We start from the raw sequence: 131,197 nt of genomic DNA on the forward strand, positions 1-131,197 counted from the left end.
GCTGGCTCAGTTGGAAGAACATATGACTCTTGATCTCGGGGTCCTGAGTTTGAGCCCCACATGGGGTATAGAGATTACTTTAAAAAAAAAAATTTTAAGGGCGCTTGGGTGGCTCAGTTGGTTAAGCCTTCGGCTCAGGTCATGATCCTGACGGACCTGGATCGAGTCCCGCATCAGGCTCCCTGCTCGGCAGAGAGTCTGCTTCTCCCTCTGACCCTAACCCCTCTCATGTGCTCTCTCTCAAATAAATAAATAAAATCTTAAAAAAAAAAAAAAAATTTTTTTTAAAGCATCATTGAAATCACAGCAGCTTTTTGTTATATATTTTTTCATAAAAAGATACTAAAAATACAACTATCATCTTGTGAGGAGTCTAATAATTTTTGGACCTTAAAAATAGTACACCTTATTAGAAAAGGTAAAGAAGCACAAGCCTACATCCCATGAATCACAGATACCCAGCTGAAAGAGGAAAGGCAACAAACATAGACTCCACTTCTGTGGACACCAATTAAGTGCAATCTGGCAAAACTTCATAAGGTTTATATGTATATAATCTTAGAGCTGAATGCCTGTAATTCCACTTATCTGGCAGGTATGAGAGATCAAAACCTCATGTCCTTTGGTTAAGACAAGGGCTCTACTTGGATCCTAGAAAATATCTCCAGTTGTACACATCGTATTCTACACATTCTACTTTAAACCCTTGGAGGAGCCCTGTGGTTCCTGGCCTAAGTGCTAAGACACTGACATTACTGTTTGCTACAATTTCCCCCCACAAGGTGACCACTTGTGATATGTTCTCTCAACTTCCTGCCTCAGAACTTATATGAGACTCATTCTGGAAACTCTTTTTTTTTTTTTTTAAGATTTTATTTATTTATGTATTAGAGAGCGAGAGAGAGAGAAACAGCATGAGAGGGGAGAAGGTCAGAGGGAGAAGCAGGCTCACCCCTGAGCTGGGAGCCTGATGTGGGACTCGATCCCAGGACTCCAGGATCATGACCTGAGCCGAAGGCAGTCGCTTAACCAACTGAGCCACCCACGCGCCCTCATTCTGGAAACTCTTAAAAAGAGTCTGCTCTCCAAACTCCCAAATCCCTGTTGGTTTGTTCTGATGAACAGCACTCTTATCTTCCCACCTCCCTACCTCGGAAGCCAAAGAGGGCGTTCCCTCTCATGCTACTATTTATTCATCAGCCCTGTTCCTCCTCCTAAAATCTGTCTTCCTTCACAGATGTCACTGGCCTGCCTAGACCAGCTCTAACACCCAACTCTAAAGAGCTCCCTCTTCCAAAAGCCCAAAAGGCTATTCTATTGTTGTTTAAAACATACAAACTATGGTTCCCTCCCGATTAGTTTTTGTTAAGACTGATATCATTTGTATTCCTTGAGGAAAGAGCACGTGGATACCAGAGTGAAAGAAACTGAAGCATGCAGAAGGTCAAGAGAAAAGTCAATTTGGTAACAGTAATTTCTAAAAAAATAAAAAATAAAAAGCAACAGATAATTGCATTTGTGTTCAACTAATTATACTACAGAAACAGAGGATAATAGCTATCCTCAAAGCCATTTTTTTCCTCAATCCTTAGAAATGACTAGGCTTTTACCTCCAGTGAATCCCTTAGCCACACACTATATAGAACGGTGTCTGGTTGGCAGCCAACCCAACAATGCCCCTAGTTCTCAGCAGAGAACTATGGAAACACAAGGGCCTGAGGTATGTACAGTGAGAGAATCGGACTGAGGCTCCAGCCCTCTGCTGTACCTGCTAACTTTACCCCAGGAGCCACCACATCCCTTTCTTCCTCTAGTGCATATATGAACACACACACGCACATACTCTCACACACACACACACACACACAAATGTGGAACACAAAGACAAAAACAAGGAATTTTTTCTATTAGCTATTAAACCAAAGTGAGAGCTGTTGGGGAAAAAAACAAATTCTTCCCTAGAAAACTTCCTTCAAACTTGAGAACTAATGGACCAGAGAGAGTACTGCTCAAAGAAAACATCTAATAAGCACTTGCTCAACAGTTGCAAATGCTGACAACTAAAATTTATAATAAGCTAAGGAAGCTATTTAATTTATAGCCATCTCCACATCTCCTACCTAGAGTAATTCCCTTTTCTTATAAATTAGAACACTGTTAAGGAAAAGTCCAGGAGCTACAGCAACAGGGACAAAATGCCATTCTGGATTTTCCATGTTTCCCAGCTTTTCAGAGAACTGGCAGTAGGAACTTTGAGGGAAAATGAATTTTTAAGGCCAGAGTTATTCTTTCTTCCTGCTCCCAACTCATTAGCTTAGAAATTGTAAAGATGTTGGAGATCTCAGCTAAATGTTCACCACTCTGCCCTTCCCACCAAACTTCCCAGTTCTATCCAGCCAGATAACCCATATGAACCTGAGTTAGACTAATCCCTATGGAAACTACCCCAGAAGCAATCATCACTTGGAAGCCAGCAAGGAGTTGCCCTGTATCAGTTCCCAACTTGTAAGTTTACCAGTCTCTAGGAGGTCTCTAATTATGTGCTAACAAAATAGTTTTCCTCCCTCTAATTTCTTTCTTTATTTATTTATATATTTTTTAAATTTTTAAAAAGATTTTATTTATTCATTTGAGAGAGACAGAGAGAGCACAAGCAGGGGGAGAGGCAGAGGGAAAAACAGACTTTCTGCTGAGCCGGGAGCCCAATGTGGGGCTCAATCACAGGACCTGGAGACCACGACCTGAGCCAAAGGCAGACACTTAAACATCTGAGCCACCCAGGCGCCCCTCTAATTTCAAATTATAGTGGACAAAGGGAAGATAAAGAAGAAAAGACATTCATGAATAAGAAAATAATCTGTTGGGGCGCCTGCGTGGCTCAGTCAGTTAAGCCTCCAACTCTTGACTCTGGCTCAGGTCATGATCTTGGGGTTGTGAGATCAAGCCCCACATTGGGCTTCACGTTGCCCGTAACCTGCTTGAGACTCTTTCTTTCCGTCTCGCTCTGCCCGCCTTCCGCTCCCCCCCTCACCCCATGTGTGCACTCTTTCTCTAAAAAAAAAGGAAACAATCTGTTTAGCTCTGCATGGAATCCACAGGCCATTTAATATGAATATAAAGGCCTCAAGTATAAGGGTTCAAGATCTGAAATTGCAATTGTTTCCTATTCTCTGTGACAATCAGCAAGAGTTAAATCATCTCTCCTTTGACTCCTATAAAGGCTCCAGATTCCTGAGTCTGTAAGTCTTCCAAATGTAAAGGAATGAAGTTATAAAAGTCGGGGTTATGTAGCCCTCTGCCTTGGGCACTGTATCTAAAACTGTTTGAAACATTTAAGAGCAAGGCATTCCTAGAAACTAACACTTAGCCCCAGCCATGTTTCGGGTGTTAGATCAATGTATCTGCAATGTTTCTTCCTAGAATGGGAGGCATCTCAGACTTCCAGGTTAATTTACATTAAGGAAGAAAAATAGGTATGTTGCACACAGCAAATTGGCCCTCATCCCATATATATTTCTTCTACTTTTTAACCCTATTACTGAGGTCTCCAAGCAAAGCAGACATTTCTCATAGAGACACACTGTTTATCTGGCAAAACTTAAGTGGGATGGGTATCACTCTGCTGTATGCATTTCTTTTTAATTTAAATTCAATTAATTAACATAATGTATTATTTATTTCAGGGGTACAGGTCTGTGATTCATTAGTCTTATATAATACCCAATGCTCATTACAACACATACCCTCCCCAATGTCCATCACCCAGTTACCCCATCCCCAGTTATCCCAACCCCTCACTCCCCCTCCCCTCCAGCAACCCTCAGTTTGTTTCCTAAGATTTAGAGTCTCTTATGGTTTGTCTCCCTGTGTGCATTTCTATTTTCCCTCCTGTGATGGTTAATTTTATGTCAACTTGGCTGAGCCAAGGAGTAACTAAATATTTGGTCACAGATTATTCTGGGTGTGTCTGTGAGGGTATGTCTGATAAGATTAACATTTGAATAGGTAGACTAATTAGAGCAGATTGCTCTCCTCAATGTCAGTGGGCCTCCTCCAATCAGTTAAAGGCCCAACTAGAACAAAATGTCTGACACTCCAGTTAGCAAGGGAGAACTCCTCTTGCCTGTTTGAGTTAGGACATCAGTCTTTTCCTGCCTTTGGACTCAAACTAAAACACTGGCTTTTCAGGGCGCCTGGGTAGCTCGTCAGTTAAGTATCTGCCTCTGGCTCAGGTCATGATCTGAGGGTCCTGGGATCAAGCCCTGCACCAGGCTCCCTGCTCAGCAGGGAGTCTGCTTCTCCCACTCTCTCGTGCTCTCTGGCTCTCTCTCAAATAAAATGTTAAAAACAAAAACAAAAACAAAAACTGGCTTTTCTTGGGTCTCAAAACTTCCACCAGCTTTTGCATTGGAATTTATACCACTGGCTCTCCTGGTGCTCAGGCCTTTGGAATCAGACTAGAACTACACCATAAGATCTACTGACTGGCTGACTGGAGATCTTGAAACTTCTTAGCCTCCATAATCACACAAGCTAATTCCTTATAATAAATCTCTTTACACAGACACACACAGACACACACACAGACACACACACAGACACAAACACACACATACCCTATTGCCTTATTGATTCTGCTTCTCGGGAGAACCCTAGTACACTCCTTAACCTAAATTAACCTGCAATTCCAAGATACCTCTGAGAAAGAAACACTACAGAATCATTAAGTGGAAAAGGTACAGGAAACAGCAAAAGGAGCCTCATGTCCTCTATCAGAGCAAAAAAAGTGAAGAAAATTTCAGATAACTGAGACTGACACTATTTGCTATTCTGTGTTTTGAAAAGGTAACTCCCTATCCAGTACTTTCTTTCTGACCCTTTGTGAGCTACTCAGATCCTTTCTGGTTCTCTAGCTTTCTATTTGTAGTAAAAACACAACTGTTTGTCTGGCATCTCCAGAATGAAAGGAATGAAGTTATAAAAGTAATTTCTGGCTGTCATAATTTTTCTGAGACAGTGGACACTGTTCTACTTGAAAACTACAATGTGTTCCAACTTCAGCATGGCCTTTCTCCATCTATGCAGTGGCAATTAAATATTCAGAATATACCTCTCACCCCTCCCCCCCACCTAAGCTTCTTGACCCCAGTGCCCCCCACCCTCAAAACCAATGTGTAGCAGGCTACACATCGATACCCATAGTAAATAGCTCACATTCTCCAAAGAAATGATCTCTGCAGAGGTATAACATGAGAGGCAGAGGAGAAAACATCTTTTATTTCCTCTGGGTCTAACATGAATCATACCTTTTGGTCACAATTTTAGAGGCAGGCTGTTAATTCAGCAAGCCACTCTCCCACTGTCTCTCTTCCCTCCCCTACTTCTTTATCCTCTGCCAAAGTACAAAGATATCTCTAACCCCTTTCCCTCGCCCCCAAAACCAGTGTATGATAGTCAACAAAAACTGAGGAAAGACTCCTAGCCAAGAAAGACACTCATAAAGAGTGGCCTTCTTGTTTGAATCATTCCAAACTATGAAGGGCTGATGTGACCAGACAAATGGAGCCCCATCACCCTCTATGGTGCGCTAACAGTGGTTACATGCCCCCATCATTTCCTTTTGAGACTCTAAAGTTCCAACAACATTCTTGATCTTCTTCATTTATTCAACTTTAAACACTTAAATGCTTCAAAGAGCATGTGCATGTGCAATGAGACACTGTTAGGCTGAAAATAGAAGGCCCACCTCTCCAAGGCCAAGCTGTTTCGGGCATGATCACAACAATCAGTTTGATACCAAGTACAACCAGAACCAAGCAGAACAGAAAGATTTCAGAGATGATAAAAGGGCTTAAAAAATTAAAATGAGACAATGTGAAATCTCAATTCCTGAAGACCAATGAATTACTAAAAACAGTGAATTGGCTGTAGAAGCAGTAATAAAGTAATTCTATTTCTGAGGGAAATTATTTTAAGGTCCCTATGACAAAAGGCAGTAAACAATGAGTTGGGGGTCATTAAAGAAACCTCAGAACCAAAGATTTCAAATACCTGTCCTTCTGTGCCTGTATGCTGCCCAACTCATTTCCAAAAGGGAACCAGAATCAGATTCCCAACAACGTAAGATTCCTAAGATATGTCATGTTGGCTTCTGCAGAAACTGCACCTTGTGAAGTAGTCTTTAAAAATTAAAATGAGAAAATCAAAGAGTACAATGATCGGCCACTTGCTCCTCCCCACTGTAATTTTTCTTTGATTTTCTGAGGATTCAAAACAAAACAAAATCATTAGTCTCAGATTCCTGAGTTAATCTGATCTTGCTTTGTGGCTTATGTGGCCAAGAGTAGATGCTTTTGTACAATTAAAACAGAAAGACTTTATATCAGCAGGACTTTAGGACTGTGGTTCCACTGCATCTACTATAATTAAATACACTAATGGTAGGGTGGAAGTTAGAGAAGGAGGTGGAAACATCCACTACAAGAGAACATGACAGATAGTGGGACCCTAGCTAGACTTTAAGGTAAAATGATTCTATTCTGGCAGGGGAAACCCACATAATCAAGTTTCACACTTATAAAAGTATCACTCTGAATTCAGGAATAAGAGGCATTTGGTTGTAGATACAATTCCATCTGCAGATACTAACTTTAAATTTGGAGAAGAAAAACACTCACTGCATTAATATTATGGGTTGGGGTTTCTTATGCAATTCCTAAATCCACCTACTATTTTTTTGTTTTGATACAATTGACAGCTGTGATAAGAAGACTACCACAGCCCTGGCTCAGATGCAGGCTTTAGCTTCAGAAAGTCCATCGGTCATGTAATTGGCTGTCACTGCTGTATCTGTTGCTTGCAGAGGCTTCAGAGCTCTGGGTTTGCCGAGTAGAGTCCTCACCATTTAAGCTCTTCCTACATACAGGACACGTGTCATGCTGAAACAGAAAGATGTCCATGTAAATAGCCTGACCTGAGAAGCTGGAAGTGCTAAACACTTAAGAAACCCTGAGAGCTGGCAGTAGAAAAACAGAAAGGGCATGTATTCTCACACAGTGCATGCTGGACTCAAAGGTATAACCCAGGACATCTCCCAAACGAACTTTAAACAAAAATGACAGAATTCTAGGCCAGCAATTTAACAACAGCTACCACACATCACCAAACAGAACTAACCAGAAACAGTATCTGGGGGCGCCTGGGCGGCTCAGTCACTTAAGGGTCTGCCTTCGGCTCAGGTCATGATCTCAGGGTCCTGGGATGGAGCCCCACGTCCAGGCTCCCTGCTCAGTGGGGAGTCTGCTTTTCCCTCTCCCTCTGCCCCTCCCAACAACCCCCTCCTCCCACTTATGTGCTCTCTCTCTCTCAAATAAATAAAATCTTTAAAAAAGAAAGAAAGAAACAGTGACCTGATATGGTCTAGAGCAGCGGTCAGCAAACTTTCTGTGAAGGGACTGGTAGTAAATATTTTAGACTTCACAGGCCACACCACCTGTGTCACAACCACTCAACTCTGCTGACATGGCACAAAAGTAGCCACAGACAACTGTAAACAAATGAGCGTAGTTGTGTTCCAAGAAAACTTCATTTACAAAAACAGGTGGCAGGCCCGAGACCTGTGGGCTATGGTCTGGTAACCTCTGGTCAGAGAAATTCCAAACACGTAGTGATCTAAAAAACAGTAATGACGCCAGTAGGAATTAGCCAGCGACTAAAATCTGCTCTGCTTGGCTCTCCATGAACTCCAAACCATCCCCCCACCCCGAAGAGATGTGACTGGCAGAGATGGCCCAAAACACACGACAGCTGTCTGTACTCACCAGTTCTAACCACGGTACAATACAACTGCTGTGGAAGAAGTGGTTGCAGGGTAACTGCCGGACTTCCTCATCAACTGTGTAATCTTCTTTGCACACTGGACACTCTAAACCCATATCTGTTGGAGGAGGAAATGCCTTCTAAAGTAAGCGAGCAAAAAGAAAGAAGAAAAAACTAGCCCACTGTCTTTTAACCAAAGGAATGCCTACAGAAAAGATACAATTAAGTGCATCCTAGGTGGAGGAGGTAGGAAGCAGGAATTTTATTTCAAAATGGGGGAGGAGGTGGTAGTAGACAGGGACATGAATGGGCTTAAGTAAGGCCTACAGAGAAACTATGTAAGGTCTACTTTTCAATGTCAAGACTTGGAAAAAAATAAACCGGGGCTTAGATTATCTGTTAAGTAAAACAGGAAAAACATCTTCCCAGACCTTCTGGCAGTTTCTACTTAGTAAACACAGGCAGTCTGTCCACCACAACCAAGGGATGCATCTCGGCAATCTTAGCAGCTCCCAGTCAGTGTCTCAAGCCACTTTTACCCTGCTATTTTCCACATTTCGCATCCTCTTTCAGAGTGGTTGTCCTAAAGCCCTCTGTACAGGTTGGTAATTAAAAGCTGTACCAGGAGGTGGTGCTGCAGAATTGCAAAGCCCAAGGATAGCTCAGGTTCCAAGTCAAGACAAGAAACACTCTTTATGAGGAAATGCCTACAAGCTAAATTGGGAGTACGAGGCAGCAAAGTCAGAGTTTCCCAAGTCTGGCTAACGATACCAGCTAGTGTCTCTCTCCAGTGGCCAGGGCGTGCTACGTGCCCACAGCAGTCAAGGACCTGGAGTGAGTACCACCTAACAGATTTACTCCTTCCTCTCCACTCTTCCCTAACATCTTTACCTCAATTCTAGCTTTAATAAAATTTAGGCTGTCTATTGGAACAGCCTCCCAGGTAGTATCCTTGATCCTAGCCTTCAACCCTCCAAATTTACCTAAGCTTTGCAACCAGCTAATTTTCCCTAATACTAGCCTCATAGCAATTCCCAGCTCATCTTTACTTGGGATTCCCAGCTGGTACCTCAAAATCAACAAGTTCAAAATTAAAAATATCACATCACTTCCATACCCAAACCAGGGCCTGCTCACCATTCTCCCACCCCTGATAGATGGCAGCACCAGCTCTGCAGTTCCCAAGCTGCAAAACCTTGAGGCCTCTTTGACCCTTTATCCTATTATGCAATCAGTGATAAAAGCCTTTATTCAAAGCGATATTGAGTCTACTCTTCCATATTCAGTCTACCCTTCCGTCAGCACTGCCACCATTACCTGCACCCCACCTAGATGTTGTAGCAGCCCCTTAAATCCCTGCTTCTGCTTTCTTGGCCTTCCACTCTATCTGAGATACTACCTCCAAACTAATCTTCCCTAAAGACCACCTAAATTCCTTCAATCCTCCACTTGGGGAACTATGAAACTTGCCTCCTATCTAAAATATCCAGCCCTTGGGGTGCCTGGGTGGCTCAGTAGTTAAGCATCTGCCTTCAGCTCACGTCCTGATCCCAGGATCCTGGGATCCTAGGATCGGGCCCCGCATCGGGCTCCCTACTCCGCGGAAAGCCTGCCTCTCCCTCTCCCACTCCCCCTGCTTGTGTTCCCTCTCTTGCTCTCTCTGTCAAATAAATAAATAAAATCTTTTTAAAAATAAAATAAAGTAAAATAAAATATCCAGCCCTAACTACTCTGCCAGTTTAAAGGTCTACACAGACAGGCCCCTTCCTAACCAGTCATGCCTCCCACTACCCCCAAACCAGACACTATTTCAGGGCTAATAAAGTCACTCTCCTTATACCTGATTCTGACACTATGTCCATGCTGACATTCTCACATTGGTTCATACTTTTCCTTGAACAGAATGACCTCTCTAAGATGGCCTATCCTGTCTTTAAAAATCTTCTCCAACTTAAACTGGAATTTGTGGGGAAAGAAACTCTTAGTTCAAAATAGTGCTCCTTGTCACTAAATTCCTTCAGTGCTTAAAAATAATATCTATGTCTCAAGTACCTAACTGTATCTGACAGAGTAAATATGAAACAAATTCCCAGCCTCCCATTTTTTTCCTTTCTCTGTATCATCTGCTCAATACTGTTTTTTATACTGTTTTCTAATCATTTAGTTGAGTTTTGCTTCCCCTGGTAAGCTCTTCAAGAAATCAAGTCTTATCTTGTACCTCTTTGTTTCCTGCAAGGCACCTAGAAAAAGGACATGGTGGCTGTTGAGGAAATACTTGCTGGCTGATAAAAGAAATTCTCTGCTTTCAACATTTGCAGGCCCTGCTCCTGGGCCCCAGGGAATCTATATACTTGAACATTTACCAAGGTCATAATGACTCCACAAAACCTCAAAGCATGGGTTCTACTTCTGCCCTGAGCACACACTGTGTATCTACTTTGTTAAAAAAAAAAAAATAGTAATAGGGCGCCTGGCTGGCTCAGTTGGTTAAGCGACTGCCTTCGGCTCAGGTCATGATCCTGGAGTCCCTGGATCGAGTCCCGCATCGGGCTCCCTGCTCAGCAGGGGGTCTGCTTCTCCCTCTGCCCTCTTCCCTCTCGTGCTCTCTGTCTCTCATTCTCTCTCAGATAAATAAATAAAATCTTTAAAAAAAAAAAAAAAGTTAATAACCAAAAAGGAGCATTCCAAACATAAAGAAAAACAAAAAAAACCCTCCCTCATCTCCATAAGATTAAAGTCATATAGATTTGCACGTACTAAAAACATAAGATGAAGTCTGTAACTTTCTGGACTGTCCTTTGTCATAATAATTTGCAACTATATTAAAAACAGGGGCTCCTGGCTGGCTCAGTCTTGATCTCAGGGTCATGAGTTCAAGCCCCACACTGGGCATGGAGCCTACCTCAAAACAAACAAAAAAACATATAACCCTTTACCAAATGGTTTTTCCCTGGAGCTCTCTCTTCTTCATGAAAGACAGTGCAACCCCAGCAACTGTCCTAACTTAGACTTGAATAAAACTCTCTTCCTTTCTCTTTATAATTTAAAAAAAAGGTTTGTCCACTCCGCATTGACGTGACTAATCCTAAAGAAAAGGTAGGCATCTTCCATATATGACACCCCTGTAGGAATTTTAGGAGGGCTATAGCTTTAACTGAAGATCCTTAGTATAGGAAGGTGCTGGGATTTTGAACAGAGATCAGAAGCTGACAGAATAAGTATAGAACTGAACCTACCAACTTGTTCCTGAGTTACTGTCACTGTTGGAAGAGATGTGATCTTTTCCTTGTCAGCTGGGGGAGGCCCTGTGTTTTCCAGTTGTCCTAAAAGCTACAAAAAAAGGAAAAAGAAAAAGAAGAAGAAGTGGCAGATATCCCACTATCCCTGGGGAGGGAGCTGCTCCAGCTGAGAACAAACAGTACATATATTAGAAATGTTAGTTGCTCTTATTTCTGCAGGGCTCTGAGAGGCTTGGGTTTCCCCTCCCTTTCCTGCTGCCAGAACACTCATAATTCCTTTACAATTTCAGAGTGACATTAGTATAAGTCTACAGACAAACCTATCATTGCAAGGTCCACCTCCAGGCATAAAGCAACTTCAGAGGCAGCATAAGCGTTATGATGTCAGGAATAAAACTACAACTGAACAAAAAGTAATACTTAACTGGTCTAAAAATTTCATTCTGCTGGAAGAAAAAAAAGGGTGGGAGTATGGAAAATAGCATAAAGTACGCCAAGAAATAGGTAAATTACTGCCTATGAGAAGATTTGGATATAAATGACATGCTTTCTATTCTCAGCAGTCCACAAGGGAAATGAAAAACCAATTAAATTAAAATAAACATAAATAAGTGGAAGCAATTACATATGGCATGGGAATACCTTTTTCTCTGCTTCCTTCCCCTACTTTGCTCCATCTAGCAGAAATCCCTGCTTCAACATGTGAGGAGACCCTCCTTTTTTGTGAAGCACCTGTTAATAGGTTCCTCATAGGACTGAACAAGAGGCCAAAAATACAAAATACTGTTTGTTACAGGAGAAGTCTTTTCTTCCTATGGAGGTGAAGCCATCTTCTAGAAAGTCCCTAGGACCTAGAAGGTACATGGATGCTAAACTAAACCAATAAGCCATTTATCCCTTCAGTAAAATGGAAACCCACAAGCTCAAAATATTAGGGAAAGCAGAGTGACTGCCATTTCAGAAAGTAGCAGAAGGAAAGCAGGAAGCCTGTGGAACCATGAGACACACTGAACAGACACCCTCAAAAGGCAGCTCCTCACCTGGGTTACAATGGCATCAAGCCCTGTCTGACCCCAGGCATAGTCCCCAGGGTTGGAGTGCAGCATCCCGCTCCTATACATGAGATGAGACAGACAGCATTAGATGGAGTGACCAGGCTCTGCCTTACACCACAGAAAAAACTGGCAGATCCTGCTCTCTCTCAGAGCTGGAAAGTCACTACTTCTCTAAAATCAAGTGGCAAAGAATTTCTCAATATTTTTAAGGTCAAACAGATTATCTGGAAGTAGTCTCTTATTCTCTTAAGTAAGGAATTTTTACTTAATTGAATAGAACATAAAATGTGAAGCTACCTAAAATACCACATGACACACCGAGCAAAAAGAGTGACTCCTTGCCTATTGGCTAAGAAAAGTTTGTCTTCTAACTGTGCCCATTTACAGTAAACATAGATGGAGCTGCTTTTTAAGGAGCGTTTTCCCTTTGTGACTGGCAAAATCGATAGCAGACTTCCTTCATTCTAAGAGGCTGCCCATGGTCCTCGACAATGAGGAGCTTTCAAGTAGAAAAACAGCCACAGCAGTCTTTCTGAATCACAACTTAGAGCAATTACAAAAGGGACTTGGCAGCACCTCTTTCTAGAGCTGCTGGTGCACTACCCCGGATGACAGATGTCCAGACTCTTTGGCTAGAACATGTTAAAAAGAAACGAGAGGCTGGAAAATAGGGTAACCGTGTGGAAGGACTGAGGTCCCTCTGAGCAAAGGAGCCTTCTGGGGCAGAGTCAGAAGTGGCATGTAATTGTCCAGAAGAGAGGAAATTCCATCTTAACCCCTACCGTACTTAAGTGTCACTCTGATACAGAATTACAGCCTTTGTTTCTTCTGACAAACCTTCTTACTTTGAGAAAAGGAAGTTAAGCAACATGTTTTTAATTTCAGAAATTCTGAAAGAATAACATCTTCCCGTATGATCTAGAAAAGAAACCTGTAAGTCCAGATACCAGGCCTGGCGGGGACCATCTCATTTCCCTCTCAACACAACTCTCAGACCAGAAAATGAACCAAAACCGACACATCCAGTGCCTGCACACCCTGGGGGACCAGGACGGCCCTCAGGAGACTGAGCAATAAAAACGAAGTTCTGATTAAGTTTGGGCTCAGCAAATAAAAGCAATCTAACAGTCTGTGAATCAAATCTTTATACTCACCTATGCAGCTCCTACTTTGTCGCAGTGGTACAGATACCTAACATGCTGCAACTCCAGCAAAGTAAGACAGAGGGCAATTAGTTACTTACCAGGAAAAAGGATGTGAGGATCCAGGAACTGCAGAATTTGCAAAGAATCCTGTAAAGATCTGTTGTATTATTCTGTTGAAGGAAAAAACAATTCGGTAAGACAACAGACTAATGAAAAGTATTCTACAGGTATCTGTGGCTGACCAATCATTGACTACTTCTTCAAATCACCATGGATTTTCACTAACCATTATACAGTAGATAATACCAGAAATCAGTCTGCTACCTAGTAAATTTTGCTATTATGGCTATCCTGCTGAGCTCTACAATCTTATGTATTTTTTTTTTTAAAGATTTTATTTATTTGACAGAGAGAGACACAGTGAGAGAGGGAACACAAGCAGGGAGAGTGGGAGAGGGAGAAGCAGACTCCCCGCTGAGCAGGGAGCCCGATGCGGAACTCGATCCCAGGACCCCAGGATCACGACCTGAGCCGAAGGCAGACGCTTAACGACTGAGCCACCCAGGTGCCCTACAATCTTATGTATTAATAGATTTTTTGTGAATTAGGCTCGAAAGGGACTGTATTACATGGTGTAGTTTTCACACTATGTTCCTTGGATCCCTGGCAGCAACATGAGGCTGAAAGGGATGCTAAATCAGTGGGATCTGGGCCCATCCTTTAACAACAGTAGTTCCATTTTTATATGTTTTACCCATTGGTTTCTATGTAAGATATTATTCAAAGAGCCCTGTAAAAAAATTTTTTGAGAATAATCCCATTTTACCAACATTTATCAACATGCTATATTAGCCCTCAAAAGGTGTTCCAATTGCCTATAACACAAACACATTCAAACACACACACACATACACACACACACACACCTGACACTTGTCATTCTGAACACTTAGGATGGCACATCTACCCAGTCCTTTTATTAGTGAGTTGATCTTTGTTACCCAAAGAGATAACGGGCAAAAGAAAAAGACTGAAGAAATTTTTCTCCTAGATCTCTTGTTTTGTGAATGATAACGCACTTTTTTCCTCCAGCTTTGCTGAGATATAATTGATATGATACGTACTTTTAACCCCCTGGTTCCCACTTTATTTATTAGGCCAATCAATATAACAATGGCAGTAGCCAATATTAGACTCTCCCTATTCCTCAAAGTTCAACAATAGCTAACTACACTATGTGTTTTGAAATATGTCCACAAAAAAATGTCCACAAATTATTTTATGATCCTATGAGTGTAGGCTTAGTGACTTAATTCTTCTTTTTTTTTTTAATTGAGGTATAATTCACATGAACATTCTATTAGTTTCAGGTTACAACATAATGATTCGTTGTTCGTATATATTGTAAATGACCACCACAATAAGACTAGTTAACATTCATCACCATACATAGTTACAGAATTTTTATTTTCTTGTGATTACAACTCTTAGGATCTACTTTCTTAGCAACTTGCAAATATGTAATATATTATTATTAACTATAATACTGTAGTTACCTATAATTAACTGTAATAAACTATAATATCTTTACAGTTTTGATTTGCATTTTCCTGATGATACAGTCACCATGCTGTACATTACATCCCCACTATTTATTTTATAACTAGAAGTTTGTACCTTTGGACCCCCTTCTATTTTGCTCACACCCTACCCCCTACCTCTGGCAACCACCAATCTATTCTCTTTATCAATAAGCTTTTTTTTTTAATTAAAATTCTACATATAAGTGAGATCTTATGATACTTGTCTTTCTCCATCTGACATATTTCACTTGTCACAATGTCCTTAAGGTCCATCCATGTTGTTGCAAATGGCAAGATTTCTTTTTTTTTTTTTTTTGCCAAGTAATATTCCAGTGTGTGTGTGTTTGGTGTGTATTTATACAAATCACATTGTCTTTATCCACTATCCATTAGTGGACCTTTGGGTTGTCCCCACGTCTTGGCTATTATAAGTAATACTGTAATGAACATAGGGATGTATATATCTTTTTGAATTAAGGTTTTCATCTTCTTTAGATAAATACCCAGAAGTGGAATTGCTGGGTCATATGGTAGCTCTATTTTTATTTCTTGAGGAACCTCCATACTGTTTTCCATAGTGGGGGCACCAATTTACATTCCCACCAACAGTTCACGAGGGTTTCCTTTTCTTCACAGCCTTGCCAACACTTGTTACTTCTTGTCTTTTTGATAACAGCCATTCTAACAGGTGTGAGGTGACATTTCATTGTGGTTTTGATTTATATTTCCCTGCACAGTTTCATGTACATTTTGGCCATCTGTGTATCTTCTTCAGAAAAACTGCTATTCAGATCTTCTGATCCATTTTTTAATCAAATTGGTTTTCTTTTTTTGGTATTGCATTACATGAGTCCTTTCTATATTTTGGCTATTAACCCCTTATCAGATTTGCAAATTCTCCCATTCAATAGGTTGCCTTTTCATTCTGTTGACAGTTTCCTTTGTTGTGCAAAAGCTCTTTAGTTTGTTAGCTTGTCTATTTTTGCTTTTGTTGCCTTTACTTTTGAGGTCAGATCCAAAAAATCATTACCAGACAGATGTCAAAGAGGTTATCGCTTATGTTCCCCTCTAAAAGGCTTATGGTTTCAGGTCTTATATTCAATTCATTTTGAGTTAATTTTTATGTATGGTGTAAGATAGTGGTCCAGTTTCCCCAACATCATTTGTTGAAGAAACTGCCCTTTCCCCATTGTATATTCTTGGCTCCTTTGAGCTTATTTCTAAGCTCTCTATTCTGTTCCATTGATTTAGGTGTCTGTTTTAAGCCAATACCATACTGTGACTTACTTCTTAACAATAGAATATGGCAGGATAATCTGTGACTTCCAAGATTAGGCCATAAAGAGCACTGTGCTCTCTCGAATCACTTTCTTTGGAAAAGTGCCATGTCAAGCAGTCCAGTAAAAGCCCACATGATAAGGAACTGAAGCCTCCTCCCAACAGCCAGAACAAACTTGCCAGAATATGAGTAATTCTCAGTTAATCCTTCAGATGACTTCAATAATAGCCAGTATCTTGACTAAAAGCTCATAAGACACTGGGCCAAAACCACCCAGCTAAACTGCCCCAAATTCCTGACCCAGTGAACTTATGAGATAATTAACGTTTGTCATTTTCAGCCACTAAACTCTAGTGTAACCTGTTACAGAGCAATAGATAACTAATTCAGATTTTGATACCTGGAAGTGTGTTCTGTTACAATAAAAACCTAAAATGTGGGAGAAGATTTAGAACCCAATAGAGGGTAAAAGTTGGAAGGACTCTGAGAAGAATATCAGTGAAAGTTTGAAGAGCCTTGAAGAAATAGTAGAAGTATGATCGCCTTTGAGGAATTTATGGTTGAGAACTTAAGTGAGAAAAATCTTCTTGGAAACTGGAGGGAAAGGGATCCTTGTTATGTAGTAGCAAAAGTTGTTGCCTGTCATAACACGTAAAGTTGAAGTTGTGGCTCATGAACTGGGGTAATAGTCTAGCTAACAAGATGTCCAGACAAGAATGCTAAAGGTACCTCTTAGCTGCTTCTTGCTGCTTATATTAAAATGCAAGAAGAGAAGGATAAATTAAAGGAAAGGATAAAGTTTATTTTTAAAAATTTTTTTAAAGTAATTTCTACACCCAACACAGGGCTCGAACTCACACCCTAAGATCAAGGGTCATGACATGCCCTTCCGACTGAGCCAGCCAGACACCCCTATGGGGAAGGATAGTTAAACAAAAAGGGAGTCAAGACTAAATAATTCTGAAAATTCCCTGCCGCTCCAGATGGTAAATGACACTAAAATTAAGAAATGGCTTCCAAGGAAAGATCAAATCCATGGCACTGCTGAAAGAAAATGGTTAACGAGGAAGCCTAGAATGCGGCTATAAAAATTCTTTGTTAAGACCTCAGAAAGATCTATATAGCCTAAAGAACTACTCAGTTAAACAAATGGGCTTCCAAGAAGCATAAGGGTATTATTAGTCCCCCCAAGGGCTGCCATAACAAATTCCCACAAACTATATGGTTTAAAAAGAAAGGAATTTAAGAAGTTTTAGAAGCCAGAGTCTAAAATCAAGATGTTGTTAGGGTTAGTTCCGTCTGGAGGCTCTGAGGGAAAATCTGTTCCATGCCCCTCTTCTAGTTTGTGGTGGTTCCTAGCAATCTTTCCTGTTTCTTGGCTTGCAGACACATTACTCTAATCTCTGCCTGGGTCTTCAGGTGACTTTCTTTCCTGTATCTTCTGTGTCCAAATTTCTCTCTTCTAAGAATACCAGCCATTGCAGTTGGGCCCACTCTAACCCAATATGATCTCACCTTAACTTGATTACATCTGTAAAGACCTTATGCCAAATAAAGTCACATTCACAGGTAGTGGGGGTTAGGACCCGAACATATCTTTTTGGAGGATAAAATTCTATCCACTGCAAGTATTGTCCCTCAGCAATCCCAGCAGAAGCCCAAGGGAGAAAGGAGATTATCTGGAAGAGATCTGTGGGTGTGGCATTTGTTTATGGCAGGAATCTCAGTAACATTCACAGGAGACCCTAAGTTTTAAAAAGAAACACTGCCAGGGCGCCTGGGTGGCAAAAAAAAAAAAAAAAAAGAAACATTGCCAGGTTACACTGAAAGGTACAGAGGCAAAACAAAATGAAAAGAAGCCCCTTGGGCCCTCAAAATTCTACTGGCAAGAAGCAGACTAAGAAAACTATGCAGCTGCAAATCTGGACTACTTTTCATGGAAAAGAAAAGATAACTCAGAGGCTGAAACCAAGAGCCTAGGAGGAGGAAACATGAGCCACCAGAGCAGCATTCCTGCGCAAAAGAAGAACTAAGTCCTAATCAAGAAACTTCCAACATTTATCCAGATAAAATCAGAACTGCTATGAATCAGTATGACTTCTTTGTGCCTCCCATTTTCTCCCTTTTTAAATAGGAATCTCTATACCTGTTTAGTACATGCCTGGTCCCATCACTGTATGTTGGGTGCATGAGGGGCAGAAAACTTGTTTCTTTAATTCATAGGTGTTCACATCATAAGAAGTTGTACTTGTGGAACTATAACCAAGGAGCCTCATCCACACTTGGACCTAACAACCTGGATTTCAAGTTGATGCTGTAAAGGGACAAGGCTTTAGGTGGGTGTTGGGAGGATGCGAGTATATTTTGCACATGAGAGAATCGTAAGTAATTTGTGGCCAGAGGGTGAAATATGGTAGTTTTAAAATATGTCTACAAGTTCTTTAATACTCCTCCCTTCAAGAGGTGGAGTTTAATTCTTCTCCCCTTGAATGTGGGCTGGACCTAGAGACTCACTTCCTACAGATAAAATATGGCCAAAATGACAGTATTCAGCTTCCAAGATCAGGATATAAAAGGCATTACGGTTTCTTTCCTTTTCCTTTCTCTCTCAGATCACTTTACTCTGGGGAAGCCAGCTATCAAGTTACGGGGACACTGAAGGAGCCCTATGCAGAGGTCCCCATGGTAAGGAATTATGGCCTCCTACCAATAGCCATGTGAGTGACTTATCTTGGAAGCAGATCCTCCAGCCCCAGTTGAGTGTTCGGATGCCTGCAGCCACAGCTGACATTTTGATTATAATCTCGTGAAACCCTTTACCAGAACCACCTAGCTAAGCTGCTCCCAAATTTCTGACCCTCAGAAACTGTAAGAAAATAAATGTCTGTTGCTATATGCTGCTAAATTCCAGGGTAATGTGTTACACAGCAATAAATAATATACCCTCCTTGCTTGCTACTAGCTAGAAGAGCAAATTACCAAATGCTTGAACTAACCAATAAGCAATGGCAATAATTAACTTTGAGAAAGAGCCTAGTTCCTGGCTCTAAAGCTGACCCTACATAAATGCTTGGAGTTGCCTTGCCAGGGACGCCTCAGCTGATGAGATGCTGATTCCCCTCTTTTGGCTGCTTACTCCCTGGAAGTCAGATGCTGGTTCCACATCTCTGTAGCAGAAACAGAGAGGCTGCTCAGGGTGGACTCAGTATGTTTAAGAGTTATTGTGAGGAGATTATCTTCAGCTGATACATGCAGTACTTACAATGAATTTTCTTATTGTTAGAAACATAAAATCCTGGGGCGCCTGGGTGGCTCAGTGGTTAAGCGTCTGTCTTCAGCTCAGGTCATGATCCCGGGGCCCTGGGATCAAGCCCCGCATCGGGCTCCCTGCAGAGATCGGGCTCCCTGCTCTGCAGGAAGCCTGCTTCTCCCTCTCCCACTCCCCCTGTTTGTGTTCCCTCTCTCGCTGTCTCTGTCACATAAATAAGTAAAATCTTTACCAAAAAAAAAAAACAAAAACATAAAATCTTGTCTTGTTAAAGTAATAGGTAGATAAAATAGGGTTGTGTGGGAGGGTGGTGTGCGTATTTAACCCACAGAAGAGAAAAATCAATCCACACAGTCTGGAGGGGAAGACATATGCTAAGACCAGATTAAGAGTCTTCATCCAGTTTCCAGAACTGTACTCTCTCTAGGTTTTCCTCCTTGTTCCTTGGTTGTCCTTTCTGTCTTCTCTGTTTATTCCTCTTTATCTTCCAAACTTCTAATCAATCAGGGCCTAGGGCTCAATTCTCTGAGCTCTTCTATTTTCTTTCGTTGACTCTTGGCAATTTCACCCAGTCTTTTTTTTTTAATTTATTTATTTGACAGAGAGATAGAGCCAGAGAGCACAAGTGGAGTGAATGGCAGAGGGAGAGGGAGAAGCAGGCTCCCGACTGAGCAGGGAGCCCGATGCAGGGCTCAATCCCAGGACCCTGGGATCATGACCTGAGCCGAAGACAGATGCTTAACCATCTGAGCCACCCAGGTGCCCCAATTTCACCCAGTCTTATATACAAGCCACATTTCCAAATTTTATCTCCACCCAAGACCTCTGCCTACTCAACCTCAACGCCTGAATGTGTAATAAGCACCTCACACTTATTGTGTCCCAAACTGAACTCTTAAATCTTCTCCCCCAGGGCGCCTGGGTGGCTCAGTTGGTTAAGCGACTGCCTTCGGCTCAGGTCATGATCCTGGAGTCCCTGGATCGAGTCCCGCATCGGGCTCCTTGCTCAGCGAGGGGTCTGCTTCTCCCTCTGACCCTCCCCCCTCTCATGTGCTCTCTCTTTCTCATTCTCTCTGTCTCAAATAAATAAATAAAATCTTAAAAAAAAAAAAATCCTCTCCCCCATATCTGTTCCTCCTAGTGTTCCCCATTTCAGTTGATGGTGACTCCATTTTTCAAGCTGCTCAGACCAAAACCTTAGTGCATCCTTAACTCTTTTTTTTCATCCACAACTCTTCTTTGTGTTACACCTCAAATCCAATCTGTCAGCAAATCCTATTATGCCCACTGTCAAACTGTATGTAGAATCCAACCATTTTTCATTACCTTTATCAAAGCCACTAGCATCTCTAGCTTAGATTAATGCAACAGCCTCTTAAATGGTTTCTCTGCTTCTGCCCTTGCCCCTGTACTCCCTGCAGCTCCCCATTCTATTCTCAACATAGCAGTTAGAATGATCATTTTAAGACTGAAGTGAGACCATGTCATTTCTCTGCCCTAAACTTTCTACTGGGTTTCTACTGCACCAGAATAAAAGCTCTTTCAGTAGTCTACCAGGCTCTACATGATCTAATACTCTCCTCCCCATCCCCACACCCAGCCAACTTCTCTGTGACCTTATCTCCTACTATTCCCCCTCACTTACTCTGCTCTAACTGGCCTCTCCTTGTTGGCACATTCCTAGCTCATTCCCTCACTTCGTTTATGTCTACTCAAATGCCTTCTCAATAAGGTCTTAGCTGACTATACTTTTTGAAACTTCACTTCTCCCATACTCCCTAATCTCCCTTCTCTGCCTTTTTTTTCCCATAGCATTTACTACTGCTTAACAGCCTACTGATTTAACTTATTTTGGTTGTCTGAGTTCCCCTTATTAAGCTCCACAAGGGCAATCAACTTTTGACTGTTTTGTTCACTACTGTACAGTCAATACCTGGAATAATACCTGGCAAAGTAAAATACAAATGTTTGTTGAATTAATTAAAAGACCCCAAGAGGGGGCCCAGAAATACACTGAAAGACACATATAATCTATTAAGATAAAAAAGGGGGATGATAAAGTAGGTACAGTACGATTCCCATTTCATTTATATAGATGTAGGTATCATATTTAAAAAGTTCCACAAGATTATGCATCAGGGTATAACTGTGGCTATTTCTGGGTAATGTTGCCTTTTTAATACAAAACAAAACAAAACACCCTAATATTTTTAAATAACCAAAAAAGTCAATTCTCAAAATGTGAGTAGCAGTCAGTGGTCAGAAAACTATGGTCTCATCGACACCTGGGTGGCTCAGTTAAGCGTCTGCCTTCGGCTCAGGTCATGATCCCAGGGTCCTGGGGTCGAGTCCCACATCGGGCTCCTTGCTCAGCAGGGAGTCTGCTTCTCCCTCTGCCTGCCACTCCCCCTGCTTGTGCTCGCTCTCCATCTCTCTGTCTCTGACAAATAAATAATTAAAATCTTAAAAAAAAAAAAAAAGAAAGAAAGAAAACTATGGTCTCAGAATCTCCTTCAGGGGAACGTATTTTTAAGGAAGCAAACCTTCATAGTAATCTGCCTTACAAAGTGACTCAGAGACAGCTGATCAAAACACCAGGCTAAAATGTAGCAATAAAAAACAAATGTTAAAGGAGTACAATACACTAAAATAAAGACAGGTCTTAATATAACAAGTGCAAAGTAATGGGTAGTAACCTCTATGAAGTCTGGAAAGTATGACTGTGTTAGTGTTGATCTAACAGAGACAAGGAAAAAGAACTGACAAATATAAATATTCTGCCATCCTAAAAAAAATTCTTTAAGGTGAAATATGAATAATTCCTTAGACTTGTCACAATCCAAATGAAATTTCTCCTAAAGACTATGCAATCTCTTTTGTTTATTCTGTACACACCAAGAAACTATCTGATTGCTTTTGATTTCTTGTTATCTGGGAAATTCAAAGACAGCACTACGCTAACAAGCAGAAATGAGTTTTCCAGTCCCTGAAATAGAATATCCCTCGCTGCAAATTAATAAATTAGTCTTCTGGCACAGGTCAGATTCACTGAAGGTTAGAAAAGATGAGCTAGTCTATTCAGGACCCGATTTACTGCTGGATAAACTATCATTTGAAAGCTGCAGATTAGAGGACATGCTTTAGACACTCTCACAAGTATTTGCAGAATGAATGAACAGGGGAGCCTAGGTGGCTCAGTCATTAAGCGTCTGCCTTTGGCTCACGTCTTGATCCCAGGGAAGCCTGCATCAGGCTCCCTGCTTGGCAGGAAGCCTGCTTCTCCCTCTCCCAGTCCCCTGCTTGTGTTCCCTCTCTCGTTGTGTCTCTCTTTGTCAAATAAATAAATAAAATCTTTAAAAAAAAAAAAAAAAGAATGAACACTGTGAGACTTACCCATCTTTACATTTGCAAAGAGGTTTCACTCATGTCATTGAAAAAGCCAAAGAAAACAGATCTCATTTCAGGGTAACTCCCTAAATTGGTGTAAGGAACACATTAATAATCCCACAAAGGCTAATTAATCTCTGACATCTGATTTTTTAAATGACAAAGCACTCTGTCTATAGTGGAATCAGTGAAATGAACAGGAGTAGCCTGCGATGTAGCCCACGGAAACCACCAGTTGAAAACCTGATGAGCAGAATAAAACGTTATACTCCCTCTCAAATCAACAGGAAAAACCATCATTAGGAAGAAGCCACGCTAAAATCTAATCAAAAAGAAATCTATAAAATATGAAATTGTAATGTACTTTCAAAACACTGGGTGAGGGGATGCCTGGGTGGTTCAGTCGGTTAAGTGTCGGCATTCGGCTCAGGTCATGATACTAGGATCCTGGGATGGAATCCTGTATCAGGCTCCTTGCTCAGCGGGGAGCCTACTTCTCCCTCTGCCTGCCACTCCACCTGCTTGTGTTCCCATTCACTCTCTCACAAATAAATAAAATCTTAAAAAAACAAAACAAAACACGGGGTGACATATAATGACAACTACTGTAAAAAGGAGAAACAATCATTGTAGAAGAATCAGGGTAGACCTGCTAAGCAGGTAGAATATGACCCATAAAAATATGACCAAAAAAGATATGTTGTGTTCCATTTACATGAAGGAGAAGAAAAAAGAAAGTGAACTAAAAACTTGCAGGTACTACTTCCTGACATATTGGTATTTGTGCTTTGGAACTTGTTTGGAGATTCTAGCAGGGGAGCGCAGCTACTCATATACCCTTAACGGAAGAAGGGTCCTCCTCTATCGGGGAAGGTCCTCCTCTTCTAGCGCACAGCTTGGGGAGGGAGGCACATGGAGCAGTGAGGGAGGAAGGGGACACCCGCCTAGCCCACCAGATCCACTGAATGAACCCTGGAGATCAATGGGGTGACAGATGTTGCAGTCAGATCACCCTCACAGCCAGTATGTGTGCTTTGGAAGGAAAGTTTCTGAGAAAGGGAAATGCTTAATTCTTTTTTTCTTTTTTAATTGGGAAGACTATATGATACTATTAGATTTGTTTAAAGTACTTTTTAAACATATATAATCCTGCCAAATACAAATATCATCATTTGTATAATATCCTGGCTCCAATTTTCACTGGCTTTATAATTTCAGGCAATTTACCTAACCACTCTGTGCCTCAATTTCTACTGTAAAATGGAGATTCACAGTAACTTCTTCATAGGGTTATAGTGAAGATTAAACAAATTACTATTTGTAATGCACTCAGACTAGGGCCTGGCACAAACTCTTAGCTATAATTACCACTAATGCATATATTCCATATACCTCTTAGGAACATAATTACAATTATCCATTCATTCAACACAAATATATTTAGTATCCACTATAAAACAGACACTATTCTAGAAGCTGGGAATAGAGATGAAAACACCACCACCCCAGACCATTAACCCCAGAAGTAACTTTAAAGGTTGTAAGAGATTTGGTCCCTCAAAAGATGCCAGACCCAGACAGAATTATAGGTAATTTTTATCAAACCTTTAAGGAATAGGTAATTCCTATGTTATTTAAACTATTCCTAAGCATAAAAAAACAAAGATTTTCCAGTTCATTTTATCAAACTAACAATCCTGATACCAAAATGTGATAAAGTAAACACAAAAAAATTACCAGCCTCCTTATGAACAGATGCAAAAACATTCTTTTAAACTTTTCTCCTTTCAGAAGCAACAGTTACATAAATGAAGTACTGGATTAAATTTTTTAAAAAGTGGGCTCTAGTCAACTTTCATTATTTTTCTGCATATGAACATGACAAAAGGTTAGGATATCCTTCTCCCTCCTACACACTGCCAAGCAGAATGCAATTTTAAAAGTTTGTCCTTGCTGAACTCCAAGAAAACAAACAAAAAACTCCCACAAAAACCAAAAAGACAAAAAAAAGCGCCTCTTTTTTTTTTTTTTAAAGATTTTATTTATTTATTTGACACAGACAGACACAGTGAGAGCAGGAACACAAGCAGGGGGAGTGGGGGAGGGAGAAGCAGGCTTCCCACTGAGCAGGGAGCCTGATGCGGGGCTCGATCCCAGGACCCTGGGATCATGACCTGAGCCGAAGGCAGACGCTTAACGACTGAGCAACCCAGGCGCCCTCTAGCCTCTTGACAGTAAACCTGCAGAATGCTCCATCACCCCAAAAAAGCTGTGGATTTCAGCACATGCACCAACAAATATACAGGGCTAGTTTCTGCACTCCTCTTTTTTAAAGAGTTTATTTTACGATTATACCACACAGCATTTTAAACCCTGACATATAACTCCCTAATAAGTAAGCAAAGATAAAAGTATTTATCTTAACTAGAAACAAGAGAAACCATCACTTATAGACTTCAGACATTACTGTACTTCAACTTTCATAACATTCATGAAACAATCTTCAGACAATTACTTTTAACAAAGAATACTTTTTAAAATTTGATATTTGTATGTATTGTGAAATGATCACCACAATAAATCTAGTTCACATCCATCACCATACATAATTAGAATTTCTTTTTCTTGTGTTAAGAACTTTTAAGATTACTCTCTAGCAATTTCCAAATATAAAATACAGTATTATTAACTATAGCCACTCTGCTGTACATTATATCCCCAACTTATTTATATTTTAACTGGAAGTTTGTACCTTTTGACCCCCACCCCCTTCACCCATTTTGCTCACCTCCCATGCCCCACTCCCTTTCCCCACCCCACCCTGGCAACCATAAATCTGTTCTCTGTATCTATAAACTTGGTTTTGGGATTTGGGGTTTTTTTAGATTCCACATGTAAGTGAGATATATTTGTCTTTTTCTGACTGACTTATTTCACTTACCATAATGCCCTCAAGGTCCAGCCACACTGTTAAAAATGGCAAGATTTCATTCTTTTTTATGGCTGAATAATATTCTATTATATATCTATACCATGTTTTCTTTATCCATTTATCTATTGATAGACATTCAGGGTTGTTTCTACATCTTAGCTATTGTAAATAATGCTGCAATAAACATGGGGGATGTGCATGTATCTTTTCAAATTAGTGTTTTCATTTTTATCGGATTAATATCCAGAAGTGGACCTGCTGGATCATATGGTAGTTCTATTTTTCTTGAGGAATCTCCACACTGTCTTCCATACTGGCTGCACCAATTTACATTCCCACCAACAGTGCACAAGGGTTCATTCCCTTTTCTCCACATCCTCACCAACACTAGTTATTTTCTGTCTTTTTGAGAACGGCCATTCTAACAGGTTTGAGGTGATATCTCGCTGTGATTTTGACTTGCATTTCCCTGACGATTACTGATGCTGAACATCTTTTCATGTACCTGTTGGCCATCTATATATGTCTTTTTTGGAAAATTGTCTATTCAGATCCCCTGCCCATTTAGTCAAATTATTTGGAGTTTTTTGATGCTCAGCTGTGTAAGTTCTTTATGTACTTTGATATTAATCCCTTAGAAGATAAGGTTGCTTCATTTTTAATGTATTTACATATATAGTTACTTTCTCCTAATGGCAAATGTTTTTGTCATCTACATATTTAGTCAATAATGTTTACACACAGGTAATAACATGAAACTTCTTTTCACAGTATGTCTAAATAAGGTAAAAAATGGGTAGGTTCATTTAATGAAAACTTTAAATGAAAGGGGCACCTAAGTGGTGCAATCAGTTAAGCGTCGGACTCTTGGTTTCAGCTCGGGTAGTGAACTAAGGGTGGTGAGATTGAGCCCCACGTTGGGCTCAACACTCAGCACAGAGTCTGCTTGGGTTTCTCTCCCACTCCCTCTTGCCCCCCCAACCCCCAGACACACTCTCTCTCTCTAATATAAATAAATAAATAAATCTTTTAAAAACCTTTAAATTATAATGATAGAAAGGGAAAAAATCAACAAGAGTTAAATGACTTTCTCCCTCTGCCTCTCACCCCGCTCTCGTAATCTCTTTCATTCTCTCTCAAATAAATAAAATCTTAAAAAAAAAAAAAAAAGCTAAATGACTAAAATATACAAAATGCTGATTCAGAGCCAAAAATCACTAAGTTCATGACACTCACCACCCCCCCAAAAAAAGATGTGTGTGGGAGGGTGCACATGGTTAACATATCTTACAAGATAAGATCAAAATCTTCAGAAGACTGCTAAAACATTATTTAATGTAAAATAAATGTTAATCCTATGCTACAATTAATCTGAAGTAACGTGTTACTTTTTCTATTAGCTAAAATAGCTAATAAAATATCTAATTAGCAGACACTGGCTGTCTGACCCCAAATCCATTCTCAACACCATTCTCCCTTGCCACCTCCTACTACAAAGGATTCAAAAGCTAAATCCATGCTCTCCCAGCTTTCTTTACAGCTGGGGATGGGGAACATGTAACAAAGTGCCCAGTGAGTGGAATTTTCTTGGTAAGGAATATAGAGGTGGGAGTGGGGCAATGGAAAAGATTTTCCTTTCCTTAAAAAAAAAGGGGGGGGGGGACAAATAAGCTGATGCTATCCCTTTTCCCTTTCTTCTTTCCTGAGGCTCTAAGGCAGTAAGCATGAGAGAAAGACCAAGAGAACCACAGAGATTCAACCCTAACATGGTTAAGATATGGAAATATCCTACTGCCACCCAGCTATAGACATCTTATTATGTGTAAGAAAAACAAATTCCTATGGAAAAACGTTCCATGCTCATGGATTGGAAGAACAAATATTGTGAAGATGTCAATGCTACCTAGAGCAATCTACACATTCAATGCAATCCCCATCAGAAAAACAAATTCTTAAGCCATCATTAAGTTCAGGTTATATGTTACTCAGGTAATACAATTGTCTGTAAAGGACACATGAGAAAAGGAGGCTTATATCTTTCTCCCACTCTGCTATTAGTTAAAAAGACAATGTAGTGGGCGCCTGGGTGGCTCAGTCGTTAAGCATCTGCCTTCGGCTCAGGTCATGATCCCAGGGTCCTGGGATCGAGTCCCACATCGGGCTCCCTGCTCTGCGGGAAGCCTGCTTCTCCCTCTCCCACTCCCCCTGCTTGTGTTCCTGCTCTCGCTATGTCTCTCTCTGTCAAAAAAATAAATAAAATCTTTAAAAAAAAAAAAAAGACAATGTAGTAACAGAGTAGACCACAATTTCCAATGGAATAAATAAGCAAAGCAACCAAGGAAGACTGAATCAAGCTAATGTGTTCACACTGATATTTTATTAATCTGGCAAGGAATTTCTGAGCAAAAGATACTAAAATTTGACCCCTGCCTACTTTAGCTGTTCATGGCCCAGCTCCAGGGCTCTGTGAGAAGAGTGTATATAGCCTAGTGCCTGAAAAATTCTAGGCATTTGATTAAGTGTTAGTTACCTTCTCGTCTCAGATTGCAGAAAAAATACAAGGCTACCAAAGGGCATTCATACTGTTTTTAAGCATTCATACAGTAGATAGAACAAATTAGAATAATTCTCCCCATTCCTATTAGCAACTAAAAAAATCTTCTTGAAAGAATTTTATTTCCTTTACAAGACTCCTAGCAGAAACTGTGTTTGTCCAGTAGGCCAGAAATTATCCAGCTAATAATCAAGAGAAACACAAGCTGATCACTTTACTCTGACACCCCAACTCTCTTATTAATTTAAGGGCTATGAACAAGGGTTACTGCTTAAAATGCTTAGATCCAATTACTCTGGTCAAATTGGGATTATGAGCATCAAAATGAATAATGATTAAAATAAAATCCATGAGTCCATGCTAAAATAAATAAGTGGACTGAAAAGATAGGGCAAGGAGAAGAAAAAAGCTCATTTACAGAAGATTGGCATCTGTAGAAGGAATCATAGAAATAGAAAAATCATTATTTTACAGCCATTATAGTAATAATTCAGGCAAGAATCATCATGTAAAAAACTACTAGGGAACCAGATGTTCATTCAATATCCAAGTATCACCACAGATTATTTATTAATTACAAAGGAGAAAGTGTACCTTTATAAGAAAAGTTTGGCAGACAAAGCCTTAACCAAATGGTCAAACTGAACACTACCCATGATGGGGAAAGCTAACAATGTGCCCCTCTGCTGCAATACGCTGAGAAGGATACATCATTTATCTAGTACTCTTGCCCAGATACTTAATCTGAATGAAGAAACAATCAGACAAATTCAAATTACCAGACATCTTAAAAAAAAAAAAAACAAAAAAAACCCCTAAACTTGACTTAAAACTAAGGAAGGTCATGTGTGGGTTTTCCCTGATAGCATGAACTGAACGCCCAGCCACCAGCTAGCACCACCACCAGACATGTACACAAATAAGCCTACAGATGATTTCAGCCCTCAGGCTTTATGTGTTCTAGCTGTGGTCCTAGGCATCACACAGCACAGAGAAACTATCTCCTACCCTATCTGAATTCCTCACTCAAAGAACTGTGAGCGATAATACATAATTATTACTGTTTCAAGTCACCAAGTTTTAGGATAATTTGTTATGCAACAACAGATAACTAATATACACTCTAATAAGGCAGAATCTCAATTTTCCTCAGTAGTGCCTACCTCACAGTAGGTACTTCATAGTACCTACTATGCCATAGTACTATGGTAGGGGAGTGCATGAGGTGCTTTGGGAGAGCACAAAGAAGGGCCTCTGACACAGTCCTGAGGTCACAGGAGGCTTCCTAAATTCAACAAAGGATTAACTGGGTTAAGAAAGCAGCAGAGGGGGCGCCTGGGTGGCTCAGTCGGTTAAGCGTCTGCCTTCGGCTCAGGTCATGATACCAGGGTCCTGGGATCAAGTCCCGCATCGGGCTCCCTGCTCTGTGGGGAGCCTGCTTCTCCCTCTCCTCCCCACTTGTGCTGTCTCTCTCACTATCTCTGTCTCTCTCTAATAAATAAAAAACAAAAATCTAAAAAAAAAAAAAGAAAGAAAGCAATAGAGGTATTTCTGCCAAAGGAAACAGATTAAGCAAAGGTAAACAAGCTAGAAACACCATGGTGTATGTAGAGAATAAGTTTTATATTGGTGGAATAAAAGGAAGAAGTGACAGGAAACAAGGTTGCAGAGTTCAGAAACACAGAGGCCCTTGTATATTAAGTTATGGACCCTATGACAATGGATTTTATACAGAGAAGTGACAGAGATTTGAAAATTTAGGTAGATAATCCTGTTAAGGGTAATACGGGAGCAAACTTAAGAATGGTAATGCTTTGAAAGAGATATGGATGTGAACTACAAGGGAAATGGTTGGACAAAACAGGAGTTGAGAAATAGGAAAGAAAAATCAGGAAGAATTCATAACTAACTGGCTAAGTATATATTGGAGAGTTGAGCGGGACAAAGAAAAGATTCTATGTTAATACTTCAGTTTCTAAACTGGGTAGAGTGGTACCCCCCATCAAAATCAGATAAAGAAAAAGGATTGGGTTTGGAAGAAAAGAGTTTAGCTTTCATCTTGGTGAGTCTGGAGTATCTATGGAACATCCAGTTGGAAATGTCTAACAAGAGGATATAAATTCAAGTCTCAAATTAGGGGGAAAGGTCAAAATAGAAATATAGATCTGGGAGTCTTTAGTATATAGGTAATTATTAGAATTGTGAGATAACCTAAGAATGGCCAGAGAGAACTTACAGAGTAGTGGTTCTCAACCAGGGACAATTTTGCTCCCTCAGGGGACATTTGGCAATATCTGAAGACAGTTCTGGTTATCATAATTGGGAGGATAAGGGGGGTTTACTACAGGTAGTAGACAAAAGCCAGGGACACTGCTAAACGTCCTGTAATGTACAGGAGAGCCTCCCACACAACAAAGAATTATCTAGCCCCAAAATGTCACTGAGTCCCAAAGTTAAGAACCCTATTGCAGACTAAGGAAAAGTCAGAGAAGAGGTAAATCGAGAAAACTTACTGTCATGGAAGTCAGAGAAGCAGAGGATTTCACAAGGGGGGAGAAAATGTTGAATTCAGTACATTAGACTCATACAATAAAGATTTTGAAATACACACTGGGTCTTCACCCCTGCAACACAGGGATTTTAGTGAAAGGAGAACCAGATTATAGTAGTAGAGGAATAATGAGAGATGAGAAAGTACAAAAAGTAAAAGCAACTCCTCGGGAAATTTTATTGGAAAAGGAAAGAAATACGATTGGGCAGTAACTAAAACAATGGTTCTCAACTCTGGCTACAATCAGAATAACCTCAAAAGCTTTTAAAAATTACCAGTGCTTAGGGGTGCCTGGATGGCTCAGACGGTTAAGCGTCTGCCTTCTGCCTTCGGCTCAGGTCATGATCCCAGGGTCCTGGGATACAGTCTCACGTCAGGCTCCCTGCTCAGTGGGGAGCCTACTTCTCCCTCTCCCTCTGCCTGCTGCTCCCCCTGTTTGCACTCTCTCTCTCTCCCTGTCAAATAAATAAAATCTTTAAAAAAAAAAAAATTACCAGTGCTTAGATCTCACCCAGAATACTTAAATCGGAATCCTTGGGGACACGGACCAGGTATCAGGATTTTTAAAAATACCTCAGTGACACTAATGTACAGCCAGAGTTGAAAACCATGCTGCTAAAGTGTGGGGGGGCGGGGCAGCAAGGGGGAAAAAGGGAGCAGGGAGATGAAAATGGATGAAACTAAATCTCAGAGGAAATAGGTAAAGAATAAGTCAGAAACATGGGCTGATGGAGTTACTTTGAAAACAAAGGCAGGATACCTCATCTTAGGAGACTGGAAGGAGAAATAAATATTAATGTAGAAAAATGTGACCCAGGGTTTTTGGGAGTTCATGTCTGAGGCCCCAATTTTCAAAATGAAGAATATAATCAGCTGCTAAGAATGAGCTACCAGACAGGAAATTTGGAGTGAGATTTGGCGGAAGTTCAAAATATTTCCTGAGGGGAATGCAAATTAAAAGACTAATCAAAAGCATTGACAGTCTAATGGAGATTAAATACACTTTGCCAGCTGCAGGGGCACCAAAGGGCACATTAATGATTTTCCTCCAGCAGTACTCAGCCATTCCCTTAGGGGAGGAACAAGGTAAAAGCAGACCACAGCACCGATCCAAAATTGGCAGTTTAGTGGGTAGGAGAAAGTAAGTGCACAAGAGGTAAAACTGTAGATGAACTGTAGCTGAGGAGCTGAACAATGGGGTCCATTCCAGGTAGAGAAAGGAAAGTAAACTACACGCAATTTAAAGGGCACAGATTTGCCTCTCAGCACCATATGTTATTACAATGGTCTAAGATTTTTAGGCTTTTGTCCTTGACAATCCCATTAAATCAGATTTCCTATATCTTATTATTGTCCTAAGAAGAAATGTCTACAACTAACTTTGAAATTCATAAGATATAATATGAACTAATGGACAAATAGGTGGATAGATATGTGATAAAGCAAGTATAGTAAGCTATTAATAGTAAAATCTAGAAGGTGTATATATGTAAGGGAGTGTAGGCTCTAGAACAGCACTGTCCAATAGCACTTTCTGAGATAACGGAAATGTTCTATAATCTGTGCTGTAAAATATGGTAACTACCAGCAATCTGTAGCTACTGAACCCTTGAAATGTGGCTACTGTGACTGAAGAATTTTGAGTTTTATTAACTTTTAATTAATTTAAATCGATGTAACCCCATGTGGCTAGTGGCTGCCATGCAGCACTAGATTCATACATCCCTGGATTCAAGTAAATCCTGGATCTACCACTGATCCAGGTTATTTTATTTCTCTGAGTCTTAGTTTATTCTTATATAAAATAAGAATAGCAATAGCACCTACTAATTCATATGGATTAAATAAGCAGATAAAGCATGAAGTACAATCCTAAGCATATGGCAAACACTTTTAAAAATTCATGTTTATTATTCCTACAAAATGGGCTCTATGAGATCAAAGGTCAGCATCTGTTCTGCTCACCACTGTATCCCCAATATCTAACAGAAGTGGTCCAGCATAAAAGACATTCAATAAACATTTGTTGCATGAATGTTTTTACAGTCACAAGACTATATTTCTATTAAATTGCATATTAAGTCCACTGCTCCAATCTGTTGAGGTCTTTTTGAATCCTAATGTTGTCCAATATATTGGATATCCCTTTCAGTATTTTCTGATAAACAAATATTATCACCTATATATTAATCTAAGACATTAATAAAATTAACCAGAGACCTATATCATTACTTTTAGCATCCTTTAGTTTATCATCATTTGTTAACTGGTAGCAGCTGAGAAGAGACATTCAGTTTAACTTCACCTTCACTCTGTTTATATCTCCATCTTGTCCATAAAGGTAAGAAGTATGAGAACCTTATAAAGATTAGATTATGCCAATACATCCTTCATTGAAACTACCCTTAAAGAGAACTTAAAGAAAAAACTCACCCTTCAATAGCTGGGGATCTATCAGGACGAGTACTTCCTCGTGATCTGTATCTTCGAGTCATTGGCAGCCGTGGAGGACGACTTGGTCCCCAGAAGTCAGTGTGAGTTTGGTGACCCCTCTCATTGGCTCTATTATCTTGGTCCAGTGGATTGCTACTAAGAAATGGTCTAAAATCTGGGAAAAACATCGTGTGGTCCAAATGCTCCCAGAGCTAGTAAAAACCAGAAATAAACAACACGTTACTGGTTTCAAGATCAGAGGAAAGAGGAAATGGTTAAGAATAAATACTGAAAAAGGAGGAAAAAAAATTTTTTTGGAATAGTTTTTAACACTTCGAAATACAGCAGTTCCAAACTAAAGAAGTGTATATTTCCCTAATTTCACGGAGGAGAAAAGAAATGTCTTTCAAGTGCATACATGGTGTGTGTGTATGGGGGGGCACTTATATACTGAGAAACTTAATTTCCCTCATACAGAAACAAGCCAACAGCTGGACCCTTTTCTTAATACTGAGCTCATATTCACATGCCTCTGGCCAGTTTCCCCTTCTGAAGTAAAAATGTGAGCCAGACATGACCATGGACTTCTGTCCTAAGCACAACCATTTAGATCATCATATTCTCGTGCTTTGTCACAAATAACATCCACATTTCTACTATATAATAACCTAAGATTTAAATAAAATGGATGTAGTTACACATTTTTTTTACAGATCATCATTACCACAAAGTGGAGACAGAGGACTACAAAATACTTCTATTATCTAGAAACTGCATCAGAAAGGGACATTGTCAAAGCTGTGCCAAAGCAGTGCAGGAACGTTTGGTAAGACTATTCTGTTGTACATATTTTATCACTCAAAGGGTGTTGTTGGGGATGTGGGGACAGGAGTAGGGGGGGGATGTGTGTTTGGAATTATTCAACAAAGAGTGAATGGAAAAAACAAACCACCACTGAAATAATTTAAATTTTATTTATCTGTACACCAGATATTTTAGAGTTCCAGAGAATACTACCTATTTCACTCCATCCAACCAAGCACATAACTCTGGTTACATCCTGGTCTTTTCATTTTGTTTCAAAGTTTTAAATCAAACAGAAAAACTTATTATTTAATGCATATATAATAAGAGGGACACAAAACTGCTCAGCACATGACCTTAGGTCTTAAAATCCTCACAGCCCTCCTGCTCCAGACTGATCATTTCTTCCAGAGACCCATACTAACAATAGCCTCCTCTAGAAACATTCAGAGAACAGATTAGCAGGCCAGCTGCATGTTAAAGCTGATCTGATTTCAGACCCCACTCTAGTCTCAACCTAACATCCAATAACTTGTCAAATCGATTCTTGAAATTAAGGAGTTTGTTTAGGTTTGTCAAAAATGTTATTTTTGCCATTTTTTCCGGTTTACATTTTGCTTCTTGATTTTCAAAGATGTTTCCTCCTCCTTTAAAAAATAGACAATATAGTACAAAAATGTGAATGCAGAATATAAAATATGAAGTGCAATACAGTCTCCATTCATTCAGCTATGACCAATCCCTACCCCTAATTCCTACTCTGAGGTTAATTTGGTGTGTAGAATTCCAATCTTTAAATATCTTTGTGTTAACACACACACACACACACACTCTTTCATTCAACAAATGAAACATTTAGCATGTACTCTGTCCCAATCACTTTCTGGGAACTATTTAAGATATGGCAGTGAATAAGATGTTAAAAAAAAAGAACCTCTGCCCCAGTGGATTTCATTTTTAAGTGGGAAGAGATACTACCCCTCCCCACAAATGGAAGGCAAAAGAACTGTAGATATTAGACAGGGATAAAAGCCATGGAGGAAAAAGAGGCTTGCACTGACTCAGAACACACAAAGTCCTATCACTATTTTCAACAGCACCATAACATGGACGTTTTATATTTTATGTAGTCTTTAACATTTTTATTATAATATCTAGTACCTGATACATGTAAAATATAATGAGGTATAAGAAAGTAAAATATAGGGGCGCCTGGGTGGCTCAGTCGTTAAGCGTCTGCCTTCGGCTCAGGTCATGATCCCAGGGTCCTGGGATCGAGCCCCGCATCGGGATCCTTGCTCGGCGGGAAGCCTGCTTCTCCCTCTCCCACTCCCCCTGCTTGTGTTCCCTCTCTCGCTATCTCTCTCTGTCAAATAAATAAATAAAAATCTTTAAAAAAAAAAAAAAAGAAAATACATACCCATATAACCATCTCTTAGTTCACATCACTAAAGCCACTGAAACCCTCTGTGTGTCCCTCCCTGCCCCAACCTCCAGTAACCACAACCCATAATTTTTTGTTTATTATCCCCTTGCTTTTCTTTACAGTTTTACTAGAAATGTATATATCCCTAAAAAAATGTGACTTATGAATTATAAAAGTGCCTTATGAAAGCACTTGCTTTTTTGGCTGCACATGTTGGTGCATTCATTTTCACACACATTTTATACCACACTTTTTAAAATCTTTTCTCCTCAATAAACATCTAGATTGTTTCCAGGTTTTTGCTATTACAAACAGCCAGTGTGAACATTCATATATGTGTCGTCTGCTGCAGAGATAGAAAAGTCTCTCCATTTAGCAGTTTGTACAACTTTATATGTTCTATATATCTTCAATTTTACTTGGTAATGCCAAATTGTTTTGCACAGTAACTATCAATTCACACATCCACCAAGAGTTTCCACTGTACCAAATCCTGGCAAGCACTAGATATCACAGGGCTTTTGTTTTTGTTTTTAGTTTTTACCAATCTGCTAGACAGAAAATGATATCTCATTGTAAGGTTTTTGTTTGTTTTTTTTGTTTCTGGTGTATAAGAATAAATAGGAGGGTTTATTTAAAATGCATATTCTTTGGCCCTACTCCAAAAAGTAAATTCAATAGGTCTACAGTGAGTCTGAAAGACTCCCTTTAGCCTTTCTTGTATGGAAGGTCTATTAGCAATGAAATCCCTCAAATGTTGTTTATCTGGGAATGTCTTAATTTCTCCTTCATTCTTGAAAGACACTTTTGCCAGAGTTTGGTTTTTTTCTAATTAAAGGATTTTATTTATTTGAGAGTAGGAGTGCACAAGCAGGGGGAGAGGGGGGGAGGGCAGAGGGAGAGGGAGAAGCAGACTCCCTACTGAGCAGAGAGCACTCCAAGGGGCTGGATCTTGGGACCCCGAGATCAGGACCCGAGCCTAACAAAGACAGACGCTTAACCGAGTCACCCAGGTGCCCCACTTTTGCCAGATTTTGAATTCTTGGTTGGCAGTTTTTTCTTTCAGCACTTTAAAATGTCATCACTGCCTTCTAGCCCTCAATATTAACTCACCTTGAATTCTTTTTTTTAAGATTTTATTTATTTATGTGACAGAGAAAGAGAGAGAGCACAAGCAGGGGGAGCGGCAGGCAGAGGGAGAGGGAGAAGCAGGCTCCCTGCCGATCAGGGAGCTCAAGGCAGGGCTTGATCCCAGGACCCTGGGATCATGACCTGAGCTGAAGGCAGATGCTTAACCCACTGAGCCACCCAGGCACCCCCCCCAACCTTGAATTCTTAGGATGAACAAAAGCTGGCTTATAATACATTGCTGCATTCTATTTCTGGGGTTTGGGTGAATTTCTGCATCTATGTTCATGACAGAATTGGCCTCTAATTTTCCTTTTGTGTACTATCCTTGTCTGATTTTGCTATCAAGTTATCTTAGCCCCATAAAATATATTAGGAAGCATTCTTTTTCATATGGCCATCCTGTAGCATAGAAATAGAATTACTGGGTATAAGCATTTTAAATTTTGTTAGATAATACCAAGCTACCCTCCAAAGGTCTATACCAATTTATACTCCCACCAGAGTACAAGAGCTTACATTCTTCCATACTCTTGCCAACACTGTTTTTTAATAATTTTTAAAAACTTCTGATGTCCAACTGGATGAACAAAAAATAATATGCACACTACAAACATTAATAAGATTTCTCTAAATACTAGTGAAATAAAGCACCTTTTCAGTTTAACTGCTATTTTTACTTCTTATCATCAGACTTATTTTCCTTTCTAGGGACAGTCCCACCTCTGGTAAAGATAGCTGGTTTCTAGTCTGAAAAGTGGTCCACAACACAAAGTTTTGCTTGACCCCCAATTCCAAAGTAAATGCAACATTTAAATATCCAAAACTGTACTTGCCTTTAATAAGTGAAAAAGTATTATCCCCTCCACTTTTTCCATCATCCAACATCACTAACATAAACTATAGGAAATGTACAATTCCCGTACTATATGAATAAAGTTCCAAAAAGTTTGCTCACAGAAAAGAACTCTCAAAGCAATCATTATAATTAACATAAAAACTAAGTATTTGAGAATTTTGACTAGAAGAAAAATCAAGTACCAAGATTCTAATATCAATAATCTGCATTGATAATTATACAACTTGTAATCACATCTAATACATGTAAAAATTCTGAAGGAATTCAAGATTAGAAGCAGCTGCAACAACAACATGAGGCATTTTGCTACTTGCCTGGAAACTGAAAATTAGCGTAAACAAATAATAACAATCAATGTATTTGTCCCAAATAGTGCACGCTGGCCACAGAACACAACATAAAAAGCGCACTACACAAATTTATACCAAATCAAAACTAAGGATAAGAACAGCTGCAGGTCATTTGCTTCTGAGTAGACTTAAACAAGCATAAGAGAAAAAAAATAACTCTTCTATAAAACTGGGTGTTCAGGACATGGCTTACATGTAAGTAAAACCAGAGACCACTATTACAAAGTTTTGGTGAAACATCCAAAAGATTCACAGAGACCGTTTATTTGACAAGTTTTGCTTGAAAAACTGAAATGTTACTCTGAATGGTGGTAAAAAGACAATGCTTCTGAAAATACCTGTGCTGAAATATTTACAATATAAAAAACAGGATGGACAATACTTTCCATTTAGCAGAATTTGCTACTAGCTAACCATGATCACATCAGCAACTCTTAAAATATTATGGTCTGTTCCTCAGAAGTTAAAGTTACCATAGGACCCAGCAATTTCACACCTAGTTATATATCTAAGAAAACATATGTTCACACAAAAATTTATACACAAATATTCCTTATTCATAACAGCTAAATAGTGTAAACAACCAAATGCCCACCAACTGATGAGTGAATAAAGTGTAGTACTGTATACATACAACTGAAATATTATGTAGCCATAAAAAAAAAGAATAAAGTACTGATACATGCTACAATATGGATGAACCTTGAAAATATGGTAAGTGAAGGAAATCAGTCACAAAGGTCACATAATGTATGATTTATATAAAATGTCCCAAAGAGGCAAATCCAGAGAAAACAGATTGGTGGTTACCTACGGCTGAGGGAACTGGGAAGAAAAAAGGAGTGACTACTAATGGATAGAGAGTTACTTTTTGTGGTGAAAAAGAAGTTTTAGAATTAGTGGGGATGGTTATACACTGTGAATATACTAAAACCACTGAATTGTACACTTTAAAGGTTAAATTACAGGGTGTGTGAATTATATCTTTTAAAAACACTATAGTCTCGGGTGGCTCAGTTGGTTAAGCATCTGCCTTCAGCTCAGGTCATGATCTCAGGGTCCTGGGATCTAGCCCCACATAGGGCTCTCTGGGCTCTCTACTCAGTGGGGAGTCTGCTTCTCCCTCTGTGCTTTCCCTCTCTCTCTCAAATAAATAAATAAAATCTTAAGAAAAAACAAACTACAGTCTCACAGAGATAAACTGAGAGTACAACTTTGAAAAAGTTCACAAGCAACCTTATGAAAACATTAAAGATAAAGAACACACCCATCACCTCCAAATGTTTTCTAGTGCCCCTAGGTAATCCCTTCCTCCTGCCCCTAAGCAACCACTGATCTCCCTGTGGTTTGCATTTTCTAGAATTTTATATTTTCTAGAATTTCATGTAAAAACGATCATATTGTATGTACTCTGGCTTCCTTCACTCGATTATTTTGACATTCATCCATATTTTACCAATGGTTTATGCTGAGTAGTATTCCATAATATGACTATACCACAATTCATCTACCCACCTACCTGTTGATGGGTTGATTTGGGTTATTTCTAATTTTTAGGTTTAGAAATAAAGTTGCTGTGAACATCTGTATACATATTTATATGTGCAGATTCGTCTTTTTTATAAAAAAAAAACAGCTAGTATGTTTTCTTAAGTGGTTGTACCATTTTTACATTCAATTTCAGTTGTTTCACAGCCTCACCAGCAGTTCATATGGTCAGTCTTTCAAATTTTAGCCAGTCAGATAGTTGTATAGTGGTATTTCATTGTGATTTTAACTTGCATTTCCCTAATGATTAATGATGTTGAGCATTTTTTTTGATGTTGAGCATTTTTTTTTACATGCTTATTTGCCATCTGTGTAGTTTTTTTGATGAAGCAAATTGTTTAAATCTTTTGTCATTTTCGAAAAATGGGTTCTTTTCTTATTATTACATTTTAAGAGTTCTCTATGTAGTCTGGACACAAGTCCTTTATGAGATAAATGATCTGAAAACATTTTCCATCAGACTGTGGCTTGTCCCTTCATTCTTATGAAGACGAGTAAAAGTTTTTAATTTTGATGAAGTCCAATTTATCAATTTTTCCTTTTATGAGTCACACTTTTGGTGTCATATCTAAGAAATCTTTGCCTAACCCAAGGTTATAAAGATTTTCTCCCGTGTTTTCTTCTTCAAGGTATAAAAAGTTTTACATTTAGGTCTACTATCCATCTTGAACTAATTTTTATATATGGTTTAAAGCATGTATCTAAGCTCATATTGTTGGTACTGTGAATATCCAAATGTTTCAGCACATTTAAAAGGCCATCCTTTTTCTCCTGGACTGCCTTTGTACCTTTGTCAAAATCAATTGTCAGTAGTGTGTGTCTGTTTCTGGACTTTAGGTATTCTGTTCTTTTGATCTATCTTTTTGACAATACCACAGTCTTGATTACTGTAGCTTTATAATAAGCTCTGAAATCAGGTATTATTAGTCCTCCAACTTTTTTCTTCTTTTTCTAAGAAGTTTTAGCTATTCTACACACCTTGCATTTCCATGTGAATTTTAAAATCTGCTTGTCAATTTCTAAGTTGACTGGGATCTTTATGGAAATTACACTGAATTATAAATGACATCCCACCAATATTGAGTTGATTCTGAGTGGGACATATTTCTCCATTTATTTAGGTGTTCTTCAATTTCTCTAAGTAACATTTTGTAGTTCTCCATGTTCAGATCTTATACATCTTTTCTGAAAAAGTATTCCATATTTGTATACTACTGTAAATTATTTTTTTTTATTTTATTTATTTATTTTGAGAGAGAGAATGAGAGAGAGAGAGTACATGAGAGTGGGAAGGGTCAGAGGGAGAAGCAGACTCCCTGCTGAGCAGGGAGTCCGATGAGGAACTCGATCCCGGAACTCCAGGATCATGACCTGAGCCGAAGGCAGTCACTTAACCAACTGAGCCACCAGGCACCCTGTAAATTATTTTTTAAATTCGATTTCCACCAATTGTTGCTAATATCTAAATTGATTTTTGTATTTTCTTCTCCTGTAACTTTGCTAAATTCACTAGTTCTAATAGCTTTCTTACAGATTCCATCAGGTTTTCTTTTTTTTTTTTTTTTTAAAGATTTTATTTATTTATTTGACAGAGAGAGACACAGTGAGAGAGGGAACACAAGCAGGGGGAGTAGGAGAGGGAGAAGCAGGCTCCCCGCAGAGCAGGGAGCCCAATGCGGGACTCGATCCCAGGACCCTGGGATCATGACCTGAGCTGAAGGCAGTCGCTTAACCAACTGAGCCACCCAGACGCCCTCCATCAGGTTTTCAACATAAAAGATCATGCCAACTGTGAATAGACAGTTTTACGTCTTCCTTTCCAATCTGGATACCACTTACACATCTGTCTGTCTCTACCTATCTTACCTTATTACACTGGCTAGAACCTCCAAAACAATGTTGAACACAAGTGATGAGAAAAGACATCCTGGTCTTGTTCCTGATCTTAGTTAGAAAACAATGTGTTTCACCATTATGATGTGAGTTGTAGGATTTTAGTAGATGTACTTTGTCAGATAAAGGCTGTTCCCGTCTTTTATTTTTTTTTTTAAAGATTTTATTTATTTATTTGAGAGAGAGAGAATGAGAGAGAGCACATGAGACGGGGGAGGGTCAGAGGGAGAAGCAGACTCTCTGCCGAGCAGGGAGCCCGATGCGGGACTTGATCCAGGGACTCCAGGATCATGACCTGAGCCGAAGGCAGTTGCTTAACCAACTGAGCCACCCAGGCACCCTGTTCCCGTCTATTTTAGTTTGCTAAAGAGATTTTATGTGTTTTTATGTGTATGATGATGTCAGATGGTTAAGTGTCTGCCTTCGGCTCAGGTCATGATCCCCGAGTCCTGGGATCGAGCCCCACATCGGGCTCCTGGCTCAGCGGGGAGCCTGCTTCTCCCTCTCCCTCTCCCTCTCTCCCTGCTCATGATCTCTCTCTGTGTGTCTCAAATGAATAAATAAAATCTTTAAAAAAAAAAAAATGATGTTAGGGATGTGAGGGTGATCTGTCACCCCACTGATCGCCAGGGTTGATTCGGCTGATCTGGCTGGCTAGGCAGGGGTCCCCTTCCTCCCTCACCGCTCCATGTGCGTCCCTCCTGAAGCTGCGCACTCGGTCGAAGAGGACGACCTTCCCCAACAGAGAAGGACCGTTCTTCGGTCAAGGGTATATGAGTAGCTGCGCTCCCGTTAGAACCTCCAAGAACTGATGTTAGGGGCACCTGGGTGGCTCAGTCAGTTAAGCATCTGGCTCTTGATTTTGTCTCAGGTCATGATCTCAGGGTTGTAAGCTCGAGCCCGAAGCTGGGCTCTGTGCTGAGCATGGAGCCTGCTTAAGATTCTCTCCCTCTCCCTCTGCACCCCCAGACAAACATGTGCGCGCTCTCTCTCTCTTAAAAAAAAAAAACTGATGTTAGATTTTGTCAAATGTTTTATCTGCATCCACTGAGATGACTATATGGTTTTTACTTTGTAGTGTACTATGAATTACGTTGTTTGATGTTGAACTAACATTCAAATTATGAACTAACCTGCCACTCCTGAAATAAATCCCATTTGAGCATGATGTCAAACCCTTCTTAGATACAGCTGGGTTCTATTTGCAAAATTTTGTTTAGGATTTTCACATCTGTGTTCATGAGGGGATACCGGCCTACAGTTTTCTGTTCTTGTAATATCTCTAAAAAATATTTTTTAAGTTTATTTATCTATTTAAGTAATCTCTACACCCAACAGGGGGCTCAAACTCACAACCCCTAGATCAAGAGTCACATGCTCTTCCGACTGAGCCAGCCAGGTCCCTGCTAGAATTTTATTTTCAAAAAATGTTTGAACACAATTGTTTAACAAGTCCATCGAGATAACTAAACCAGGTTTTGGCCAATAAATAAATTTCCAAAAAATTATATAATTTTTATTATTTTTATTTTCAAATTTTATTATTTTATATATTTTATTTTATTATTAATTATATAATTTTATTATTTTAATATTTATAATTTTATTATTTATTTTTATTTTAATGTAAATTTTCACAAAGTATACCATTTTGGAAGATAATTATATGGTTACTATATGGTTAAAATGGCTGTAGAAGCATTCTACCTTTAATCTGCCATTGGTAGCAGAGTTATATGGCATTAGACTAGCAGCTCCAACCACCTCTTTATCTTATTTTGAGCTGTGTGTGAACCCAAAAGGAGGATAACTCTTGATCCTTGGCTTTTAGACACTGGAGACCGACCTTAAACTATATCTTCATCCTGAGAAAGGCAGTAGCATTTATTGGCAAACAGGCAAAGAAGTGCAGGGGTCCCATTTACCATGGAAACAAAGCTTCTACTTAGAGGTAAATGGAAAGTTGAGTAAAATTATTGCTGAGAGGACAATTTAAAAGACCTATACTTTAAAAGGTCTGTCTCCAGGAAATAGATTTGTTCAATAAATTAAGGAAAAATTAGAATAATTTTTTAAGAAGAATAATAAACTTCAGAATGATTTCGAGGAGCAGAGAGGATAACTGAAAGAAAAGTAAAAAAACATGCTCATCCTCAAATCAACTCAGGGTGCTTGGAATATAAGACTTAAAAGTAAATGGAGGGATACCTGGATGGCTCAGTTGGTTAAGCATCTGCCTTTGGCTCAGGTCATGATCCTAGGGTCCTGGGATCGAGTCCTGCATCACTTCTCCCTCTGCCTGCCACTCCCCCTATTTGTACACACTCTCGCTCGCGCTCGCTCTCTGACAAATAAAATCTTTTTAAAAAAATAAAAATAAAACCTTATTAAAAAATAATAATAAAAGCAAATGGAAATGCAGAGGTTTATAATATACTGCCTAGGCAAGAAAAGGGCCCTCAAAAAGAAATCTCAAGACTATAGTTGCAACCATGGCAAATTCCTAAATTTTACCAAAATATAGAGCTCAAATGCCATTCACAAAGAAAAAATATGACGTACACCCCGATTCCCCCAGTAATATAAACACTGAGCCATTAACAATCTCTTGAAAGGCACCTTTTCCCAAATGAGTTTAAATTTACAGGCCATGGACTCTGGGCAACTGCACTCGCTGAACAGAAACCGGCAAGGCTGACACCAAGAATATTTTGTTTTATCCTTTTTCCTTCAGTTACCATTAAGTTTGTGGTCTTTGCTAATTTGTGGTTATTGGTGTGAACTTATATGCACTCAATTATGGAAATAGAGTTATTTTTTCAACAACTGCGAAAAGCTCAGGAGTTTTACTTGACATTTCCAAATGGACTGGATGTGAAGCAGGTACCATGAAATGAGCTCTTTTAAGTCTTCACACTAAAAAATGAGACACACGAAAGATTTGGTTGAATTTTTCAATCCAGGTTGCAACTGCTCAAAAAATGAGACACACGAAAGATTTGGTTGAATTTTTCAATCCAGGTTGCAACTGGCATCTGAGTGCAAGCCCTCTGGCTGAGACTGAGAAGAATAGCAAACAGGTAAAGGATGGTTAACCTGGGTAAGGACGGTTTAAAATCTTTAACTTCTTTTTACTAGATTGAATCATTTAAAATTGCCATTTTGGGGGGATGCCTGGGTGGCTCAGTTGGTTGAGTGTCAGACTCTTGATTTAGGATCAGGTCATGATCTCAGGGTTGTGAGATCAAGCCCCACGTCAGGCTCTGTGCTCAGTGGGGAATCTGCTGGAGATTCTCTCCCTCAGCCCATCTGTGCTCGCTTGCCCAAGTGCACTCTCTCAAAAATAAATACATCTCTTTAAAAAATAATAATAAAATTGCCATTTCTGTAGGTCAAAAATAGAATATCAACAATTTTGTTTAGTTTAATGTAATTTACTTTATATTGTTCTTTACCATTTCAGAGCCTTCTCCACAGGTCCCAGGAGCACACAAAAAAGAACAGAGTTGGTACTGGAGACAGTCCTTCTTTATGAAGGTAAAGGCAAAACTGTTCTTACGTATTACTGATCTCCCCCAGCTGTGACAGTCACGATTCCCACACCCCTGCTAACTTCAGGCTTAAATTACTAAACCCAAAGTGAAAAGGGAAGAATCAGATCTCTCATTTCCATCTCTGACCTCTTCATTCATTCCTCATTACTCTTCTCTACCAGAGGAGTGATGTATCTGATTGGTGAGTGACAAGAGCCTGACATCTGCTGATTCACCATTCATTCATTCATTTCTCCAACGGATGGGGTTCACATATTAGGAAGCTACACAAATTCAAAAGAAATAGTTCTGAGTATGAATGACTGCTCCACAACCTCTAATTCTTAGGTGAGTCATCCTATATAGACTTAGGATGTCCATTTGGCCACAGATCAATTATGTTCTCCAATATGGTTGAATAAAGCTAAATTTTTATTTCCATCTGGCTTCTATATTTCTCAATGTGTTCTAGATTCAGAGGTGGAGGAAAAGATACAATCAACAATGAACTATCACATATAACCAGACATGTTTAACATAGGATAACAGTTTAATAAGTACAGTACAGACATGAAACAATATGAACTCATAAAATTTATAATTCTTTTAATAAAAAGAGACAAAAAAGATTTTTTACATAATCCTAAATAAATGTTAAAAAGCAGAAATACAATATGGTATACTGTGAATGCCTCTGAAAAAAGTAATGAATCATGCAGGCAAAAAATGTAAAGTATTATGCAAAGAAATAAAGCTAAAATAATGAGAAAACAGATTTTTCATTTTTTAAAAAAATCTTCTTAATGTTGTTATAGTATCTTTTGGTACCAATGACTCAAGACAAAACCTGAAAGGAAATGTGTAGAGAAAAGGAGCTCCCGGAATACTGCGACTCCAGATGTTTTTAGTACCTTTTTATTGTCATTATAATGCTACATCATGTACCAAAAGAAATTTTAATAAATCTAAATCAGACTGCTTCGAGTGCCCTACCCTCCTGTGTATACTGGGAGTTCTGTGTCCAGGAAGCCATCTATCTTATTTTCTGCATCGGAGGCAGCAGCCGCAAGCCACTCTTGCACTGAAGTGATCCATTTAGTAAGCTGAGAAGCAGATCAGAGGTCTCACTGGCTCCAGGTCACGGTCAGAAGCTTTCAAGTAATCAATGAAACCCTCAGGTAGCCATGGGCTCAATTCCCCAGGTTACCACCAGGAGCCTCAATACAGCAATGTCCTTCCTCTCTACAAACTGCTAGCAACATTTTTAGATTCATTCTCCACTGACCCTCACACAATACTCAAACAAAACTCCCATTTAACTGGAAACCCTCCTCCCACCCTCACTCCAGCTTCACCCACTCTCTCTCTCCGAGACCCACTTAATAAAAAATTTTTAAAAATACTGATTTTGTTAAAAGTTTTGCTTGGACTAAGCCTCTTCTAACACATCTAGTATTTTAAGAATTCAGCTATTAGTAAACAGAAAATAACCTTTTCTCTGTACAAGGAATTCTGGCTGAAGAAAAACAGAACAAAATTCAGCATAAGCTTTTGCTGAAATTATAAACTAAAATATGGAAAAGGAAAATAACTTCGGTTTCTATTTATAATTTTTTAAGTGTTTTATCCGGAGACATGAATATAAAACCTTATAGCTTATGAATATTATTGAGATAGTTTTCCTCACCTCATTGCGTATCTGAATTCCATCTACCCTGTAAGGCTCCAATACGTGATGCCTTGTTTTAACTTCCCAATGAGGGAGTTTTACCTTTTCCATGAAGTTTAAATAATGGCTAAAATGTATTAAAACTCACTGCATGGCAGGTACATTGGCCTACATACCTAGGATGTGTTAATTCATTTAATCCACACAATCCTATGAGGTAGATATTATTTTCCCCAATTTACAGACAAAGAAACAGAAGCACAAAGAGATTCTAAGTAATTTTGCCCAGGTTACATAGCCAGTTAAGTGGTGGACCCAGGATTTGAATTCAGGCAATCTTGTTCCAGGCATACTACTATGTCATTTGACTTCTCTCCCCTCCTAAACACTCCAGTCTTCCCAGAGGCTGCAGCCTACCAATCTCACCCTTCTACTGTACTTGTTACATACGCCCCACAATAAGCTTATCACACTCTCTGTATACTCTGTTGTTTTCTTATTTGCTTCATATGTGTTTGCACTTGTTGTCCATCTAAATTATAAGATCCTTGCAGGCCAGGCAACCATGACATTTGCTTCTTGTCCCTACTTCCAGCAGAATGCTGTGTATAAAACATTCAGCTAAGAAGCTGACTGATTTAAATCCCTGGCAATTTCTGTATCATAAAGACAGGGTTTTTTTCTGTTTTTTAAATGCAAAATATAATTTAAAAAGGAGCAAACTGACATACTCAGGCATGATGACAAGGGAATTCTACAGAGTGAAAACTGGGCATAATCCTGCCCTTGCTATAAACCCTAAGGGACATGAAGCCACAGGCTATGATTCGGCAAAATTAACACCTGAAGGATAGCTCATGCCACCAGTGACAGATTTAGCAATACTAAAGTTAGGAAAATGACTACCTATATTTATTTTTCTTCTTAATGCATCTCCCCCGATGAGTCATATCTATAAAACTGACAGGCCAATGTTTTTCCATTTCCTAAGAGACTTACATTTAAAGAAAATCAGATGAAGTTTCTTCAGCATATGCATAATCAGTAAGCAACAATCTGTGTTATCAGGAATAGCACACAGGGAAACACATACTAAAATCAAAAAGGCTTCCAGGCCTGGCAAGCATAATAAATTTTAAATAATGTTTTTCAATCCATCAAAATGAGAAAAATAGGAGTTCAAAGACATGAAAAGTCTTGCAAAGCACACTCTAATCGGCCCATGTACTAAGGCACTTCAGAGTTAACCAAAAAACTTAAAACTGGATATTTAGAAGTACACAGACTATAAGTAAAAGAAAATATCCTTAGTAAAACAGGAATTTTACTCAAACATTTCATCAAGCTTCCTGAGTATAATTCTAACATAAAAATCTGGGGGACTACAGATCTTAAGATAATTTTCAGAGGATAAAGGAGAGAGGATTAGGGTTTTATGGGCTTCTTACTGAACACCAATTGTCCAATGCACTGCTAACAGTTTTACTTTACCCACAAATAAATAAATATCAGAAAATTTTGCTAGCTTTCTAGGCAGCTGAGATTTCTCTGGAAAAGGCTAATGTGATCATGAAACACACACACACACACACACACAAATCATGATTATGGGATTTAATATTTTTTTCTTTTAGCATCTGTTAGCTTTCTAAAGCCAACCAAGTTGTGTGGCAATAGAAGCAAAAGCAAACCAGTGTTTCTTGTAGGATGAGATAGATGGTCTGTCTTTTTTATGGGCTTGAAATGATTAAAAACAGCATTTAATGCCACTTACTTGTACACTTAAAAATGGTTAAAATGGTCCAAAAAAAACTAAACAAGAGATTTTGAATCAATGAATGAAATGAGAAAAAAAAAAATTACTCTGAATTTAATGTAAAATGGTATTCCAAGATGCAAACTAATGCCTTATTTTCAAATCATAGTTAAGATTTTTTTCCCAGAACCGTGAATGCTACATTACATACAGAACTGGAAATTAATTATAGGTCCCACCTTGAGATCTGGAAGGCAAGTAAATACCATATCCTGAACCTGGCCCCCAATTCCAATCATACCAAACCACCATGTTTGTTAGAGGCCATCTCTAAAAACCAGTACCTCTGTGTAAAGCTGAATGGTGACTTCAATTACAACTCATTCTGGCCTGCTCTTTACTTGGCTGTCACACCACCAAAGCAGTCTATAGCACTGTTATTTCACAAACAACACAAGCTTTTTTTCTTCTCACACAATATACACAATTAAGGAAGTAGAAAACAGAATTGAAAACACCACCAGGTTTAAAACAACACAGATCAAGGAGTTTCCTCTCTCTTTTGGTTTACCAAAAGTAACATGCCAAAGGCCCAACTACTAAAAACACAAATCTTTCTAAGGGCTACTCTTGCCCACATTTTTCTTACACATTCTGATGTTTTGCTGCACTGGGAGGTGAAAATCTGTCATGGTTTTAACATCCACCTACTACATACGGAATCCCTACAGCCAAAGGAAAACTTACCTCTGCAAAATGTGTTGATGTGCTATTGTCTATCCGGCTGCCACCACTACCTAAAAAACTGAAGAGAAAAAGGAATGAGTACTGATTCTATTCCTAGGAACAAGCTTCCCTCCCAGAAGCTAAATATAGAATGGTACAATGAGAACAAGGCCCAATAAGGAAAAATAACTCATCCCAACGTGACACCTACGAAGGAAATTATGAAGAACTGGCATGTGGATTAATCTATGGAAAATATTGTAACAAACTACAAAATCAAGTACAAATCAAGTGAAAAATTGGAAAGACAGGCCACCACAAAGTAGGAAGAAGGAACTACAGCCAGCAATGCAATTCAAATCTGACCTGGCAAAAGAAGAAAAACATTTATTCTCAAGGAGGCAAAGAAATAAAACAAGATTCTCAAAATAATGTTTGCTAAAAAATCATTCAACCACCAGGTGAACACAACATTTGAGCCTACTTGGGAATGATTAAATATAGTACTATAAGGGGTCTGGTACTATAGTTAGCACATTATAAAAGATCTCAATAAATATTTTTTTCTTGATAGTCTATCCTATTCTTTCATTATCCTACCCATCCTTCAGGGCCCATCTCAAATGCTACCTCCTCCTTTTCTGAACTCACCAACCAAACGAGGATCCACACCCCTCTGCACTCTGACTCTGATTCTAAATTCTACCTTATTATAAATATCTAGAATTTATCTCATCCACTTCTAACCCTTTCCCTCCTTTCATAAATATAAATGCAGTGCGCCTGGGTGGCTCAGTCGGTTAAGCGTCTGCCTTCAGCTCAGGTCATGATCCCAGGGTCCTGGAATGGAGTCTTGCATCCGTCTACCTCTCCCTCTGTCCCTCCCCTCTGCTCGTTCTCTCTCTCTCTCAAATTAATAAATAAAATCTTAAAAACATATATATAAATAAAACACATATATATGTATCTATAAATTCAGAGGGTAAAGACTATGTTAATACCACAAATATAGGTAAAGTGTTTATTGTGTGTCAGACATTATACAGAGCACTCATCACTTTTGAAAAACCCTGCAACGTCACATCATATATCGATAACTTGAAAATAAAAGTTGTTGAGTTAATACTGAATGTGTAAATAGGGGCGCCTGGCTGACTCTTGTCGGTAGAGCATGTGACTCTTGATCTCAGGGTTGTAAGTTCAAGCCCCATGTTGGGTGTAGAGATTACTTAAAAAAAAAAAAATGTGTAAACAATAAAATAACTACTCCTAAAGACTAGGGAGAAATATTCGATCCCATTGTTCCCATGAAATCTGCAAAAAAGGAGACTAAAATGGCCAACATTTTGTGGCGAAAGGAATGGGAAGAATCACAAGAACTACTAGTTATCACTTTTACTTCAAGAAACACAAGCCTATGCACAAACGTGTACACACACTCACCCCAAATACAAATCTACAAACTACTACAGATAGCTTTCATTTTCAGAACACCAATCCAGGCACTGCGCTCAGCTAATTGAGGAAACAAACACACTTTGGTTAGTCTGAAACCAAAAGTGAAAAAGCAAAGCTAATGCCATTTTCTATGTAGTCATGCTCAGGCCTTATTCACTAATTAGAAACCATTAAACACTTGCATTTGTTTCAGAAGTTAAAAACATTCAAATGTAGAACAAGCCCAGATGTACTGGTATATTTATGCTAAATAAGTAAATAATTCAACTACCACTGTGTACCCACTTTATTGCTCAAGCTTAGACAGGCTTCCCAGGCTCCTTCCTGCCTTTACTACATTGTTTCAAGGATTCAAATATCCTTGGTAATTAAAGTTATCAACTCTGTCTTTATAGTTCTGCTCCCCCTGAAACTTCCTCAGCATTCCCTTTCCTTCAAATTCCTCCATATTTTAAGAGTGACAGGGCTAATCATAGAGGAGGGATAATAAAAACAACCACATTGTTCCGAGAGATGTTACAAAACTTAAGAAAACTTACAAGATGCCCTTCTGATCAATGCCTAGCAGCATATGGAGCCCATTATCCAACATTTACCTGTAAGGACCTCCTATCAGTACTTTTTACCATCCACTACTTACCATTGTAATCGCTAAGTATTCAAAAATCAGCAAATGTTTATGAACTTAATAGAAAGTGAATACCATGATACCTCTAAGATACTGATTCTAAGAAAAACATTTCTTCCACCATTTAAAACATCGATCCTTCAAAAGACCTCAAATCTGTACATTTGAGCATTTGCTACTAATAGCACCTGTACAGGTCAATCTTTGGCCTACAAAGGCACAAATAAAAGAATTAAATCAAGTGAAAGCAGGATCCATAAAATTCATAGTTCCTTTCTAAAAAAAGATTCATCCTGCAGGTAATCACTATCCGCATTTATAACCATACTTTGTACACAGGGCTAAAGAAACCAGGATTACTACTTAAAAAACTTAGGGAAAAAAAAATCCATTAACTGCCTCCCAACAACCAATATGCTCTTTATTTAACACATGCAGAACACAAGGGTTTGCAGGAAGTATTTGATGCCATTATAACAGCATACATAAAAAGCTGCCCCAAGTTAGCATGCTATTCACACAAAATTTCTCATTTCACTGTCATGCTAATCTTACAGATTTAGAGCTGGTATTGTTATTCAAAACCAAGATTATTAGATCACCATGTAAGTGTTCCAAACTTGATCCCATGCCATATACTGCCCCAGAAGCTCCAGTTCATTTATATATATATAATTACCACTCATTAATAAAGTTAAACTAATAGTACATACTGTAAAATGTGTAGTTTTTCCTGGTTGTGGAAGTGACCTTCAACTTTAGAGTCTGCCAACAGCAACAGTAAAGGAATTATTTATGTCCATTAAAATCTCCAAAGTCACTCCAAGATTAAAAGAAGCTTCAGATTACAGGTTCTTTTAATCCAGTCAGATTTCTTCAATTGTCCAACCAAATTATCTAATCACATAGCCACAAAAGAACAAATGTGCCAAAAAAGGCCACCCTACCAATGCTATTCTACTTTTTATTAAGTTTTTATAGTTTTATTCATATTAACCAAGAAGTATTATAAAATACTGTCACCTTCAGAAATAGTTCCCCCTTTTATGGGTTTTATATCTTTAGTAAGACCAATGAGAGCCCATTTCAAGCATTATGAACCCAATTAATATTACAGCAATAAGATGGCGTAAGTCTGACTGCAATTTTAGTAAGAATAAGGATCCTAAGGCTTCCTCAAAGCAGAGTAATAACTCAGTTTCCCTGGCTAGACCAGCCTGTTTACCTTATTAGATATCTTTGTCAGAAGTCACCCCCGAGCCAACCAAAGAGGTATAACAGCGATTTACCTTTAGGCAACAGCATGGTCACTAAAAACCACCCAATAATCTAAAGGGACACCAAAGACTCAGAAAATAAATAAAAATTTACCAGATTTACTCTGATATGGATATAGAGGTTTCAAAGGAATGCCACACACAATCAGAAGCAGTGGATCTCATCACACCCACTATCAGATCACGTCCCAAATTTTCCCATTTTTATTACCCTTCCCTCTTCTTCCCTCTCTCCCTCTTATGCAGAGAGCATAAGTTTTAAGACAAATTTCTTTCTATTCATTCAGCTGATGCTGATAGAAAATAATTTGGTTAACAGAACGCCTGATTTATTCATGAGCTTGTACAATACCTGGAATCATCTGTCACTTCTTCAATAAAGCCTGATTCACATCTGGGACAAATATATTCCTATAAAAGAAAGGAAGAAATAAAAGTCTTTCATTAGAAAGCTAAGCATACAGTTTCAGAGTAATACGCAGTATACAAGCTGATGTGAAGAAATGTTACATGTACTTGCTGATTCCAAGGATAGTTTTTTTTTATTACACTCTGGCAAATAAAGAATTCGGTAAGAAGTTCGCAGAATGGCTTCCTAAGCAGTTCCCCCCTGGAGATCTCCCACTGAGAGGAAGAATGTCAGATTTTTGTTTTTTAATTTGGGTTGATTTTTTAAAAACTGGAATAAATTCATGATCTAATTTTCTCTTCAAATCTAATGAAAAATCTCCACTAGTTATCAGAACAGTGTAAGATTATAAAACTGATGGGTACAAAACTGTTATTTTTCTACTATATACATGTAGAAGACACAAACTGAATCACAGTATAAATCAACTGGTAGACTAGGAATTTACAATGAAGTTTTACAGTATTTCTTTTTTTTTTTTTAAAGATTTTATTTATTTGACAGAGAGAGACACAGCGAGAGAGGGAACACAAGCAGGGGGAGTGGGAGAGGGAGAAGCAGGCTCCCCGCCGAGCAGGGAGCCTAATGTGGGACTCGATCCCAGAACCCTAGGATCATGACCTGAGCCGAAGGCAGACTCTTAACGACTGAGCCACCCAGGCGCCCCAGTTTTACAGTATTTCTAATCTATTTTTTGACTACCAATGGTTCCAAATAAAAGTTAATATTCCCAGGCATTTAACAGAAATATTAATTCGAATAACTGGAACAATTCCATTAAATCAGCTTCTATTTCCTTCAGTACCATGAATCTTTCTTTTAAATAAATATCAAGCATTGGCAGTGATAAGAAAGAATACACTTAGGGGCACTTGGGTGGCTCAGTCGGTTAAGTGTCTGCCATAGGCTCAAGTCATGATCCCAGAGTCCTGGGATAGATGTCTGGCTCACTGCCCAGCTCAGCAGGGAGTCTGTTTCTCCCTCTGTCCTCCCCCTACTCATGCTCTCTCTCTCTCTCACTCTATCAAATAAATAAATTATTAAAAAAGAAAAAGAAAGAATACACTTTAAGGGTGCCTAGGTGGCTCAGTCAGTTAAGCATCTGACTCTTGATTTCAGCTCAAGTCATGATCTCAGGGTGGTGAGATCAAGCCCCCAGCTGGGCTCCACATTCTGCATGGAGTCTGAGTTTCTCTCCCTCTACCCCTCCCCCAGCTCATGCACTCGCTCCTGTGCTCTCTCTCTCAAATAAGTAAATCTTAAAATAATAATAATAGTAATAATATACTTTAGAGACTGCCTTATATACTTTTATTTTTTTTACCATCCTAAAGTATTTTATCATCCACTTACTGTACTTCTTAAAAATATATTTTAACTACCTATTAAAATAGACATTTTCAACTATTTTCTTGCTCCCTGTATTCTCTAAACCCTAAATAAACTTTGTCTTATCAGAAAGTGATGTAAGCCGTATTTGGCCAGTCAAAGACAGTCAGAATGGTAACTTAAATATTCAAATGCTTTCTTAAAAAAGATCTAAAGAGAGGTGCCTGGGTGGCGCAGTCGGTTAAGTGTCTGACTCTTGGGTCTCAGCTCTGGTCATGATCTCAGGATCTTGGGATCAAAACCCAAGTCAGGGTCCGAGCTCAGCAGGGAGCCTGCTTAAGATTCTCTCTACTGGGGGCACCTGGGTGGCTCAGTTGGTTGAGCATCTGCGTTTGGCTCAGGTCATGATCCCACGGTCCTGGGATTGAGCCCCGATTTGAGCTCCCTGCTCAGTGGAAAGTCTGCTTCTAACCTCTCCTTCTGCCCAGCATCCCCCCTACCCCGACCCCGACCCCACCCCCCGCCCCGCTCGTGCTCTCTGGCGCTCTCTCTCTCACTCGCTCTTGCTGTATCTCAAATAAATAAAATCTTTAAAAAATAAAGGTTCTTAAAAAAAAAATTCTCTCTCCCTCTGCCCCTCCCCCTTGCTCTCTCTCTAAAAAAGGAAATAAATAAATCTTTAAAAAAAGAAAACCAGGGGTGCCTGGGTGGCTCAGTCATTAAGCATCTGCCTTCGGCTCAGGTCATGATGCCAGGATCCTGGGATCTAGCCCCGTGTTAGGCTCCATGCTCAGCGGGAAGCTTGCTTCTTCCTCTCCCACTCCCCCCCACTCCCCCTGCTTGTGTTCACTCTCTTGCTGTCTCTCTGTCACATAAATAAATAAAATTTAAAAAAAAAAAGAAAGAAAGAAAGGAGGAGGGGCAAACCAAGGATAATGACCCATATATGTCTGGCACTATGGAAATTTCTCCTCTGCTTCAACATTAACACATCAAATCATCACACTAACCCCCCCACCACCAAAATACTGCCAACATATATAGTCCCCACTGTCACAAAGTCTTATCAAAAAAATTCATTAGGTCATTTCTATCATTTCATCTGTAAAAGAGAAGTAAAACAAACCTAGGTTAATTACCCAGAATCTTTGGAATTTGGAACCTTGTTGTTTGCACCAAACTAAGCTGCTTTCCCCCCTGAGGGTCTAAAAGTTTATTGTATAAAACTCTAGTGAAGATACTCAGTAGCAGGTACACTTGAATGAACTGCTTCAGATGGTCCACTGCCTGTTCCATCTAAAAATACCCATAAACAGAAATATTTTTCACTGTTAATCGTCTGAATCAGGAACAACTCCCTAAGTATAGCCTAGCCCTGATGCTTACCCACTTAGAAGAATAGCACAAGAGTGCACTTGTAATACTGAAGAGAAAGGGAAGGGTGGTTTTAATGCATTATTTTCTTTCCCTTAAAATTCAAGGGATCAATTATCAAAATATGTTAGGTTTTAGCAGGACAATGAGCTACAAGCCAAGACTTATTTATATTAAGTCCCACACTGAAATGTGGATACTCTTGAACTTTATGCAAATTTGTATCCAATATTTATTCAGAACATGAAACAGACTTTCTACTTATTTCCTAATTCCCACAGCTTTGCTTTTCTACATGTTCACTGTCAGCACCTAAGTAGTTTTTTTATTTTATCTAAAATAGAAGCCTATTTACCCCAAAGATACAAATGTAGTAATCCAAAAGTGATCCCCAATGTTTACAGCAGCAATGTCCACAATAGCCAAACTATAGAAAAGAGCCCAGATGTCCATCGACAGATGAATGGATAAAGATGTGGCATATATATATACACAATGGCATACTACTCAGCCATCAAAAAAATTGAAATCTTGCCATTTGCAATGATGTGGATGGAACTAGAGGGTATTATGCTAAGCGAAATAAGTCAGATCAAGACAATTATCATATGATCTCACTCATATGTGGAATTTAAGAAACAAAACAGGATCACAGAGGAAGAGAGGGAAAAATAAAACAAGACAAAATCAGAGGAGACAAACCATAACAGACTCTTAATCATAGGAAACAAACTGAGGGCTGCTGGAGGGGAGGAGAGAGGGGAGGGGGTGAGGTAACCGGGTGATGGATGTTAAGGAGGGCACGTGATGTGATGAACACTGGGTATTATGTAAGACTGATGAATCGCTGAACTCTAACTCTGAAACTAATAATACATGTTAATTAATTGAATTTAAATTAAAAAAAATAAAACAGAAGCCTATTTTCTGTCTTGTCTGACAGTCAAAAACTAAGATCACAATATTTAGTCCTATCCTCTTGTTCATATTCTCTTTGAGTATCACCTCGCAAAACCGTTCAGAAATTCTTAATTGGAAGAATTAGGAACATGCACTGTTTGAAACACGTCATAGCTCCTAGACCAGAACCCACCACACCCTGAATTTCATGCCAGCTCACATCTGTAGGTCAAAGACACTGCTTTTTTCTAGAGACATTTTCCATAAATCCCCTATGATCATTTCTTTTCAAACCAAGGTATACTTCATCCCTTTTCAAAAGCATCGAGTGTACCCCAAAACAAAGATAACAGAACTCTAGAGTTCTGTTTCCAGTTCCAGCATTACCTTCATGGTCTTTGTGAAGACCTATTTTTCTATCTGTAAAACTAGAGCACAAATGCTGTCCTTTTACTTGTCTCCCCCAACTCTACTTCAGGAAAACAAGAAAGTCTCACTCATTCATGTGGCCAACTACTCATTTAAAAGGAAGATGAAAGTTTCCAGTTTAAGCATTTGAACTCCAAAAATCTTAAGTGACTGTTCCCTTGGCTATTAATCAGAAAGAAAACCGGTTTACAAAAAAAAAGAAAAAAGAAAAAAGAAAGAACATCCAGCTACATACAGTTTAAGTGTTATACAAAGATACCTATACAATTTAAATACTGTTTGAAGAGCTGTGATTCAGTTCCAGGCCAATAAAACTGCTTTGATTTATGGTCTCACTCCCTAAGAATAGTAACATATACAACCTTCATCATTTTGTTCCTTCATTCCAGGCCATGACTGAACATTGACAGTATCAGGGACTCCAAACAGGAGTGTATATCAACCAACCTTCTTCAGCACATTGTGAAACAAGGCAGAAAATTAGGTCACATGGGACCAAACATCCTTGATACAAGCTTGATCAGATGAATAAGCAGCCAAATTTTCTAAGAAAAAAAAAAAACAGACTAAACTACAAAAATTATCAGAGAAAAAGTTAACTTCATGTAACACAATACAGCCAGAACAGATTTAGTTATAATGTTCTGTGCTTGCTCCCACTAAAGGCAGCAAGAAGGAGGACAACCCAGTGGCACAGATATAAAATGGTAAATGATACAAAAAGTTTGCCTTTAGCTCTGATGTGTTCCACTGGTTTGGAAGAAAACTTTTATCTTCTTACATTCAGCTGAGGCTGACAGAATCTTCTTACATAAACTGACAACATTCATTCTCCCAGAAAACATATTTGAAGCTCTCCATTCCCAGCACTGTGGAGAAAGAAAAGCATGCTTGGTAGGGAAAGAAAAATAACGGGATTAAAAGTCACTGAAATCATGTACAAAGTATACGTTCTAATGAAATCACTTAAGGAAGTAAAGCTTCATAAAACAAACTTCTCTGAATATCCTAATCTTAGGTACTTAGCCTCGAAATAAGAACTGAACAATGTTTCAGAAGAGCCTAAGTGGTTAAAAGTAGTGAATCTGAAGTTTAAACAAAACTGGACTGGAAGCACAGAGAAACAAACCAACTGTGAAGTCACACCTCACCAATGAAATAGGGCCTGGAACATAAAGTTTTCAACAAATTGTAGATTCTAATAAACTCCTCTGAGCAATTTTAATGTGGAGCATTTCTTAAACCATGTTCCACAAGATATTAAATCAGTGGTCTGTTAAAAAGAAAAAACAAATCTGGAAAAGGTTGGATTAAACAATATTATTAAGTATGTTGCTTTACTGAATGATTTTTCAGAACCATTAATATGCCATTCTGTGTGGTAAAGGGGGAAATGGAGGAATGGAGACAAGAAGATTTAGTATGTAGCATTCTACCATGATTCTGAATTCATAGTTAAGTCTCCTGGCACACAGTTTTGAGAAACACCAATTTAGACTGATCTCCTGATTTTTAGATTCCATAAAGCAATTTTAAAGCTTCAATTTTAAAGCTTTTATTTATTTAAGTAATCTCTACATCCAACATGGGGTTCAAATTCATGACCCCGAGGTCAAGAGTCACATGCTCTTCCGACTGAGCCAGCAGGCACCCCAAAGCAGTTCAGTTTTAAAATTTAAAAATTAAGAACCCACATAAGATTATCGACTTTTCTATTCTGCCAAGTAAAAACATTTTTTTTTTTTAAATCATCAACTACTATCACCGTCATTTCATTTTAAAAGTATCAGTTTAGGGATGCCTGGGTGGCTCAGTCGGGTAAGCGTCTGCCTTGGCTCAGGTCACGATCCCAGGGCCCTGGGATAGAGTCCTGCATCAGGCTCCTCGCTCAGGAGGGAGCCTGCTTCTCCCTCTGCCAGCCACTCCCCCTGCCTGTGGCCTCTCTCTTTCTGACAAATAAATAAACAAAAAATATATATATATCAGTTTAAAACCAAAAAGGTAGGAATAAAGACCTTTAGATTACATTAAGTAACAGCCTTTGAAATAAAATAATTTAGCACCATTCTCCTTTCTACCATGTGCCCACAAGAGCAATCCCTGAACCTCTGATGTATACCTCTTCATCTAAATACAACAGTACAGACATTCCATCAATGAGATAAGAGAACTTTATAAATATGATCTAATTCACTTCAGGGACTCTCAGGTCAGTAAAGATCACATACAAACTGGTTGATCAAAGTAGTCATTGAGCTTTACAAGGTAAGAAAATAATGAGTTAACTGAAGAACTTTAAAAATTAAAAGAAACAAAGATTTTATAAGAATAGCCCTGGGAGCACCTGGGTGGCTCAGTCGTTAAGCGTCTGCCTTCCACTCAGGTCATGATCCCAGGGTCCTGGGATTGAGCCCCGCATCCGGCTCCCTGCTTGGCGGGAAGCCTGCTTCTCCCTCTCCCACTCCCCCTGCTTGTGTTCCCTCTCTCGCTGTGTCTCTCTCTGTCAAATAAATAATAAAATCTTTAAAAAAAAAAAAAAAGAATAGCCCTGAAAATCAAATTATCCCAGGCCAAATTTACCTGTCACAGAGTCCCAAGTCTTCAAAAAATGAGGTTTTACTTTATTCAATCAACATTACCAGCATTAAGAGTGTACTGTTTTGTTTCATTTAACAAAAGAAAATCTCAGCATTGCTTTATTTTTTTTTTAAGATTTTATTTATTTATTTGAGAGAGAGAATGAGAGAGAGCATGAGAGAGGGGAGGGTCAGAGGGAGAAGCAGACTCCCTGCTGAGCAGGAAGCCCAATGCGGGACTCCAGGATCATGACCTGAGCCAAAGGCAGTCGCTTAACCAACTGAGCCACCCAGGCGCCCCAGCATTGCTTTATATTATGATGTCCTCAATCTTAATATTTTCAAGATTGTTCATTATCATAAAACAAGATAATATACTTTGTAACTTATAAAGGAGATTCATTTCAGAAGTAAAATCTATATCCGAGTAATATTCAGTGGGGGGGGGAGAAGAATTCCGTGGGTATCACATGATCTATGTGGGAAAACTACAGAACAAAATTCCTTCATACAAAATCCAAAAATACCCAAAAGCTCCTATCACAAACCAACAGGAATAAACACAACTGCCTCATTTTACAGACATGGAAAACTAAGGCCCTTCAAAGATTCAGTAATGCGGCGCCTGGGTGGCTCAGTCGGTTAAGCGTCTGCCTTCGGCTCAGGTCTTGATCCCAGAGTCCTGGGATCCAGCCCTGCTTCTCCCACTCCCTCTCTCTCTGCAGCTCCCCCTGCTAGTGCACTCTCTCTCTCTCTGTCAAATAAACAAATAAAATCTTAAAAAAAAAAAAAGAAAAAAATTGCTTTAAAAAAAAAGATTCAGTTATTTGTTTAAAGATTAAAATGAGACTTTTTTCCCCACAATGCTATAATACTATTTACATATAATAAATAAAACCACATGTAGAAAGGTCTGATAACAGTTGCAAAAGGAGGGCTAATGGTTAGTTCTACAGCTTACAGTCAGTTTGTTTATTCTGAAAGCCCTATCCTTTTAAACAGTTCTTAGACCTACAATGGGCAAAAATACATTTGCTCTAATACTAAGATAATCATTATTTTACTCTTTAAACAGAAAGTCCAAAGGAGGAGGAAATATTTAAATCCTAATTCTACTACTCATTTATCCCAACATTTTATGATCTCCTTACTTCTTGACATAGTCTTCCTAGTACAGCTCCTAAAATATAGTAGGCACCAACAGTTCTTGAATGAATGCAAACAGAGTATTGTTATTACTAAATGATCTAATGCCTATATATTTTGATATCATCAAACACAAACCAATTTCTAAGCACTATACTTCACAAATACAGTATATATGTGTAACCTCAAAGAAAATATCCAGACTTAGGGCACCTGGGTGCCTCAGTCGTTAAGTGTCTGCCTTTGGCTCAGGTCTTGATCCCAGGGAAGCCCTGCACCAGGCTCCCTGCTCCACGGGAAGCCTGCTTCCCCCTCTCCCACTGCCCCTGCTTGTGTTCCCTCTCTTGCTGTGTCTCTCTCTGTCAAATAAATAAATAAAATCCTTAAAAAAAAAAGGAAGAAGAAGAAAATATCCAGACTCAATTATACTCAGGAAGAGAAACAGACATACTTCGGACCCTTTAATTTTATAGCAATAGTGTTACAGCTGAGATAGACCTATCTACTGAACTTATTAAAAACCTTGGGAACTCGGGCGCCTGGGTGGCTCAGTTGGTTAAGCGACTGCCTTCGGCTCAGGTCATGATCCTGGAGTCCCTGGATCGAGTCCCGCATCGGGCTCCCTGCTTGGCAGGGAGTCTGCTTCTCACTCTGACCCTCCCCCCTCCCTCTCATGTGCTCTCTCTCTCAAATAAATAAATAAAATCTTTAAAAAAAAAAAAGAATGCCAGTATAATATTAAAACAAGTCTCCCTCATTGAATCAGCACCTACATTTGGCACAGAATAATACACCAGCAATTTTAGTGACTGATAAGATTGAAAAATTTAGGGAATTCAACACTTTTATGATTCTCACTTATTAACATTACTTTCAACCACTTTTTTTTTTTTAAGATTTTATTTATTTATTTGACAGAGAGAGACACAGCGAGAGAGGGAACACAAGCAAGGGGAGTGGCAGAGGGAGGCAGAGAAGCTGGCTTCCCACTGAGCAGGGAGCCCAATGTGGGGCTTGATCCCAGGACCCCAGGATCATGACCTGAGCCGAAGGCAGACACTTAACCATCTGAGCTACCCAGGCGCCCCATACTTTCAACCACTTTTTAATCTAAAACATGCAAATTAAGACTAGCAGTGAAAATTAATTTGCTTAATTTTTTATGTTATTAAACAAAAGTAACTGTACCATTATAAATAACTTTTCACACTACATCAGCAATTGAAATTAACAGCAATTTTTTTCAAACCAACAGGCTTAACATACAAAATTTCCATTCCTCAACCTAACTTAACTGGGAACACTAATGCCTCTGAAGATTCAATAGTGACCATATTACAGGATCAAACCTAACAGCTGGCACTCGAGATTACAATCAAAGAACCAACAATTAAGTCTGTCTGAGAATAAAGTACCTCATACCACCACTTAAATTACAGAAGATTCACCAGAAGCAGCTAAGTTCCATTCAACAAATTCAGTTACAAATGATTACTTTGCATAAAAAGCCAATGAGGTGTGGGGCGCCTGGGTGGCTCAGTCAGTTAAGCATCTGACTGTCTCAGGTCATGATCTCAGGGTCCTCCCGGCTCAGCAGGGAGTCAGCTTGTCTCTCTGCCCCTCCCCCTGCTCGCGCTCTCTCTCTCTCATTAAATAAATAATAAATTTTAAAAGCCAATCAGCTGTTCAGATAGAGGGCAGGTAACTATGAAAAGCTCTTCTACTTATAAGCTGTCAGATATACAAACAAAGCTACATTCAAAAAAACAAGAGGCTCAACTCTGGCCCCTAACTAATGATAAGTGGTCCATCAGACCCCTGCTTTGAGCCAAACTTTTATTCAGTAGTCTACAGGTTTGTGCTCTGTTTTAGGGTGTTTTACGAACACTAGTACCCCCATGTTTTCAACATGTATAAAAGCAGAAAGTGGTAAGAAGAAAGGGCCTACAATTACAATTCCTTCACTCAACAAATACTTAATGAATACTATGCACCAGGCACCATTCTAACCACTGATGAAGAAGGAGCAATAAAAAGAGTGGTGAGGAAATAAGAAATTTAAAGGTATACAGGAGGAATTGTCTAAAAGAAAAGTAAAACAAATCTAAAGGACAAACTCTGAATCTTTCAACATGTGGAAAGTATTGCACTAACGTAGGAAATAATAAGCAAGAGAAAAGAAAATGATAAAATGGGAAAATGTTTTCCTGTATAACTAGAAGGCATTCTTAATGAAGAAAATACAATCATCTAGGGGACATTTTGGATATCCACTGGGACATTTTGGATATCTGTTGAACTGTTTTGGCTATCACAGCAATTTAAAAATGCTACTGATATTTAATGGACAGAGGCAAGAACACATAGGAAATTGCAGCACAAATAAATGTTTCTATTCTCAAATGTCATATGGATAAGTTAAGTAGATTAAAAAACACCTTTCTCAAAGCCTAGGTCCTACCTTCATTCTATATATAAACACCAAGTCTTCCTGCACAATTTTAATCTACACTAACTGTCCAGAAAAACAACTACTGAGTAAAAAAAGATAAAATATACTTTATTTGTACCTTTTCCAAAAATTGTTCACCATTCTGATGGTTTGCTTCTCATGGCATTAAAGTTGCAAATGCCGTTATAACAGTCTACTCAGGTAGCTGTTACATAAATGTTTGGTGCCAATATCTACTACATTATACATGTAGTATAATATGTTATGGACAACTGAGTGTTTACAGACTGAAATGTGTACCACTGCGTCATGAATTATTTTTTTATTTATTCTTTATCTCACAGCTACAGAATTTTATTTAAAAAAACTGTATGTGTAGGGAAATTGTACTATGTGAATTTCATTTCATTAAAAGGAACATTTCAAAATATTTATTATAAAAAGAAGGCACTGGGTCTAATAGGTCTGAGAACCACGAGGCTAGAAGATCAGCATCACTATAGGATACCTGCAGGTCTCAGTTAATCCAGAAAAAGGCATTAAAGGGCATGTAACTATGGGATTTTCTCTTTATTTTGACAATATAAATTCTAAGCATGGTGAAAAGTAAACATGATGGCGGTCCCTGGACGCTCTCCCGGCCAAGCACTCTGAGCCCAGTGCCCAGCCATGGCGTGCCCCCTGGATCAGGCCATTGGCCTCCTCGTGGCCATCTTCCATAAATGCTCGGGCAGGGAAGGTGACAAGAACACTCTGAGCAAGAAGGAGCTGAAGGAGCTGATCCAGAAAGAGCTCACCATTGGTGCGAAGCTGCAGGATGCTGACATTGCAAAGGTGATGGACGACCTGGACCGGAACAAGGACCAGGTGGTGAACTTCCAGGAATATGTCACCCTCCTGGGAGCCTTGGCTTTGATCTACAATGATGCCCTCAAGGACTGAAAATAAATCAGGAAGGTGGAGACACCCTCCATCGGGCCTACCTAAGTCAACTCCAGTGGTGGGTAACTGTTCAATAAATATCTTTTTTTGGTCAAAAAAAAAAAAAAAAGAGTAAACATGATGAAACCTTTACTGGAAGATGGTTCTCTAGATTTAAAGTCTGTTCAAATCTAAACAATATCAAGGAAAATGACAAAGAGGTAAATATAGGATACCTTGTCTATAAGAACTTCTCTGTGACACTTGCTGAAATTGTCAAGGAGAGAGATTACCTACCTTAACAGATTTTCAAGAAAAAAAAACTAACTGGCCTATTTGGGAAAAGAGGCTGGACAATCTATTTAACATACAAGAAAAGTGTGCTCAGCTAAAAATCATGAGAATCAATTCACTTCTGTTTGATACACATGCACCTCGACGCCTCAAAGGAATTCTGACTTGCTAACAACTGAACTTAAGAATTAAAAAAAATTTTCAGAATCTAACCTACACTTCTGCACATGAAACTATAAGAACTACCTAAAATGTTTCTACTATGGCAAAGGTCCTATTTCTCCACCAAATAAGTATTTGCTCGTTCCTACACTACCTTTTAATCCAAGACTACATAGCTCCATTTCTCTGAATGCTCATTCAGGCTTCCAAGAGGTATACCTCAATATTATTTTACAGTAGTATATACTAAGGTAAACAGAGAGGGTCAGGTGACTCAGCTCTAGTCATCTGAAGTATCAGAACAAGGATTGATCATTCAATTCACCCTCTCAGCCAAGAGTTTAAAGAAACTGAAAGTTTAAACACAAAATCTCCTGAGTTCATGACACTTCTAAGAGAGCTGTAAGAGAAAGAGAGAAAGTAAAACCTGATTAATGCTAAGATGAACTATAAAGAAACTAAGTTAGGCTTGTTTGCTTTTTGCCTTGTTTTCAAACTGGAATTTCCAGATGTCTTACTAAGTTACAAGTGGTGTTACTACCTCAATTAATTCCCAAATGACAAAAAATTTGGATACTTTTCTTTTAGAACTTGCCCTACAGTGTGTAACTTGAGAGGAGTGATCCAATTCCTCTGGTCTCAGTAACCACAAGTAGAGAAAGTGACCCCAACAGATACAGCTGTAATGGAATAGCAGCCACTAACTACTGTGCTAAATAATCCCTCCCATCAGGGCTTTGGCTAAAATTATATGGTCTCAATTATCTTACTGAAAATTCTCATCAGTATCCCAAAATTAGAAATCAAAGCCACATCAGAACAAAACCTTACACACCACAGACACAAGAGGACGATCTCTTTATCCTTCTACACCAGGATTCTTCAACCTCAGCTCTCTTACCATTTTGGGCCCAATAATTCTTTGTTGTGGGGAGCTGTCCTGTGTATTGTAGCATGTTAGCAGCATCCCTGGCCTCTCCCCCCCACCCCCTGCAATCAGAACAACCAAAAATGACTACAGACATTACCAAAGGTTCTCCTGGGGAGAACACTGCTTCCAGTTGAGAACCACTGTTTTACGCTATCTCCTTTATTGCTCATTATTAGGCTGTGAAGAGATTTTTTAAAAAGTCAGCATCCACAGGCTTATTCTTAGACCCCTTCTGACTATAGAGAATTAGAAGCAATCCACATCTTCTTTCCTCTTCTAATAAGATGGATGTTGAAAGACCTTATTAGCATTTCCTCCCTGAATGTATGTAAAGGTCATAAAAAGCCAAGTAAACATAAAGAAACACAAAGTGTTAGCATTCAGTTGGTACTTCCCAAAAAAGTACAAGGGATTTTATCTGCAGTGAGTTTAAGAATTTTGTTCTTCCTCATACTGAAAAAAATCCCCAAAATTTCCCCAGTATATATATGTCTATATATCAGTAGAATTTCAAGGCCAGAACTAGCCTTCTACTTATAAGAATACGTATTTCTTATTTCTAGATCCTTGCAGGAAATATATTTACTGACACCATATATTCAAACTTCACATGGTAGTACCTACATTTTGTACCGCTGGAACCATTTTGATAAAGATCTCACAACACTAAAGCCACTGCTTTTAAATATAACTCATCACATCATTCAAGCAATATCTAATAAACAACTGCCACACAGTACCAGATAGATGCTAATCAAGCAGACTTTTTAGCTGGTGAGTCACCAATAGGAGAATATAAGATATCTAATAAGGAAAACCTCTCCAGCCCAGCTCAAAACACTAAATTCCTTCCCCAAGTTCAATAAACTACTAACATTACTTGGACACTGCTCTGTGATCTTCCTATGAATCATGCAACTTAAAAAGCGAGGTCAGTAAGCTTAGAGTTTTAAGAAACACGAAATTTTTAAGAAATGTACTTAAAATAATTTTTTTAATTAAAAAAAATGAGATGTACTTTTTAGCTACTCTTACTATGGGATGGTTAGAAAGTTTTCCTGTATTTGGGGCACCTGGGTGGCTCAGCTGGTTAAGTGTCTGACTCTTGGTTTTGGCTCAGGTCATGATCGCAGGGTCTTCAGATCCAGCCCTAACTCAGGCTCTACTGAGATTCTCTGCCTCTCCCTCTGCCCCTCCACCCATTCGCAAGTGCGTTCTCGGTCTCAAATAAATAAAATCTTTTTTTAAAAAAAAGTTTTCCTGTATTAGAGTCATTACAAGCATAGCACAATGATAATCACTTGTATAGCACCTGGTCAAGAACCAAAGCAGGTAACATTACTGATTGACAAGGATGACATCTTATTAGATCAAAGGTGATATAATAAGGAGATGTGAAAGAGAAACAAGCCTGTTAGTTCCTTCAGGCAGAGCCTCAGAGGTGAGTAATACCTAGGCAGTCCTTAATTACACTGGTCTCTTGTCTGGATTTGGATACTCTGATCTCCATAAAACACTTAAGAATCACCCTAGTCTCATCAACATCAAAAGTAGTTTGCTCTGCATATGATTTATCTCACCCATTTAATGAATACTCTACCAGATGCAATCTCAGGTAATACTCTCTGGCCTTGATTTAAAAGGGGGATAGGGTAGTGTGGGGATGGAATGACACCTTTACATCGCATGACACAGCCTTCTATGGTACTACTCAGTCATCCCTCAATGTAGCATAGTATCTCCAGCAGTCTTGGCTTCACATTGTCTCTCAACAGGACAGTCAGGTGAGGTAGAAGCTTCTGCTGTGTTTTGAAAATAATTTTAAGTTACCCAAAAATACACAATGCCATTTACCCAACACATGTAAACTTGAAACCCTAAGCGTTTTAAAGCATATAATCAAATTCTCTTATTTTAAAATTCAAATTTTACTAAAATTATTTTCACTGTAAATAGGAAAACACTTTTCATAAGAGAAATTCCTAAATCTATAGCTACTTCTAGAATAGAGATTCTTATTTTTTTTTTTAGATTTCTATGTATTTGAGAGAGAAAGAGAGAGCGCTGGGGGGGGGGGGGGGGGGGGGACAGACTCCCTGCTGAGCAGGGAGCCAACACAGGGCTCAATCCCAGGACCCCGAGATCATGACCTGAGCCAAAGGCAGATGCTTAACCGACTGAGCCACCCAGGCACCCCAACAGAGATTCTTTTCTGATGTCTAATGATAACAGTACCACTGAATGTATTTTCATTCTAAAATTATCTTGATTTCTCCTCATTTCTTTGTATCTTTCTCTTTTTTTGTTTTTGAAGATTTTATTTATTTGGCAGAGACACAGCGAGAGAGGGAACACAAGCAGGGGGAGTGGGAGAGGGAGAAGCAGGCTTCCCGCAGAGCAGAGAGCCTGATGCGGAGCTTGATCCCAGGATCCCGGGATCATGACCCGAGCCTAAGGCAGACGCCCAAGGACTGAGCCACCCAGGCACCCCGATCTTTGTATCTTTCTAAATAAACCTTTTGTTCTCTTATCTAGGAGGATCCAAACTAAAGACACACAAAGTAAAATGGATAGATCAGGATTAGCAGTAAGACGTGTTATTTCACCAAATTAATTCAACTGAATTTGGCTTAACCTACATAGCATTAGGCATATTCCATTCTCTCTCAGGAGTTATAACCAAAATTATTTCTTTTAATACAGACATTAAAGTTAGTTGGGCCCGTGAATCTTTCAGAGTAGTAGGACCGACAGGAAAAACAATCAACAAAAACAAAAACCTAAGGGGAGTTTCGGGGCTGAACCACTGGGTAAGCTATTGCTATTACCTGCACTCACTTCCGAATGTATCAAGAAGTGCTATACCCTAGAAATCGGGGAAGGGAGAAGAAATAAGAGTTCCAAAACCCTGCAACTTAACTCCACTGAACACCATTATGATTCTACGGGGGGGGGTGGAGGGGAGGTATAAACTGGCAAGAGATGAGATGGCTCTGAAGCAAGCAGTCCTTCCCACCAACTGGGTCAAGAAACCCACCTAGCAATATAGCTCATTAAAAGCTGACAGTAAACTCGATACTCCACCTCTGGTTTTCAGAGAGGACAGCACTCAGGAATGACCGTTCTTGTGATTCAACTAGCACAAGAGGAAGCACCCTTTTGAGATGCAAATTAAATCAACACGAAGACAAAGTTTATTCCAGAAAACCTGGGTCTGGCTACCCTCAAAAAGACATTTGGTTTCCAATCACATTTGTCCAATTCAAGAAACAATGCATGCCTACTTATGCTGAGTACTTATAGTGAAGGAATCTCAAGTTCACATAAAAAAATTACTTTTATAAAACTCTTCAATGTTCTCCTATATATATGAAAATCATATTACTGACTTACCAGTGTTGAGTTGGTTTTTCAGTAGCAGTCAGATTTGTACCGAACCAGATACTTATCTGATCTGATCATTCTTACAACCATCATGTTCAAGGTGACAGCTTAGGCTTAAAGATCCATGAAACAAGATGAAATTGACTGGCTCATGCATGAATCAAAACTATAACCCTGACCTCATTGCACCTTTTCCTAGAAATGCATAACAATGATTTACTAAATGTTCCTTCCTTCTCTTTTCTACAGTCTACGCTATTCTCCTCAATCTGAATTCTACCTATCCTTCAAAACTCAACTTAAATCCTATCTCAACTGTCACTTCCCTGACTTCACATCACCAATGCTCTCATATCCCCCTCTCACTGAATTCTAAACCACATACTATCCACCCTCATTCACCTATGTTGTTACTTTTTCCATGTTTGTCTTGTCTTTCCAACAGCATAGTGAGGTCCTGAAGGGCAGGAACCACATATTCCTTGAATTCCAGAACATTCAGCTGAGAACTTTGTATGTATGCAGAAAGTATTCAATCTACACATCAGTCATGACAGATAATAAATGAGACTAAAAAGGTCAAGAACTTCTCCTCCAGGCATCAAACAAAGGCTTATAAAAACACCTACCAAGTCTTTCAACCTATCCCTTTTCAAGAGCACGAAGTGGGGACTTGAGATGTTAAGAGAAGATATAATAAGTTCTGGGAAGTTAGACTGTTTTCTCACTCTTAAAGGCAAACAGTGAACAGCACTTAAAGATCAGAAGACTCCAATGTTCAACAGGGCATCACATTCAGTGTGGCACTGGTCACACACATACTGGCTGAATTCCAGACTCCCTCTCTGTGGTTAGAGAGTTCCGGAGGCTCTGGTGTCCGCTGGCAAAACAAAAACAAAAACAAAAACAAAAAAACCAAGGCACCTGCTCTTCTTAGCACTGAGATATAGCAAAAGGCATGCACACACACACACAGCTGAATCAGCAAGCAAAAGTAAAATAGCACATAGATAAAACTATGACCCTGGAGGGTGTGGGGCAAACAGAGGAAAGAAAATGCCATAAAATCCTGGAAAAAACACAACTTTTGGGTGAAAAGGCTAAAATACCCTTGACACACTTAATCACTAGACTCCATTTGTGTTTCTAAGGAACAAGACATGCATGCAGACACACTTTAGGAGGATTTCTCACAGACTGTATCTGAGACAGTAAATAACGGAGGTAGAGTTATGTAGCCACCCTGTCTTAAGGTTGAACCTGGATATTTCCAAGGAAAAGAACAACCATAACTAATTCTCAGGATGGTTGGCCAAGGGTAGATTTACAATTCACCCTTGTGGGTCTCCCTGCAATAGTTTATAACCCAACCCAAAAGAGCTGGGTTTGGAGTGTTGCAGCTGGCTAGCCTGCTGCAGAAGCACATTCTTCACACCGGTAGCACCACCTCTCCAGGGGCTAACAGACAATCGGGCAGAAACTGGTAAAAAACAATTTTATGTCAAAGGATGCAGTCCCCAGCATTCTGTCCTGGATCTTTTTATTAAGTGAAGAGACAGAATCGGGGAAGGGGCGGGGAAGGGAGGTGATGCTAAAGACACTGGCAGCAGGACAACCAAAATAACCAAGTTGCAACAATATGTCCTGCCTTCTTCCTAAAGCCATTTCCTTCAATAGTGACAGGGAGCACAGGCAGTCTGCAAGTCATTAGTATACTTGTTTTCACTTTCACAAGAGCCTTGGAAACCACTGAAGAGCAAAATCCTCCTCACCTCCCCAGTTACCTGCCGCCCCTCTCTTTCTCTTCGTGCTTTCTTCCTTCCTTCCCTAGAGACAACCGAATAGGGACAATCTTCAACAATCCGCTATTTGGCTCCACTGGGGATGGGGGAGGGGATCCGGTTAAAAGTGGGAAAGGCCACAGAAGAAAAGTGAGAAGCAACTGCAGAAAGAGTATCGAGAGGGGGAAAGAGAGGTCAACGTGGGAAGGAGACAAGGTGAAAAAGAGTGAAAGAAAACTGAGGCGAGAGTTGTCAGAGAACTTGCTAAGAAAGACAAAAAGATGGAGGGGGACAGGTAAAGGGCAGAGAGGGAGGGAGGAGCAAGTGGAACATCCGAGGGGGAAATGGGCTGGGCGGGAGTTCCGGGGCCAGGGCCGGGACGCCCGGGATTTGGGGCCAGCGACCAGAAAACAGTGAGCAGAGCGTATTTGCGAGACTGGTGTCAGAGAAATCAGGGTTGTGCGAGAAGGTGAAGACCCATTCGGGGACTTCGAGGCGAAGGATCCACGCGGATGCCCAAGCGCAGAGGGTACGGGGCTCTTACCGGTAGTTTGGGGCTGACCTCGCCCTTGCAAAAGTGGCAGAAAAACCGGTGCGCGGCGACAGCGGCGCCTGCGCCCGCCCCGGCCGCCGAGGCCTCCGCCATCTTTCTCTTCCGCCGCGGCTGTCCGAGAGGGCAGCGGCCCGTCCCTTGCCAGGCCGCTACCTCCCGGCCGCGGTCGCCGCCTCCGCCGCTGCCGCTTCCTCAGTGCGGCCGGCCGCTCCAGAGCCCGCGTCGGTCACGTGAGTGCGCCGGGCCCAGCGAGCCGGCGGCGCGGACGGCGACCCCGCGGCCCGCCTCCCAGCACCAAAGAGGCGCAGGAAGGAGAGTCCGCCCGCCGCAGCCCGCCCGCCGGCTCCTCAGACAGCGGCTCGCAGGTCCTCCAGCCTTCCAGCGAGAAGAAAGAAAGAGCGTCACCGGAAACCACCGAAACTCTGGGGTAGAGCGGCACGCGTTGTTCCCCTTTCCCTCCTCCCGGCTGTCCGTCCTCCTGCGAGAAAGAGCCGTGGGCTCCCCCTCTGCCCCGGCGGCCAGCGGGAGCCGCAAGAAGCCGCCGTGGACAGCTCGGCGGCGTTAGATTGCATTGACCCAGAGGTTAGTGGAAAAAGCTCCCTGGACGAAGCGGCCCCGTCCCTGGACGAGGGCACCAAGTCTGGAACGGGAGCCTGCGTGAAGGGAATGAAGAGCCAGGAGCTAAGCTCCTTGGAAGTCCTTTTCCGGGATGGCACAGGGTCTGGGGATGGTGCCCCAAAGACGTGTGGATGGGAATATTGAGCTGAGAGGCAAAGACTCGGCTTCGGGGGATTTGGGAGAATAAATGAACAAACTAATAAGGAAGTAATTATACTGTATACTCACTATGTCTGTTTCTGTTTGTATCTACTTTGTTAAGGAGTAGAAATTTTAGAATTAAATAGTGCCCTTCAGACAACATACTTCGTCTCCTATTTGAAACACCCAGTTGAGAAGCTTTCCTTTACCTCATTTTCTTTTTCTAAGTTGTCATTTTCTTTATGGACTGGGAATGACACTACCTGTTCATTCCCAATGGGCTGTGAACAGTGGCCTTAATTCTTCCAATCGATGAAGTATAGAATCTAAAGTCTGTGACATCGCAAAACCATCTACACCCAATTTTTAAGGAAAATCAGAACCACATATAATCCCATAAAGGTAAATTTGGCATATAGTCTTCCAGTCTTTTTTTCTATGCATACATATTTTTCTTTTTTGTTTTTCATAATTGAATTTTCCTCTACATTTTGCTTTCTAACCTGCTTCTTTCACTTAATGAACAATTTTCTGTGCTCATACGTATTATACTTTGTTTTAAATGGTGGCTAGTATTCCATTGTATGGGTATGCCATCATTTATTGAATTAACTCCTTATTATTAGACATTAGGTTGTTCCCAGTATATCAGTATAATAAGGAGAATAACAGTGACATTTTTATTATTTTCTTGAGACAGAGTATCTAAAACGAAATTTTTTTAACATGTAATGTCAAAATTGCCCTCCAGAAAGTACATGAATTTACACTCAGCAGCTCTACTTCCACCATAAGAGAAAAATTTTCCAACATATGGCCTTTATTTCCCCCTAGCTCTGAGACTCCTCAGTACAATGACTCAAGCAGAAATTAAACTTTGCTCTTTGTTGCTGCAAGAGCATTTTGGAGAGATTGTAGAAAAAATTGGAGTCCACCTAATCAGAACTGGCAGCCAGCCACTGAGAGTAATTGCCCACGACACAGGAACATCACTGGATCAGGTATGTGTGGATGACATTAATTTGCTTTCATTCTTTTTCTTTTTTTTTTAAGATTTTATTTATTTCAGGGTACCTGGGTGGCTCAGTCATTAAGCATCTGCCTTTGGCTCAGGTCCTGATCCCAGGATTCTGGGATTGAGCCCCGCATTGGGCTCCCTGCTCAGCAGGGAGCCTGCTTCTCCCTCTCCCACTCCCCCTGCTTGTGTTCCCTCTCTCTCTGTGTCTCTCTCTGTCAAATAAATAAAATCTTAAAAAAAAAAAAAGATTTTATTTATTTATTTGAGAGAGAGAAGGGGAGTGAGAGGGAAAAGCAGACTCCCCTCTGAGCAGAGAGCCCGATGTGGGACTCAATCCCAGGACCCTGAGATCATGACCTGAGCCGAAAACAGATACTTAACTGACTGAGCCACCCAGGCATCCCAAATTTGCTTTCATTCTTTTACCTACCTTTGAATATTGTTCCTCCCCACACCACAAAATAAAAAAGGGAGAAAGTCTGCCCTAGGAACAGAACAGTGTTATGGGGGCGGGGTGCTTGCGGGGGATGAGATGTAGGCCTTAAGGTTCTGCTTCTCAAGGTATTCCTGGTTTATCATGGCTTCTTAGGCAGATCTTTGCTCCTATTATGCCACACCTCGTTTATTCATAAGAAGTCTATTAATCTCAGTGCTACCTTTAAGGTATGAGAATAATGGAGGGGAAGTACATTGTGCTTTGGGGTTTTTTTGTTTTGTTTTGTTTTTAGAGAGCACACACACACACACATACGCCCACAAGGGTGAAGGAGGGGCAGAGCGAGAGGCAGAATCTTAAGCAGGCTCCACACCCAGCCTTGCCGGTTGTGAAAGCTCAATCTCAAAACCCTGAGATCATGACCTGAGCCGAAATCAAGAGTCAGATGCTTAACCCATCTGAGCCACCCAGGCACCCCACGTTGTACTTTGAATGATCAGCGGAAAAATGAGCATCATAGGGAGGAATCTTACTGATTTCTTCCATTGACATGTGATTCTTAATAACTTATCCAGTGGAGGGAGGAAAGAAGCACAGAGATCCTTAGCCAGCCATCTCCTAATACTTAGTAAACTGTTAGACAAAAATGGGCAACAAAAATGAGCCGTGTCATCAGATCTTTCCTCTTTCTTTTGGGTCCTGTCTAGGTGAAAAAAGCCCTTTGTGTACTCATCCAACATAACCTGGTGATATATCAAGTGCACAAACGTGGTGTAGTGGAGTATGAAGCCCAGTGCAGCCGGGTGTTGCGAATGCTTAGGTATCCCCGGTACATCTATACTGCCAAAACACTGTATAGTGACACTGGAGAGCTCATTGTGGAGGAGCTGCTATTGAATGGCAAAATGACAATGTCAGCTGTTGTGAAGAAAGTGGCAGACCGACTCACGGAGACTATGGAAGGTCAGTACTGTATCCATAGCTGTTAGCAAAAGCATAGATTGGCTGGCTGCAGGACTGCACCCTCAGCTAACTTAGGCCATCTCATCTGCCTCTTTCCTCCTGTTGTGCAGATGGCAAGACCATGGACTATGCTGAGGTATCAAACACATTTGTGCGGCTAGCAGACACACACTTTGTACAGCGTTGCCCCTGGGTGCCTGCCACTGAGAATTCAGACCCGGGGCCACCGCCACCTGCCCCCATTCTTGTCATCAGTGAAAAGGACATGTACCTGGTTCCTAAACTGAGCTTGATCGGTAAGGAATTTTGACCCCTGGGACTGTGGATTCTTCTTCAATGATTGTTATGAATGAATGAATCAATCAAGCAGTTACCGTGAATTTACCCTGTGCCAGATACTGTGGTGTAAAATGATGGGGAAAAAAAAAAACCAAGTCCCTGACCTTTTGGGGCTTAAACCTAATGTAATCTAATTAACTTACATTAATCAAATAACCGCATAGATATATAACTAATAAACTGTGATTAGTACTATGAAGGAAAAGTATGAGGTGTTTTTTTTTTTCTTTTAAGATTTTCTTTATTTATTCATGAGAGGCAGGCGGGGGGAGGCAGAGGCAAAGGGAGAAGTAGGCTCCTCGTGGAGCAGGGAGCCCCATGGGGCTCCTGGGATCAGAACCTGAGCTGAAGGCAGACACTTAACTGGCTGAACCACCCAGGCACCCGAAAAGTATGAGATGTTATTAAAATATATAACAGGGGACCAGACTTATCAGGGTTTAGAGCACATGCTTCTTTGAGAAAGTGGCATTTAAGCTAAGATTTGAAACAGAGGTAGGAACTAACCAGTGAAGTAATGTATGAAGGGGTACAGAGGATAAACATTTTTGGCAAAAGGAATAGTGTGCAGTGAGAAAAAAATAGGATATTTGGGGAAGTAAATATGGGTCAGTGTAGTTAAGGCATGGTGAGCGACGAGAGCCATGCAATAAGGATAGAAAGGCAGGGGCTAGATCATGCAAGACCTCATACAGCATCTGTTCTTTATCCTAAGAGCAAAGGAAAACCACTAAAGGATTTAAAGAACGTGACATGATCTAATTTGCATTTTTAAAAGATTTTTCTGCTTGCAGAAAGGGTGGGGCAAAGGTAAAATGTAGACAAACCCAGTGAAAAATTAGATACAGAAAGGGTGAAGGAGACAGGGATAGCAAGAATGACTGTGTGTCTGACTTGCATGTTGGGGAGGATGATGGTCCCACTCACTGAAAGGAAGCATTTGGAGCAGGAGCAGTTTGAGGGAGAAAGATTAGAACTTTCTTTTTTGAATATGTTGAGCTTCGAATGATTTCATCATTGCCTTGGAATTTCTTGTAGCTCCTCGGCAATTTTAACCTAGAGGCAGCTGGAGATGTCTTGGGATGGAGGGACACCTGCTCTGAGGTTCAGTGATTTCCTGTATTCATATGAGATGTAACCTAGCTTTATTTGGCAGGGAAAGGTAAAAGGAGAAGATCATCTGATGAAGATGCTGCTGGGGAGCCCAAAGCCAAGAGACCAAAATACAGCACAGATAACAAAGAGGTAATGGGACCAGGAGTCCTCATCCTGAGGCAAGGCAGAAAGAGCACTAAGATAACAAGTTTACAAGGGAGTTTACAAGGTTGAGAAGTAGTAGGATTATGAACTTCATTAAATATTGACCAAGAATAAACAAAGTGTGAACTCCATTGCTGTCTCCCTTCTGAGGCTTAACTTACTTCAGTCATTGGACAGACGTAATGGCTTATGCCAAAAAAAAAAAAAGGCCTTCTGTTTTCTCTCTATGAAATAAGAGGCAAGGTCATGTGCTGAGAGCAGGAAGAGAGGGTAAGGGAGACTTAAAGATACTGGAGAAGAGTTCAGATAAAGATTAGAAGTGAGTTTAGAGAATCTGAAGTTGGGTATTATGAATTTGTCTTGTCAAGGCACTAATCCACATGATTGAATGATTTTTTTTCTACCCCATGTAGTTGCTACTGAATAAGAAAAGGAATAGTGGGGCGCCTGGGTGGCTCAGTTGGTTAAGCGACTGCCTTCGGCTCAGGTCATGATCCTGGAGTCCCTGGATCGAGTCCCGCATCGGGCTCCCTGCTCGGCAGGGAGCCTGCTTCTCCCTCTGACCCTCCCCCCTCTCATGTGCTCTCTCTCTCATTCTCTCTGTCTCAAATAAATAAATAAAATCTTTAAAAAAAAAAAAAAGAAAAGGAATAGTGAACAGTTAAATCCAAGCTCCTCACCAGAAAACTCACCATATTCCCTGTATCTAAATGTTTCTCTCTAATCCTTTTCCCCTCCCCAGCCTGTTCCAGATGATGGGATTTATTGGCAGGCCAACCTTGACAGATTCCACCAGCACTTCCGTGACCAAGCCATTGTCAGTGCGGTTGCCAACAGGATGGACCAGGTGATATCTAAGTGGGTGGGATGGTGGCCTGAATCAGGAACATTCACTTATTTGCCAGATGTGGCCATTGTCATATAGCCAGAGCCAGCCAGCAGAGTGAATTCTGAATTGCAGTTCACTTTTCAAACCCAGACCAGCAGCGAGGTCGTGAGGACCATGCTTCGGATGAGTGAGATTACCACTCCCTCTACTGACCCCTTCACCCAGCCACTGTCTTCGAATGAGGTGATTTTCATGTTCGTGTACTACTTTTCTGACAGACTGTTGGATATTTTAATTCTTATACACAGAGCCTGGGTTTAGGTTGAGGTTTGAGCCTTTGGAAGAGTTTTTATTATTTGAGGTGGGACAGGGATTCTCTTCAGATGGTAGGTACTGAAATATTTGGTCTCTGGGGATCCATCCCTTAAGAACCTAAACCAAAAAAGTGCTCAACATTGCTCGGCATCAGGGAAATCCAAATCAAAACCTCAATGAGATACCACCTCACACCAGTCAGGATGGCTAAAATTAACAAGCCAGGAAATGACAGATGTTGGCGGGGATGCGGAGAAAGGGGAACCCTCCTACACTGTTGGTGGGAATGCAAGCTGGTGCAGCCACTCTGGAAAACAGTATGGAGGTTCTTTAAAAAGTTGAAAATAGAGCTACCATACGATCCAGCAATTGCACTACTGGGTATTTACCCCGAAGATACAAATGTAGGGATCCAAAGGGGTATGTGCACCCCGATGTTTATAGCAGCAATGTCCACAATAGCCAAACTGTGGAAAGAGCCAAGATGTCCATTGACAGATGAGTGGATAAAGAAGATGTGGTATATATACACAATGGAATATTATGCAGCCATCCAAAAGAATGAAATCTTGCCATTTGCAATGACGTGGATGGAACTGGAGGGTATTATGCTGAGCGAAATAAGTCAAACAGAGAAAGACATGTATCATATGACCTCACTGATATGAGTTCTTAATCTCAGGAAACAAACTGAGGGCTGCTGGAATGGTGGGGGGTGGGAGGGATGGGGTGGCTGGGTGATAGGTATTGGGGAGGGTTTGTGCTATGGTGAGCGCTGTGAAGTGTGCAAGACTGTTGAATCACAGATCTGTACCTCTGAAACAAATAATACATTATATGTTAAAAAAAAAAAAAAGAAGAAGATAGCAGGAGGGGAAGAATGAAGGGGGGGAAATCAGAGGGGGAGACGAACCATGAGAGACTATGGACTCTGAAAAACAAACTGAGGGTTCTAGAGGGAAAGGGGTTGGGAGGATGGGTTAGCCTGGTGATGGGTATTGAGGAGGGCACGTTCTGCATGGAGCACTGGGTGTTATATGCAAACAATGAATCATGGAACACTACATCTAAAACTAAGGATGTAATGTATGGTGATTAACATAACATAATAAAAAAAAACATATACCCCCCCCCAAAAAAAAGAACCTAAACCATTTTCTTAGTCAAAGTACAAGCTATTCCTAATTGTTCTAAGAATCCACTATTTGTAATCTGAGAACCTTTGTTGGTGCTCAAAACGTTATTTGGCCCCTTATATTTGTTTTGTTCAGTATACTAATTTTGTGTATTTTAAATTTGTTTTTAATATACCTGTTTCTTAAAACATGAATATTTAATGTATCAAATACATTTTATTTATATTTCATAATTATATTTATCCATATTAAATATAGTTATATTTTCATTTTATATTATTTTAAAAATTTTAAACTTCTTACATAACAAAAATTTCAGGGCTTTTTTCTTTCAACAAAAGTAATTACATGACCTATATTCAAACAATAGAAAAGTATAATTTTTCTAAGTTGTAGCCCCCTAAACTTCTGGGAACGGTGGGCATGTTCTATATCTTATTGTGGGTGGTAGTTACATGGGTATATGTAATTGTCAACACTCATCAAACTGAACCTCTAAAATCCGGGTTTGTTATTGTATGTAACATACCTTAGCATAAATATATATATAGTTTTATGTGATCCCAGCTCAGCCCCAGGGATTCTTGTTCATAGTTTGATACCTCTATTTATTCAGACCTTTTTTTATGTATAGTCTCACATTTATGTAGATATAGGTATATTTTTTTTTAGCAAAAAAAAAATAGGATTATACTCTACATACTGTTCTAAAGTTACTTTTTTCATATGACAGTATATCTAAGCCTTTTTCATATCAGTATATATAGATCTCATTTTTTATGGCAGTTTCATGTTCCATTTAGTAGCCATGCTGTACTTTATTTTAATCAGTTCCTTATTATTGTACATTTGGATTGTTTCTGGTTTTTTACTCTTACAATGTTGCTGTATATTTGGACATAGTTATACTTGTGATATCTGAAATTAAAACATCTTTATTTCAATAATGTTAGCAATTCTAAGTTCCCAATCCCATTTTCACCATCTCTTTTTGCTCCATAGATCTTCAGATCCCTACCTGTTGGCTATAACATCTCTAAACAAGTTCTCGATCAGTATCTCACTCTACTGGCAGATGATCCAGTAAGTCTGTTTTTTCTTTTTTGTTTTTTCTTTTTCTTTTCTTCTGCTGTGTTTACAATTTATTTCTGCCACTGAAACCTGGTATCCTTCTTCTGTAGCCTCATTTTCTACTTAGCCAGCTCAGACAGTTTCTCTACCATCATCTGATAGGAGGGCTACCTGCTGCAGACTCTTGGCCAGATTTGCTCCTTTGGAAATGGAATCACTGGACTTCCCATTCAGTTAACACACTCTCTCTGTCTCTCTGCTTTTTTTAATAGCTAGAGTTTGTTGGAAAGTCTGGCGACAGTGGTGGAGGAATGTATGTCATCAGTATCCTTAGCAGTTATTTCCTTACAGTCAGGCAGCCTGAACTATGAAGAAGAATGGTGACTTACGAAAAAAAAATTGGCTAATATTTAGTAGACTAAATAAGTCAGAAAATTGAACTAATACATTGATGATAAAAAAGTAAAAAGGACTTTTAATTAACCGAATTTTAGTTAAGCAAAACCCTGACTTAAATCCTAGTAAATTGAGTTTTTGAAATACTTACAAACCATAAATGAGACCAATGTGAAAAACAAAACAGCATTTCAATTTTGAATTAGAGACTTAGGATTAAAACTAAGATCACAGTGACCAGGCCAAAACATTACTGACCTTAATGCTCTACACGAAGACCTGCATAAAGCTCTAGGATCCCTAGCCACAGCCACTCTGGAGTCTGTCGTACAGGAGAGGTAAGAGGGTCAAGGGTCACCCTGCTCAGGGTTGGGGTCCACACTTTATTTGAATAAGCAATTTGATCATTATGTAAGCACCCAGTGTACATACATCTTGGTGCATCTTGCCCATTTTTCCACTGGACTGCTACAGATCCCATCCACTACTGCTCTTCACCCTAAATACCCTAACGCTTAATTCCCAAAGATGCCAATTAACCAGGCTTCCTAAAGCCTTTACTTACAAATGCAGGAACTCAGGTACTCAGGTGAGTCAGTGGGCGGTGACTCCTTTATGATTAGCAGTACCATCATCAATCTGTGGAGTTGTGAAAGAAATCCCTGACCACTGTTCCTCTCTCTGGTCCTTCCTCCTTACATGGAAACAGCAACCGCCATTTGTGACTAGGAGCTAAAACTAATCTATGTTATGCCATTTGTTCTCTTTACTCCTTTCCAGGTTTGGGTCTCGCTGTGCCAGAATATTCCGTCTAGTTTTGCAAAAGAAACACCTGGAACAGAAGCAGGTAGAAGACTTTGCAATGATTCCAGCAAAGGAGGCAAAGGATATGCTTTACAAGATGCTCTCAGGAAATTTCATATCACTCCAGGTAAGCAGTGGCATAACAGTCACCAAGCAGTGGAGCTGGCCGAGAGTGAAAGAAACTTCCGAGGCAAACATCCTGAACCCCAAGCAAACTCTCTCTCCAGCTCTGAGACAGAAAAAAAAAGATTAACAGAGACATAGCAAGCACTTGAAAGAGAATTGGGAAGCTTTAAATGGCCTAGTTAAAAAGAGGCACAGCCAAGAAATCACCCCAGAATTGCCCTTTTTCCGTAGCTCCTAGTCCTTGTGATTTGTCCTTTCCTCAGGCCTTAAGTCTATTATAGATTAAATCTGCCAACAGTATCTATTGGGTCCTCACTGTGTGCACAGCCATGTGTATGCCCTATGAGGAAACAGACAGAATGGATTAGGACATCAGAATCACAGTTCTGCCTCTGACCCAGTTACACTGAGCAAATTACCTACTATCATTTTTCTCATCAATAAAATGGTGATGGATGGTGGTAATAAAAATAATATGGTTTGCCCTAAAGATCAAATACAATCTACGTGGCATATAAGCGTTGCTCAGAAAATGTTAATTGCCTTCTCTTTCTTCCCCACTGAAGATGCCTACAGTCAAATAGAAAAAGCTCTCCATGTGGCTGATTTTGCTGTAAACACAGATACTGAATGACTGGGGAAGAGGAAAATATTAAGTGAGAGAGCTGAGTCGTTCTGGATGGGACAGGTGTTTACTTGGCATTTCTGAAGAACAGTATGATTTCTTTTCTCTTTCTTTCTATGGACAAATAGGAAATTCCCAAAACGCCAGACCATGCCCCATCCAGGACCTTCTATTTATATACTGTGAACATCCTGTCAGCTGCCCGAATGTTGCTGCACAGGTGCTACAAGGTAATTTCTCTGGACCTTCTCCCCACTCCGTCCACACAGACACATCTCACCCTCATGTCCCCTTTAGCCATTTTACTTGAGCTACTTAAATAGAACCATGTGCATTTCTTGTCTTCTCTCCCCTCAGAGCATAGCCAACTTGATAGAAAGGAGACAGTTTGAAACCAAAGAGAACAAGTGAGTAGCATTTTCAGTTGAGTAATTACATTTTTCAAGGTCAAAGTCTTGAAGGGCAATTTCCTGTAGAAATAACCAATAGAGACAATAACTTGTCTAGTTGCATTGAATTATTGGCTTAGGTTGACCTAAATCATACATTAGTCTAAACTGTTCTGATATACCCCCAGTGAAATAATTTTGCAGATTAAATTTATCAGAAATGTACAAACTGGCATTAAACTTTACGTGCAGATGAGAGGCAGTGAGAGCTTCAGGGGTGAAGTCATATTTCTAGTTAAACTTGTAAAAACTGTCTTTGGAAGGTGGTAATATCCACTTTGACCAGGAACATGGGAGAAGAGGGAGTTATGCCGTAGGGCTAACGGGTGAAAGAATCACCAAGGCTAGGGGACATGCCTCAGAGTTGTGTTTGCCTGACAGGCGTCTACTAGAAAAGTCTCAGAGGGTGGAAGCCATCATTGCATCTATGCAGGCTACAGGTGCAGAGGAGGTACAGCTCCAAGAAATAGAGGAGATGATCACAGCCCCCGAACGCCAGCAGCTAGAAACCTTGAAGCGCAATGTCAACAAGTAAGCATCATAAATCTCAAACCTATGTTTCAAAATACCTTCCAGACAAGTCCACCTCAATACCCTGCTATCCCTCCAGCCTCACCCAAGCAAACCTAAACTCACTCTCTTCTTCCCCAGCTCAATTGGTAGAACTTAATCCACCTGTTTTCCTAAGCTTAAAAACTCTGAAAGCATTTCAGCTTCTACTGCCTTACTACACACTCTTGTTCACCAAGTCTGTTGATTTAACTTCAGTAATGTGTCTCAAATCGGGCCTTTCATCTTGGTCCTCATGCAGGCCTTCATCACTTCGTTCCTAGACCTTTATCACTTCGTTCCTAGACCTTTGCAGTCATCTCCCCCTTCATACCATCTCTTACAATGCTCTCGATGCCATTCTCCATGGCCTCTAATCTCAAATAATGAATGTTCCGTCTGGGCAAATGCTTTCACTTTTTCTTTTTTTTTTCAAAGATTTTATTTATTTATTTGAGAGAGAGAATGAGAGAGAGCACATGAGAGGGGGGAGGGTCAGAGGGAGAAGCAGACTCCCTGCTGAGCAGGGAGCCCGATGCAGGACTCAATCCAGGGACTCCAGGATCATGACCTGAGCCGAAGGCAGTTGCTTAACCAACTGAGCCACCCAGGCGCCCTGCTTTCACTTTTTCACTCAGGTTGGATGCCAGTGAGATTCAGGTGGATGAAACTATCTTCCTGTTGGAGTCATATATTGAGAGCACCATGAAGAGACAGTGACCCAGAAGAAGAGCCTTTCTCAAAAACTCTGGGGAGATTGGAAGGAAAAATAAAGGAGGCGCCTGATGCAGTCTTTGCAGTGAGATACATTGCCGATTCTTTTTTTTTTTTTTAGATTCTATTTATTTGAGAGAGAAAGTGAGCAAGTGTGTGCACGAGAGAGAGAGAGAGCAGGAATGAGCAGAGGGAGAGGGAGAAGCAGACTTCCCACTCAGCAGGGAACCTGATGTGGGGCTCCAGCCGAGGGTCCTGGGATCATGACCTGAGCCAAAAGCAGATGCCCAACCGACCGAGCCACCCAGGTGCACCCATTGCCAATTCTTATACTGAAGTGCCCTCTCTATCCCTACTGCCCAGAATACACCAGAAAGAGTTTGACATGTTTTTTATTTTTTTTTTATTTTATTTTTTTATTTTTTTTAAAGATTTTATTTATTTATTTGACAGAGAGACAGCGAGAGAAGGAACACAAGCAGGGGGGAGAGGGAGAAGCAGGCTTCCTGCCGAGCAGGGAGCCCGATGTGAGGCTCGATCCCAGGACCCTGGGATCATGACCTGAGCCGAAGGCAGACGCTTAACCAACTGAGCCACCCAGGTGCCCTGACATGTTTTTTAAGATTTGCTGATCCCGTCTTATCCCCATCACTGTATTCTCCCCTCATCAGATCTCAGTGGGGGAAGAAAGGACCTTAAATCAACCAGATTAATCATCTATCAGATGCATCATTTCCCACTAAGAAGTCAGCCAGGCCTGTGTTTGAATATCCGTGTCAGTGGAAGAAATTTCTTCCTAAGCAGATTCTATTCTCAAAAGGCTATACCTGTTCTTTATTTTGTTAAGTTGTAATCTCTCTCTCTCTCACACACACACACAGTGTAGGGAATGTGAAAGACAACCACACAGAGGGGAATAAAAGCTATTTTCAGGACTAGCAGGTGGACTGGCCCCAGCATTCACACTAGAATCTATGGCTAGAAGACATTTGCCAGCTCCAGGCTTCTAGCACATCTGAAACTGTGTATGTAAGCCACTTAGCACAATGCCTGGCATATGGTAAGCACTCAAGAAATCATTGCCTTCCTCTTCTCCGTGGTTTCTTAAAAGCAGCAATTCTAAGTTTTCTCTTTCAGTGGCATGATGTAATTTGTCCCAGCAGCTTCAGTTCATTTAAAACAGGTAGGTGCTGTTATAATCTCTTCGGTTTCCTCTTGCCAATGTCCATTCTCTCTAAATCATTAAGAGTAATGAATTAATCTAATTCATCAATCAAGTGCCAATTAATTGCTAGCCATTATACTGGATATAATATATCAAGATAAATAAGTTGCGATCTCTGCTTTCAAGCCACTCACCATTCTTTACTGAGCATCTGTTAATGCGCCCAGGACTGGGCTAGGCTTTAGGGATACAAAGATGAATAAGCCTTGCACACATAGCCTAGTGGGAGGAGACAAATAAATACAAGGAAATACTTGGGGGCTGTAGCAGAAAAGTATTATATACAGAGAGGCAAGAGGGAGAAGGGTCAGGCAGGAAAGGGAGTGCAGAGAAAGTGACAATCTGTCTTTTGAAAGATGAGGATTTGCCAGGTACAAGGGGAAAGGGATCCCAGAAGGAAGCAGAGCCTGGTTCCAGGAAGAACTGCAAATAGGATGTGACTAGAAAATAGGGCTTAAGTCCTGCCAGTACTGCGGCTAGACAGCCGGCAGGAGCAAGGGTGGGCGGGCGTCCTCACTATACTCTGCTTATTAGTAGCTTATCTTCTCCTGAGCAGTGGGAAGCAAGATGATGAGATTTGTGTTTGAGAAAGATCACTCTGGAAGAACCCTAGGGAATGAACTGGTAGGGGAAGGACTATATGGAGACTTGCAATGATATCTCAGGCTAGGACTAGGAACAGTGGAGGCTAGAGACATGCGAGAAAGTTTAAGGAGGTAGAATCTGCCGCACTGAGTTGCCATCTGAGTGAGAAGAAAGACAAGGGAGGGGTCAAGAATGTTTCCTGGGTGTCTGGCGAAGAGACGTAATCAATTCCAGGTGATACCTACTAGAGCCGATAGGCGTGGAGTGCTGCAGAGGGGTGCTTATATAGTACACGGCCCGTGGCTGGCGGGAGGTGACATGTGAGTTGAGAAATCATCCAGTCTGAATCACTCTCCTAAACAGAGAAGAGGGGAAAAAAGAGGAGCTGAGGATTTCGAGGTTTTCTTCTCTGTCATTTACTATAACATTGCCCCTCCGGCTCATCCCCAAGTGTTCCGCCTAAATTTGCCACGGCCGATCGCGGAAGCCCGGCTTCCCTCCGACCCCGGCGAACGCTCCGAGGGGCGGCGCCGCTGGGCCAGCAGAGGGCGCCAGGCGGGCCGCGGGCCCCGAGCCGCGTCATGGCCGCCGCGCGGGTGCTGCTGATCCTGGCCGGGCGCCCCGTGTCGCCGAGGTTCGTGCAGAGTGTGTGTCGCCTCCTGGGCGCCGGGCCAGGGCTCGGGCCGTGGCCCACTCACTGCGGCTTGAAGCGAGGACGACTAGTCCTCTCGGACGGGCCATTCCCAGGCGCTTCGACCAGGCTTCCACTCCAGGTCGGGAGAAGGGGGACCCGGGGTCGGGGGGCAGGAGTGGGGTCGGGTGGGAGCTGGCGCGAGAGGCCTGGGGGCAAGGATCGACCAGACTCGACCTCCTACCCCACCGCGCGGCGTTGCCCGATTTTTGCCCGGCTTCTGAAGCCTTAACCCAAAACGGCTACCCCCCCCACCCCCGCCAGCGACCCCCTTTCTGCCCTTTTGTGGCACTGGACCAGCAGCAGCTCAGGGCTCCGGGGGCTGAGCTGCCCACGAATCGAGGTGTGGATCTGGGTGTGGCCATCATGCTGCAGTCCAGCGACCAGACTGTCTTGTTAACCCGAAGGACCCGCACCCTCAGCGTTTCTCCCAACCTCTGGGTACCCCCAGGTGAGTGCCCTGAGAACAAGATCCCAAGTTCAGGGAGGAAAGGGGCCCTTCACCAACAGTGGTATTCCCAGTCTCAGAAGGACAGAGAGGCAGGCCCAGAAATGTGGTAGGTCCCCTTTTCACAAGGAGTTGCAATGGCATCTGTTCCCCCGGAGGGCATAGTATAAATAGTGCACAGGGTTTCCTGACCAAGAACACCCCCACTTATCGCTTGGTCCCACTGTTGTTGCAGGTGGGCATGTGGAACTTGATGAAGAGGTAACCAGTCTGCTAACCCAACCTTCACCCTGCCCTGAAACCAGAGACCTCTGTCTGGGGCTGCCTTGGGTGTGGGCTGAGGGAGGGACAAAGGACTTGGGACATGTTTCTCTTATTGAGAGAAATGTCTGGGATCAGTGCTGTCTCGTTTCCAGCTGCTGAACGGAGGGCTTCGAGAGCTTTGGGAGGAGAGTGGACTACAGCTGCCCCAGGGCCAGTTCTCTTGGGTCCCTCTGGGGTTATGGGAGGTGAGACAGGAACCTGGAAAAGGTCCCTTCCTTATTTAACCAAAAGCCCTCAACAACTTCAAACCCACCAAAGCCTATAGAACAGCCCTACCTGCCTTGGCCGCAGGAGAAACGATTAACAGTGGGTGGAAGTTTGGAGTCCCCAAACCCACAATCCCCACCCGTGTGCCTCCTGTACCATCTCTACCCTCCACTTCCTCAGCTGTGTTTACAAAGTCTCGACAAGAGATAGGAAGTTCTCATCTTTGCTGTATTCTCTCTTAGTCTGCCTACCCTCCTAGGCTGAGCTGGGGTCTCCCCAAATACTATCACATCATTCTCTATCTACTCGTGGTCTCCCGGGAATCACAGCAGCAGCTGCAGGTAGGGCTGGCAGTGTAGGAAGGAAATGCGGGTTGAGACCCAAGCAGACTGGTTCTGTGACTAGGGTGGCGGGTGGGGGGCAGTCAGAGATAACCAAGAAATCCAATAGCCTCTCCCCTTGTCCTTGCCCCAAGTCTCTCTCCATTCCACCTGTGGGTAGGCTGCGGTCAAGAACAGGCCTCCTAAGAGAGGCCATGGCTCAGGGATCTACCTACCTATCTGGCCCAGGCCCGGATCCAACCAAACCCAAGTGAGGTGAGCGCCTTTATGTGGCTGGGACCAGATGTAGCAGCTGCAGTGGCTGCCACAGAGGATGGGACAGAGACACCCAGACATCTCCCCCAGGAGCTACCACCCTCCATCCTGTAAGAGCTTTTGCCTGACCCTCCAACACACCAACACATAGTCATTGGGAAGTTCCGCTTCTCTCCCCTCCCCAGGGGGGAGTTTTGGGTCATGAGGGACATTTAGGGAGTGGGTTGGTCAGCTGATGATGAAAGGGGCACATGAGCAAGGACACTGTCCGTCCAACTCCAAGGGTTCCTGCTCCAAGCTGGCTAGCACTGACCACCTGGGTTCGAGTCCCACTCCCCCAAAGGGACAAGTTATTTAACCCTCCTTGAACCTGTTCCTCTCTGTAAAATGAGGGCATCGTCCATCCATCGCTCTCCTGCCGTGGCTGGGAGGGCTCTGTGGAAGAGGGCTAAGCCACAAGGCACAGCCCAGACAGGAGCTGTCGTCATGCAGTACGGCAGAACTAGAGGAGGACGGAGGAGCTCGACCCCTGGCCATGCCCGTGTCCACGCTGCTGCGAACGACCCCAACCACGGATGAAGGCAAAGAGAGGGTCAGCTCTGGGACCAAGTTTGCCCTCGGGCTCTGGCTGCAACATCTGCGCAGGTAAGGGTAAAGGACTTGAGGGCCCTGCAACATTGGGCTGAACGCTCTATGAGGGAGAGGAAGGAAGAGCAAATGGCCCTGGAGCTCCTCAGTGGGACACCCCTCCCAAGTGAAAGTGGGCCCAGGGCCTGCAAGGAGGAACAGAACATGGGCCCCTCCCCCCAAACCAGGGCTCTGGAAAGGGAAGTGCATAATCCCCTCCCCAGCCCCCCTCTGAAACACTCACACACATTCACAACTTTTATTATGGGTAAGAACTTTGCTACAACTTTGAGAATAAAAAGTAAAATTACAACATAGTTACTAGGCCCTGGAGGAACCTAAAAAAGGAGAATGGGGAGAGCATGAGGTCTTCCCACCTCCCAGAAAAGGTGCAGAATGAGCCAGACCTAACCATGGGGCCATGGGCCTCTCGAAGCTCGTGCCCCAAGCTGGTCAGCATATGAAACATTGTGAACTTAAATATATAAATAGAGATCCAGGCAATAAGCCAGGCCCTGCTCCCAAACCCCTGGGGATCGGGGCTAAGGCCTTATCTCCTCCTCAGTCATACTGGGAAGTAGGAAGCAGGGGAAATCATCTTTGGAGTATTTTGGTTTTTCTTGTTTATGTACAAAAAAATCTGCAACCCAAAATAGAGTTCTTTGTCCATATGTCTGCCTGTCTCAGCTTCTCCACCTGTCTGGCCAAAGAGAACGGAATGGACATGAAGAGACAATGGATGTGGGGAAGGAACAGAACCATAGGTTTGGTGAAGAGAGGGCATCTAGGGGACAAGAGGAAGGCCCTTTCCCCATGAGGCTCTAGCCAATTCGGCCCTTCCCCCAACTCACACCCCATCCCGCGTGCCTCCCACTGCCTAGGTTAATATACCCAAAGGAATGTGCCAGCCATCTAAAGAACATTTCCAAAAATAGAACCCAAATGTCCTTAAAAAGAGGTTAAATATTAACCCTTTAGGTGCTGGCCTTGTTAGGCAGAGAGAAGGCCAAACACAGGATACCATGAAGGTCTTTCTTTGACCTTGGCCAAAGCCCCCTGAGGGGTCAGAGTGGCCAGGAGTCTGGACTCCACAGCATACTTGCTCAGTGGTGGGAGGCAGTGAAGTTTCCATCATCCAGGGGACTCAGTCCAGGGAAATGATGTCTGACCGGCAGCCAGTCAAAGAGGGACCTGAGGACAGGGGTCCTCCAGGCCCCTCCCTCAAGGCCCCCCCTGGGGCCACAATGCTACTGACGCGGCCAGGAGGGGGTGCTGGAGTGGTGCTGCGGTGAGAGCTCCCCAATGTGGGGGCTAGTGGGCCCAGGAAGTGGGAAGGGGTCCCTCGGTACTGGAAGAAGTGGCCAAGGGCATCCTGTTCATCTATCGAGGTGATGACGGAGGGACCATAGTGCTGGGAGGAATCAAGGGCACAGTTTAAGATTTTCTCCTGACTTCACCCACTTCCCAGTCACTCATCTCAGAAATATCCTGGGATAAATCAAACCCTCTGGATCCCCAGATACCCTCTGAGAAGCAGGGGAGACTCTTTTTTTCCCCTACTTCCCCACCCCACCCCTACCCTACCCCTATCCGCTGCCTTGAGACAGTCCCTCCAGCTTGCTAGGTTCTTGGCCTTGTGGGCGTCTGAAATGCATGGAATGTCTGGCTGGGGCAGGCACAGTGCTCAAGTGCACATGGGTGTGTGTGGGGGGTGGGGGGCCTAAGTGGAGAGCAGTCAGGGCAGAATTCTAAAAACTCGAGACAGAACAGTAACAGGGTATCAAAGAAGACATGGGTGAGAATCTGAAGAAGCACCAGTAGGGTCTAGTAGGGAAATAAACTGCCCATACCCCCTCTATCCCCCAGCCCCTGCCTTCCCTCACAGAGAAGCAGATTTAGGTCTTAGGGGAAAAAGGGGCGGGGGGCATCGGTGCCTAGAAAGGAAGCTTCAGGGATCTGATAGCTTCATGGGAGAAGGAACCACTTACCTGACTCTCAGTCTGGAGGAAAGAAAATAAATCTAAACCTGGTAAGAAAAGAAAAATCAGAATCAATCTCCTGTCTGAACCCTTCATGGCCAAAAAAACCCAAAGTCCCTTGGATTGTAGCCTTTGCAAGAGAGCCAGAAGGCTTTGAAAAGGAACAGGGGTTGTGATCTGGTCTGGGGGCAGCTGTGGCAGCAAACAGCCCACCGTGTGATCAGTGTCCTACCTTGGATATCGGCCCCCAGTGGGAAAGCAGGTGGATACTCATGTAGCGGGAGACTGGACAGGAAATCCCCGCCCAGCGTGCCCATAGCAGGGCTCCGCAGCACCGAAGATGGCTGGTGACCAGATGTCAGGACTCTGTGAGGAGAGAGGAGGAACTGGGGCAGCCAGCGAACGACAGATGCCCTCACCCAGCTCAGCCTCCTGAGCCCCCTCTCTGCCCCAGGGTTTGTCCAGTGAACTGAGAGCATTCCTGACTTCTTCCTCTGCCCCTTCTGGCGTGGACTCAGCCTATTTCCTCATACCCTTTGCTTCCAGGTAGAGCCGGGATGGCAGCTGAGGTGACAGGACAGTGCTTTTTGGTCGGGGGCAGGTCCTCCTCATCCGATGAACTCTCTATTGTCAAGTCAATAACTTCAACCTTCTTCTTATTCTCTGATGGATTGCCCTCTTGGACTGGGCTGTACTGGAGGCCTGCGGGTGGTAAGAGGACTGTGTCTCAGAGACGAGGTCATCTGAGATGTAGTTCAGCTCGGGGACGGGGAGTCACTCACCATCCAGCCCATACCCTGGCGGGGGGCAAACCTCAGATGCCTCCTTCTTGGGTTTCATTGGGCACCAGGATCCATCTTCCATGAACTGGATCTCATCACAATCCGAACAGGAATTAAGTATCTCCATGAACAAGCTGGGGGAAGGGGAGAGATGGGAATTCATGGGGCTGGGAGATGGCTGGGAACAGTAGCCGGGGAGTTCTGGGACTCACCTCTCTGAACCTGTTTCCTCGTCTGTAAAACAGGGACATTATTCACTCTACTCAACTCTCTTGAGTTGTCGGAATCAAATAAAGTAAGGTAATATAAAAGAGATTTGCCAACTTTAAATGCTAAGTTTTCAAAAAAATACATTCTAAGCACATGTTTCATGCAGTACTTGTGACAAAACAAAAGGAACACAGATACAGTACTCCATAAACCATCTCAAAGAGGGCACTGGGAACGGGGACCGTAATTTAGGCTCCGGATGGGGGTTAGGACTAGCTAGATCAGTATATCCAGACCCTCAGAAGAACTTTTCCTTACCATGGTCAGTGAGAGGTCAGGTAGTTGTTCTAGGAGATACACTGTATCAGTTCAATACATTGATTCTGCCACTTACTAACAATTACAACTTTGAGCAAGATCATCTCTCTAGGTCTCAGCTTCCTCACCTGTAATGACCATACCCATCTCACAAGGTTAATTATGAGGATTCAGTGAGATGAGGCATGCAAAGTGTGCAGCATGATGCCTAATGCAGTAAATCCTCAATGTTGGAAATATATACAATTGACCGTGAACAACATGACAGTTAAGAGCACCTCACACAACCAAAAATCCATGGATGGGGCGCCTGGGTGGCACAGTCAGTTGAGCATCCGATTCTTGGTTTCGGCTCTGGTCTGGATCGAGCCCCATGTCAGGGTCCACTCTGGGCATAGAGCCTGCTTAATGTCCTCTCCCTCTCCCTCTGCCCCTCACCCCCCCACCCCACACTCTCTCCCTCTTTCTCTAAAGTAAATAAATAAATCTTTTTTTAAAAAAGTCTTTACTGTTTAAAAAAAAAAAAATCCATGGATAACTTTTGACTTCCCCCAAAACTTAACTAACAGTAGCCTACTGTTGACCAGAAGAAGCCTTACCAATAACATCAACAGTCAATTAACACATATTTTGTATGTGTATTATATACTGTATTCTGATAATACAGTAAGCTAGACAAAAGAAAAATATTAGAAAAATCATAAAGAAGAGAAAATACATTTATATTTACTGTACTGTATTGAAAAAAATCTGTGTATAAGTGGACCCATATTGTTCAAGGGTCAACTGTATATTATAAAGGTGAAAAATTATATATATACATATACATATAAAGGGATTGATAGGTTAAGAATTGGGGTTCCTGGGAGGGCAAGGAAGGTCTCTCAATATACAGAAGGGGGGGTGTCCCTAGTGGATGTCCTAGGTAAGAGGAAGCAGAATGCAGAGTGGCCCTACCCATCAATGATAAGAGATTCATAGGGAGCCTTCTTGTCACACACAGGACATGTCCATGTTGGCTTCTTCTCATTCATCTGTAGATAAAGGGCAGCATCGAAGCTCTGCAGGTGGGCGCAGGTGAGGGCACGACAAGGGACTGTCAGGCGCATCTTCCCTAGCTGAGAAGAGACGAGTTCTCTGGTCAGAGTCCCTATATCCCAGGAAGCCTCACTCTGGTAGCCCTAGGAGCCCTCATCTGGGTCCAGAGTTTAACCCAACCCTCCTCCCCCTTCTCATCTCCCCTGTACCCACCGGGCACATGAGTGACACCCGGAGACTTGTAGTGGCCACCTCACTGTCCGGGTCAGCGGTCAATTTCTCCTTGACTGAAACAAGAATGAGGCCAGAGCCATGGGGTCAGCAAATTTGGAGATGAAGCCCAGGAGGCGGTGAGGCCAGAAGCAGATGGCTCTGGCTGAGAGGCAGCTGGGCAGAGTGCCGTTGGGGGCCGGTGGGATGTCACATTGAGGATGGTCTTTGGGGGCCAGTGGGATATCACATGAAGACTGGGTGTGAGGGAGAGATTTCCCCATCCCTGAAGATACTTAAATACAGCTGGGTGACATTTTGGCAGAGATGACTTAGAGGGAACTGAAGCATCACAAGAGGGTTAGATTAGATGATCCTTAAGACTCTTTCCAGGGGCACCTGGGTGGCTCAGATGGTTAAGCGTCTGCCTTCGGCTCAGGTCATGATCTCAGGGTCCTGGGATCGAGCCCCACATCGGGCTCCCTGCTTGGCGGGGAGCCTGCTTCTCCCTCTCCCTCTACTGTTCTCCCTGCTTGTGCTCTCTCGCTCTCTCTGTCAAATAAATAAATAAAATCTTAAAAAAGAAAAAAAAAAAGACTCTTTCCAGTCTAGGGGTGCCTGGGTGGCTCAGTCGGTTAAGCGTCTGCCTTTGGCTCAGGTCATGATCCTGGAGTCCCAGGATCAAGCCCCACATTGGGCTCCCTGCTCGGCGGGGAGTCTGCTTCTCCCTCTGCCCCTCACCCCACTTGTGCTCTCTCTCTCTCAAATAAATAAATAAAATCTTAAAAAAAAAAAGACTCTTTCCAGTCTAAAGAAGCCATACTCCAGCAGGGCTGGAGGCAGGGTCTGTGAGGCGCAAAGCAGATGTATAATTGAGAATGCAAGGGTGTCACTCAGTGCCTGGGAGGGGGCTGACTTCTCAACCATGAAGACTGGTACGGGGATAGGGGGAGGGTTGGAGTCCATGTGTGACATGAGGTATACTGTCATGAGATGGGGATGGGTTTGATTATAACGGCTTGAGGACCAGGAAACTTGGATCCAAATCAGAGTGGGAAAGGGGGGCAGGATGTTACTCACTCAGTGCCCGAGAGTGGTCTGGGTTCCGGATACCCTTTGCTCTGAGTTTTTGTAGAAGGGTCCCTGCAGTCAACTGTCTCACCAGGTACACAGACAAGGAGTAGTTCTACTTGGAGGGAGGGGGAGGCAGTTAGCCTCTGCCCTGCACATCACCACCCCAACCCTTTGTCCCATGAGGACCACAGACAACAGGTTAAGGCAGAAAGACCCATAAAGAGGAAGATGTTTCCCCAACCCAGGACACGGGATGATGCCCCCTCACACCCTGCAGCTTCTCTAGGTTCCCTGCCCCAGCCCTGCTCACCCGTCCAAACTCAGATGACCAGTTGACCACGATGGTGTTGGGAACAGTGGCCGAGAGACGAGCCAGAGGTGTGATGTTGATGGGGCGGCTAGGCCTCTTGGGCTCAGCCCCATTCTTGGTAGGGGGAAGGTAACCCTGGGAAAGGGAGGGAATGGTCAAGACATCTTGTCTCAGGTTACTCACTTGCTGGAGGGAAGACCAGCTCACTCACCGACCAAGGACATGGGGGGCCCATTCAGTGACTCACAAAACTAAAGCATTAACGGGGCGCCTGGGTGGCTCAGTTGGTTAAGCGACTGCCTTCGGCTCAGGTCATGATCCTGGAGTCCCGGGATCGAGTCCTGCATCGGGCTCCCTGCTCAGCAGGGAGTCTGCTTCTCCCTCTGACCCTCCTCCCTCTCATGCTCTCTGTCTCTCATTCTCTCTCTCTCAAATAAATAAATAAAATCTTTAAAAAAAAAAAAAAAAAAACTAAAGCATTACCTAGGGTTGTATGTGGGGTACATTCCTGGGGACAAAGGACAGCTTATTCGTTGACCAGGGAAATAAAAACCTACTCCCTGGGTTCCTGAGGAGGAAGAATAGGGATGCCCCACTTCTTCCAACTCTCAGCTCTGAGGTCATCACTTCAGAGAAGTCTTCCCTGAACCTTTGGGTTGAACTAATGTCCCTCCTCTGGGTTCTGATAGAACCCTTGTGCATCAGCCCCATCTTAGTATTCTCTAGGTTGTACTAATCCCTCAGTAAACTGAGTACCTACTCTGTACCCAGGCACTGTGCTAGGCATGTCTCTTTCATAATAGGTTTGTATTTAACATTTAAGAACTGAAAGAGGAAAGGGGTCACTGCCAGAAAAAGGGAAGAGCATTTACCGGCAGGGGGCATAGTTTCCCATTGACCTTGACGAAGAGGTTGGGGGGAAAATAATCCTCCTGGGGGCAGCTGGTCTCACAGAGACAGAACCTGGTAAGAGAGGAGAAAAGATGAAAGGGTGGGGAAGGTAGTCTCTTGAGCTGAAGCTGGCAGAAAGGCAGGGCATCTCAGTCCATCACAGATGTCTACAGCTGTAACCCTCAGCAGCCAACGAGAGCCCCAGGGTTGGGGTGGACGGGGCAGAGCAGGGCTATCTCCTAGCCGTGTCCGTCATACCCTGATTTCGTTCCCACTCCCAACAGGAGCCCAGCCGGGAAGGAGGAGGAGGATCGACTCACCTTAGCTGCACTTGTATAGTATAGTCACATTTGGCTCCTGGTAGAACCTCTCTGTGACAGGGAAGGAGAGGGAAGCATGTCAGGATGTGGCCCCCAGAGGGCAGGGCTGAACAGTCAGGGACGCACAAGACAATGAGACAAAGCAGGTGCAGGAAGATGGACAGGCAGGAGAGCAGGACAGAAGAGAAGAAAGTCAGAGAGCAGAGTCCAGGGGTAACCATCCCAAGATGAGGTGCGAGGGCTGGGAGAGATGTACCTGGATGTGAGAATCTGCTGCACTTGCTGGGGTGTGAGGGCAAAGGTAAAGTGCGCCTCTTCAAAACGCTGGCTAGAAGTGGACGCTGAGGACACAAAGGGGCAGTTATTCCTGAGCCCATGACAGGCAGCCACAGATGCTGCCCCCATCCCAGGCTGCTGATCCCACAGGACTAAAGCCTAAAGAAAGGCTTGGGCAAGAGGTATGGATCAGGAAGACTGAGGAAGATGGAGCCGTACCGAGGGTGGTGGGCCGGATGAGCTCCCCATAGACTTCATAGAAGGGCAATGGTTTCATGGTGACATCAGGGTGCACGGGCTGGGGCAGAGGGGGGTGCATGTCCACTTCACGCTTGGGGCCCAGCAGGGTGCCAGGGGCCAAGAGGGCTGGGGGAATGGGAGCCAGAGGACCAGGGGAGCCGACAGGAGGGGTGCCAGGGGGCAGAGAGAGCAGGGAGAGATCAGAGGGCCCTAGGGTCTTCCGGGGAAAGCGCCGGCGGTAAAGCTCCTTGATCTTCATCTGGACACTGGGGGCACAGCTGGACTTGAGGAGGTGCAGGGCCTTGGCCAGGAGCTCGTGCTTCCGTCCACTCTTGTTCCGGCCAGCAAAGCCGAGCAGCACCTGAAGCTCAGACACCCGGAAGCTCATCACCATGTGCTGCGGAGAAGAGAGACACTCGAGAATACTGCCAAGGGTGCTGGGGCTGAGCTACCAAGTAGCCAATGCCCCTCCCCCCTACCCAGCACTCATCAGAAAGATGCTCTGCAGCCAGTGGATGACTGCCAGACAGCCAATCTAGCCAAAGGGACATCTCAGGCCCATTCAGCAACCCTCAGGTCAACCTTACCACTAGCCCCCAGAGCTTGAGTAACCCTATTTCCCCATGCCTGTAAGTCGGCCAGGTGGAGCAGCGTGCAGACAGCAAGCCATCCACAGGCACACCGATGAGTCCACTTCGGCCTCCTACCTCCATCCCTGCCTTGAGCCTAGACGCTCCTTTAAGCTGCTTATCTCCTCTCCTGCTCTTTCTCAGACTCTCAGACCCATCCCAGCCTCCTGGGAAGAGGCTAGGAGACAGGGAGAAGGAGGGGGAGAAGAGGATTCAGGCCAGACAGCCCCAAGGGGGAAGAAAGGGGGCAGGTGGCTGAAGGATTGTGCCCGAGGCACACCCCTCCCAACACTTCAAGCCACCTCAGCTATTTTCCCCAAGCCTCTGTAGCGTTTGTGGCCAGGGTTTTCAGGTCAGGGTTCAATGCTTGTAACTCCCCCAAATCCTTTCTAAGCATCATTTACATAAACACCCCTCCCTCGGTCCTATTTTTCTGGAAGGCAAAAACGACCAAAACGGTGCAAAGGGGTTAATAGTAAATCACCGAGTCCAGGTTACCTTCTTGTTTATCTGTTTACTCCATCTGCCAGGAACTAATATCCTGTTTCTCCCCTACATAGAGAAAATGAGTGATCCTCCCCCTCCATAGCGGTGAAAGAGGAGAGGGCAAAGCTCTAAGCAGAGGCCCTGGGAGGATGAGGAGAAGGCGTGGGGCCCCTGAGCCAGGGTGCAGAACTGCAAGTTCTCCTAAAGGCAGCTGGGCCCAGTGACTAGACCTCAAGCCCGCCAAGGACTATGGCTCCATTTCAAAAGGCAGAACAAAGCCAGGAGGCAGGGGGAGGAACCCAGTGGTTTTTTAAGGTTCTGTGAGATGTCCTCGGATACGGTTACCCTAAAGACTGTGTGGCAGTAGGAGGGCACCAAAAGCTCTCTCCTAAAAGGACACCCTTCTGTGAATCTCTGGGAGACCCTGTCATGGGCAGGCCTTGCTAGCCCTCCACAATTCGCCCCCTCCCAGAAGGCTTTATGGCTTTGGGCCCCTTTTGAGGAATGTGATGAAAAACTTGTTCTTCTATCTTTCTCCCACCCTTATTTCCTCTGTCCTGTTTTTATTTCTCCATTAGCTTTGTCAAGAACCTCCCCCTTCCCATCCCATAGTTTCACACTCCTCTGTCTCTGCCCAAAGACACGGGCTCACTAAGGCAGCGCCTTCCTCTGAGCCTCCTGGATGCTTCTGCCCCACCCCTCGATCCAAACGCCCACACAACCCCGCCCCCTAGATCTCAGCCGCCTACTGGTACTTCCCAAGGCTCGGGTCCCAACAGCAGCCCCAAAGCTTCCATCCTCTCTGCTGCATCTCCCCAGGAACCTCCCATACATCTGCCCCCCAGTCCCATCCCCACATCTGCCCCCTACTGTCGCATCTCTTGGCCTCGATCAATTCGCCCCCTACGCCTCTGTAGCAGCTTTTACCCCTGGCCCTCCTCCTACATCTGCCCCAACTACCAAATCCGACTTCTGCCCCTGCGTCCCCGCCCCCTGCGCCTCGGCCCCCAACAGCTGCAATTCCCCTCGGCCCCACCCCTACATCTGCCCCGCGGCCCCGCCCCCGGAGCCCGGCCGCAGCCCGGTCCTCGCCCACAGCCACTTCGCTCCCACCCCCGGCAGCCAGTCTCCGCCACGTCTCCAGCCCCCACCCGAGCCCTCAGCACCCAGTCTCGGTCGCTTCCCTGACTCGGCGTACCGCCGGGCTCAGTCCAGATGGGGATGGGGGAGGGGGCCGGTACCTTTAATTCGCCCAGCTCCGCCATCTTGAGACATCGCAGGCGCCCGAGCCCGAGCCCGAGCTCAGGCCCAGGGACCGGCGCACAACTCTCCACCCCAGCGCCGGCCGCAAATGCCGCCTGCTCCGCCCCGTCCGGCCCCCTACACCTCCCCTTCCCGGCCCCGCCCGCCGGGCTCCGGACAGGCCCCAGCCTCAGCCCCTCCCTCGACCGCCGGACCCGGCCCCTGCACGTCTTTGGCCCGGGTGCAAGACCGGAGGGAGTGTAGCCCGAAAGATCGCAGGGTTCCCGGGGGTAATGAAGAGGAGGCGGACCCGAAGTGCCTGGGGGAGGGGGCTTTGCCACGCCAGAGCTGGGAGGGGATGAGCTTTTAGGGAGCCAAAGATACTTGAAATATGGAGGGAAAGTATCGAGAACTGCTAAATCTAAGAGAAATGGGGGAGGGGTGGCGAAGTTGGAGCGAATACAGTCATCTCCTCTACAAGTTTAACCAGCTAAAGTCAAGAGTTCTACCAACTCGGGAAATGGGTGAGATCTGATCCATTTCAGAGAAGCTATGGAGTTGTGAATAGTTCATTTCAAGACGGCTATTCTCAATCCTTCGCCCCCCAACCCCCCCCCCCCCCCCCCCCCCACCCACCATAGTGTTGCTCGTGGTCCCGCGGTAGGACTCAAACTCGGCAGCAAAAAAGTTTGGTGCGATGAGCGGGACTTACCAGCACGGTTGCAGGGAGCGGGGAAGGGGCTCGGGAGGCTCGGAGGGTGGGCTGGGGAGATGGGGGGAGGGGGCCGGCGCCGCTCCCGCCGTCTACAAGGCTGGAGGTCGGTCCGGCAGCTGGACGCTGCAGCCGCAGCTCCGCCCGGACGGGAGCTCCGCCCGGCCCCGCGCTGGGGCTGGGGCCGCCCCCTCCGGGGTGAGCCCGCCAGGACGGCCGCCACTGAGGGAGGGGGCGGAGTCTGAGGCGGGAGAGGGAGGGACTCGGAGCCCGGCGCTGAGCGATTAACTCCTCGAGTGAGCGGGTCAGAAGGGAGGACGTTCTTGGATCTCATCATTCTCGCTATTGCTCTGACCCCTTGAGCTGGTGTATCGGCCTGGGGTGGAGTCATGCTGCAAATAAGGCCGGATGGACAGGCATCTGCCTGCATAAAGAAGTTCCTACTTGGAATGAGACTCTTCTCCCTGGGGGAAAGCCTGGGCTGCTAGAATCCAAAGTGTACCTAAGCCCCAACTCTACCCCTGGTCCCTCACCCCCTACCCCAAATAGACCCATCACCAGAGACCGCACGCCTTTGGTGTAGCTGAAGGTGGACGGAGGAGAGGTTTTCTTACCTCCAAGAGTCATCTTTCTGCCCCTCTCTGAACTGCCTACTCTTCTTCCAAAGCCTTTGACCTTCCAGAAACCCCATTCTCAACCAAGCTAATCACTCACATGCAGGTACCATGAAAGCACCAATTTTAGTTTACCCAAACTACATACTGGAAAAACTCATAGCATTTTATAGTTAGTTGGCTGGGACTTAAGCAATAATGTCATTTGTTCAACAAACATTTGAATGCTGTTCAGAGATTGTTAGGTGCTGAGGACATAAAAAGCCTTGCAGGAGCTCTCAGTCTAGCAGTGGCAGCAAGACAGTTAAACCTATAATTGGCATAAGAATAATTAATAATAAATAGTATGAATAACCCTCTCATTTAGCTTAAACCTTCAGTATAATCCTTCCCAAGAGACCCCATCCAAGCCACAAGAATGAAGGTACCAGCCTGGCATTATCCCCACATACCTGCTGACTTGGACCATGCCCAACTACTTTGTGGATTGGATCCCTGGGGAAGATGTGCACCTCTCCTGACACTCAGGTTCTTTCCCTGATGCTTTCCTGCCAGCAATGGTGGGACCTCAAGCTAAACTCAAGCTCAAGTATTTGGTTCTAAATCCCAACTGCCCCCACCAACGCTTGAGTCTTCATCAGGCCCCGAGCTCATTTTTTTGTTCTGTTCAGCCCTCTGGGTCAAAAGTTACCATGGATTAGTTTGTATCTTCTAGAATTTTCAGTGATTTGGATGGAAGGAGGATAGAGAGGATTTAAAAAAAAAAAAAAAGAAGAAGGGGGGATACTCTGGGAGTGATAGACATGTTCATTATCTTGTGTGATGGTTTTATGGGTATATACATATGTCAAAACTTATCAAAGTACATGCAGCTTATTGAATGTCAATTATTATAACTCATTAAAGCTGTAAAATGTAAAAGAAGAAAAGAAAGTCAACCTCACCTTGAATCCTAGTGGTTTCATAAAGGAGGGATCTCCTTTAATAGTTAATTTGAGGTTGTAAGTTCCAGCATCCCTACAGGATAACTGAAAAGGAGGAGGCAGGGTGCCTGAATTTGATCCTGTATCCCAGCTCAGCAAGGACAAGAATCTTTTCTGTGATGCTCACTCTCTATCCCCAGTGCCTGGCCCATAGTAGACTCGTTCAATATCAGTTTAATGAATTAATATTATCAGACGAAGGAGGGAAACTACAAATCAAGACCAAGTTCTGATTGAAGGCATTCAAAAACATAGTCTGACCCCATCGTGGTGACCAAGCTTCACTTACTCTCACCCATATACTCCTACATCTGAAGCCTGAAGAACAAGGGGGAAGAGAAACATGAATAGGGAATCCCTACCTAAGTCCCATTAGACGGACAGCCTAGGAGGAATAGGGAGAAGAGTAGGACTAGAGTTACTTTAGGAAATAAAGATTTATGAAATCGAGGAAAATTTCAGGGCTTGGGGTTGTTGGGGTAAGCGTTTATGGGTTTGTATAGAGGGAGACTGTTTGGAAAGACCAGGGGCTAGGTAACGTTCCATCCTGTGTTAGCATTCACATCACTGAGCATTCCCGTAGCTCAGCCATCCTGGGATCAGCTTCCACTACCAGAGCTGCCTCCTGACGCACACTTGAACTTAGCCAAACAATCTCCCCCTGTGTGGACCCCTCTCTCTCAGCAGTTTTTTCATTCTTCCCACCCCACACTCCATAAATAATAAGGATTGCAACAGTCCTTTTATATTCTTTGGTAACTCGAAGAACAAGAAGGAAAAGAGAGGTTCTGTTCCCCTTCATGGAAATGACTTGGATCTTTCTGATGCCCTTCCTCTGGCAGCTGTACCCTCTCTTTCGCCATCAACCCCTCCGGTCTCCATTCTTCCTGCCTTAAAGCAGTTTTAGGCCTGTCCACACAAATCCCAAAGCTGACCCTCGTCTTCTCTAGGACGTGATCTACACAGCTGCCCTCTTCTGGGCCAAACCCCCCTGCAGCCCTGGGGTGGCCCCCTGTTTTCTGCGGCAGCCCCTCCCCACTCTCCTCTCAACCCAGTCTGGCTCTTTACCGCCAAACCATGGCCAACCCAGCAAAACCCAGCAGGGGGCGGGCTGGGAGAAGGAACCAGGAGGGATCCAAACTGCAGTTCCAGATTGGGGAGGAATTCGCTTCCTCTCTCTCACCTAGCAGTCTGGCTGGTAGAGGGGCAGGAAGGGGAGGAGACCCATGGGAAGTGGCCAAGAGAGATACATTTTTTTCAGTCTAACAGAACTGGAGACAGGAAGCCGTCTGAGTATCCTTTCCTCCCTTTCCCAGGAATCCGACTTTTCACCCCACTTTGTACCTGGGCAAAGAACACGGACCATGTGAGCCCTTGTGCCTCAGATCTAGATGCATGGTTTGACATACGATCAAATATTTTAGATTGTACAGCTTGAAGGAAATCCAGGCCTCTCAATTTCTCTTCCTTAAAAAAGATTGTGGACGCAGGAATCGCAAGATAGAGAAAAAAGATTAGAGACAGATTTGAGAAAGAGACAGAGTGTCAATCTCCATTTTCATAGAGAGCTGTTTTTCAAACGTGGGTCTTGGCCCATTAGTGGGTGTATTGTGAGCGATATTTTTTCAGTGGAGTAAAACAGCAGAGAATATCATCGATTGAAAATAGTAAGGGTAAATATCATTTCAGGTATATGCACTACGATATAAAGTGTATTTCTTACTGTGGATCATAAAGTTTGAAAGCTGCTGACTTTTGGGGCCATTTGTGATCAAAAAGGAATGAGAATGAAAAAGATTCTTTCCCTCCCTCCCCTTTAAGCAGAGAAAACCATGACACCCAACACCACACTGTCTCCTGCTTTATTTTCCATAGAGCTGGCCTCCATGTGCACCTCCTCTGGTCTCATCAGTGCTGATTCCAGGCTTCAGGTTCTCAGGTCTGGGGTCCATAATGTCAGGTGAAACCCCATGCCCCATCCCCACCACCTGCTCCCCCGAGCCCCGCCCTCCTCCACAGCCTGGTGGAGCCTCTGGCAACCAGGGACGCTTTTACTCCCTGAAAGAAGAAATTTAAGGGTGAAATGCACACACTTCCATCTCCTCGGCGTCCTCCCGCCCATGCCAAGCCACGAAAGGGGATGTCATCCAGCTGGACAGAAAAAGACAGCCACGTGCACAGGGGCAGCAAAAAGAGCCGGGAGTGACTATCCTCTGAATGAATGGTAGGAGAATGAAGGAGAGAGTCTGGGCTTCATAGAGTCCCAGCCTGGCAAACAACTTCTTACCACTCTGCCACCATGGCTGCCTCTAGCCTGGGCCTTAGGAGAGCCGCTCAGCAAGTCTTTTCAGTCCCCATCATCCCACGTCAGCCCCCTTCAGTCTGCCTGCTCCCTGATTCCTGCCTCCATCCAGGGAATCCCCAGACTGTGTCTTCTCAACCGACCTCCCTTCAAATGCTTCACGCCCCACAGGGCTCTCCAGGGTCAGCCCCCACCGCATGGGGCAAAAGGAGGCTCCGAGTCCCGTCCCTAAGCCTATTTTCCCAAGACCTTTCTCCGGGCTCCTTCCCTCGTCACCCTGACCCACAACTCACCACAGAGAACTCGCACGTCCCTCAGGGCACCAGCTGCCTCACTCCGCCTGGATGCTGAGGATGCGCAGCAAGATATTGTACACATCTTGTTCCATGTAGCCCTGTAAGTGGGAGGAAGGAAAGAAAGGGAGATGAAGAACAGGAAATGAGGAGAGAAGGCAAGGGAACCTTCTGTGGTTTAGTGGAATGCTATTTCCTCTGTGCCCTGGTTTATGGTGTATGACTTCTCTACGGCTGTCTCCTAGTCTTTACAAGGAAGATAATGATGTCTACTTGCCGGGACTGCTGTGAGGGTTAAAAAAACAATGAATATGAAGCAGAGCACCTGATAGACAACAAGTGTTTGATTCTTTGTAGTTATCATTCTTCCTAATAAAGGAGCAAGCCACCCATCTCTTCTTCCTTGGTGAGGGATAATTTGGCTCAGGATGAAACAGTAAAGGCCTAAGGGACAGGAAAAGGCCTTCCAGTGGACCAGGGAATTGACAAGGAGGGGCAAACACCTCTCCCCCCTCACATTCATTGATCTATTGAATGAGATCCAGAGACCTGGCATTGGAACATCTAAAGTTCAGGTTTCCATGAAATGACAGGTATATTCAGGTAAGAGGAGGGATCCCAAACGCAACATCCCCCGCCCAGTGCACTGTCTCTACCTCCTTCCGTGCTCACCTGAGCAGCATTCAGCAGATGGTTCCTATAGGTGGAGATGATCTCTTCGTGGTTCTTCTGGGAATCCTGGAAGCGAGCATCAATGAGAGATCATGCACCCACCCTAACACACCTACCCTGACACCCCCCCCACCCCCCGCAGCATGAGGAACAATAGAATGAAGTGGTCAGCTGTTGGTGGGGATGCAAACTGGTGCAGACACTCTGGAAAACAGTATGGAGTTTCCTGGAAAAGTTCACACAGAACCACCCTAGGACACAGCAATCGCACTACTAGGTATTTATCCAAAGGATACAAACATAGTGATTCAAAGAGCCACCTGCACCCCAATGTTTATAGCAGCAATGTCCACAATAGCCAAACTATGGAAAGAGCCCAGATGTCCATCCATCTACAGATGAATGGATAAAGATGTGGTATATATATATATAACGGAATATTACTCCGCCATCAAAAAGAATGAAATATTGCCATTTGTGACAATGTGGATGGAACTAGAGGGTATTATATTAATCAAAATAAGTCAGAGAAAGATAAATACCATATGATTTCACTCATATGTGGAATTTAAGAAACAAAACAGATGAACATAGGGGAAGGGAAGGAAAAATAAGATAAATACAGAGAGGGAGGCAAAACATAAGAGACCCTTAACTATAGGAAACAAACTGAGGGTTGCTGGAGGGGAGGGGGGTGGGGGGATGGGGTAACTGGGTGATGGGCATTAAGGAGGGCACTTGATGGAATGAGCACTGGGTGTTCTATGCAACTGATGAATCACTAAATTCTACTCCTGAAACTAATAATACACTATATGTTAACTAAATTGAATTTAAATAAAAATTAAAAAAAAAAGAAGAAGAAGAATGAAGTGGTCAGCTATGCCATGTGGGCTCCCTTGGCCCACCTCTGGCCCAGCCTGGACCACTGCCTGGCCAGGCCTCTACAATTCCCAGAATCTTTCCCACACATACATCACTTCCATTGGCCACCCTCTTCTCTAGCCGTGTCTATTTCCCTGAGGGCCAGAACGTACCTGCAGCTGCAGGGCAAGGCGAGCATTTTCTCCCCGAACTGCTAAGACCTCCGCTGAAAGTTGCTCCAGCTTCTTCAACAATTCCTTGATCTGACACCACAAGGAAAGAAAGGGAACCAATGAGGCCCAAGGCTTTTCCCACCCCAATACCACCCAGGGTCAAGGTCAGCTTCCTTTTAGTGGGTAATATATATGCCATACATATATACATATATGTAATATATGCGAGATATTTTTACACACATTGTCTCAATTAATACTCAAGACAGCTCTTCCTCTGTTCTGAGAAGAACGATACTTCACTGAGGGAAGTATTAGTATCCACATTTTGTAGATAAGGAGACTGAGTTAAGTAACTTGTCAAAATCATGCAGCTAATAAGTAATGAAATAATGATCTGAACCAAGGTCTCTTTGAATTCATGGTCCATGCTCTTAAGTCTGTACTGGATCCTGACCTACTTGTGGCTCTGCTGACCGCTGAGAAATAGAGATGGGTTTTGTTTTTGTGGTTTGTGAGGCTGAGGCACAAACCTGATTAATGATAACCAGCAGTAATACGAATGGGGGCAGTTGGAATTATAAAACTAGCTAACTTTTATTTATTGAGTGCTTACCATTTACCAAAAATCAATTTGAGTATTTTAAATATAATGTCTTATTAACGTAATCTTCCTGACCAACCTATCATTATCCCAATATTATAGATGAGAAAACTGAGGCTTAGATGAGACTTGGAGGCTTTAGAGAACTCACCCAAGATCAAGCAGTAAGTTTTGAAACTGAATTTCAAATCCAAACAATGTCAGACTACACTATTTTCTTTTGCCCATTTGTCTACCTCATCTTTTCCTTCAACACCAACACAAAATTCCTCCTTTCTTTAATTAGCCCCATCCCACACTGATTGCTATTCTGTTTAACATTCCTGCTATTTGCCTGCCCTCTATATTATGCAAAACATATACTCCCTATATATTTAAATCATTCCACATTTGACCATGTGCACAACTTTTAATAAGACATCTGATTTCATTCGTTTTATAGGTGGTTCTAAAATTACTAAATTCATTCGTAAATGGACTTCTGGAGCAATCATTGGGAAGCTCAGGTTTCTAACACAGTGGTTTTCAAATGTTTTTATTTGCTTTGGGGTTCTCTTTGCCAATGGAAATCTTCTGTAGGACTCGCTCTGATTGGAGTGGGAGGGGAGAAGGGGAGCTACAGGCTAGTCTACTTTTCTAACCCCATCAGCCCCCCACCCCGCCCAGTTACCTCCCCAGAACCCTAGCAAAACCCCAGCAACCGACCACATTATCAGGCCTCTTCCTGGGCTAATCTACTTTGTAAGTGAACGTGCTAATAAACCATAGTACTCCAGGGCAGTAGCTAGCTCGCTCGGACCGCACTGCTTCTGAACCCTGAATCCCAAATCGTAATACTTAAGCCCCCTTCTCCCTTCTGTTTACTCCTTAGCCTCACCTCCGATCTCAACCCCAAATCCCTGAGACCGGGGAGTGGTGATGGTCCTTGCACACAGTGGTCCTCGCCAATGACTGCTGCTCTGTTAAAGGTATTAAGCTGACTAAACGAACATCGATGCAGGTGAGCAACGCCCTGAACGCCCGGACGCTTTCCCCGCTGGCTGCCTGGCCGGCTCACCTTGGCCTCCTTGTCCCGGCAAGCCGCGATGAGGTGGTCCACCTTGTCTTTGAACTGCTCGGCGGTCTTCTCGAACTGCTGGGAGCGCGCGCGCATCTCGGCGGCTTGGCGCTCCTGCTCGGCCGCGCGCGCCACCAGGTCCTCGCTGCGGCGGCGCTCCTCAGCCACGGCCTCGCGCAGCTCCCCCATCTCCCGGCACGCCGCGTTGTACTTCTCCAGCAGAGCCTTCAGCTCCTGGCCCCAAGCCTGGGCCTGGGCCACCAGCGAGGCCCGAGTTTTCTCGTGCTGCCGCAGGCCGGCCGCCTCCCGGGCGCGCAGCTCGGCCACTTCCTCGGTGGCCTGGTAGAGCAGCTGCTTCAGCTTCGCGATCTCCTGGCTCTTCCCGCTCATCGTGGCCTGGACGGCCCGCAGCTCTTCCTCCAGCTTCCCCAGGTCTTGCTCCAGAGCGGCCACCTGGAGGGGTGCTGGGGCCTCCGACAAGGTGCCCGGCTGCCCGCGTGGGGCGGGGGGCCCCCGCAGCTGCTGGTTCTCCTCCTCCAGGCGAGCCAGCGCCTTCCCGGCCTCGCGGTGCCGCTCCACCAGGGCGCCGATGCCGGCCTGCAGCTCCTCCAGGCGCTCCGCCGCCGCGCGCCCCGCGCCCGCCTTGCCCACCAGGTCCGGCGGCAGGGAGTCCCACAGCCCTTGGAGGCCACTGCTCTGGGAGGCCAGGCGCTTCCGCAGCTTCTCGGTGGCCTCCTTCTCCATGGCCAGTTCATCCGTCAGCAGCCCCACACTCCGCCGCAGCTGCTGCAGCTGGACCTGCGCCTCTGGCTTGGGAACGAAATCCCGCTGCAGCCGCTGGCTCAGGGACTGCAGCTCCCCCTGCAACCGCTGCCTCTCCTGCCCCAGCTCCCCCAGCTCCTCCAGCAAGTCACCGTTGCTCCGTCTCAGGGCTGCGACCTCCCTCTCCAGCTGTCCCTTTGCCAGACCTCCTCCGGGCATCCGTTGCCCTCCAGGGGCCCCCAGAGGCTCTCCGCGGGCCCCAGGAGCCCTCTTCTCCCTCCCTTCATTCTCTTTGGGGATGGTCGCTGGGCCTGCCTTTGGGGCTCCCTGTCTGGGCTCCTGGGCAGGGGCCTGTAATCCTGCCTTTGCCCGATCCAGCCTCACCAGCACCTGCTCCAGCCTGGCCTCCATCTTCTCCCAGGCAGCTGCTGCCGCCTCAGCCCGCGGCGTCCCCAGAGCCCCCTCCAGGACGGGTCTGGACAGAGCCCCCCAGGCAGCATCCTTTTCTCGCCACACGGCAGCCAGCTCCTCACTCAGTTGTAGCAGGAGCCGGGTCATGGCTGCCCCGGGCTCGGCCACTGTGCCTGTTGGGTCCGCCCCTGGCGCCTGGGGCCTCTCTTTCAGACCGGCTGGTGGCTTGTCAGTATGCTCAGGCTCTGGGGCCCGTCCCCCGTTGCTGCTCAGCTGCTGTCCTGTGGCTCTCACAGCGGTCTCCCACCTTGGGCTCTGGGGCGCCTCTTGGTCTTCTGGCTGGAACCTTCCGCGGCTTTCACGCTGAGTCACCCCTGAGGCTGAATCCCCAGCCTTCTTAGACGCTGATACCAGCCTGGCTGCCCACTGCTGCTTCCTTAGGTCTTGAATGCGCTCGGCCAGCAGGCCCAAGGGACAGCCCTGCTCCATGCCATCTCCCCCGGGCCGGGCCCTAGAGCCCTGCCCTCCCAGAGCTCCAGGCTCTTGAGATAGGAGGAGCCCCAGCTCCCGCGCCTGCTCTCGAATCTGGTTCTCCAGGCCCAGGTAGGCTGCAGCTTGAGCCTTCGCCTCTTCAGTCTTTCGCACTAGCTCTTGCTCCAACTGAGAAACCTTCCTCTGCTCCTCTTCATACCTCCACTTCCACTCATCTGAGCATGGGTCTTCCTCTTCCTCTTCGTCCTGCTCCTCCCGGGGCTCGGCTCTCCCCGGGCTTTTAGGTGGAGAACCCTCCTGAGGCTCACATGGAGAGGCCTACGTAGAAGAAGGAACAGTGAACAAAAGACAGGCAGCTAGCCTAGCCCCAGGGAGGCCTTTCTTCTCTCAGACTATCTCGATGCCCCCAAGGATCACTACCTGGGGGAGACCCCAGTGGGACAGCCTGGGGTGGGGCAGAAGCAAAAGGCACACAGGGGCTTACCTGGGAGGCAGGATCTGGATATTGAACAAGCCCCTGACCTATATGAAAAAAACATGGGGAAAATGAGAGTGGAGACAGGCCCTTTTGAGCCCACACTTTATCTTCAGACTTTTTCTGAGAGGAACAATCCCCCAGTGTGATGAATCTTCCCACACATGTCTTTGTGGTGCCGAGAGCCACCCCTGATGAATGGGTCCCCAAGTATCTAGCATCCTTGGTTCCCTTATCCCAGAGATGGGCCAGCTCATTCATGTTGTTTGCTCACTCATTTGTTGGACACTGTGCCAGGCATTGATGGGCACCAGGACCTCAGTAGTGAGCAAAACAGCAGTGGCCTGTCATCTGAGGGGTTTCCAGTCTAGTAGGGGAGATGGAGAGTGACCAGCAAACCACACAAATAGAAATACAATTACAGCTCGCAAATGCTGGCTAGCAGTAGTACGAGCCACAGTGGCCTTCAGGGGGAGACAAGGCTGCTTTAAGGCATTTTGTGACCAGGCTTTTGGGAATTGGGGGCCATTTCACAGTAGCAGCAATAAATAAGTTAAACTCTTGGGGCACCTGGGTGGCTCAGTCGTTAAGCGTCTGCCTTCGGCTCAGGTCATGATCCCGGGGTCCCGGGATCGAGCCCCACATCGGGCTCCCTACTCGGCGGGAAGCCTGCTTCTCCCTCTCCCATTCCCCTTGCTTGTGTTCCCTCTCTCGCTGTGTCTCTCTCTATCAAATAAATAAATAAAATCTTTAAAAGATAAAATAAATAAAAAATAAATAAATAAGTTAAACTCTCAACTAAAGTGACAATTATTCGTCAGAGGGATTATTTTTATGGGAATAAAAGGCATTCTAAGAAGCTTCTTGGATCCGGGCGCCTGGGTGGCTCAGATGGTTAAGCGTCTGCCTTCGGCTCGGGTCATGATCCCAGGGTCCTGGGATCGAGTCCCGCATCAGGCTCCCTGCTCAGCGGGGAGCCTGCTTCTCCCTCTGCCTCTCTCTCTCTCTCTCTCTCTCTCTCTGACTCTCATGAATAAATAAATAAAACCTTTAAAAAAAATAATAATAATGTGCCACCAAACAATGAATGGGTCAACCAAAAAAAAAAAAAAAATAGAAGCTTCTTGGATCCTAAGGCTATCAAGGAGAATTTTGAAGTCCCAGAAGGGACTGGGCTTTACCTCCCTGCTGCCCCCGCCGGTTCAGAGCCTGCCGCAGTAGCCGGCACAGCGCCCCGTCTTGGGTGCAGAGAGCATAATGCAGAGCGTCATGCCCCATGATGTCCGCTGCCCCTGCATCCGCTCCGTGGCTCAGGAGCAGTTCGGTCACCTCCGCGCTGCCTTTCTCACAGGCCAGGATCAGAGCCGATCTGTGGGTTGGGACAAATCTGGGCATAGGCTTTCCCCCCAGAAATCCAGCAGTCCTGCTTCCAGAAATCCCACTCACAGAACCAGATCTCACTCCATGTGGCAAGGAGAACCACAGACCCACGCCAGCCAACGGCAGAGCATTAGACCAGACCAGAACTTGTCAAATGCCCCGCCTTGGAGCTGCAACATCAGAAAGCCGGGGGCCAAGTAGAAGGGCTCTCTTTTCATCTTTTATATATTGAGGTTCTGCATAAATTCTTTATTGGAAAAAGGATTCCATTGCTTAGAAGATAGTTTGAAAACCAGCAAACTGAACTAATGGATCCAGAAGTATTGATTCTACTTCCAGAGTCATCTCTGCCGGGAAGATGGTGGTGGTAGCAGCCGAATAGGAAAGTCTAAGGAAAACTTTCTCAACTCCCCGAGAGGAAAAGTGCAAAGTAGCAGGCAGCTCTTCCAAACAACTGCTCGGAAGGAAGGAGGTTCCCAAGAAAACAGAAACCAATCTTTCTTCCGCAACACACACACACACACACACACACACACACGTGCGCGCCCATACGCACGCACACACTTGCGCAGTGGCTCATTTCTAGAGTGGTCAGTGTCTGGCTGTGGGCCGGGGAGATGGGAAGGCTCACTTGTCGTCCTTGTCCGTGACATTAACTCGGGCACCTCTCTGCAGTAGCTGTGAGCAGATAGCTGCGTGACCACCCAGCGAGGCAATCATCAGGGGTGTCCTTCCGTCCTGCACGGAGTGTGGGAAGGGAGTTCATGAGGAGCCAGGGGGAGCCAGGGGCTTGACAATTCTACCAACGGCCCTCTTCCAACACCTCTCCAGAAAAAAAGCCCAGATGCAGGGTCTAAATGCTGTTTTCTGAAAGGTTCGAAGCTCTCCAGAAGGTAAGGCCTAACCTCTCTGCGAGGAAAAGGAGGAGGAGCAGGGGGGAGAAGGCAGAGGGGCTGTGCACAAGCCCCGGTCCCAGAGCTTAGCCAGGCAAGCTCAGAGAGAGCAGGAGCCTCCCCGTGCGGGGCCCCGCCCAGCTGACACTCACGGTATCTTGGACGTCCAGGAAGGCTTCACGGTCACACAGCAGGAGCACACTTGAAGCACAGCCAGAGGAGGCTGGGAGGGTGGAGGGGCGATAGGGTGAAGGAGAAGCAGGAAGACACCCAGTCAGACTATGCCCCAGCATTCCCTCCAACCATTGCAGCAGTCAGCCCTGGCCTGCCCTGCTCCCCAAACGTCGTCCTCCCCTCCCTTTCCGCCCCGTGGTCCCTGCAGCCCTGTGTCCCAGTGGTCCCCTGGCACACACCTGCCCAGTGCAACGGACTACGATTTTCTGCATCCACAGCATCTTCATTGGCACCATGCTGCAAACAGCCACAAAGGGAAGCAGCATGGGGCATGGCGGTACCGTCCTTATCCCATTCCCCCCCCCCCCCCCCCGCTGGCTCGCCAACTTCCATAGTACTACGGGGAGGGGAAGGAGGACCGTGGCTCTGGCCAACTACTAGGCAAGCCCAGTCCACTCCTTCCTTGCAGATGATAGGCAGCCTTGAATTTCAGCCCCTGTTCTTAAACCTAGGGCCTAAGAAAAATCAGATTATAGACAAATAAGCATGTTAGGGAAAGTGACACCTGAGGCCATGCGTGGTACTTTAGGATACAAATTGGGGAACTTGGAAAGATCCAGGAAGAACAAAAGCAGAACAGCCCTTTGCCCAGTGGCCTGTTGAACTGTGCCTTTTGTGCGTTTGGAGACCGGTTTATAGATTGCCTGTGTGTCATTTCACATATATATTTCTCTTAGTGCTCCTAGACTGCAAGCTCCTTAAAAGCAGGCAGTGGAAGTTTGCATTAATTTAAACACCTCTGGCCTCCTTCCACCTGCCCAGCCTCTCAGCACTTGGTCCGCGCAGGGGCTCTGCCAAAGGCATATGGATGACTGGCCGGCAGTCCCCGGGAACTCTGCTTTATGACCTGCCTTCAAGGGCCGCCTTAAGCGTGGTATCTGCACATAGTAGGTGTCACATAAATGTTTGTGAATTGATGAGTACAGGATTACCACTTCTCTTACTGGGGATGAGAGCGGTCCATTTGACCAAAGATTGCATGTGACTACAAGACCAAGTTAGAAGATTCTGGGCCCCCTTCTTCCCTTCATAAAAGCAGTATTGAGAGGTTGCTCTTACCTGCAGCAGGACTTTGACACATTGTGGCTGGCAAGAGATGGTGGCCAGGTGCAGGGCAGTGCTGCCTGGAAAGAGGAAGAGGGGGAGATGGAAGGTGGGAGGCCCCCTGCATGCCGGTGACTCACAGGGAGGGAAGGCAAGAGACGCACAGATAATCAGGGGAAGATTAGAGAGAGAAGCTCTCAGCCCCACGGGGCCAGAAATTCCTGTTCCCCGAGTGCCTGGTACCTGCGGTGGAGGTGGGAGCGGAGGTGAGGTCAAGCCAGCTTGCAGGGAGGGGAGCCCTGGAAGGATGCTGGCCAGACCTGACGAGGAGAGCAGTGGGGGTCTACAGTTGGAACCTCCAGGCGCTGGCCCCCACCACGGCTGCTATAAAGGGAGAGGCCCGCCGCGGGGCCCAGCGCATGGGCTAACTCACCGTCCTCATTCTTGCTGTTGATGTCAGCCCCGTTCGCAAGCAGTATGGTTAGACATTCTGTCAGGCCTTTGGAGGCTGCCAGATGGAACCTGCCAGAATCAAGGCCAAGGAGCAGAAGGATGAGGGGACCAGGGGATGAGGGATACGAGAATCTTCATAAGCACGGCCTGCCATGCTCCTTCACCCCAAAGCCCATCCCCAAAGCAGACAAGGAAGTTCCCCCAGTCTGACTTCCTGAGGAGAAGGCCCTGTGGCTTACTGTCACAGAGCCAGAGGCAGCTGGAAGTGAAGGCAGAAGTAAGAGCTACACAGGCCTCAAGCAACCCAACCTATCGCACGGGCGTCCACGGAACACAACGACCTGTTGCTCTCACCACACGACCCTTAACAGACTGGGCTGTCATAGGAGGCGGCAGCCAGAGCAGAGCAGAGGGCTGGACATTGGAAGGGACAAGGGATAATATCCGTCTCGGCCGAATCACTCCGTCTAGCCCTGTGATGCTCGTGGCCACTACCACTTTGTTCCTAACTTCCCAAACTACACACCCTCCTACTTGTGCAATAAATAAACGCTGTATTTAATGAATGTACCAGTTTTCTGTTTATTTCATGGGCTTTATGTCCTTTTTTTTTTTTTTTTTTTCATGCCCCTTTTGTCAATCTGGGCTGTGAGACGGGTCAGACTCAGAGACAATACCTCTTCCCTCACTGTGTGCAGCACTTGATACGTAGCAAACACTGATGGATGCGCTTGCTGATTAAGACAAAAAGGGCTCTGGGGTTGTAGGCCTTCCCGGTCCTACCGCATATTGGGATTTAAGGCTTTTCATGGGAACCACATATCAAGGCGGGGGGCGGCTTGGGAGGGCTCACTTACGGGGACTGGCCATTCAAGTTCAGCTTGGTGGGTCGGGCCGACTTCCTCGAGGCCAGGGCCGCCACGCGCCCCACATCCCCCCGCTGCACCGCCTCCAGCAGCTTCTGATCACGGCGGTTCCATCTCTCCACCTGGTCCAGGGCCACAGGTTGTGTGAACACAGGCGGCGGGGTTGGGGTGGGAAAAGGAAGGAAGGAGATGGTTAGGAAGCCCGGCAGGGGAAAAGGGACATCCGTATGCCACTGAGAAACTACGGCTGGTTATTGTCAGTCCTGGATCAAAAGGTGCTTGGATTCCTGGATTAAAAATCTTGTTCTAGTACTGAATGCATGGTATTTTAGATGTCCTTTTTTTTTTTTTTAATCATCATGTGATTATTGTTGTTAGGTGCACAAGCTCAGAGCAATCCTAGCCATGATGCCGTTCCCTTTTGCTCTCTAGGTCTTGCTGGAGCAAACTGAGCCACACTGACCACTCCCAATTGGGCTCACATTACCTCTCACCTCCCCAGGCTGCTCTGCTTCTTGTCCTCGGATTTATGAGAAATCAAGGCACCTAGCTTCGCATTACAGCTAGGAGTCCAAATACCCAGCCATACCATCTCTGCCGTTTGGCTTTGGGCCCCAAAACTAGGAGGGGAAGCAGAGTTTCTGTTTTCCCATCTCGTTTCTATGCCCTTTAGCTGGTTGGCTTTCCCCTTCCGAGGCACAACCACCTAAAGGTAAAGATAGGTCTCTAGCTAGGCCTGCAGACGCAGAAAGAGGCAGCTCCCCTGCTCCTCCATCCCCTGCCCTCCCTCCTCTTTTCTCTGCCAGGGAGCAGCTGTCCCAGGCAAAAGCCACACCTGGGCATGCATTGTTCTATCATTTCAGCTTGACTTCGGCAGGGGGTGGTGGGGTAATTACAATAATTGAGGTATCACAGGGCATGAAAGAGAGCCGTGTAAAAACACTCAGGGCTGAAAGTACAGAATGGCCTGGTTGGCTCCAGAGAGGGAAAGGGAAAGGAAGAAGGGATGCAAACGTCTGTAGGATGGTGAAAAGGGTCCTGAATGAATATTATGTCAGCAGGCCTGAGTTCACGGCCTGGATCAGCTACTTTCTCAGCTATGTAACCCGGGGTAAGCGATTGAACACCTCTGTGTCCTCATCTCTAACATGTGGGAAATAATAACTACCTCGTCACGTTGTGAGCATTAAATGAGCTAACCTCATATAAGGTATATTTGTAAACTGGAAAAAGCCATACAAGTGTGTGGTATTCTTATAACCGAACAGGAAGTGGTGAAGGATTGGTGGTGGCACTTTACATTTTATGAGGTGTAATCTCAACAAGAAAGAGGCTTTGGGAGGAGGTGGGAAAAAATAGGGTCTACGGAAAAATAGGGTCAAATAACTAATTTTCAAATACTGTTTACCTAGTCAGGGCAAATTATGTAGCAAAAACAGGGAAGATTTGAAATGTCCAAGCCATAAAATGATCTGGGGCTAGATGGATTCTAAGGTAATACTTGTAATTCTTCACAGCCGTTTCCAGTGCTATTTCTTTTTTTTTTTTTAAGATTTTATTTATTTATTTATTTGAGAGAGAGAGAGAGAAACAGCATGAGAGGGGATAGGGTCAGAGGGAGAAGCAGGCTCCCCGCCGAGCCGGGAGCCCGATGTGGGACTCGATCCCAGGACCCTGGGATCATGACCTGAGCCGAAGGCAGTCGCTTAACCGACTGAGCCACCCAGGCTCCCTCCAGTGCTATTTCAATTAGCCTCTCAACATCCCTGGAAAGGAGTTGAGGCTGATATTATTGGATCTATTTGAAAGCAGGAGAAACAAGCACACTGAGGTTGAATAACTGTCTGGGGTCACACCACAAAATAGCGGCAAAATTGAGATTAGAACCCCGGCAACAGGGCGCCCAGTCCCAGTTCGCACCACCAGACCACACACACTACTACAGAGCTCTGGAAGAAGTTTTACTTATTACCATGTAAACAGTCTAAGAATGCCTCCAGGCCAAAGCCACCCACCCCCAGATGCTACTCCCCGCACAGAGAAGAGTCTCCAAACAGGTTAACTCTCAAAGCACAAAATAAGCCAAATGACTGCTCCATAAACCAAACAGACTCTGGGATCTAGGAACATGTCATCCCATGTCCCTTGGGGACCAGTTACCCTCAGAAAAAGCAGGAAGCTACAATTATGCCTCCACCGCAGGACACTGCCATCAGTTGACTTCAGTCTGAAGTTCTCTGTTCAAAATCCGGATTCTATCACTTCCTACCCTTGTGAATTTCGGCATGTAACAAATTCTTGGAACCTCATTTCCCTAATGATGTAACAGGCCACAAAGCACCTAACATTGTCTGCCACATAGTCAGTGCACAATCCCCATCCTTCCCAGCCTTGCTGGGCACATTTTGGATGTGCCAGCAATTCTGGGTTCAGAATTCTCCATACAGGGGCATGAGAGGAAGGGACCTTGCTCGTATCAGCCAACGTATAACAGCCAGGCTGTAGAGACGGTAAAGGTGCTTCTTAGCAATGTAGATACTTTTCTTTCCAGCTAGATGGCTCTAAATCCGCCTGATGTATTTCCCATAATCTTGTTCTACTAAGAGAAATTTAGAATAGGTGGAAATTCGTCATGGCCAAACCTCTGCAGAGCTAGGGTGAAGAAGGACAGAGGGATGCTTCCAAACTTGAAGATCCATCCATTGCTCATCCCAGCACTTTAGAAAAGAGGTGCTGGATTACCATCACAGCCTCCGGGGAGCAATCACCACATTAATCAGCAGACTCAAAAACAAGGATAAGCTTTGTATTTCTGTAGCCAAGACTGGGGGCTTTTGTAGAACTAATTGCAGCCTCTCCTAATCTCTGGCTGTGTGCCTATAAGCATCCTATTGAGATGGAACACACCAACAGTAGAGAGAGAAAGAGTGACTACGGTTGTAGGACAGGTGAGTGGAAACGGAAAGGCTGCCTAGAGGAACCAGGAGCTGACTCTCAGGTTTTTAGTTTTTCGGTTTTTTTTTTTTTTTAATGCAACTGACATTCCTCTAAGTTGATTCAAGTGCCAAATATTTAAAGCTATTTTCTGGTCCACTTCCTACGTAGGTAGAGTAAGCTAATATGTAAGACACCCTCAAAGGCATCCTGTTTGACTAAAATAAAATGAGATCATAAGAGCTGTGTGTGTGTGTGTGTGTGTGTGTGTGTGTGTGTAGCTTCCTATATTCTGGATAACTTAGATTAATTTGAAAATGATCACTGACCTGTCAGTCCTGATCTCAATCGAAGGACGCAGGGCTCTGGCCCTGGACACAGGGGTGGGAGTGGAGACAGGCAGGGGCAATCGTCTGGCATGACTGGGAAGCGAGGTTTTGGGAGTGGCCAAGAAGGCTGTCACACTATTTCTCTGACAAACGGGTTCAGAGTGGTTAGCCACCCAGGGAGTGGAGGAATTTATCATAAGGGTGAGGAAGTTTCAGGAGGAAACAATTTGCAACTGACACTGGCCTATTTTTAAGTTCTTTTTGATCCCATCCTGACTGAGAAAACAGTTTTCTTTCCAACTAGATAGTTCTAAATCCACCTGATTTACTTCCTATAAGCTTGTTACACTAAAGAGAGTTTCGAATGGGTGGAAATTCTTCATGGCCAAAACTCTGTAGAGCTGGGGTGAAGAACAGAGGGAGGGATATTTCCAAATTCCAACATTCAGTCCATTGCTCACTCCAGAACTTTGGAAAGACTGGAGACCAAGGATTGGAGAATCAGGAAAAATGAAATAATCTCCCCATCCCTAAGGGCAGGCAGACTCCACAGACCTGAAAGGGAAGGGCAATGCAGAGGACTTTCAGTCACTAGGGAAGGATCCGTGTGAATAAGAAAATCATTATCAGTTAAGACAGAGTCTGCGTTGCCTCAGTTTCTGGTACCTATACTAATCATCCTGTAAATGCATTTTGATTGGTTGAGCTATGTGTGTGGAGACTACGTGAAGAAGCAATCACAAGTGGGACAAGAACAGGCCTCAACAGAGTTCCTACTCTTGCCTCATAGCTCGCTCACTTCCAAGCTTCTGTGGCCTGCCCTTGAAGAGTGTGAGCTGAGCATTTCTCATGTTTGCTTATGAATGACACCAGTAAATCGGGTTAGGCTACGTAATATTCCCATAGGTCGTTGGCTACCTCACTTCTAAATGAGCCATAATCCCAATCTCCACAGAAAATGCCATCCCCAGATAGGAGGTCTCTCTATAAGAGATCTGCAGGGAAAAGAGCTACACTCTCTCTCTGTGCCCCACCTTCTGTAATTGGCCTTGCGTTGGATTCTGGGAGAACGTGGGGAATAGAGTGACTTCTACTGGGAACTCTGAGTGCATCCACTCTATCCTCTTCTCCTACTGTCGCCTTTCCCCTCAACTCAGCCCAAGGAGGCAGAGTACAAGCCCTAAGCAACTGGGTGAGGGTTTAGAATGAAGGAAGATTCTGGGGAGAAGCAGGCAGAAGGCCTTGACTGGCCCAAGAGCCAGTCTGATAACCAGACACTGCAGTGAGCTGGCCAGGGTGGCTTCTGCAGGCAACTTACCCAGTTCCTTGGGGAGCAGCCAGCCAACTATGCCTCCTCTGCCAGGGCCTGTCAGGATGGTGGACTGCAACATTAACCCACAGAGAGCAGGCAGGAGGAGATTGGGGGGAAGGGGGGAAAGTGGTGTGGGACAACCACCGAGAAGAGAGGCGCAGAGGTTGATGGGGGGCAGGCGGAGGCTGCTGGTGTGGGAGCACCAGTTGGAAAGAGGGTTGGAGTGATGTCGGCCAGTGGTGCTGATGAGAGAACGAGAGTGGAAGGGGCATGGGGCGAGATGGGGGCAGGGACAGAGTAGACTATGAACCAGGGCTAGGGGAAGGCACGGGCCCGGGAGTTTGCTGGGCCGAGAGGAAACTGCAAGGATAGAGCCCTATGGGAGGGCAGAATTGTGAGGACAGGTCAGGGCTGAAAATGGGGCCGTGGGGCAGGACTTGGGGCATAGAGCAGAACTTGGGGCTGAGCGGGGGCTGGGGATAGGGCAGATGCTTGGAGGTGTTCAGTACTGGGAGAGAGCAGAAGTAGACAGGGGCTGCAGGAAACATCTCAGGAGTTGGGGGTGTACATGCTAGTAGGACAAGAAAGGGCCAACGGAAAGGAACGTGGGGAGGGCAGAGGTTAGGAAGGCAAGTCAGAGGCCAGGGGACAGGGCCTTGAGGAAGGCAGGGCCGGCAGGCTGCACTGCAGGAGTGGAAGCACTGGAAAGACCCAGAAAGAGAAAAGGCGATGGTGCATGAAGACGGGATTCAAGACTTCTGTCACCGCAGGGCTCGGACCCCAGCCCCGTCCTCCCAAACATTTTGGCACCTACCGCCACCTGTGAGCTGGAGCAGGAAAAGAAGCGCTTCATGGCCGGGGCCGGGGCCACGGGGGGACGGGGACGCGCGGAGAGCGGGGCTACGGTTTCCCGAACCCACGGGACTCGGCTGCGGCTTTGCGAGAGAGAGCTGTCAAAAGCCAAGTGGGACCCGCCCCAGGACCCGCCCCAGGACCCGCCCCAGGACCCGCTGGGTTCAATCAGAAACAAGAGCCCGAGAACGGGGCTTAAAACTCCGCCCCTGGCCCTACCCTAACTCTGACGTTGCAGAAGCAGAAAACCTGCAGTCTCTGGCGGCGACTTGGGCATGGTCTGAAACCTCGCCCTCCCAAACCAAACCCGCCTCCAGCTCCAACCCACTCAGCAGGAGAAGGTACCGTTGGGGCTCGGGCCAAAACTCCTCCCCCAGCCCCGCCCCTCCACGCGCGTTCAGACTGCGGCCCCGCCCCCAGGCCCCGCTGGTCCTCCAGGAGCCGCTGCGGGAGGCGGGATTCGCTGGGTGCGCTGTGGCCTTACCAACTGTCATTTTTAACCGCTGGTGACGACACTTTTATTATATCCAGAGACTTCTGGCCCGCTTAGTTACCTCTGCTTCCTTCCCCCATTCCCGGACCAAAAACCCAAGCACAAAAGAGGCTTTGAAGAGAGCTGTTTGGACACGAGGGGAGATTGTGGTGCAGAGCAGAGGACTGAGCACGAATGATGCGTGACCCTTCGCAATCTGGGGAAACAAAAATCTGAGGGAAAGGGGGATCGGGCTTAATATTGTAACGCAAACCTCTAAGTTAGAAAATAGCAGAGGGGGAGGAGAGAATTCTTATTTTAAGCAGTCCCCATCTGAAGTAAACCCCACAAAATTGTCTTCGCTATTTCCACTGCCCTTAAAACTCAGATTCTCAGCAATTCTTGCTTGAACAGTCAGTTGCAGCTAACTGGTCTGCCTGTCTGTCCTTTTGATGCGGGATAGAGGCAGAAAAATGTTCACCTTTAGCCTGAAAGGCTTACCTATAGCCTGCATAGTTTCAATAAGGACCAAATATGTGATGGTGGCTACATTCTTAAAGGATCTCATGACTGCCTGTAAATCTCGCTGATAGTTAATATGGAAATGAATGATAAGCACCAGAGAAATCTTGTGAATGTAGAAATTCAAAGAAGACATTTATAATCTAATACTCCCTGTACACCCGCTCCCCCTTGAGCACTAAGCATATAACCACCAGCTTCATGCAGCAAAAGTTCAGCACTTTCTGCCCACTGGTCCTATCTCTGTGCTACTTAAATAAACTTAACAAGTTGCACCATACAACATCTCAAGAATTCTTTCTTGACCATCGCTCAATGATCCCACAACATTTTTGGTGGCCCGTACGGGGACAATGGAGTGAATCCAAGAGTGTCGATGCAACTTAGTAAACCTTCGTTACCCCCAGTGTTTGTTTATTACCTGTTCTTTTTCTTTTTCAGAGATGTTCTGAATAATATGACCCTTTGGAATGTGTCTTGACCAAGTGCTCAGGACAGGACCTCTCGCACATGGCTACGCAACAGGGAGGGAGGGACTCTTGCTGCCTGGCTGGACATTATTACCTCAGCCCTAAAGGCATTGGGCTCAGAAATCACTCTCCTATTTTTCCTGTTCTTTTAATGCATATGTTATTGTCAGGCATGGGGCGGCCACATATGTCTTTAAGACAGCCGCCAATCTCAAGACTCCCATGTAAGGTTTCCCCTAAATAACCAGGCGTGATCCCTTGATGAGCACAAAATCCAAGATAGGTCTGACTGTGTGCTTCCCAAAAGGGACTGGTGGGAACTATTACCTAGTTGGAGCACTCACCCAACAGAAGACTGTTCCCTTGGGACTGGATCATGGCTAAAGCTCACAACAAAGTTGCCTGGGGGCATCTGGCTGGCTCAGTTGGTAGAGCATGTGGCTCTTGATCTCAAGGTTGTGAGTTCAAGCCCCACTTTGGGCAAGGGGCCTACTTCAAAAAAAAGAAGAAAGAGAGAAAGAAAGAAAGAAAGAAAGAAAGAAAGAAAGAAAGAAAGAAAGAAAGAAAGAAAAAGTTGTCCAGATTAGATAGGAGTTCTATACTTTTGTTTTTTCATATCTATCATTTTGTCCTTACGCATGGGCTATTTGGTGTTCTTGGTCCTGCTCTCAGATGGAAAGTACTTCTAGCTTAGATATGTGATGCTTAATATGATATAAAATAGCTACCCCTAGGAATTATGTAAGACTGATGAATCACAGGCCTGTACCTCTGAAACCAGTAATACATTATATGTTAATTAATTGAATTTATTTATTTATTTTTTTTTTTAAGATTTTATTTATTTATTTGAGAGAGAGAGAATGAGAGACAGAGAGCATGAGAGGGAGGAGGGTCAGAGGGAGAAGCAGACTCCCTGCCGAGCAGGGAGCCCGATGCGGGACTCGATCCCGGGACTCCAGGATCATGACCTGAGCCGAAGGCAGTCGCTTAACCAACTGAGCCACCCAGGCGCCCCTGAATTTATTTTTTTTAAAGATTTTATTTATTTGTCAGAGAGCACAAGCAGGGGGAGTGGCAGACAGAGGGAGAAGCAAGCTCCCCGCTGAGCAAGGAGCCTGATGCAGGACTTGATCCCAGGGTCCTGGGATCATGATCTGAGCCAAAGGCAGACACTTAACCGACTGAGCCACCCAGGCTTCCCAATTAATTGAATTTAAATTAAAAAATGTTTAAAAAAAAATAGCTGCCCCCTCTTAACAAAGGCCAGGACCTCTACCCCATCCATGAATGCTAGATCTAGAGGCTTACAAAGGGTAGCGTTATTGGTTGTCCCCCAAAATGGAAAGAGGCAGCTCCAATCTCTGCAGCGTTTCAGTCCATTCACCAGCACCCGCTGTAGTCTGCAATTGGGAAGCAAAGGGAGGTCGACATTCCTTCTCTGGTAGTACAAAGGTGTCAGAGCAGTCAAGAGAAAGGGACACCTCCCCCCACTCTGAACCCCAGGAACCTTCAGCAATATTCCTGACAGGTCACCATTCGGAAGCCAAGGGGGATTTTGGTAATGGACTCCCAGTTAGTTAATGTATTCTCCTCATTCGTTTTGTAGGAATTGACTATGGGTTCAACTTCTTCAGTCCCAAAGGATTCCCCTATGGGTTGTCTCCTAACACACTGGAGTCAATTTGGACAACAGGATTGAAAGAAGCATCTTATCTTCTTCTATGATAATGCCTGGCCTCAATATTCTCTGGAGAATGATGAAAAATGGCCCATTTATGGGTCCTTAAACTTCAGTACTATTTATCAGTTAGACCTTTTTGGTAGGTGTCAGGGAAGTTGGACTGAAATCCCGTATGGTCAGGCCTTTAGGGCCCCGTACCAAAATCCTGATCTATTCCATACACCTTTAGAGGGCCTGAGGACACCTTTCTCCTCACACTCTATCCCTCAATCCACCATCAGCTCAGCTGCCTTGGACCCTCCTACTTCTATTAATCCACCATTTGACTGTGTTCTGCCATGTTCTCTATGTGCTCCCCTTTGTCTCTCTTGTAAACAGGTTACTGCCAAGATCATGTACATGCCTTCCTCTTTTCCCTGAGTTACCTGTCTCCTATTTGTTTGCTTTTTCTTTTGTGTGTCAGAAATATATCTTGAGACTACTGGATGAATGTTGCCTGGCTCTTGTTGCGTGGTGGGGGAGGGGAGGGTTTCTCCCTCATTCACTCTGGGTTAATGGCTATAATTGGAGCCAATCGTCTGTGGTTAGTCTACTTTTTTTTTTTTTTTTAATTCATGACAGTCAGAGAGAGAGGCAGAGGCAGAGGGAGAGAAGCAGGCTCCCCGCCTAGCAGGGAGCCCGATGCGGGACTCGATCCCAGGACCCTGGGATCATGACCTGAGCCGAAGGCAGACGCTTAACCGTCTGAGCCACCCAGGCGCCCCTGTGGTTAGTCTACTTTGGGATGCGGACCTTGAGGAATATTCCCAAGCAGCTGCCAAAACTCCTCTTGTTTCGAGGAGGTTCCCTGTCTTCTCCGGCCCAACATCGACTGCGTATTTTCACTTTCTGTTGGTGGAAAGAAAACATGTGTCTGTTCATCTGCCTGAGCTGTTGAACTCTAGGACCCTGAGTCCTCTTTCTCTGCTTTCTGGGCTTCTATCTGCCTTCAGCCCTGTTGGCCACACCTCACCTCCTCCCCCTCCTCCTGTCTCTGTAGCCCCAGGGGCCGCCTGGCGTGACTGACTCCTGTAACGTCCTCTGCGTCTCCAGCGCCCGCCCTTGGCTCCTTCTACCCTTGTTACCAAGGAGTGACAAGCACCCCTCCCTGGACTTAAACCACCCACTTGAGATTTCCCCACAGGTGCCCCAGCTAAAAATTGACAGTGACTTTAAAGTTGAAAAAAAGTGAAAAGTCCCAACGACTTTTTAAACAAATTGACTGACTTTTAGGTTGACTTGTGTGCAACATATTCAGTATTTAAGCTAATGTAAGTTCATTAGTTTAATTAAGGTAGACATGTCTTTGGGGTTATCAGCATTAAATATAAAGCTTTTATTCTACCAATGATTGCTAAAGGTCAAATAAGCTCGTGTTATTTCTGTTGCAATTTGTCCCCCAAAATGGGTTAAAATGACAGTTAATTTTGTCTGTCTCATAAAGTTCTCATGGGTAATTGTTAAAATAGCTTTCAAAATCTTTTCAGCTGAAATTTTGAAGTTTTGCTAAGTTAAATGATAAATTGCATTGAATTCATTGGATATCTAAATCTTTTCCAAATAAGATAAAATACTAAAGCATTGATTACTGAACATAGGTTTACCAGCTTTGGCTTCTTATCACAGAGAAACTGAGGATAACTGGGTCTCTTTGCAAACGTGCTTTATGCTTTATTGAAAGATTGCACTATGGAAAAGCATGTTTTTAGAAATTAGGAAATGTACTCATGGATTTCAGATCTAAAGAATTTTGATATAGCAGACAGTGCACAGTTGGTTACTACTTAGTTTTCACTGGAGACTAAGGTTTCTAAGAGTTAAAATTCTGCTAAATGTAATTAGGACTGATGGAAATAAGCAACTCTGCATGTGGGAAAATAGGAAATACATGAGAAAGATATAAGGAGTAGAAATACATTTTGTTGAGGGAAAAAGAAGGTAATTCTGTCCTAAAATGAGACTGGTTGTTTAGAGAGAAAAGGCTTAGGACAAAATCTGAATGAAAAAGAAAGTCATAGACGGTTTATAAAGGGAGTTCTTTGGGAAAGATTTTTTTTTTTACTTTTGTCCATGCTCCTTTTAAATTTCTAGTATTATCCTTCTACACGATGTTTTCTTGCAACCAGGTAATAATTCCATGCAGCATTTCTTAAAATAACACAAATTATTGCTTCAAACTTATCATGTGCTTTAGATATGCTTGGTTGAGCAGAAAACAGTCCATCTTGTCTTTTGATTTTATAATCCTACTGTCTTCACAGAAAGAACTAGCTGCAATACAACAGTCTTTCCAGTCCAGCCCTTGGTGTTTACTGAATAATCCTTAGTTTGCTTAAGTATGCATCTTTTGTCATTGAGAATCAGTGTTTTCTAGAATAAGAAGGAAGCCATATGTTTATCAAAAAGCATCAGTGCAGGCCGCTGTAAGAGTGAGATGAGAAAGAAAACCCCAAGGTTACATATTGGGCTCTGACTAATCTCATGATCTGGTGACTGGATCAATTTTTACAGTTCTGTGAAAGTCCTCCTTTGTCTGTCTCTTCTGAGTTTTTTTTTTTTTTTTAAGATTTTATTTATTTATTTGAGAGAGAGAGAGAATGAGAGACAGAGAGCATGAGAGGGAGGAAGGCCAGAGGGAGAAGCAGAATCCCCGCTGAGCAGGGAGCCCGATGCGGGACTCGATCCCGGGACTCCAGGATCATGACCTGAGCCGAAGGCAGTCGCTTAACCAACTGAGCCACCCAGGCGCCCTCTTCTGAGTTTTTATTGTTGTGGAAGGCATAGAGATTTTGGAGCCAGACAAATCCAAGTTTTAGTCTCACATTCAGCACTACATGTAATGTATGGCATCAGGCAGTTGCTTAGCCTGAGCCTCAGTTTCTTCACGGGTGCAGTGTAGACACTATGACTCTCTCAGCCCAGTTGTTGGGTGGATAGATGGTATGGAGGTATGGAGCCTCTGCTGTGAGCTTATTCCTGACAGCCTCCTGCCACATTGTTGATCACGGCCTCCTTTCATGCCCCACCTGTACCTGACAGATGATTTCTATGATGGCAAAGATGAATAGCATGTGGTTCCTGGTCTCAAAAAGCTTACAATCATCATTCAACCAGAAATCCTCTTATATAACCTTTTCTCCCTTGGGAAAGAATTTTACATTCGGTCAGGACTAAGCTTGAAATGAATGGATTTTAAAAGTACAGTGGTATAAGATTGAAATTCTCCTTTTCTCTTTGTTAAAAAGACAAAGTTTTCTTGGATTGTTGGTCTGCTCTTGATAAGAAAATGTAAACAAAGTTTTTTTCTCTTTTCTTCCTCTGTCAGCCCAAAAAAACCAAAGCTTCTATGTTTTGTCTTTGATTACTTAAGAAAGTTAAAAGGTTTCGATGTTAAAGGAGCTCAGTTTTGCTAACGACTATATTGCTTCCTGTAGAATCCCTTATTGACACCTTGGTTAAATGTAAATATTAAATTTATAATGATCTGTAATTCTTTTCAGATATGTGCTTTAAAACTTTCTAAGGTTTTTAACAAACTTCCTGAGATTTGTTTATTTATTTATTTATTTATTTTTAAAGATTTTATTTATTTATTTGAGAGAGAGAGCACAGGAGCCAGGGGAGAGGCAAAGGGAGAAGGAGAAGCAGGCTTCCCACTGAGTAGGGAGCCGGATGCGGGGCTCAATCCCGGGACCCTGAGATCATGACTGGAGCTGAAGGAAGATGCTTCCCTGATTGAGCCACCCAGTTGCCCCACTTCCTGAGATTTAAATGGTAAGTGAAGTTTTTGACAAATTAGGCTTGTTTATTTGGTATGTTAAGTTACTCCAGAAGCACTGTCAAACTAATAATGATAAGCCATAGGTTACATTGTTTGGGTAAATGCTATAATTGTTCTAGAAATTATATGGAACTCCTCAAGTTTTTTTTTTTTTTTAAGATTTTATTTATTTGACAGAGAGAGAGCATGAGGTGGGGGGCAGAGGGAGAAGGAGAAACAGACTCCACTGAGCAGGGATCCCAGGACCCTGAGATCATTACCTGAGCCGAAGGCAGACGCTTAACTGACTAAGCCACCCAGGCGCCCCAAAATTCCTTAAGTTTTAATATGTTTTGGTATAAGGTCATCACTTGACGTTCTAATTGTTAAAGTGTTATGTGTCACAGAAATAACCGATTTCCTTATCAATTGCATTATAATGAACTCTCATATCAGATCTTCAACCTTGTCTATTTTTGAGTTTTTTGTCATTTACAGTTCTTGTTCTGATGCTCTTACAGAATGAGTTTTGTCTTCAAGGAGATTCATAAAAAGGACTTTTAACAAATACAGGTTTTTGATATCTTTAAAATCATAAAATTGAACTGGGTAAGAATTTCCAGGACTAAGAGGAAAGCTGAATTCAAACAGAACAAAAATTAACAACATAGAACTGAATGAATTGAGGAAGAAGATTACAGTTTTTTATGACTCTTATTTGAAACATTGCTGGTTCTCTAATGTTTTCTCTTAAAATATCCATGACTTACAGGAATATGATAAAATATTCTTTTATGAACAAATTGAAGCAATTTTTCTCCCTACCCAAACCTTCCAGAAATCAGAAACTCTTAATGAGTATTCTTTCTTCCATGGCAATTACAGTTATTTGCATAACTTCAATAAGAATCTGTTCTCCTTATAACAGGACACCACTGGAAATATTGGTTATATTACCAAGGCTTTGACTGAAATGTCATATTTGAGAGAGACATGCAGAGACAGCTTTAAGGAACTAAGGTTGACTATGGAGCCAATAGAGCCCCTTGGAAATGTTGGCCTGATACCTTGTTCACAGAGTTCCCAGCAGCCTTACCAGATGAGTAAAGAATGTCACTTCCTGGTGTGCCTGGGTGGCTTAGTCCATTAAGTCTGCCTTTGTCTGGCCTTTGGCTTGGGTCCTGATATCAGGGTCCTGATCTCAGGGTCCCGGGGTCGAGTCCTGCATTGGGCTGTCTGCTTCTCCCTCTCACTCTCCCTCTGTGCTGTCTCTCTCTCTCATATAAATAAAATCTCAAAAAACAAAACAAAACACAAGAATGTCACCTCCTGGCAAGTGCAGGAACCTCAGGATATTTGGGGGACCTCGAGAAGAGGAATATACCCAAATCTACAGGTATTGCAGGTAAGTCTGATGACAACAGTTTGGCTTGGCTCTGGCCTCTGGAGGCTATTAAAAGTTCAATCTGGAAATTCCTTATGAAAAGTTCCAGTAAAGCAAATTAAAAAAAATAAACAAACTTACATGTTTAATCACTATTCTTGCTGAGCTTATGTAAATACTGAGGCCAAGTTTGTTAAAACTGGACTGGTTTTACAACCAAATTAGTCTTGATTTGGCTATCTATGGAAATAAGGGTGAATTTAGAGAGAAAGATTGTGTTTCAATAATGTATCCTTTTGGATGTTAGATTGTAGTTTTGATTAAATGTCTTTAAATATTTGTTGTTTGCCTAAGCTAGACAACTTGAGGTAAACTTCAGAGAGATTGCCATAATAGTTCATGTATAGACAGTCTTCCTGCTTATTACTCTGTGGGGATAATAGAAGGGACCCCATGGACATATGATTATTTAAACACCTGGACAATGGGATGGACTCCCTAACAATTGTGTAACTCAGCTGTCACCTTGATCTATTCTATGTAGCTGGAATAACAAATCACTCCTTAAAAGTCAAAGCGTACCCCACTCTATGGGATTAACTATAAACTTGTGGAGATAATGGATGGCCCCACTTTCCCTATAATTGGATTGGAGAATGCACTTGGGGATGCCCTTATCTCCCAAGACAAGTCATCTCTCACTTGCTAGTGATTCCTCATAATTAGGATATTGTAAGGCTAGACATCAGGCAAAGAAGGCTTCTAAATGGTTTTATTCCTCAGTCATATATGTCCTGGGAGCCACCTCTATAGATGTAAAATTACAAGTAGAGGCCTAAGGCAAGCATGCAGTGGCCACCTTTAACCAAATCCAACATGAAGTCACTCCAATACCAGCACATATAGGGATATTTCTACTACTAAAGAGAATGTTTCTTTGCCTATGGTAAATGTTACATGGGACTCTCCAGGCCATAAGAAGCCTTTCTCTTATCCTCAAACTATCAAAAAAAATTTTAAGATTTTTAATTTATTTAGTTGAGAGAGAGCGAGAGCGAGAGCAAGAGGGAGAAGCAGACTCCCCACTGAGCAGACAGCCCAAGGCGGGGCTCGATCCCAGGACCCCAAGATCATGACCTGAACCCAAGGCAGATGCTTAACCGACTGAGCCACCCAGGCACCCTTTAAACTACCAAAATTTTAACTGAATATGCCAACCCACAGATAGGCTCATGACAACAAATTCCCTGAGTATGTAGTCTTTCCTATCAAGACACCCAGGAAAGATTATATCAAGTATGAGATGGATATATATATGGCTTACTCCCACAATAGGACAACTAAGCCAAAAGGCCCTTTTATGCTGGGAACAGAAAAACCATACTTGATTCATGGTCCAATAGTATTTGCCAAATAGGATGGCTCTCCTCCCCTCCCCTCCCCACCACCAGAAGCCTGTGACTTTACCATTATTTTACAGGCAACCCATTGACTTGCTACTGACTAGTCAAGGTGACCAGATGTCAGATGGCTAGCACCTAATGGAACACAATGGTTATGTGGGCCAAATCTGTGGCCATGGCTTCCACCAGGCTGGACCGGGAGATGTACTATAGGTTATGCCTAGATTCACGGCCATAGCACTCAGACTAGCACCAGTCCAGCTAATCTTCCGTATCTAAAACAATGATGGACAAGATCCGTGTTCCATGGGTATGACCATCTGACATCTATTTTTCTTCCATCAGTAGCTTTAGAAAAAGATGTCATATGGCACCTGGAGGCCCTCGATAAGTACACAATTAAGGCCTTAAATGACTCTCCAAATAGCATTACATTATTAAACACTAAAGTGACTCAAATGTGTAAAACATTTCTACAAAATAGAATGGCATTAGATGTCTTAACAGCAGCACAAGGAGCAACATGTGCCATTATTAAAGTAGAAGGTTGTGTCTATATTCCAGATTATAACAAAAATATAACAGGAGTACTTACTGATATAAATAACCGAGTCAGTGCTCTTAAAGACCCTGCATTGTCTTAAAGGCCTTAATGATTGGTTAAATTCCTGGTCAGGAGGTGGACTGTGGTCCACCCTAAAGGGTCTTCTTTATCACACTTTTTATTTTTATTATAATATGAATCCTAATATGTTGTCTCTTTGGCTTTGTTCTCTCCTATTGTTGAGATACATGCAAGCAGTTCCCAACTCCTTTGCCCAGCCAAAGATGAGCCTTACTACTCAAAACAAATTCACCCCAATGTACCCTCTGTATTCTACAGCAGTGGCCTTCTGTAATAGTTACTTGTAGGGACAGATGGTGGCCAGTTTCAGTCCATAGGTAGGGACATCTCTACGACCCCTGTCAGCTTGAAGAAGTTACAGAAGACGAGCCCTTTGCCTTTCAACAACCTTAAATATTTTATTTATTTTTTATTTTTTTATAGACTTTATTTATTTATTTGAGACAGAGAGAATGAGAGACAGAGAGCATGAGAGGGAGGACGGTCAGAGGGAGAAGCAGGCTCCCTGCCGAGCAGGGAGCCTGATGCGGGACTCGATCCCGGGACTCCAGGATCATGACCTGAGCCGAAGGCAGTCGCTTAACCAACTGAGCCACCCAGGCGCCCCAACAACCTTAAATATTTAAGGACCGAAGAATGGTCAGGGGGAAATGATGAGGGACAGAAGCAGAAACATGTTCACCTCTAGCCCCAAAGGCTCACCTATGGCCTGCATAGTTTCAGTATGGATCAAATGCGTGCTGGTTGCTACATTCTTAAAGGGTCTCATCACTGCCTGTAAATTTCACTGATAGTTAATATGGAACTGAATGATAATCACCAGAGAAATCTTGCAAAGGTAGTTTTACGAGTAGAAATTTGAAGTCAATACTTATGATCTGATCCTCCCGGCACGTCCTCTCCCCCTTGAGCACTAAGCATATAACCACCAGCTGCATACAGCAAAAGTGCAGCTCTTTGTGCCCCCGGGTCCTGTCCCTGTGCTACTTACCAAAACTTACTCAGTTGTACCATACAATGTCTAAAGAATTCTTTCTTGGGGCACCTGGCTGACTCAGTAAGTGAAGCATGTGACTCTTGATCTCAGGGTTGTGAGTTCAGGCCCCATGTTGGGCATGGAGCCTACTTAAAAAAAAAAAAAAAAAATTTATTTCTTGACCATCATGCTCAATGATCCCTCAACATCCTGTCTTCCCCGCGGCCAGAGCCACCACTCAAAGGCCTACGAAAGCCAAAGCCTACTTGCTAAAGCTGAGTTCTTCACGTGGTTACAAGGCTCAGCAGGAGCAGCACCCGGCCTTCTCCAGCCTCATCTCTCACCAAGTCCACAAACAGCCCAATGCTCAGGCTGTTCTAATCCACTACAGTTCCCTTCCCCACTGGTGATTAATCCTCTCTGGAATGCCTCCTCTCACACTTGCTGGCCCCTCGAGGCACTTTTTTTTCTGTAAAGATTTCCCTTACAACCCTGCTTAAAAAAGTGGGCCCCTTGTGCGTGACACGCTTCGAATCCTTACTGCTAGGTTGTACAGCAACCACCTCTGCCATTATTTATTTCCGGGATTGTTTTTCCTACGAGACCGGGCTCTTTGATGGTAGGAGTTGTATTTTATATTGTCCTCATTGCCTGGCACATGTTAGGTGCTTAATGTCTGATGAGCGAATGAATGAAAGATGAAGGAGGGAAGGAAGAAGCAACAATGAGCAGAAAGGAAGGGACACTCCTGTGTCTGAGGAGAGCCCGTTGTTTCCACAGTGGCTTCTCAAACTGCCTCTGCTTCAAAGGAAGAGGCCCAAGTGAAGAATAGGTTGGGTTAGAAAGTCCCACTCTGGAGCTGAAGGAGAGAGAAGAGAGGGATCTCTAGGTGGGGAAAAATATTTAAAATGCTCTTTTAATCACACAGATAAGGAATTAAATGAGCCGGTCCTCAAAGAAATCCATCTCCCTTTCAGTGCTGACCGGGAATAAAGAGGGGAGATCTGTCCACATCACCACATCAGAAAGAGTACGCTCCATAAAGGTTGATCAAGCGATAGCTTATATGAAGTGCACTGAGGGTCACCATGGACTCCTTCTGCCACAAATAACTCATCAGTTTGCCACAGAACGGTTGTCCTGGCCTATTGGCCGGACCGGCCACCATTTTTGGAGTTAGGCAACAGAGAGAGAGAGACATGGTCTTATTTCTAAGGCTGTTGCTTAAGTGCACATGTTCCTTGAGGGTAGTAGAAAAACACTGGATGTCTAAAAAAAATCAAATAGACTTGATTTCTACCATTAGAACCTTCTAATTATTGCCTTAGTGGGCATGAGGGCTTATTTCAAAGGGGATGAGGTGTGGGATAAGATTTAGTGGCAGGAGACAATAGCACGTAGGGGAAACAAATCTTTAGGGCCTGTGTAAAGGGGAGGTGGTTCACCAGATTAGGAGCACCACCTGGTGCTTTGATATACCTTCTGACTTAATCCTCACGATATACAGGAAGATTGATTATTTTATAACAAAATATTTTTATAACAATAGTTAACTTTTCTTGAGTATCACCTTACTTGAATTATCTCTTTGGTCCTCACAACCCTAGCAAGTTTAAAGACAAGAAAGCCAAGACTTAAAGAAATGAAATCTGCCCAAGGTCAAAAGTGGTATAGCTGAGATTTAAACCCAAGTCTGTCTTCATTCTTAACCACT

At 43.4% G+C, this 131,197-nt stretch overlaps 6 protein-coding genes across 16 annotated transcripts; 3 read left to right on the plus strand and 3 right to left on the minus strand.

Annotated features, from left to right (window-relative positions):
* Positions 1 to 5,250: 5,250 nt before the first annotated feature.
* On the minus strand, positions 5,251 to 71,180 carry RNF115 (ring finger protein 115). 3 transcript variants are annotated; one of them, XM_034989860.1, is made up of 9 exons: positions 70,932 to 71,180; positions 52,652 to 52,710; positions 48,958 to 49,015; positions 33,245 to 33,456; positions 13,356 to 13,427; positions 12,098 to 12,170; positions 11,055 to 11,148; positions 7,821 to 7,936; positions 5,251 to 6,938 (listed from the first exon to the last, which is right to left on the minus strand). In XM_034989860.1, exons 1-9 carry the CDS (start codon positions 71,031 to 71,033, stop codon positions 6,807 to 6,809), a joined length of 918 nt encoding a protein of 305 aa, XP_034845751.1. In that variant the 5' UTR covers positions 71,034 to 71,180; the 3' UTR covers positions 5,251 to 6,806. The 3 variants fall into 3 exon arrangements, with proteins under 3 accessions (XP_034845751.1, XP_034845752.1, XP_034845753.1); XM_034989861.1 differs by lacking the exon at positions 70,932 to 71,180 and adding an exon at positions 57,522 to 57,581; XM_034989862.1 differs by lacking the exon at positions 70,932 to 71,180 and adding an exon at positions 51,736 to 51,787.
* Positions 63,530 to 63,934, plus strand: LOC118000259 (protein S100-A6-like). Its single transcript, XM_034989863.1, has one exon. It carries the CDS (start codon positions 63,584 to 63,586, stop codon positions 63,854 to 63,856), a length of 273 nt encoding a protein of 90 aa, XP_034845754.1. The 5' UTR covers positions 63,530 to 63,583; the 3' UTR covers positions 63,857 to 63,934.
* An 85-nt stretch (positions 71,181 to 71,265) lies between the features above and the next one.
* On the plus strand, positions 71,266 to 82,805 carry POLR3C (RNA polymerase III subunit C). Of its 5 annotated transcripts, none has more exons than XM_034989858.1 (15): positions 71,266 to 71,522; positions 72,534 to 72,700; positions 73,861 to 74,116; positions 74,227 to 74,412; positions 75,612 to 75,700; positions 76,458 to 76,562; positions 76,695 to 76,787; positions 78,998 to 79,078; positions 79,339 to 79,390; positions 79,740 to 79,800; positions 80,243 to 80,393; positions 81,146 to 81,247; positions 81,375 to 81,424; positions 81,848 to 81,997; positions 82,654 to 82,805. In XM_034989858.1, exons 2-15 carry the CDS (start codon positions 72,554 to 72,556, stop codon positions 82,733 to 82,735), a joined length of 1,605 nt encoding a protein of 534 aa, XP_034845749.1. In that variant the 5' UTR covers positions 71,266 to 71,522; positions 72,534 to 72,553; the 3' UTR covers positions 82,736 to 82,805. The 5 variants fall into 5 exon arrangements, with proteins under 5 accessions (XP_034845749.1, XP_034845745.1, XP_034845748.1 ...); XM_034989854.1 differs by having other exon boundaries at positions 71,327 to 71,522; positions 76,641 to 76,787; XM_034989857.1 differs by having other exon boundaries at positions 71,327 to 71,522; positions 76,677 to 76,787.
* Positions 82,806 to 83,875: 1,070 nt separating this feature from the next.
* On the minus strand, positions 83,876 to 98,441 carry PIAS3 (protein inhibitor of activated STAT 3). 3 transcript variants are annotated; one of them, XM_034989866.1, is made up of 15 exons: positions 97,437 to 97,572; positions 95,060 to 95,477; positions 94,821 to 94,905; positions 94,565 to 94,615; positions 94,226 to 94,316; positions 93,354 to 93,488; positions 93,050 to 93,155; positions 91,973 to 92,046; positions 91,679 to 91,839; positions 90,194 to 90,327; positions 89,945 to 90,113; positions 89,644 to 89,777; positions 89,421 to 89,458; positions 84,785 to 84,894; positions 83,876 to 83,963 (listed from the first exon to the last, which is right to left on the minus strand). In XM_034989866.1, coding segments are annotated over exons 1-15 (1,731 nt in total). In that variant the 5' UTR covers positions 97,461 to 97,572; the 3' UTR covers positions 83,876 to 83,962. The 3 variants fall into 3 exon arrangements, with proteins under 3 accessions (XP_034845757.1, XP_034845756.1, XP_034845755.1); XM_034989865.1 differs by lacking the exons at positions 83,876 to 83,963; positions 84,785 to 84,894; positions 97,437 to 97,572 and adding exons at positions 87,678 to 88,843; positions 98,150 to 98,441; XM_034989864.1 differs by lacking the exons at positions 83,876 to 83,963; positions 84,785 to 84,894 and adding an exon at positions 87,678 to 88,843.
* NUDT17 (nudix hydrolase 17) lies at positions 84,890 to 90,506 on the plus strand. Of its 3 annotated transcripts, none has more exons than XR_004676425.1 (8): positions 84,890 to 85,312; positions 85,495 to 85,681; positions 85,914 to 85,939; positions 86,095 to 86,187; positions 86,452 to 86,550; positions 86,779 to 86,915; positions 87,198 to 87,450; positions 89,958 to 90,506. XR_004676425.1 is itself a non-coding variant. In XM_034989867.1 (8 exons), the coding sequence occupies exons 1-8, from the start codon at positions 85,121 to 85,123 to the stop codon at positions 89,959 to 89,961; spliced, it is 891 nt and encodes a 296-aa protein (XP_034845758.1). In that variant the 5' UTR covers positions 84,890 to 85,120; the 3' UTR covers positions 89,962 to 90,506. The 3 variants fall into 3 exon arrangements, 1 of the variants encoding a protein (XP_034845758.1); XM_034989867.1 differs by having other exon boundaries at positions 87,298 to 87,450; XR_004676426.1 differs by lacking the exon at positions 86,095 to 86,187.
* Positions 98,442 to 101,745: 3,304 nt separating the features above from the next.
* ANKRD35 (ankyrin repeat domain 35) lies at positions 101,746 to 118,248 on the minus strand. Its single transcript, XM_034989868.1, has 14 exons — positions 118,111 to 118,248; positions 112,713 to 112,843; positions 111,836 to 111,924; positions 111,418 to 111,482; positions 110,538 to 110,595; positions 110,277 to 110,347; positions 109,863 to 109,969; positions 109,033 to 109,220; positions 107,861 to 107,898; positions 105,712 to 107,694; positions 104,051 to 104,140; positions 103,014 to 103,079; positions 102,342 to 102,442; positions 101,746 to 101,804 (listed from the first exon to the last, which is right to left on the minus strand). The coding sequence occupies exons 1-13, from the start codon at positions 118,147 to 118,149 to the stop codon at positions 102,380 to 102,382; spliced, it is 2,988 nt and encodes a 995-aa protein (XP_034845759.1). The 5' UTR covers positions 118,150 to 118,248; the 3' UTR covers positions 101,746 to 101,804; positions 102,342 to 102,379.
* Positions 118,249 to 131,197: the final 12,949 nt, after the last annotated feature.

Source organism: Mirounga leonina, unplaced genomic scaffold (genome assembly GCF_011800145.1).
Source record: "Mirounga leonina isolate KUSES-001 unplaced genomic scaffold, KU_Mleo_1.0 Mir_493, whole genome shotgun sequence".
NCBI lineage: Eukaryota > Metazoa > Chordata > Mammalia > Carnivora > Phocidae > Mirounga > Mirounga leonina.

Coding starts and splice junctions, on each gene's coding strand:
- LOC118000259 (XM_034989863.1), top strand. CDS start 63,584: ATGGCGTGCCCCCTGGATCAGGCCATTGGCCTCCTCGTGGCCATCTTC.
- RNF115 (XM_034989860.1), bottom strand. CDS start 71,033: ATGGCGGAGGCCTCGGCGGCCGGGGCGGGCGCAGGCGCCGCTGTCGCC. Junction 52,711..70,931: donor AGGTCAGCCCCAAACTACCG/GTAAGAGCCCCG, acceptor TTTCTTTTATAG/GAATATATTTGTCCCAGATG. Junction 49,016..52,651: donor GAAGTGACAGATGATTCCAG/GTATTGTACAAG, acceptor TTTTCTCTTCAG/TTTTTTAGGTAGTGGTGGCA.
- POLR3C (XM_034989854.1), top strand. CDS start 72,554: ATGACTCAAGCAGAAATTAAACTTTGCTCTTTGTTGCTGCAAGAGCAT. Junction 74,413..75,611: donor TCCTAAACTGAGCTTGATCG/GTAAGGAATTTT, acceptor TTTATTTGGCAG/GGAAAGGTAAAAGGAGAAGA. Junction 75,701..76,457: donor ACAGCACAGATAACAAAGAG/GTAATGGGACCA, acceptor TCCCCTCCCCAG/CCTGTTCCAGATGATGGGAT.
- NUDT17 (XM_034989867.1), top strand. CDS start 85,121: ATGGCCGCCGCGCGGGTGCTGCTGATCCTGGCCGGGCGCCCCGTGTCG. Junction 85,313..85,494: donor CGACCAGGCTTCCACTCCAG/GTCGGGAGAAGG, acceptor CACCCCCGCCAG/CGACCCCCTTTCTGCCCTTT. Junction 86,551..86,778: donor AATCACAGCAGCAGCTGCAG/GTAGGGCTGGCA, acceptor TATCTGGCCCAG/GCCCGGATCCAACCAAACCC.
- PIAS3 (XM_034989864.1), bottom strand. CDS start 97,460: ATGGCGGAGCTGGGCGAATTAAAG. Junction 93,156..93,353: donor GGTCATCTGAGTTTGGACGG/GTGAGCAGGGCT, acceptor CCCTCCAAGTAG/AACTACTCCTTGTCTGTGTA. Junction 91,840..91,972: donor GGGTGTCACTCATGTGCCCG/GTGGGTACAGGG, acceptor GTCTCTTCTCAG/CTAGGGAAGATGCGCCTGAC.
- ANKRD35 (XM_034989868.1), bottom strand. CDS start 118,149: ATGAAGCGCTTCTTTTCCTGCTCCAGCTCACAGGTGGCG. Junction 110,348..110,537: donor TAGTCCGTTGCACTGGGCAG/GTGTGTGCCAGG, acceptor CCACCCTCCCAG/CCTCCTCTGGCTGTGCTTCA. Junction 104,141..105,711: donor GCCGGGACAAGGAGGCCAAG/GTGAGCCGGCCA, acceptor TTGTGGTGTCAG/ATCAAGGAATTGTTGAAGAA.